General features: G+C 52.2%; 1 protein-coding gene and 1 pseudogene across 1 annotated transcript; one reads left to right on the top strand and one right to left on the bottom strand.

The window, feature by feature from the left end:
- Positions 1–46497: 46497 nt before the first annotated feature.
- On the bottom strand, positions 46498–117433 carry NID1 (nidogen 1). The gene is made up of 20 exons (XM_028531307.2): positions 116724–117433; positions 100287–100586; positions 97910–98136; positions 94527–94903; positions 91552–91701; positions 88062–88313; positions 85799–85999; positions 83086–83331; positions 81408–81551; positions 78595–78720; positions 73358–73507; positions 71984–72106; positions 59131–59352; positions 57872–58044; positions 54736–54862; positions 51355–51526; positions 50377–50534; positions 49074–49197; positions 48286–48398; positions 46498–47393 (listed from the first exon to the last, which is right to left on the bottom strand). The coding sequence occupies exons 1-20, from the start codon at positions 116946–116948 to the stop codon at positions 47272–47274; spliced, it is 3732 nt and encodes a 1243-aa protein (XP_028387108.1). The 5' UTR covers positions 116949–117433; the 3' UTR covers positions 46498–47271.
- On the top strand, positions 101523–101670 carry LOC114512501 (annotated as a pseudogene).
- Positions 117434–129529: the final 12096 nt, after the last annotated feature.

The raw sequence follows: 129529 nt of genomic DNA, 5'->3' as shown, positions 1-129529 counted from the left end.
TACATTTTGAGTTTATCCTTGTGTATGGTGTAAGAAGGTGGTTTAGTTTAATTTTTTGCATGTATCTGTCCAACTTCCCAACACCATTTATTGAATACATTGTCTTTATACCCCATTGTATGTTCTTGCCTCCTCTGTTAAATATTAATTGACTATAAAGGCATGGGTTTATTTGGGGGCTCTCTATTTTTGTAAAGATTTTATTTATTTGTTTTTAGAGAGAAGGGAAGTGGGGAGAGAGAGACAGAGAGAAACATGGGTGTGAGAGAAACATCAATTGGTTGCCTCTCATATTTGCCCCAACCAGGGACCTACAACCCAGGCATGTACCCTGACCAGGGATTGAACCAGCAACCTTTTGGTTTATAGGATGATGCCCAACAAACTGAGCCACATCGGTCAGGACTGAGCTTTCTATCCCGTTTCATTGAGCTATATGTCTGTTTGTATGGCAGTACCCTGCTGTTTTGATTAGTATAACCTTGTAGTATAGTTTGATATCAAGGTAACATGATTCCTCCCATTTTGTTCTTTCTCAAGATTTCTGTGGCTATTCAAGGTCTTTTGTGGTTTGATATAAATTTTTGGAATATTTGTTCTAGTCTGAGAAATATGCCATTGGCATCGAGATAAGAATTGTGTTAAATCTATAGATTGCTTTGAGTAGTATGGACATTTTAATGATTTAAGTCTTCCTATCCATGAACACAGTATGTGCTTCCATTTATTTGTAACTTCTTCAATTTGTTTCTTTAGCATCTTATAATTTTCTGAATACAGGTCTTTACATCCTTGGTAAAATTTATTCCTAGGTAACTTATTATTTTTTATTGTTGCAGTTGTAATATATGGGAATTTTTTTTTTTAGTTTCCATTTCTGAAAGTTCATTATTGGTGTATAAAAATGCAACTGATTTCTGGATGTTTATTTTGTATCCTGCTACTTTACTGAATTTGTTTATCAGTAGATTTTTGGTGGAATCTTTTGGGCTCTCTACATACAGCCTCATGGCATCTGCAAATAATGATGGTTTTACTTCTTCCTTTTCAATTCGGATGCCTCTTATTTCCTTTTCCTGTCTGATTGCTGAGGCTAGAACTTCCAGTGCTATGCTGAATAAGAGTGGTAAAAGAGGACATCCCTGTCTTGTTCCTGATCTTAAAGAAGTGCTTTTAGTTTCTCCCCATTGAGTATGATGTTGGCTGTGTGTTTCTCATATATGGCCTTTGCTGAGAGTTTTAATCATGAATGAATTATGGATTTTATCATATATTCTTTTTTCATCTATTGATATGATCATATAATGTTTACCTTCATTTTGTTCAAGTGGTGTATCGTGTTTATTGATTTGCAGATATTGTACCAACTTTGCACCCCTGTAATAAAGCCCACTTGATCATGGAGTATGATCTTTTTAATGTACTGCAGGATCCACCTTGCTAATATTTTGTTGACAAATTTAGTTTTTGTGTTCATCAGTGATATTGGTGTGTAATTTTCCTTCTTTGTATTGTCCTTATCTGGTTTTGGAATTAGGATAATGCTGGCTTCATAAAATGAGCTTGGGAATCTTCTCTTTTCTTGAATTTTTTGGAGTAGGTTGAGAAAGATGGGTCTTAGTTCTCTGAATTTTTGGTGAAATTTACTTGTGAAGCCATCTGGTTTAGTAGGGCTTTTGTTTGTTAGTAGTTTTGTGATTACTGCTTCAATTTTATTAGTTGTAATAGATCTATTCAGATTTTCTGATTCTTCCTGATTTAGTTTTGGAAGACTCTGTTTCTAAGAATTTATCCATTTTCCACAGGTTGGCAGTTTTTTTTTGGCATATGATCATAGTATTTTCTTACAACCCATTGTATTTTGGGGTGTCAACTGTTACTTCCCCTCTAACATTTCTGATTCTATTTATTTGGTCCTCTCTCTTTTTTTCTTGATGAGTCTGATTAAAGGTTTGTCAATCTTGTTTATTTTTCCAAGAAACTGCTCTTGGTTTCATTGATACTTCGTAGTATTTTTTAGACTCTATTTCATTTATTTCTGCTGTGATCTTTATTATTTCCCTTCTACTCCCTTTGGTCTTTGTTTGTTGTTCTTTTTTCAGTTTCCTTAAGTGTAATGTTAGATTGTTTGCTTGGGATTTTTCTTGTTAAAATCCCCTACTATGACAGTATTACTATTGATCTCTCCCTTCATGTCCATCAAGATTTGCTTTATAACTTTAGCTGCTCCTGTGTTGGGTGCACAAATGTTTACAAGGGTTACAGCCTCCTGTTGGATGGATCACTGTAGCATTATGTTATGTCCTTCATTGTCTTTTGTTATGGCTTTTTTTTAAGTCTATTTTGTCTTATATGAGTATTGCTACCCAGCTTTTAGTTTTCATTTTCATGAAATGTCTTTCCCATCTCTTTACTTTTTAGTCTGTGTGTATTTTTAGTTCAGAGCTGGGTCTCTTGAAGGCAGAATATATATGGGTCTTGTTTTCTTAGCTATTCTGCTACCCTATATCTTTCCATTCGTGCATTTAAGCCATTCACATTTAAAGTGATTATTGACAGGTACTATTTATTGCCATTTTATTCTTTATAACTTGGTTCCTCTGTTTTGTTGGAGGGTGGTTTTCCTCTTCTTAAAGAAGACCCTTTGACATTTCTTGTAACACTGGTTTGGTGGTGATGAACTCCTGGCAACATGAAGTGGAATTTGCCTCAGCAGGGTCTGGTGCCTGTTGAGAACTTATTTTGAAGATGCCACTTGTGAAATTAATTGGATCTTTCTTTGATGTTTTCTGGACCTGGCTACTGGGTATGTTGGTTCTGGGGCCTCTTTGGAGGGACTCAGGTGTACGTCAATGTCAGACACAGCCCATGCCTGGCCCTAGGGAACCTGTTTAGAGCTAAAGATCAATCCACAGTTTGTGGCTGCTTCTGCTGGGTCAGAGTGTGCTTGGGAAGGACCACGCTGTGCTCCAAGGCCAGCTTCCACCAGCACTGAGCCCAGAGGCAGGTCATTAAAAGCCCCAAAGCCCCCAGAGTTTCACCTCTACCTGGCCTTGCCTCTGAGCTGCCTATTAGGCTGAGTCACTGAAAGAGCATCTGGCAGTACTTAAGTGGCAGAGCTAGGTTCTCAGTGAGTCACCAGGTAGGGGCGAGTGGTATTCTCCAGAGTGATATAGGTTCAAACTTGTGTCTGAGGCCACTCAGCAAAAGTCCCGGGGTATACCAAATGTAGCTGCCACTTGCCAGGTGCCTGCAGACCTCTGTGGTAGAGTGGGGTCTCAGGGAGTTGTCAGGTGGAGGGCAGCAGAGTTCATCAGGCCCAAACAGACCAAGATTTGGCTGTGTGAAAGGAGGGTTCTGCACCAGATAGGTGTGCAAGAGAAAAATGGCCTTTGTCCTAGAGCCACACAACCAAGTCTGTCCCAGATTCTGCAGGGATACTGAGCTCATTAGGGTGGGGCCACCAAGATTCAGGAGGGTGGGGTTAGTATCTCTCCCATGAAGGGGCTGTTACAGTTGGGGAAAAGTGGGGGGATTCTCCCCTGCCCCAGAACCACAGAACTCTGTCTGTCCTGGATTCTGACCAGACCTCCTGGGGAGCTCAAGTGTGGTAGGGTGGAGCCATGGGGCACCCAGGTGGTGGAAAGAGGCATCAATCAAGTTCATGGCAAAGTGGGGGGAATGATCCCCACTCCAAAGCCACACAACTCAGTCAGTAACTCCTCCTGAGTCTGCCCCATTCTCTACACCCGGCCAATGCAGCTGACTCCTCAGCAGGGCCTAAGCTCTGCAGGGTGGGGCAAGAGGGAGTCCAGAGCGTGGGACTATTGCTTTTCCTCAGGCTGAGGCCACAGGGAGGGGAGTGCTCCACCCAGAAAGATGGCATCTCTGGTGCAGGAGGAGGACTCGCTGTAGGTACCCTGGTGGCTGTCTCCCTTCAGCTCTCTCCCCAGAGCCACAAACCCTAGCCTCTCCTCACAAGACTGTAGTCTTCTCCACCCTCCCTCTGCTGGAGCCCAGGGTGAGTGGCTACAGATGAGATTTTGTGCATTGGCCCTTTAAGAGGGAGCCTGTGTTTAGCAGACTCGCATCTCTCCCTGGTGAGCAGAATCCCTGCTGATTTTCACAGCCAGATGTTCTGTGGGTGCCTCTTCCAGGCTCTGGTTCTCTGGGCTGGGGAACCCACTGTGGGGCTGGTGCAGGGTTGAGACCCCACAGTCCTCCAGGGTAACCTTTGCAACTGAGCTATACCTCTGGAATCTCAGCCTCCACCCATGGGAGCAGGGCCAGAACTTTTTGGGTCTCTGCCTTTCCTACCAGTCTCGACGCGGCTTCTTCTGTAAATCCTTGGTTATAAGAGTTCTTTTCAGCTAGTCTTCAGTTGGTTATTTGGATAATTGTCCTGTATTTTGTTGTAATTCCAGTTTGGTTCTGGGAGGAGGTGAATGGAACTCCCACCTACTCCACTGCCACCTGAGAAAATCTGAGTGCTGAATAATGAGAATGAGAGAGTACATGCATGAGTGCCCAGCTGCACAAATTCCGTGTCAGTGCAAATTTGTTTCACTTGCACAGGGTCCCTTTTTAAATCTGTTTACCTGTCACCTCCCACATGTGGCAACGATTGTGCCTTCTAGTCCCCCTTTATTCCTGCATCAGACAATAGAACTAGTGTTTGCTTGAATAAGTAATAGTGTGTCAACAGTTATTGAGTACTGGCTATTTTAGGGGTGTTTAAAAGACAAAGACTTAAACACAAACCAGAGTGATTTTCAAGGAGGTCATGGTGGTCTGATTCTTTTCATGGTGGTTACAATTTTTTCTTCTTTAAAAGAGTGTCTTGTTGCAGGCAAAACTGAGTTTGGTTTAATATTTATTTCTTTGTTATACTTTTCATAGAAATAAAGCAATAAATCACTTAAAATTTCTTCTGCAGACCACAGGACCTATTTTTTTCAGCAAACACAGTTGGTATGCCAATCAGACTCTGACTGGGGTGCACTCAGTCCACATTACTGCCTGGCTGGATGTCAAGGTTGCTGGTTCAAGTCCTACTGTGTGTACTTATGGGGGGGACTAGGGTCCCTACAGTGGGACATGTTTGAATCTGAATCCAAGTAGTAGTGGGGCAGGTTCACTTTAAACAGCATGCACCTTTAGAAGTTCTGGCACTGGATCCTCTGCTCCACGCTTTGAGGTGAAATCAAAGCTTACTTTGGCTTTGACTTTAGTTTTGGTCTAATAATAGTCTGACAGGTAACAACTGCTTTGTAATTTAACTTTTCCCCTTTCATGACAGGAACACAAACTCTTTGGCTTTCTTGGCATCTGTGAGGTGAGTTATGCATATTATAGATGCAGAAATGGAATGAGGAGTGGCTTGCATGCAGCCAGACAGCAAATCCAAGAATACAGTGACTGCAGAGCCACAAGGCTGCCCCGAACTCCTTGGCTGCTGCCACCTTCTTGTCCCTCCACTGTGCCTGGCAAATATCAGCAGGGAAGAGCAGTTTGGGCCCATGGACAGGAAGAGAGACTGAAGACAGAATTCCCAGCATTTGAAAGGGTGAAAGCTGGCCCAGGTTGCACTTCTTTCCTGTCCAGTTGGGGTGAAGAAATATGGATGGCGAGTTCCTTCCTTCTTACCTGCTCCTTGGCCTCTGAAATGCAGTCAGCCTGCTTTCTTCAGCAAATGTGTGCTCAATTCTGGGTGAAACAGGTTATAATAAAAACCAAAGGTGAACCATGACATTGCCTCTAATTGCCCCAAAGGGGTTTTGACCCTGAGCTAGAAGACATGTAATATTGCATTTTCCCGTTAGGGAGGGAGACGCTTTACTTGTCACCCATAGGCGATCTCCCACTTCCTTAGGTATAATGGGTCTTAGCAAAAGCATCCATCACTTACTGAACACCTATTTGAGCTAGGCACTATCGGGCATTTTCTATGGTGTCACTTAATCCTCAAGACCACGAATATTGACTGAGCAACTACCATGTGCCAAACACCATGCTGGGGAGAGGAGATACAAACAATATATTGGGTACCGTCCCTGCTCTCCAGACCTGTATAGTCTAGTGTAGAAGATATAATCATGGCCAAGTAATTATAATCCAGTATTATAAGGGCAAAGAGGTGAGCCCAGAGGACTATGGAAATACATAGGAGGAGACCCTAACCCTGTTTAGGGGTGCCAGGGAACTCTTAATACATAAAGTGATGTCTAAGTGCTAGCCAATGGAAATTAGTATCTCCAGAATTATCTCTGAGCCTCCTAGAGTTCATGAAACACAGGACGCTGGCCCCAAAGATGCTCACATTCTCATCCCCAGACTTTGTTATCTTATACATCGAAGGGTCTTTGTTGGTGTGATTGAGGTAGAAATCTTGAGATGGAGTGATCATCTTGGGTGTTTGGGAGGCCCAATGTAAGCACATGTAAGCAATACTGTGTATGTGATGATGGAAGTAAGAGGTTGGGGCAGTGAGAGGAAGGGACCGCAAGCCAAGGCATGCAGGCGCCCCCAGAAGCTGGAGAGGGCAAGGGAACGGATTCTCCCTCAGAGCCTCCAGCAGGAACCCACCCTGCTGGCATTTGGTTTTGATCTGTAGACTCATTTTGACTTATTAGGGCTGCAGTAGAATAAATGTGTGTTGCTTTAAGCCACTAGGTTTGTGGCGATTTGTTATAGCAGCAGTAAGAAGCATACAGATGTTCAGTAACAACTTGCCCAATGCCAAATTAGACAGGATGAAGCAAGGATCAAAACCAAGAGTGATGTCAACTACATTTCAATAAAACTGGGGAAATAACCCAGAAAACACGACTGACTACCCCAAAGCCCGGGTGGTCCTTTTCCAAAGCTTACGTTGCCACGTGAGAAACAGCTCTGGCGTAAGCTCAGGCTGTTCTGAAGAGCCTGCGTGCCCATTTCCTTCCCTTCTCGCTTGCCAAAGGCACAGCGTGTGCTTATGGAGACAGTGAGTGGTATTAGATTCTAACATGCTGGAATGCTAGATAGAGGACGAAACCTGTGGATCGATGAGTTGGTTTCTGGACAGCAGAGTGGAAAGAGAACAGATTTCAGTTAAGAGGCCCAGGCTGCAGCCCTGGGACTGGAACTAACTTGCTCTGAAGCTTGAGCTAACCCTTTCACACTTCCGGGGCTCATTGCGCTTATCTGGATAGGGCCCGAGCTAATGGTTTTGACGATCCTTCAGTGCTGACATCGTACCATTTCTCAAGACTGCCAGTCTGTCCTGTCCCCTCTCCCCAGCATAGGCACTGTGAGGTCGCTAAGCCCGGGAGTTCAGTGTTAGCAACTCAGATGCCAGTTCATTTATTATTTAACCACAGAAAAGGAAAGAACCCTGTCCTCTTCCAAAGGGGCCAGACTTATAGAGATCATCTTAGACTCCCTGAGTTTCAGACACTCTGCAGATCAAGCTGAGAAATTAATTAACAATGAGCAAAGGTGAAGAGGATAGTTTTAGTTTGTAAATTCTTTGAAGGCACATCATAAAGTATTATTTGAACGGTTCAAGTGAAAAATGATGCTGGCTGATTCCGGAAACCACCATTCTCCGTGTTATCTGGTGCTGGAGCCTGAAACGGGAGCTGGAAATGTGATCGGATCTTTGGTAAATGATCTCAGGGGCCCCAGCACAGGAGACAAGGCTGTTTCAGATTATGTGTTCAAATTAAATGCCAATTTGTTCGCCTAGAGCGATGCTGAGGCTTTAGCAACGTTGTAGTGATAACTTGTGGGTTTCAGGCAACCTTTATGGTAACACCTGAACCTCTCACAGCTTCGCACCTTCGACGCATGGGAAACCACAGCACACACTCCACCCCCGCTCTGTGCTGTCCCGGGTGCAGTGCTGTGAAAGCCACTGATGCTGCCAAATGGCTTTCTCAGCGTTTCTTTGCTTTGTGCCCTGCAGATGCCCAGGAACACTCAGAAAACATATTGGTTATTAACCTGACCAATCAACAAATAATACACAGCCCCATGGCCGCAAAGTACTTCCCTCTCTTGGCGCCTCTAAATGGCACTCGACACTATCATCATTCTCTTCTAGAAGGTGTTGCCACCTTATTCGGCGGTGCTTTACTCTGTCCACTCCCCTTCTTGGCTGCTCCTGCTCAGTCTCACCTCTGGCTTCCCACCTTCCCTTTGCCTGCTCACCGCTGGCCTTCCCTGTCCATCCTTGGATCCCAGCTCTTTTCTCCGCACGTTGTCTCCCTGGGTTACCTCGTCCAACACAGTGTTTGATCAGCACCCAGAGCCTCCAGAGACCACTGAGCCCTCTCCAGCCTCAGCTCCCACCAGCTGAATCTGCTGGGGTCCCAGAGCCCAGGCCCACTCCCACCTCTGCACTCAGGAACAGCTGTGTGGAGGCGGACACGTGAGTAAAGCCTCGGTTTCCTTGTCTATAATATGGGGAGAACAACATAGCCTGCCTCACACACAGTGTTGCAGCAATATCAAAGACATTAGTTTTGTAAAGTGACTGGCACATAGCAGTCACAGAAAACATGTTATCTGTCATTCTGATTTGAATAATTGCACTTTTAAAATATTTTTAAAAATTTATTATTTTTTATCTGCACTCAAGGGTATGCTTTATTCATTTTAGAGAGGGTAAAGAAGGGAGAGAAAGAGGGAGACAGACATTGATGGGAGAGAGAAACATTGATTAGTTGTCTCTTATATGCGCCCTGACCAAGACTGAACTCACACCCAGGCATGTGCCCTGACTGGGAATCGAACTTGTGAACTTCTGATTTATGGGACATCATTCCAACGAATTGAGCCATACCGGCCAGGGCAATAATTGCACTTTTTAGCATGGATATTCTGTTAACAGATCCAATGCACACCCTCCTCCCTAAAAAAAAAAAAAAGAAAAGAAAAAGAAAAGCACAACACTTCACATGACCTCTCTCATGATTCTCACTGCTGTTTCTGGTATCACCTGCTTCCCCGTTTTCTAGACCCAGGAGTTGAACGTCAGCTTGGAGCCTCTCTCTCTTTTGTGCTTTTGTCTGATGAACTGCCATGTCCTGCCTCTCGGTTCTCCCCAATCACCTAATTTGGTTACTGTCATGGCTCCCTAACCGACCTCCCTCACTCATGTTTTTTTTGCTGCCAGTGCACCCTGCACCTCGTGAAAATGTTCCTTTTGGCCTCCAGCTGTAATTGCACGCTCCCTGGTCCCAAACGAACTTCCACTGACTCACCCCTGTGTGACTGAAAGCCAGTTCCTCCATGTGATGCTCAAGTCCCTACAGCAGGGTTGAGACTGTTGGGCATGTGCCAGGGGCCGGGAGGGGACTGCCCTCTGGCTGCCAGAGGGGGGCAGCTTGGGTGGGAGCGAATGTGAGTCACTCAGTTGTGGCAAAGAGTATGTAGAGAGAATGGAAACTCAATGCTAAATAGCAAAAACATCAAAAATCACATGGGCATGGTTGGCATTGGATCAGAAATACTTATCAAGCATCTACTGTGTGCCAGACCCCCAGGCAGGGTGTTGGGGACAGAGCGTGGAGGGAGCCCAGTGTTTGTGCTCACGGCTGCACAGCCAGAGAGGGAGGCGGGCAAATGCACGGGCCCTTATCACAGCCTGCAGCCCACCGCACTGCTCTGCAGGGGCTCACCGAGGGGCACACACACGGGGGTGCGCAGGGGGAGAGCTGCTGGGAGGAAATGACATCTTGGCTGAGACAGAAGCCTGAGGACTCACTCAGCCAGGTGAGGGTGGGGAGGTGAGGGTAGGAAGGGGCTCCAGGAGGAGGGGGTGCCTTGGCCCCGCTGAGATGCAGAGAGGCCTTGCTGTGCAGGTGCAGCTGGTCTCAAGCTGAGGTGGGGGCTGCGGAGAAGGGAGCTAAGAGATAAGGCTGAGAGTCTAGCAAGAGTGTGAGCTTTCTTACCATGATAAAAGGGTTGAATTTTATCTGGGGGGTGAGGGGGAGCCACTGACAGGTTTTAAGCAGAGGAGTGGTTTCATCTGGTGTTCCTTTTTATCAGAGCTGAGAGAAAGGCCAGGATTTTGGTTTGGAAGAGGCTGAGTATATCAACAATCAGCACTTACACAATTTCAGTAATTCTCTTTCAACAACTGAAACGATTTTAATTTCCACGCAGTGACCTCTGACCCTTCCAGTTTATAAGTAACAAGAGAAGTCAACTGATTTATGCGCTGTTATCTAGATAAGTATTTATTAGGATCATAATTATAGCATGTCAGAGTCTGAAAAGACCTCAGACAGGGTCTGCTTGAAAATAAAGGCATCAGGGCCCTGAACAGTGGGTCCTTGCCTTTTTTCTGGTTTGCTGCCTAATTTAGCCCGGTCTGTTTCTGTGACCTTGAGTAACTGTAAAACCACCGGTGGGGACGGGGGGGGGGGGGGGGGGGGGGCTGCCGCATGATGCCTGGGAGGGCCCTGAGGGGCCCCGGGGCCTGGCCCAGCCCAGCAGCCTCTTCTCAGGGAGAAATGTCCTGGCGAGCTCCTCACCCACGATGAGCCAGAAGCAGGTTCGCTAGGGAAGAGATGAGAGTGAGCTGAAGGGGCGGGTGTCCTGGGAGGGAACTTGCCGTGCTGTTCACAGACGCTGCCCCTTCCAGCCCAGTCTGGAAAGGTGGAGGAGATACAGTCTCCTCTCCAGGCCCCGGCCCGAAGGCTGCTTCATAGAGGTCGCTGTCAGGCAGCACGTGTCATTTGGAGAAAAATCTGTCTGATGGCTTAGTCATTCCAGGGGCAGAAAAGGGTGTTAGTCACAGAGTGGAGATGACTTAAGATTTGATTATTTCTCACAGTGAAGGGTGACAAACTGGCTCCCTCAAACCCCAAACACTTTTCAAGGTCATTGGAAATGTCAGTGTCACCACTATCTCACCTTTGAGCAGAAGGAGGCAGCCTTAGCACTGGTCCTGACGCTGGCCCTGGCCCTGATCCTGGCCCTGACCCTGACCCTGACCCTGGCAGGTTTCCAGGCCTTTACCGTTCGCTCACGTTTGTCCCAGACTCCCCCACCACAGCCTCCATTCTTTCACAAGAACACCCACATCTTTTCCTCCTGTTAATCTTCTCGCCCCTTCCTATGTTCCCTAAAAACGTAGGCTCCCTTCCTACCAAAGAGACGCTGTTAGATTGTGTACACAAACCTCCACGGATCCCAGGGGGGAAGCTGAAGTTAAAGGAGAATGAATGACACTCGGATTTCTCCAGCATCTTCTAGTGGTTGCAAATGGCATCTATTCAGCCAATGACCACCTAGTCAGCACCCCCAGAGGGTCAGGCCAGGTGCTGGCACCTGTGCCGAGTGGGAAGACGCCGAACAAGGCTGGAGGGGCTCAGGCCGAATAGAGGACCCTGCAGGAAAGGGACAGGGACCAGGGATGGGGGGAGGTGGCTGCCGGAACCTACGAACAAGCAGACTATAAGGAACAGTGGGCTGTCCCGAAACGCCCCCTGCAGAGGGCATTCAGTTCACTGTTTATCTTCCTCTCCTTATGAAGCCCTGGAAGGTCAAGTCCTCCTCACCTTCCTTCCTGGCCTCGCTGGGCCCCGAGTCTTTGTCCACACTGCCCCCACCCATGTCCCTCCCCCGGAGCTCTCCACGTCCCACGTGCTGGGTGGCATCTGGGAGCCCAGGACACAGTTGTGCGGTCAGATCGCAAGTGTCCGTTGACCTATCCTCTCAGACACAGTGAGTTCAACTCCAGGTTTTATTCCAACAGAGCCACAGAAACCTGCGAGAGAAAAGGCAGTTGCTTTTTGAAATGCCCTCAGTGTGCTAAGCACGTTATATTGAATCCGCATAACAAGTCTACGAGGTAGATATTATCTGCATTTTAGAGATGAGGAGCCAGAGGCACAGAGACATCAAGTAACTTTCTCAAAGTCACACAGCTGCTAAGTGGTGGTTCCAGACTTGGGGCCCAGGCCGGTCTCTCACTTAATAGATTGCCAAAGGCTGGGAAGCTAAGGATGAGGACCTTGGGGGCAGGTGTACTCTGCTATGCCATGTAGACAAGGTGCTGACAAACGCCGGAATTTGTCCAGGTAGCCACCTCTCTCCAGCTCCAGAGTGGAATCTGAGTATTAGAAGCTGGTGTTTTCATACTGTAAACATGAAATCAGTTTGGTGAGTCACAACCAGTGTCTTTCTAAAAAATGAAATCTAGTAAAAACAGAGTTCGTCGTACCTTTCATCTGGAATTCTGACAAATGTCTTTATTATTTAAGCCAATCTGTGCTGTGGTTATTGTTCTCTTGCTGAAAGCATCCTGGGGGATTCAGTGAAAGTGTGATATTCCTGGAGGGCCACCCGACTACACGTGTGCAGACTTAACAAAAGCAGCAATGTCACTTCTAGGAATATAAGTCAAAAAGGAAATGACTGAACCGTCAGTGAAATCAATGTTTTTAATAGAAAAAAAATGACATGACCTAAATGATCATCAGTAAAGATCATCAGACTTATAGAATGGAATGCCATACAACCAGTAATACAATGAGATTTAGAAAGCAGTAAATTTTTCATTCTGTCTTAGCATAAAAGACATAAACAGAAAAGTACACAAGCCATTGAGTTAAAATGAAAAGGTAAGACAGCTGTGAGTTTTGCAACCTCTGATGTATGATTGGTAGGGGCAAAGAGCATCACTGGATGCTGAAACCACTGGGTCAAAGGTTGGTGAAGCAGGATGGTTACTCCTGAGGTTATCAGTTACAAGTGGCGGAAAGGACCCTTATTGGAGAGATGTGGCAGAGGCTGCTTGAACCAACCAATCAGACTGTGCCACCGAGGGGCAACGCTGGAATTCAGCCCCAACCTCAGTCCCCGACTCCAGGGCTCTGTCCCAGCACCCAAGCCACCTGGGGGGCGGCCCTCCCCCCAGTGAACACTCTGAGCAGCTCCAGCCTCTCCTGTGGGGGCTCCGATAGAGACCGTGGCCCGAGGGCCCCCAGCACAGGAAATTAGTCAGGTTGCTGGAGTGGAGCCCAGGAAAGGTCCAGAAGCTCAGATCAGGCCTCACTGGAAGATGCTTTGTAAAATAAAAGCAGGACCGCATCCACCACATCATCTGACGCTCTGATTAAGAATCACGAGTGGCCACACCATGTGGCAGGCAGGAGGCGGTGTGCCCAGCCCCAGAGACATGATCCGACACGCTCCACTGTCAGAGCACGCACGGTATTCAGGCGGGGCTACCGTGTGCAGGGGGAAAGCAGGTCAGGAGTCAGATGTCATGGCTAAGCCGTGTTTTCTTAAAGTAAATACTATTCAGTTTTCATTTAATTTTATTTTTTAAATATTTTATTTGTTTCTTTTTAGAGAGAAGGAAAGGGAGGGAGAAAGAGAGGAACATGGATGCTAGGAGACACATCAGCTGGTTGCCTCTCCCCTGCCCCCCAACCGGGGACCCGGCTCTCAACCCTCAACCCAAGCGCGTGCCCTGACTGGCGATCGAACCGGTGACCTTTCAGTTCACAGGCCGGCACTCAGTCCACTGAGCCACACTAGCCAGGGCTCAATTTTCATTTAATGTTAAATGAAATTGAGATGTTTAAATAAAAATGAGCATTTTTGTTTAATTTTAATTATTTGATTAAAAGACTGCTTTACTAAAAGTCTTAGGCTGAAGAACAATGAAGTCATTGATCAAAATACTCCCATAAGAAAAAAATATTAATAATAATAAAGGAAGGTAAGGGAGCTGTGAGTTCTGCGTGTGCACAGGCCCCGTGCAGTGGGGACCCTGCAGACAGACACTGTGCCTGCAAGGAGACGCCTTCTCTCCCACTGACGGAGGAGACTCCCGCCGGATCCACAGTGGCTGTGAAGCTAAGGTCACCCACTGAGCGTTCATGCTTGAACTTGGAGGAAGCTGCCCTGCTGTCATGGCGACAGCAGAGTCCCAGGTCTGCCCCTGGGGAAGCTTCTGCCCCCCAGGGCCCTGAGGGGCCTCTGTGCTCTGCGCAGCCTGGCAAGCCCCTCGCTCTGACCGTGGGAAGGACTGTGCGAGGAGTCACAATGGCCTCATTTCAAATAACTTCTAGCTCAGACACTGCAGCAAATGTTGATCTGAGCCCGGAGTCCAGGAACGGTCACGGTTAGTGCTGAGTGCCCAAGATCCGGGCAGCAGCCCACTGAAGGGTGATGTCGGTGGTGGTGGTCAGAGCGCAGCAGCCGGTGCCGCCCCCAGCAGGCTGGTCGTAGGGGCGGAAGCCCAGGCAAGCAGCCACGTGGGTCTGATCAAGGTGAGTCAGTGAGTTCTGCTGGACGCTGTTCCCATCCTGAACTGGTTTTATGACCCTGCCTGAGACCTTCATCCCGACCTGTGTGAAATGGGCCCGACACGAGAGCTGCGAAGCCCAGCAGCAGAGGACGTGTGCTAAAACCTTCCAGATGCTTCTCTAGACAGCCAGCTTGTCTTCTCTGTTGTTCAGCCCTGACCCAAGTCCTGACTATGCCCAGTGCTCAGAAAAATGTGATTCACAGCCAGGAGCAGAGGGGAAGGGGCTCCGCCATGTGGGTTAGTGGCTCTGCAGCCCAGAAAGGCACCCGCTTCCCTGGTTTCCCCCTGCCTTCTGAGCCACAAGGTGGTTGACCTGGCCAAGGGCTGAGGAACCCTGGGTGGCCCAGGCTCAGAGCAGAGGCCCCCTGACTGAGAGGACACTGGAGGGGCTGCAGCCAGTCCCCCCTGAGACTTCGTGCGGGCTGCCACTTCCTGGGACTTATGGCATCCGAGACTGCTCCTGCTGGGAGGAAGTGATGGTTTCGACCCCGTGGAGGAGACGGTGGTCCCTGTGGTCACAGCTGTGCTCTGTGCTGCCTCGGCGACTCAATGCCACATGGTCTCCAAACTGAGAACATCCTCGCCAGGCATCACACTCCCGCCTCCCTCCTCTCCCCATCCTTCCTCCCTGCCCCACCACACGGTTCCCGTGCTGAGCCACTCATCCGTGGTGCCGTGCATGACCGCCGAGCAAACGCACACACTGGCCACCTGACCGTCGGACCTGGGCCTGTCCCTGTCTTATCAAAGTGCACGTTCCACAGCCCGTGCCGCTTCAAGGAGTCCAGAGTGTAGTGCGGGGCTGACGTGGGACCAGGTGACTGCCCGGCAGCTCTGTAACAGCTCTGTGCAAAGCCCCTAGCAGCCATGGCAGGGAGCGTGGGGGGCATGGGGCTGTAAGTGGCTACAGGCTGACGGTGTCTGGGTGTGGCCCGTGGGCTCTACCTGGCTCGAGAGGTGTGGTCTGGAACCTAGTGTGGTGAGCACACGCCTCACCACACACATGCACGTGCGCACACGTATGTGCACATGCATGCATGCATGGGTGTGCATGAGCACACACAGGTGAGTGGTGCCAGGGTGTGGAGGAGAAGCCCCCAGGAGGCAGCGCAGAGTCCTGGCTCCATTCTAGCTCTCGGACAATCACATGGTTTCCCAGGCCCTCACTTCTTCCAGCTATAAAATCGGGATAACAGTACCTGCCCACCCTAATAGTGCGGGATGGTGGCCCATCGATGGCCCATCTATGAGATTTATGTCTGGGAGAAGCTGGTTTGCTTCCCAAACTTGGTTCAGCCTGGGGAACTCTTGAAACATCCAGATTCCTGGGTTCTCTCCCAGAACTGCTGGTTCAGTGGTCTGAGGGGCTACCACGAGTGTATATGAAAGAAATGGTGTCCAGGTGATTCTGGTGGAAACCACCAGGAAAACAAACCTGGTGCATAAACAGAGCAGACGTGGGGCTTGGATTCAGATGCCAGGAGGCAGCTAGGTGCTGCCATCTAACCCCCAGAGTGCTGCGCCGAAGTCGACCCAGACGCACATGCCAGGTATGGCAGGTGCCAGCAGCCAGCTTCTCACAGTGAAACGGACACTCTGGATTTGAGTGAAACGACGCCGCCCACACACACGCCCCCCCAACACGGGCTGTGAAGAAGTCAGCCTTACTGTGAGCAGGTCTTGAGCGATCATGACAGATGGCCGTGGACATGAGGGGTTTCAGGAGCAGCTGTAGCTCTACCTGGGTCCTGGGGGGTGTAGCTGCAGCGCGACACCCAGAGCGCGGTGCCAGAGCTGGGAAAAATCCAGAGCGTGGAGCGGTGAGATGGGCATGAATACAGAACCCAGGAAAGGGGGATTTTAGGGAGACTGCTGACACCATGAAATGTCACGCCAGGCCCAGTGATACACAGGAGCGTCGGGTCAGAGATGGGTCTGGATAAAGAACCATGAGCAAGCCCGTATGAACAGCAGCGAGGGGGAACCAGAAGCCAGGGGAGCAGGAGGCTGGGTGGGGGCGGGTGTGGTGTGGTCGCGTGCAGCTGGGCTGGTGCTGGAGGGCCATGCGAGCAGTGACTGGGAGACCACACTGACGTTCTCATCGAGGGGGAGGCAGCACTCAGTATTGTCGACTGTAACAGACGTGCTTCATTTCAGTGAGTGCATTTTTGCATTAATTTACTTGTTCACTCAATAGCTAGCAACCTATCACATTTACCGGCTAATGTATAGGAGTTACAGAAGAAGCTTTTTGGCTCAATATGAAGAATGTTTAACCAAATTCCAGAATAGCTCTCTAGGAATAGGATCGGCTAGCTGATCCCATGGGGCTGGAGCCTGTCTAGGTTAGGAGTCTGAGGATTAGAGCCGGGCTGGGCAGTAAATTCACCCTAAGTTGTCGGTCACAGCGTATAGGGAAACATTCCGCATGGTGTGGGAATGTAGCCCAGCTCCCACTCAGAAAAGCCAGTGGGAAGCAAGGTCTGGTACACAGGAACCAGGCCCACGGATAGGTTTTCCCATGGGGAATCAGGCCTGCATTGTACCTAGGCTGCTATGAGACTTGCTTTTGCTAAAACTCCCTCAGCCTGGATGGAGGCAGCAAATGTTTTCTGTGTATCTTTAACTTCCTAAGATCTGTGCTAAACCTCCCAAGTATGGAATATAACCAGTTCAACCACTTTTCACCTTGGTCTGCAACATCCTTCTCTTTGAAGTAATCAGCCACATTCTTTCCTTTGTTATCTATAAAAGGTAATCACCTACAGCGAAGCTGTGCATAGTAAATGAGGACCATCCTCAATGTCATGTACCCAGAAAAGCCATAAAGGCCTGTCTGGGCAGGGGTCAGGCCCTATCTCTCTCTCTTAGAGAGTGGCCATGCCATCCCTTTTTCTCCACTGGACTTCTGTAGTCCGTGTGAATTTGTTCATGGTGGCCACAACACATGGATCTTGCTGACCACGGTCTGCATCAACAACTGGGAAAGCCCAAGCGGTAAATACAGCCTTTAACTGCAGAGCATTTAACTTTGAAGTGCCAACTGGGAGAGCCAGGTTCAGATGTCAGGTCTGAAGGGTCAAGGGAGGTGACTTCACAGCAGCAGGGACCCCGGGTGGGGAAGCTGAGGGCTGGAAGATGGTTAGAATCCAGCGGGAAGCAGGAGGCAAGAGCCAGGGCAGGGCCTGAGGCAGAGGGTCCTAGGTGGTGGCTGGACATTTGCAGGAATGTCCTGTGTGCGGCCGTGGGTAAGGAGTCCTCCAGCCTGCCAGCTAGACTGGCTCTGTAATCTGTGAGACCTGGTGCAAAATGAAAATGCAGCCCTCCTTGCTCAGAAATTGGGAGTTTTGAGACAACCACCACAGAACACTGACCCAAGCGTGGGGCCCTTCCGAGTGCGGGTCCTGTGTGGGTGGCTGGCCAAGAGGCGGCCCTGTGGGCTGGCCTGTGTGGAAGGAAGGCGGTGCTGTTTGTGTTAGAGCAGAATCTGCTGGGCGCCGTGGGGGCAGAACAGCCTGGAGGATGCCCGGGAAACCATGCCAGCGCTGAGAGCCTTTCATTTTATCAGCTAAAAACACCCTGAGATTTTGTAGCTGGTGTAATGCGGTCCAGACAAGTCAGCCAAAAAGACAAAGCAAAGGTCCCTCAAGGCCCATGTCTAGCAACCCAATTACAGGGACTTGCCGTATCAAATTCTGCAGCCCGCCCGTCAAAGGCGCCGGTTCTGCTGTCATTTCAACGGGTCAGCAAGCACAGCCGACACGGGATGTCCCCACAGGCGGGGCGTGGTGCACTGCATTCATTTCTGTTCTAAGGTTTCCAGTGCATTCTTGGGGCCAGAGATCACGGGCCTCTCGCCCCTTCTCAGGGTCTGCTTTCCTTCTGGCACGTGCAGCAGTGCTGACAGGTGAGAAGAGAGACACCTGGAAACTGGATTCACCCTCTGACGGGGCAACACGCCTGCTGAGAACAGATCACAGGGAAACGCATGCTCCAGTTAAAGCCAAGAATCTAAGCAAACAGTTCACCCCTTCTCATCCTGGAGGGACGATAAAAGGATGATCTGAAGTGTTAAGGTTAGTAGATGTTGTTCGGAGGTCATGCATCAGTCTCTCAGCTGTCCATCTACCTGTACATACATGAATATGATGTATGTATATGTAGGTCTATATGTGTCTGTGTATGTATGTGTGTATGCAAGTATTTGTGTGATGTATATATAAATATACACACATATTGTACACTCACACACCCATATATATTATAATACATAAAGCACTGACAAGAGTTACGGGGAAAACTGGTTCTCCCAAGTCCGCCTGTGACTGGCGATTAAATCTCCCACAGGCCAGATAGCGTGGTGGATGAAGCACGTCGCTTCCTCGGGCAAAGAAACAGGGACTGCCAGGCTAGGTGGGCGACCCTGACAAGTTAAATTAAAGCCTCTGTCGGTGAGAAACCACCCACACGAGCTCTCGGTGCCAGGCTGCCTCGAAGCCCCATGTTGACAGCTATGACTCAGCTTCCCATTTGCACCCCCAGGATCCTGGCTCCAAGGGAGGACCCAAGGCCGGCCCTGTCTGTTCACGGCATGGTCTGCAAAAGTCGGACATTGAGACAAGCAGCTGAAACCAAGTCTCACAGTCAAGCAGTGAGACAGCAGCCTGCTAGGCCCTCCCTGGGTAGAAGAGAGGGTTCCTTACACACAGCAGTAGTGGCCTGTGTACAACAGATTTGGCATCTGCACAGGCCCTTTATGATTTTACGTTAACACCACGTCAGAGATGTCTGTGTGTGCAGAATGAGGACGGGGCACCGTCCACACGCTGGTTTGGCTCCCTCATGGCAGCGGGACCTCACCTGGTGCGGTCCTCGGGGCCGCAGCCCACGAAGGTGCTGCTCTCCCTCGGGGAGCAGGGGCTGCAGTGATGGCTGTTTGAAGAGACAATGATCAGCCTTTTGGATAAGCCTTGAATAGCAAAACCTACCAAGTGATGGTGTGTCTAATGGCACGTTTTAAATGACAACAGAATACAAGAAAGACAAAATAGTAAGATGGATTAAACACAACTGCGTTTTTTTCCTTATGAAAATCAATGTAGCTGTTTTAATTTCTCTTTTTGACTCTAAACTCAATATATGCAGGTTGTTTACATGTTTGTCGAGTATTGACTCTTGCTCGAGGTGGGGGCAGGGCATGGGCTGTCCTTTAAGACAGGGGTCCCCAACCCCGGGGCCACGGACCGGTACCCGTCTCGGAGTGTTAGGAACCGGGCAGTGGCACAGCAGGAGGTGAGCTTGAATGTCATGCATTGAATCATCCTGAAGCCAACCACCCCCATCCATGGAAAAATTATCGTCCATGAAACTGGTCCCTGATGCCCCAAAGGTTGGGGACCGCTGCTTTAAGAGCTTGCATGGTCACAGGAATAACCTTCGAAGGGACAGAACAGACAATAATGACGGGGTGCTAGAGAGGCACTGAAGCCAGGAAGGGGAGCCGATCGCACAGCATGGTGAGTGCCCCTGATGCCGCTGAAGTGCACACCTCAAAATGCTCACAATAGCAAGGTTTTTCTGTATGTATTTCATTACCATGCAAATGAGTAAATGCCCATTAGACACTGATTCAGAAGTGAAAGTGAAAAGAATAAAAAGCTCACAGTTGCCCAAGTTCATCATCACATGAGTCCACACCCTAGTGCCCAGACACACAAACATGATGATCCAAATTGCATCTGGAAGAAACAGGAGAGGAAGAGACTGGGAAAACCCACATGCGCCGTGCCAAGCCTAGGAACGGTGGCTGTAAGTCCAGCACCTAATGAGAAAAAGAATAATGAATGTCGAGACAGTCTCAAAACGAAACCCTCCGGACTGAAAAAGGCATCCGCAGAGGTTGCCCAGCTGTGACCCCCAGACCACATCCAGCCTGCATCTGGTTTTGTGTGGCCTGAGAGCTGAGGACAGTTTTCAGGTTCAAATGGTCGAGAAAAAAAGCAAGAGAAAAATACCAGCGCTCTGTGACATGTGAAAATGAAATGAAATAGAAATGCCGTGCCCCGAAACAATCTTGCACTGGAACACAGCCACACCCAGTCCCCAGGCATCTCCTCTGGCGCTTTAGTGCCGTGACTGTGGGGTTGGGTGACCGTGGGGTGGGGTGACCGCGAAAGAAACCACCTGGCCTGCCAAGCCAGAAGTGTTTTCTCTGTGGCCCTTTAAGAAGTGTGCTCTGGAGAACCGAAGGTCCTTCCAGATGAAGGTGGGCCACCCAGAGCCTCCATCCAGGCAGGGGCCACCTTCTTGATAAAGCCACCCTACTAGCAGGGCTCACTTAAAACAGAGGGGGCGAGGGACCAAGGCTGCTGTGGGTAAGGACCCCCATTCCACCCCCTGTGCTCTCAAATACCCTCCCCCACTTTATCTGCATCCCGCTTTTTCCCCTTTCAAAGCTTCTGTGTTTCTTCACCATAAACTATGCAGCAGGTACCCCAGCGCTGGTGGGGGAGGGGTGGGAGACTGCTGAGGACCAGCAAGTGCTGGGCAGTGAAGTGTAAGCTCTCCATCTTCCCCACAGCTCTCCTATAAAGTAGGCATTACAGTTCCACTTTGTACGTAATATTAGATCCTTTATTTTTCTTTTTCTGAGTGAGCGCCATTGTCCCTGGCATTATTCCACAAGCTTACATAAATGAGGTCATTTAATCCTGAGAACTCCGTAAGTAGGAAGAGATATTATTCTTATTTTACAACAGAGGTCATTGAGGCCAAGATGTATTAAATAATTTGCCTGAAGTTGCTCTGATGGAAAACACCACATCAGGATTTGAACCCAGGGCCTGACCTGCACAGCTGCACGGGCTCCGAGGCCAACAATGCAGGCAGGCCCAGATTTCACGGAGGAGACCTGGACTGCAGCAGCGTTTCAAGGCGACCGCACCTGGCTCCAAGTCCCACCTGCTCCTGGCTCCTTCACTGATCTTCCTTCAAGGCTCTGGGGCCCAACCATGGCGACCAGAAAGCGGTCTTCATGAATCAAGAAACCAGGACACTTTTCAATTCTCGGCAGCCCCTCCGACACCGAGCAGTGAGAGCAGCTCCCTTTGTCCCCTCCTCTAAGAGAATTTGACGGGAATAGAGTGGATGCCTGTCCTCCATGAGCGAGGCTGCCCTTCTGGATCTGAGTTGGAATACTGGCTTTTCAGCCCATTCTTTTCAGGACTAAGACTGATTTGCTGAAGGCGAGACGGACGACCACTCAGTTACCAGTGGGTGGACAAGGACGAAGAGGACAGACCACCCCAGATGGATTTAGTTTATCCAGGGAGACCCTCTTCAGCTCTAAACTGGCAAACAGGGCGGGGCGCAGGGATCTCTGAGGGAACCACCCCATGTACTCCTACTGCGGCTGCAGTAATGTGCGAGGCCAGCTGCGAGGACGAGGGCTCATTCCAAGGAGAGGTGTTCACAATGAACCGTGCCAGGAAGTCAGCATGAAACTCGGTCTGAGAAGTTTGCCAGAAGGACCAGCTCAGCACTCTGGGCCCAAGTGACTCGACTCATGTCTGCTTAAAGTGGACTGCTGTGGCGAGCCAGCTACTTGGAAGACCTGATGCAGAACGCCAGAGCGCAGAAGGAACCTCAGTTTTGTGTTTCTTTAGGCCTCAGGGGGTCCCACTCAGCAGGTTAGGGAAGACCTGACCCCTCTGTCCTCCATGGACAATGTGCCTCCCCACTTCTAGGCGCTCCCACCTGGAGCCCATGGGGACACTGGAGATGACAAGTGACCTTGCTTTGCAAAGTGAGGCAGAGAGAGAATCACCAGAGCATTTTGCAGGTGCGCAGACACTGCACAGACGCAGACAAGGGCATACCACTAAGCTGGCAGGAATGTGCCCCTGAATAACATCTGGGGAGACCCTGTTGTCTGCATTTCTAAAGGGAAAAAAGACATCAGAACCCAACAAGGCAACAGCAAGATGCTCTCATGGCAGAAGACCTGGTACTAGTTCCAGCTGGCTGCATGGATCTGAGAGCTAGTTTTTGTTTTAATCTGTAATTGGATTCCCTGCATCTCTGATTCTGTCCTGCAAACACTTTTGGAACAGCCACTTTGGGCCAGGCCTGTGCCAGCTTCTGGGAGGTAAACCAGGTGCCGCCCCTGACCACGGCATTCACATTCTGGCATCTTCTGCCACCCCCTGAAAGGTCAACCCCGAGTGTTACACTTTTTACTCGTGCCTCTGAGGGTGGAAATGCCGCAGGCTGGGTCTCCCAGCTGTGTCAGGGGACTCTCCTCCCCTCTGGTCCACACACAAAGAGTGGAGAGCTGCTTTGTGCTCTGCAACCTCAGCCATGAAGAGTGGCTCTATCCTCTGTCCCCAGGGACTCTGATTGTCCTGTAATTATTGCTTTGCCGCCACCTGGGGCCGGCTGATTCACACGGAAATCACAACAGTGCTCATAATTCCTGCAGAGGCCAACCTGCCTATGGCAAGCACACGTGTGGGAGCGTGAGCACACACACACACACACACACACGCCCACCAACTTTCTTCCTGGGCTGTGAGTCGAGTGTAGGCACTGTAAGATGAAAACTGGAGATGGGAACTCAGCCACCACTGGAATGAGATGACACACATGTGCACACGCACACACAGCCTGGGCACACGCACACACATGTGCATACACAACCCTCTTCCTGGTGCTCTGACCCAGTTGCTTATGTGATTCCAAAGTCCCAGAGAAAGGAAGCTGCCCTGAGCACAGTGCATTGAAAATTAAACACAAGCGGTTTGAGAGCTTCCCGGGGAGCGGAATTGTAGGGCAGGACTGGGTTTCCTCTGGTTCTGACTGAGAACTGGCCCAGGCAGGGTTGGTAGTAGAATGATCTCCAGCCCCCGATCTGGGAGCTGACCACCAAGGCTCAGGTTTGCTGTGTTTAGAAGGTGGTGCCCTGCCCATGGTATGTCAGCCATGTTCCAAACAAGCAGAGAGATGTCTGGGACTAAGCTTGTTTGGCAGCTTTTTAAAGGGCGGCAAAAGAGAAGAATGCCAGTAACCAAGAATTTCCCAGGATGCACCACGCCCGGGCCCTGTGATGAGGTCTTCACGGGCATTGGCTCGTGGACTCCTGATACCACCCTCAGAAGTGATGACTGTTCCCAGCCCCTTTTCCCAGGTGGGGAAACTGAGCTTTAGCAGGGTTAGGCAGTTGGCCCAAAGGCCATGGGTCTCGTAGGTGGTGGAGCTGGCCTGGGAACAGAGCTGAGTGACAAGGATGAGAGGGGATCCCTGCCTCAGTCTTGCCCACCTCCTGCTCCAGTGCTGGGGCGGGACCAGGGGCACTGCCGGCTGCACTGCCCCAAGGCTGCCTCGAAGGGCAGAGGGAGGGGCCCAGAGGCCCTGAGGGACCAGCCCCAGGATGCACAGAGGAGGGAAAGTGTGTGCATTTCTTCGAACTTGGCAACAAAATCTCTCTTCCCCTTTCTTCTGGACCCCAGGAGCATTCAGTTAGGACAGCTCAGTTCCTGGCCTCCTATCATCCAAGCTTATCTCCTGTTCTGTTTTATATTTTTCCCCTCGATCTCCCTTCCAAATCCCATTCTCACCCCCATTAGGTTTGCACACTAGCACATTCACATGCACATTCTTGGATATATGTGTATCTGAATATATACATAAATATTCTGGTACAGCATCATTCCGCGTGTGTGTTTAAGGTACTCTGCTACCGACTTTATTGTCTTCTTTCAACTGACTTTGTTTTTAAGTTCCATTCACATTATTTTTTTAAGTCTATCTTATTACTTCTGATGGTGGAACATATTCCACCCCTAGCCCCTCGCTGCAGCCTGATGTGTGTGTGTGTGCATGTGCGTGTGCACATGAGCATGTGGGCAACATGTGTTTCCTGGCTTGAGCACCCACTGAAATGTATGTTTCATGAGAGCAGGTGCTTCGTCTTAACACAGCTGCCTCCCCAGCAATTAATAGCGCTGGGCCTCGACAGGCTGCTCATAAGTCTGGTGAACACGTGAGAGTGCGTCTACTGTATCTCACTCTCTCTTCTCCCTAGGGGCTGCTCTTCCTGCTACCAGGACACAACCGGCAGAGTTGTGGGTTGAGAGGTGTAGTATTATTAAATATTAATATTTATAGTATTTGTAGTATTTGCACTATTTGTAGTATTTGTACTATTTGTAATATTTGTAGTATTGTGTAAATATTAATATTTATAATATTAAGAATCATATTAATATATAACTAATTATATATCTATTTCCCTCCCTCCTCTCTTTCCTTCCTTCTCTCTCTCTGTCCCTTCCTTCTTCTTTTTTTTAAACATGTATTCTATTGAAAGTTTTCTCTGAAAGTCTGAATGCTGCATAGGCCGAAGAACAAGAAGGTCATTGAGTTCTCTGGGGCCCCAGTTCTGTTAGCTATAGACGAAATCTCTCTGAAAGGTACTACTGTGGAGGCGCTGATTCCTGAGAGATCCCAGGACCTCAGAGCATGTATTTCTTATCTACTTCAACTCGACAAGTACTCTGCAAACCTCTGTGACTGGTGGGGGAGGGGCATGAGGAACGTGCTCTGTTCTCAAAGCAGGGGAGGGCAGCACAGGAGGAGCATGCCTTGTGAGGGAGGGTGCGGCGGCCAGCTGAAGACTGGGCACCTGTGTCCCGCGGTGTGGCCTTCCAGTTGGTTTAGAAACCACTGGGGCAAGTTTGACAAGAACCGGATATTTATAGTCCCATAGTAGCTCCCCACAGATTAGCACCACCATCATGTGCCTCCTGCATGACTCACTAAGAAGACAGCACTTATGCAACATTTCTGCCCAAAGTGCCTAATCTGAACTGATCAAGAGGAACAAATCAGACTGGTCTAAATGAGGGGCGTTCTACAAACTCTGCGGGATCCGCACGAAAGCCACGGCTGAGGACTATCCCAGAGGAAAGGACAGAACATGACAGGCAGCTGCAGCAGCACATGATCCTGGGTGGGGCTCCAGGACAGAGAGAAGCAATTTCTCTAATGGACGTTATTGGGCCAGTCGGTGAAACTGAACGTGGCTTGCGGATTAGATCATATATTGTATTCATGCTAGATTTCCTGAATGTGACCATTGCATTGAGGTTATGCAGGAGAATGTTATTAGAGGCTAAGGGCAAAACACTGCAATTTAATTCTCAAATGGTTTAGCAAAGTAACAATAACGATAGCAAGTATCGAGAGGAAAAAAGGCAAACTATTAACAATCAGTGGACCTGAAGAGTGTACAGAGTTCATTGTACTTTTCTTGCAACTTCTCTGTAAGGTTGAAGCTTTTCAAAATGAAAAGTTTAACAATGTTCTCGTGTTAAGTCAAGGTTTCAGCCCAGGTGGAGGCCAGAGCAGCGTAAGGACGGCAGCCATCGGCACATGTGGCTCTTGTGGCGTGACAGGCTCTGCACACCTATGCAGTCATTCAATCATCTCAGCCTCAGTACCAGGTTCCAGTTGCTATCGCCCTCCCCCCTGTACAGGGGAAGGAGCTATAGCCCCCAGGGAGGCGATGTGTCCTCCCTCACCCGGGGGGGCCAGGGCTGGCCTGTTGCGGGGCTGGGATTTAGGCCTGGGACGGTGGGCTCAAGAACCACGTTCCCCTCATTACTGTCCAGGTGACTATGGACAAGCTACTAGCCTCGGTTGCCCAAGTGTTTTCCACAAATGCGGATGATAACAGCACCTACCTTGTAGGGTTGTTCTGGGGTTAAATGAGGAAGATCATGCTAAGGGCTCCAAACAGTGCCTGGTGCATAATAAACGTATTCTCATGCAGAACCTTCTGGAACCAGAAGCCCAGAGGGGGTCGCTTTTAAATTCCACTAACTGTGTGGGTGGCCAAGAGCAATTAACCAGAAATGAACGACTACAGCCGTGAAGGCAGCTTTGCGACGGGGAGGTCATCGTGTGCAGGGCCTGCTTGGTGTAGGACGGGCAGTCCTTTAGGGAAGACTGGAAACCGCGTCGCATCAGTCTGGAGCTCTTCTGACCTTCAACTTCCAGGCCCCTCCTGGGTCGGGTAGCGATACTCGTCGCCAGAACCACCACCTACATGGAGCCCCGAGGGCAGGCAAGTACCCGGTGAGCAAAGCAGCGCGTTCGCTCGAGTCCTGTGTGCGTGGACTCGGCCCCTCGGCCAGAGTGCTGACTGTGCCTCTCTCTTCACCTGAGTCACCCTCATCACTGTCACACCATGGAGGTCTTCCGTGTGAAGCCCCACAGGCACGCACGTATGCACACACGCACGCCCGCACGTACGCACGCACGCGCACATGCACGCACGCACGCACGCAGCAGCACAGCGCCCCGCTGGCCACGCTAACCTCCTGCTCCCCCGAGAAGCTCTGCTGCTGGGAACGACTGTACCCATGAGGCCCCGCGACAGCCACCCGGAGGACAGGAGCTGTGCCGTGTGCCGGCAGACGGGCCGACGGGCCGACAGCTCTCTGGGACCTCAGCCACCCCTGCGGCGAGAGACAGAGCTGAAGCGGGACGTCCCTTGCGGATGGATACCCACGAGATGTGTGTGAGGGAGGGACGGGAGGAGAGAGAGGAGGCACAGAAGGGACAGGCCCAAGTTTGGCTAAGTGATGACCGATGGCAGTGGCCGGACATCGAGGTCGCGGTGTCCACAGAAAGGGAAAGAGCTGGAAACACGGAAAACAGCTGGCACAGTCCTGTCGCCAACGCTGGTGCGAACACGGCGAGGATCGGGCCCCAGGAAAGCGAGCCCAGAGATCCGGCCCTTTTGAGGCCACTGACTTCACTAACGCGAACCGTTTCACACTTACTCGCCTGAGAGCCAGGGAGGCTGCAGGCGGGGGCTCCTTGCTGGTGAGTGTGGGGGCAGCCTGGTGGGCAGAGTGGGGCTCAGGCACCCACAGAGGAGCCGGGATTGTGAGAGGGAGGCTCCAGGGAGTGGAAGCCTGGGATCCCTTTTGTGCGGGTTCAAATTGCCTTTAGGTGGCTGTCAGTGAGGCGGGAGACGTCTACTGGGACTTGATAGGACGTTCTCTTGTTTAAATCTAGTAGTATGGATGGCTTCAGCCGTCCTTTGTCCATGAAGAGGCCAGATTCTTCAGATTATCGAGGTCATGTGAACACCCACCGAGGGAGCGAGCCCGGCTGCTTCCTCCTGGGGGCACGCTGTTATATTCCAGTCAAGGCACCAGCCCAGCACCAGCGTGCTGTCGCACTACCGGCCTTCAAAGAGACTGTTTTGTTGAGGAGGTTGAGTGCCTAGAAGGAAGTTGCTCAATCTCAGTGGCAACCAAACCCTAGCTTTGGTTTCCTCGGGAAATTTTGCAGTAACTGCTTCGCCCCAGCCTGGATGCCTTGAAGCTGGTGCAGACGCCAAACCGCCATCTCTGCTGTCCTGGAAGCTCCGCCCACCCATCCTTCCTGAGTCTGCTGCGGATGGAAGGGGAGGAGGAGGGAGTAGGGAGGAGGAGCACCTGGCTCACAGCAGCTTCATTTTCATCTCTTGCACAGACAGGCCCGCCTTTGAAAGGGACCCAGAGTCAACACCCAAGGATTAGTCTTTGCCTCTTCACTGATGACAGCGGGAACATCCAGGGAGGTTAAGGGACTGGCCCCAGGCTGCGAGTTTGCGGCCAGGCACACACCCAGCAACATGGAACAGAGCGGCAGGTGCTGCCAACGCGCCTCCTGACAGACAGGCCGATTGACAACAGATCAGTCACTCGGACATCTGTTGATTGCGGGTGCTGTGAGGTGTGCAAAGGCTGTAGCTCGCATCAGCTCTCCCTCGCAGGGCTTACACTACACTTTAAGAGACATGACACGTGTTCAGAACACGTAAATAACAGAGAGAAACCAGGATGGTGGAGGGCACAAGTCAGTGCCAGGGAATCGGAGGAGGGAGAGGGCTCTTCTGGGAACCCGGGTGGGAGGGCTTTCAGAGGAGGGGAGCCCGATGCTGAGCCTTGGAGGACACATTCCAGCCACAGGCGGGAGGGCGGCCTGGGGACCCCAGGAGGACAGTGTCAGCAGCAGAAATGGAGAGGTGGAGAGGACATAAGGGGGTATCCTGGGGTGGGGGTGTGTTCACGCTGGGGGAGCCGCCTGGATCCACCGGCTTCCCCACCTTCACCCTGTCGCCTGGCTGATCTGTGAGTCATAGTAAGGCAGGATCCCGCTGATACCCAGAGCTGGGTCCTTGGATCGGACTTTCCTCGCCCTGCCCCCATTCCCCACCCCTGGCCTTTTCCCTGATCTTCTGGCCCTGGATCCGGAGTCCCAGCCTTCTAAAGGCCACCAGAATTCTCTTGCTAAAAAGCCACTGTGACCACATCCTCACTCTCCTCTCAGACCCGGGCACCCCACTGTCTGTAGGATGAGCCCACAGTCCTTTTCGGGCAGCCCAGAGCCTTCAAAGTCTGACCTACTTTACACCTACTTTACAACGTCCCCTCCCTCCTGCACCCTGGGCTCCAGAGGACATCCCCAGAGCCCCTTCCTGTGAATCCTCTGTAGAATATCTTTGTTTACCTTATAACTTTTCTTTGAGGTGTATCTCAGATGCCTCCCCTCCTCCAGGAAGCCTCCCTTCCTCAAAGCTCAGGTTCCTGGCCCTGAGCTCCAATAGCATGTTGTCCTTGTTCCCATTCTGTCCTCTTTTGTTTAAACAGCTACCTCCTCTGTGAGCCAAAGCCGGAAACCCAGGGCCTGGTGCTCGTCCTGTGATGCCCGTGGCCCGGCGTGGCTTGCTGCTCATGGACAGCTACTTAATAAATGTCTGATAAATGAACAACTAAGTGGAAAAATATGACAGAGAAGGGCAAAAATGAAGCCAGGTTTCCAGGGTATTGGGGAAAAATGAGTGGACACTGCATGGGTAGATGTGGCCCCACAGAGAGGCCAGCTCTGCCCCAAGAATGGCCCAAGACTGCCATTGCTAGGGGTCACCCCCCTACTACTGACCACCGTCCTCTGAGGCTGAGATTAGAGTTCCCAGAAGGGTGCCCTGGCCCGAGCGGGCTGCAGTCATCACAGCAGCAGATGTGTAATGTACTGTACAAGCCTATTTTGATGTTTAAAGCTGAAAAATAACAAAGTCAGGAAGAAAACAAATCAGTTTGGCTATAATCCCCTGACGTCAACACAATCGATTACAATCATTTTCATTTCCTTCTAAGTGTTTTCCCTTTTGTCTTGTGATGGTCAATTTTATGTGTCGACCTGGCTGGCTTAGAGATGCAGAGATGGCTGATGGAACATTCTTTGGGTGTAGCTGCAAGCGAGTGCTCCCAAAACAGGTTAGCATTTAGATCAGCATGTTGAGTCAAGAGCATCTGTCCACCAGGGGCCTGAACAGAACAAGAGACGGAAAAAGGGAGAACTCTGTCCTTGAGCTGGGACATCCACGTTCTCCCTGTGGCCATCAGCCCCAGTGTCCTCAGGCTCCCGGGCTGGACTGGAGCTACACGGCTCTGCTGGGCCCACAGCCTGCCGATGCACCTGTTCGACTTTTTTGTCATCGCACAGGCCAGGTCCTCATAGCAAATGGCTTCCTCAAATCACCTTGAACTTGCTTTACACATTCAGCTGACAAAAGTCATATGTAAATCATATCTTTTTATACATCTGTATACTTCTTATTGGTCCTGTTTCCCTGGAGAACCCTGACTAATACTTGTCTATAGGTGTAAATATATTTTTTATATAATGTAAGTGGGGAATCAGAATTCTTAGAAAGACCTCTTTTATTTGCATCCCAGGAATCTGCATACAATGAGTGCTTAATAAGTAAGTTTTGTCAGACTGACAGGTTACCACTGCAGTAACCCCTTGAGAAGGAAGATGGCAACCACGTCTCTCCATCACTTTCCCCACCTGGACCACATTTTTTAAACTGCATCTTTCATTCCTTCAGTCAGTTATTCGGGCAGCAAACACTCAGTGAGTGCCAGTTACAGAGTGTGCCTGGGCTGGGCCCCGTGCTTCCTGCCGCCACAGTGCCCACACCCCGGGCCCAGTTATGCAGTTTGTACTGAGAGTCCAGGTGGACCCAGCCCCTTTTTTCGTGTGAGTTGCACCCAGAGGCAAACGCTGTCCAGGTGCCCCCCGAAGAGCCTCCAGCTGCGATTGTGTCAGCCTTTGCACCATTCCTGCCAAGAATGGCTGGTTAGGTAATAAATAACCCATTCCCGAAGGGAAACACGCCTTTTGCAAGGCCGAAGCTAACTGTTGCCACATCCCCCGTCAGGCCCGCAAACAGTTCTTAACTGTGGAAGAACAAGCTTAACTAACTAAAACGAGTCTACAAATATCTTTTGTAGCTTTTTTAAAAAACAGGGACTGTGGCCCCAGGACACGCCAAGGCGGACAACATGTGAGCAGAGCTCCCGCGAATGGAGTCGGGCGGGGGAGCAGGACTGGCCTCATCCTCCGGGGGCAGCCGCCTTCCTAAATGGCCTTCCCAAATGGTCTGCCACCACGAGGGTGGTCCTGGGGAGGTGGCAGTGGCCCAGCCAGTGCTCTGAGGAAGGCCTCTCTCGACACCACACAAATGGAGGGGGACTCATCTCAAACCCCAAGAGCTGAAGCACCGAGCGCCCCTGTGACAGGCCGGGTCCCTTCAGCCGCCTCCTGAACCCACACCCCCAGGAGGAGGCCAGAAAGAAGTCCGATCTCCGACACCCCGGTGCTCTCGCAGGGCAAGGTTTGTCCCCTAATGCTCAGGTCAGAGCCCTAACCCCCCGCAGCTCAGAATGTGAAGGTGACACAAAGGCCATATGGTGGACCCTGAGCCACTCTGGGTGGGGTCCTCACAAGAAAAGGAGACGGGGGCGCAGACACGCAGAGGGGAAGACCATGAAAAGACCCGGGGAGAGGACGACCGTCCACACACCCCACAGGCGAGGGGCTCAGAAAGAGCCCACACTGCAGACACCTAGGTCACAGGCTTGCAGCCTCACCTGCTATGAGCTATGAGAAAATTGCTTCCTGTTGTCTAAGCTGCCCCGGCTGCGCTGCTTTGTTCTGGTAGCCCGAGCGGACTAACACGCCCACGGACACACACACATACTGTCACACTCACACCCACAAAATGCTCGCACTCACTCTCACACACCCACACACTCCCCTCGCACGCTCGCACAAACTGTGAGCCCAGAGACTAGGGCTGCAGCAGCAGCTCAGGCCCCACAGGCCTGTCCCTCCCTTGAACTGGGGGGCTCTGCTCTCTGTCAAGCTCATTCCCCTCCCGAGACCCTTGGGTCCTCCTAGCCTTTGCCTAGAGTCCAGCTTCTTGCCTGGGGTCCCAGTACTTTGTTCGCGTGTCTCCCAACCTTGGCCTGGTTGTGGGCAAGGACCACACATTCTGACCTCAGGACTCTCCTCTCTAGTGTCCACAGCGCAAGCCAGCACGGGGGTTTGAAGGGTGCGGCCAGACAAGCTGCAGCTGGGTCACCTGGAACCTGTTAGAAACACATGCTCGGGCCCCACCTGGGCCCATTGAATCAGAGCCTTGCAGGGTGGAGCCCAGACACCTGGTCTGAACGTGCCCTGTGGATAGTTGGGATGCAGACCAGACTTGGAGAACCCCTGAAGTGGGCGGTGTCGGAAATTCCTCCCAGACTTGCCATAGACATTCCACACGATAATTATGATGGCTATTATTTATAAAGTGCCTCCCATGTGCCCGGCCCTTCCCAAACATTATCTCTATGACAACCCTCTAGAGCAGCTGTCATTAAAGAGTATTTTCCGGGTGAGTGAACTGAGGCCCAGAGAGATTATGTAACTCACCACGGGACACACAGCTGGGGATGAGAAGGAGAGGATTTGAACCCGGGTCCCTCGCTGTGCTGTCTCTGCTACCCCACCTGGGCTACCACAGTGACAGGCACCTGACTCACTGCCAGTCCTCAACGAAGGTCACTTTCTGGTGGCCTTCGGCTCTCCCCACCCCCACCCCAGCCTTGCCTTCCTTTGACTCTGAGGTAGTGACCTGGGAGGCATCACAGCCAGGCCATGGGTAGATGCAATGTCAGAGTCAGCTGAGCTGCTAAAGGATAGGCCAGTCTTGCGTTCAGGAGCTGTGGCAGCCTGGACAGCGACCCTGTCCCCTCAGACTTCCCCCTGAGAGGAAACCTGCAGGCAGCAGACGCGGAGGCTCTGATCCTCACAGATGCAAGTGCCTGTGGGAGAAGCAGGCTCCCACGGTGCTTCCACAGCTGAAGCCTGCGTGTGTGTCCTGGGAGAGAGCCCTCCACAGGCGGGATGAGAGGGGAGCCAGACCACCCAGGGTGCACCTTTGTCCAGTTTGGGAGGGTGGCCTGCCTGGGCCCCTACCCCTCACCCCACCAGGAGGACAGGGTCTTGTCTGTCTTTTCACTGCTGTGTCCCTGGCCCGAGCACCGAGGAAGTGCCTGGTCAACCTTTGCCGACTGAATGGATGAATTCTTATCCCATTTACTAAACTTGGTCTTGGGGCAACTTCACATGTGCACACACTCATACAGGCTCACCTGCTCGAGCTCCTGCTCTGGGCCTGCAGCAGGCCAGGGTCGGGGTAGCTGTTCAGGGCCCACAGGCACGGGTGAGAGCAAAGCCCAAAGGGACAGAAGGGGATGAGAGTGATCTTTTCACTGCCAAGGCCCGTCAGGAGGAAACCAAGCCAAGGCTAAAGGGAAAGTATCATAACTTGGAAATGGGGCTTGAGACCTAGTAAGGGGTGTTTTTCAAATTCCAGTGAGGTCTGCTCACAAAAAGTACAATCTTGTGTTGAGTGCAGAAAGGTCGCTGACATGGCCAAAGATAGATCCAGGCCTGACTGTCCCTGAGCCTGGAGGTGACCCAGCTGCAGGGCTGCCTTGTGGATGGTGCCCAGGTGGCACCCACAGGTGCACCACCAGGGTTTGGGGGCTGGACTTTCACCCGACACCATGGCAGGTTTAGCTCCGCTTCTATCCTAGGGGAAGTCCTTCAAGCCTTTGGGGCACACGTTCCGCATAATGTCACACACAGTGTGCCTTGCACAAGATTGCATTGCCACATGAGCAGGCTGGGGCCCCCACGCCTTCCATGCCCAGGTTGGGTGGATTCCTCCTCCCCCCAGCTCCTCCTCTTCACTGGGGCTCGGGCCCTCATTTGCTTTCTCGGGTCCTCTGGTGATTCGGTAGCTCCCCGGCCCGGCCTGGCCCAGCAGTCAGCAGGCGGGCTGGCTCTCCGAGGCCTGTGCTGCCGCCACTGTTCTGACTGCTGGCAGCTCTGCATCGGGGCCACTCCTGCTCTCGAGGACCAGGCAATGGTCACAGAGAGCAGCTCCCGGACGCAAGCACGGCTGACAAACCTGTCGAGGCAGGCACAGAAATGGCCCCTCTGTGTGCAGGCTTGACCACTGACATTGGATGAGGACCCGCCACAGGCCCCGCACCCTGCCAGCAGCTGTGGCTCCCATTCACAGAGGAAGAGGAGGAGGCTGGAGTGACAGCAGGGAGCAGCTGGACCCTGCCTTCTGACTCCTTTTCCCTTCCTTAAATCCCAGTTATGAGGACAACCCACCCTGGGTCCTGGACAGACTGCCCTGGGAGAACTCGGTCCCCCCACGGATTTTCTGCGTGCTGGCAGAAGCCAGTGACCCGTTTGACCCAGTTTCCTGAGCTGCACCCCCAGCTTAGGGGTGCGTGCGGCACAGCTGGGGCTCTGGCCTGAGCACCGTGCGCACCCACGGAGAGGAAAACGCAGGAACTGGGAGCCTCCTGCTCCGTGGCCAGGCGTGTGGGTGCCTCCTTCTCTTCGTGTAAAGCAAATGAGACATTGCTGTAAAGGGATAAGGGGGGGCAAAAGGTACAAACTTCCCGTTATGAAATAATCTGTGGGGATGTAGTGCACAGCAAGGTGAATCCAGTTAATGATACTGTGTTGCATGTTGGAAAGGTGCTCAGAAAGTAGGTCTTATCACAAAAGAAACGAATTTGTAACTGTGTGTGCTGGTGGGTGTTAACTAGACAACTGGGCTCTTGCGGCGATCATTTCACAACATATAAAAATATCGGATCACTATGGTATACACCTGAAACTAATATAATGTTGTGTGTCAATCAGATCTCAATGAAGAAAAAATAGCTGTGAAGTTTTCACTGTAATATATAAGCACTGAGTGAATATTTGTGTAGTAAATGAATAAAATAACGCGCAAAGCGAGTCTAAATCACTCTCATCACCGAACCCACGCTAACGTTTCCCATTCCCTGAGATGGCTTCTTTTACACTTTTCAAAGGAATTGGTAATAATGAGCTGATGATAAACTGCCCCGGGGGAAGGGGAGGGGGAGGGGGAGGTCAGTTTCATCTTTGCTTAAACTCCAGATGCGAAAGTCAATTCTGTAAAAACTAAATGTGTGAGCAACAGCTTCCCGCTTCGCGAAACAGGGGAAGAATTCCTCTGAATCGGCAGGAAATCAGATATTAAAGGACTGAACTCTAGCTAGGATGATTGTCAAATCCACCTGAAAACTTCACTAAAATATCGGCTCTAAACACGGGAACCTGCTCCTGGCCGTCGAAGGGGCGGTTCGAGGATCTGAACGCAAGCTCCCAGGTCGGGCCCTGGCCGAGATACCGAGGCAGCGCCCCGCCCCCAACGTCCTCAGCCCCGCCCCCAGCCCCCGCTGGCTCCCACGTGGTCCCTGGCACAGTCCGCTCTGCAGAAGGCTGGTTTGTTTCATTCTCCACTTTCCCTTTCCCGCCAGGGTCAAGGGACTGAATGTGAAAATGGCTACTAAGCCCTTTCAACAAAGCCTTCCAGAACACTGTTCTCCTTACCGTATAAAACATCAATTTCCCTTAGGGTACGGGCAGCTGTCCCCCTTTTTCTTTTCGGAGAGGTGAGAGGTATAAAATATGTAATTTCATTAGCTATAATTAATTGTCCAAGAAAAGCGTAAGTCAGCTTTCCTCTGGGCAGATGGTGACCCGTCTGTGTATTTAGGACCAGGATGTTTGCCAAGCAAAATGCCGCTTGGTTGAACCGGCAGGAGCAAGGCTCTTCGCTTGCTGGGTCGTCACCCACACCAGGCTCTCAGCTCCCAAGGCCACCAGGCTTTCTGCTGGGTCCTCTGTTGCATGTAGTCTATTGAGCTCGGCTGGGTGAGGAGGGTGTGATTTGGGAGGATGCCAGCCCTCCATGGCCTCCGCTGTACCTGTGGCTGGTCTGTGTTCCATTTAGTGACGCCTTGTCCATGGTGGCCCATGACTGGCCAGGCAGCGGTCAGCTACCAGGACTGGGAGGGCTGTTACCTCAGGGTGCAGGATGGCCTGGAGTAGCCAGCAGCACCCCACACAGCCCTGAAAGACAGGGGCTCCTCAGAGACCTGCACCCAGCCCTACAAGAAGAGCAAAGTGGCCTCTCCTGCAATGTCCCCTGGCCATCCACCCTCCAGGGTTCTGCTGCCCGGCACAGTCCTGGTTTGCCACACCCCATCCTCCTCCTGCTCATTCCCCTGCCCCAGCGGGGCTGGGGCATGAGGCCGCAGGAGCCACAGCAGGGCTGGGAGGAGGAGGCGGCTGCGTGGCTGACATGTGAGCTGTCACCCGGAGCTCTGCTGCCTGAGGGAACGTCCTCCAGCACCTGCCCCGGCAGCCTTCCCTGCAGCCACGGGAGAGCCTCTGCTCTTCGCGTGTTCTTCACCGTAAAGACCCAAGGCTAGAACCTGGTAGTGCCCTTCTAGTTTTCAGTGTCTTCTGGGAGGTAACAGCAGGCCTCCTCCACAGCGCCCCGGAGACCCCAGACCAGGCCAGGTCAGACGGGTCCCGGGGGCTCACCCAGGCCCGAGAGCCAACAAATAGGTCCAGCTGGCCCCACGGCAGCCAGAACCCAAACCCGCCTGTGGCGGGGCCTTTGTGCACAGACCCGCCCTGTGGTCAGGACCCAGAAGCAAGGCTGCCGTACCGGGACCTTAGCCAACGACCCAGCCCACCTGGAATTCCTTTCTGTTTCTTCTTACCTTCCCCATTGCTCCCTAGATGGCTTGGCTCCTAGACTGTCCACCCAAGACTCCCAAGTCAGAACACACAGCACGTGCAGTTTCTCCTTCTGCCCCTCTGAACTCCCTCCAAGTCCTCACTCGGGGAGACGGACCCGAGCCTTGTCTCCGGTCCTGCCTGGCTGCCTGCTGGGTCAACCTTGTCCTCCATGGAGGACCTGCTGCCTCAGACGTTGCTTCTCTGTGGTGACAGGCAACAGGCCCGCCAGCTCTGCTCAGTCACCAGCCTCTGCTGGGGACTGCTGGGGGTTCCCCTGTCCCGGGCTGAGTTGTGCCGTCCTGACCCCAGTACTTAGAATGGAAACGTACTTGGAGGCAGGGTCTTTACGAAAGATATCATGTAAAAGTGAGGTCATCAGGGCCGACTGCTGGCATGGACACGCACACGTGTGCCAGAAAGCGCACCTGCCACCCTGAAGGTCTACGGCCCTGGGAGGAAGCTGTGGAGCTGCTCTCTCTCAAAGCCTCGGGAGGAGCCAGCTCTGCTGACGCCGTGAACTTGGACTTCTAGACTCCAGGATGGAGGGGGATTTCCATTTCTGCTTCTACAGCCCTTGTTGTGGTGCTTTGTCCTGGCCGTGCCAGGGCACGGACACCTCTGCCTGGCCCAGGGGCCCTCAGATGCCACGGTCCCACATCCTCTACAGCGAACCCAGCACTTTAACCCCCATCCCGTCCTGCAGTGAAACCTTGGATTTTGTGTTTCATTTTGTTTCAGACACTTCAGGACAGGCATATGCATGCAGCTCTAACAGTTGATTCCCCCTGTTATTATGTCGTGTTAGTACGGGACCTTACTGACAGCGGGTGAGGTGATGCCCTGCACTGTTCCTAAGTCCATGGTTCCCGTCAGGGTTCACTGTAGGTGCTGTAGGTGCTGTATTCACTGTAGGTGCTGTATATCCTATGGGATTGTCCAGCGTTTAAAAACGCCTTTACATCATCACACACGATAGCTCCACTGCCCTAAAAGCCCTCAGTACTCCGCTTATTCATCTCTCTCTCCCTCCAAACCTGAAACCACTCATTGTTTTCGCTATCTCCTTGGTTTTTCCTTCTCAGAGTCATAGAGCTGGGATCACACAGCATGCAACTGGTTCAGATTGGCTTCTTTTACTGGGTAATATCCATTTTTCCCCTCCATGTCTTTTTGTGGCTTCAGAGCTCATTTCCTTCTAGAGCTGAATGACATTCCCTTGTCTAGATGGACCATCATTCATCCGTTCACCTCCTGAAGGACATCTTGGCTGCTTCCAGCTTTTTTTGCAAGAACATGTTTTCAACTCCTGTGGGTAAGCTGAAACACCAAGGAGTGTGATCACTGGATTATACGGTAAGAGCATTTGAAAGAAACTGCCGAACTGCCTTCCGCAGTGGCTGCGCCAGCATGGCGCCTCTGCACCAGCACGGGGGAGCGTTCCTGCCGCTCCACGTCCTCGCCAGCACTTGGTGTCGTCAGGGTCAGGATTCTGGGCATGCTTGTGTGTGTGCGTAGTGGCGGCTCCTCATCGTTTCAATTTATAATTCTCTAATTATATAGGATGTTGACCATCTTTTTCATATGCTGTCTGCCATCTGTGTATTTTCTTTGGTGAGGTGTCTATTTAGACCTTTTTCCCCATATTTAAAATTGGGCCATTTCACCCTGGCTGGCGTAGCTCAGTGGATTGAGCGCGGGCTGGGAACCAAAGTGTCCCAGGTTGGATTCCCAGCCAGGGTACATTCTTGGGTTGCAGGCCATAACCCCCAGCAACCGCACATTGATGTCTCTCTCTCTCTCTCTGTATCTCCTTCCCTTCCCTCCCTAAAAATAAATAAATAAAATCTTAAAAAAAAAATTGGGCCATTTCCTCAGTGTTGAGTTTTAAGAGTTCTTTGTGCATGTTAGATACCACTCCATTATCAGACGTGTTTTACAAATATTTTCTCCCTGTCTTCTCATTGTGGTAAGCCTGCTCTGTTTTCAGACACTTGGGAGGGGCGGTGGGGATAGACACCTGGGTCTCCGGGCAGTGCCATGTGTGTGCCGTGCAACATGTCTCCCGGCCCGTGCTCCCGGGGCAGCAGGCTGATCGCGGGGCACATCTAGGCAGGGGGAGAGTGTTTCGGCTGGAGGAACACTTATGTTAGGGGGGAGCGTGTTAGCTTCCATCAGGTTTGCTCCATCTGTCCATCCGTGCCTCCATCGACGTTTAAGGTATATTGATGCCCTATGTGATTCTAGGCATTAGGAAAGCAGAGATGGATGCAACAGAGTTCTTGGCTTCAAATACTCACAGGCCAGTCTGGGAAGTGGACAAAGAAACGGGTCATTTTAGTGCAGTGTGAGAAGCACCCAGCAGAAGGAAGGCGGGTGAGTGGGGACTGGGCTGGCCAGCTGTTGGGTGGGGGGTGGGGACAGAAGGGAGAAGGAGAGTCACAGTGAAGGTCTCTCCTATTCCGTGGTCAGCAGGGGCCCCTGAGGCAGCACCAGGGACAGCCCCTGTCCTGCTGAGCCTTTGCCTGGAGCATCCCGTCCCCAAAGGACAAAGGGGAGGTGGCCCTCTCCCCACCCCACTCTTACTCTCACAGCCACAGCTTCCTCCTTGTCACTTTCATTGGGTGCCTGGGTCCCCCAAACAGGAACTGCTGCAGGCCCGTGGGTGAAGCAGCTCTGGGGCTAGGGTGAGAAGCCTGCGCCACAGGCAGAGGGACGGCCCTCGGTGTGACCCTGAGGGCGGCAGCCCTGCCCCGAGCACAGCCAGCCCCTCCGAGGGCCCGGGCATACCAGGTGCAGGCCTGCCCCTTCAGCCCGTGTGCTCCCTCCCCTGTCCCCACCCTGCAAAGTGTGGCGTGTTCAGTGACCCTCGGGGGTGGAACGCCCCCACAGCCACCACAGCTGTGAGCGGGAACCAAGGAGCTTCCCACTTGTGAGGCTGTGCAACCGGCAGTATGGGGATGATCTTGCCCCACTCTCTCTCAGCCTGAAGTTCTTTTCATGGGAACGGGGGTGTGTCCTAACGATGGGGGCAGGGTCCTCAATGAAAGGTCCCAGCCCTTCTCACTCACCGTTCGCAGAGAGAGGCGTGGGTAACAAACCACGCTTCCTCCCCGGCCTCCCTGAGTGCAGAGGCACGTGTGTCTTGGGTGTTTCAAGAACAGGCTGTAGGACAGTTCCTGCCGGTTCCTTTGTCACTTATCTCTGTGTCCTTTTGAAGGTGACAGATCAGGCGAGTGACACGCTTGAAGTTAGAAGGGGCTGGGGCTGCCAGCGCCCTCGCGGTGAGAAGGGACAGCAGAGTGGAGCGGCAGCCGCGGGAGACAGGCCGGCCGGAACTGCGGCGGGCCCCGGCCAGCGGCCCCTCTTCCCTGGCCTCCCCACCTGCTCGGCTCTGACTCCACGTCAGCGAAACGCAGGTTACGTGTGATCTGGGCGATGAGCCAGATCCTAATAGTTACTCGAGAAATGTAGCTCCTTTTTTTTTTTTTGGTCCTTCCTCTTTTTAGATTTTTTTAATTAATTTTTTCTTTCAGTTACAGTTTACATTCAATATTATTGTGTGTTCATTTTGGGTGTCCAGCACAGTGCTGTTAGACAATCATGTACTTCACACAGCGGTCCCCCCGATATTTCCGCGACCCACCTGGCAGAGAGCTGTGGTGCGTACATGTGGTGGAACATTACTCAGCCCTAAAAAAGAAATCTTACCATATGTGACAACACGGAACGCCCCAGCAGGTATTAGGTTAAGTGAAATAAGTCAGACAGAGAAAGGCAAACACCAGATGATTCCGCTCATAGGTGGAATCTACACGACAAAACAAAGGACCAACAAAACAGAAACAGACTCAGAGACGCAGAGGACAGACAGTTGCCAGAGGGCAGGGGTTTTGGGGGGCGGGGTGAAGGGACAGGAAGTACAGGCCGTTGGTTACAGACCATCACGGGGATGCAAAGTACAGCACAGAAAACACAGTCAACACTATTGTGATGTAAATACATGGAGGAACTGTCGCAGGTGGGCACGGGTAACCAGGTTCTTAGTGATCAGGACAAAGAATTGAACTGAACACACAGAGTGTATAGCAGAGAACATGGGAGCAGGCCAACTCTGAGCAGAGATTGACCTCATGGGCTGGAGGGACTCTATTCTTATAGGGTGGATCCTTCCTGGCTAGTTTTGGCGGGATTTTATTGCTCGTGTACAAGTAGTTGTGTTACTTTAAAGCTACTGCACATGTGGTCTCCCATGATTTTCCCTGATTGGCCACTGAAGAAGGGGTGGTACAATGTTACCAAATGGACTCCCCCTTCTCCTGGGGTCCCCCTGTACTGGGTTCGCCTTACCCACTGCCAGGGAATTATAGCTCTCCATGTCAGAGATTGGTGAAAAGGAAAGGAATTACTTATTCAAAAGTTATACAGACTTAAGAGTAATGACTTAATGTCTTTATTAAAATCCCAAAGTCCCTTAAAACACCCACAAACACAGTCCTTCCTTCCCTCCTTTGCCCAGTCAGTGGTACTGTATCTCAGGGAAAGAAATAGAGGTTAGTGGCTCAGGTGGCCCCCGGTTCTTCCCAGTAATCTGTGCTCAGCTGGCAGGCCTCCCTCGGTTCCCGACACCATCAGCTGTGTCACTGGGATCTCCAGTTCTTAATCCAAAACCACATGGCACCTCCTCGTGGCCCACCAGCAAGAGTCCTCTCACCCCTTTCCTTCCTGCAGCGTCTCTCCTGCTTTCTTCTGAACTGCTACAAAAAGCTCTGCATGGCTGCTACATCTTGCTTTCTGGCTTCCTAAACTGCGTGGCAAAGGGAGACCCAAAGCCATGTAGCTCTTCTTCACATGGCTGCCAAACCTGGGTCTAAATCCTAGTGCCAATCTTCCTCTGCAGCCCCATTTTCCGACTCCTCCCACAATCGGTTACACCTGCCAGCATTCCTGTGTTTTTGCAGCCTTTCTGGGCTGTCATCATAAGCCTGGGCAGGCGTGATCCTGTGGTGTGGAGCCAATCATCTCCAAGCTCTCACGCGGGTGCTGTAACCAGGGGGAGTTGCCTCCCAGTCACACCCTGGGTGGAAGTCACTCCCATCCCCCTGGCCCAAAACATGGCCACAGCGATTTAACATACCCGTGAATTATAGATATGTTAAAATGACTGGTCTAGAGGTTCTTTGCAAAACTGGTGCTATCCAAAACAACTCTCAGTGATCCTGCTCCATGAGTCCCATCCCCCAGGGTCAGACTTGTGGGGGTGGGGACGTCCCATATTTTTAATATTTCCTGGACACCCTGAGTTCTGGACCCCATGACAAATCCTTCTTTGGGGGATCCCCTGGCTGCACCCTCTTACAAAACGGTTCATGTTGATGGACAGGAAGCCTCAATGTTACTAAGAGGGCGATTCTCCCCAAACTGATCTACAGATGCAACCCAGTCTGCATCAAAACCACATCGGGTATTTTTATTTTTCTGATGGTTCTCATTTCGCTGCACGTTGGCATCACTTGTGGGGAAACCTGTGCCCAACCTCAGAACCCTGGTCGAATGCCCGGCTGACGCTGCCTAACTCAGGGCTGGTTCTGAGTTCTGACGAAGGCCGGCTAAGTGCGGTCTCCCGGTCGGAGCCCCACACGCCTGCAGCGAAGGTCGGTTTCCTTCTGAAACCCACGTGCTCTGCGATCCCAGGAATTCTCCGACTGGAAGAATTGGGGCGGGGCCTGCCACGTGTGTATTAGTAAACATGCCACGGGCGGGTCGGTTTCCTGAGGCTCTTGTAACAAAGTGCCACAAACTTAAACAGAAATGCACGGTCTCGCGGGTCTGGGGGCCAGGAGTCCAAGATCAAGGTGCCTACAGGAGCAGCTCCTTTTGAGGCCATTAGGAGGACTCCACTCCAGGCCTCCAGACCCTGACGAAAGGAACACAGGCTGAGGGATGCTGTGGCCCCGATGTCACCAATGTCCTAAATGTGTGCTGAGTAAGAGGTGACAGTGGAAGGCAAAGTGCAGGGCTGTTTGGGGGAAATCTGCGTTGAAATGCGGAGGCTTGAAGACATTGGGGAAACCGACCTATGGGTCTGCTTTGTAACAGGTTACGCAACTGACCCATATTAAGAAAGTTCTTGAGCAGGATGATAAGAAAGCCTTAGCGCTGCAGCTTTTGGGGAAGTTATGGTAGCTGGGCCTCCTGAAACCTCAACCCCTGGCCCCACCCCAACCCGACCCCACCCACAACCCCACCCCACCTCACCCCACCCCCCACCCAGCAGGCATTGAAAGGCCTCTCCTGCCCTCTAGTGGTCTCTTCTGGAACTGCACCTGGGAAGAACCTCCCAGAGTAAAAACTGTGTCACACCTGCTGGAGAACCCAGGCTGTCCTGTTACCTGGGCTCATCTCTCCCCACCTGTGCTTCAAGTAACCAGGAAGCCAGTCCTGGAGCCTGTCTTTCAAGCCTTTTCGGCCCTTCTATCTCTTAACTGTGTGTGTGTGTATCCTCACCAGAGGACATGTTTTTATTGATGTTAGAAAAGAGTGTGGGGGGAAGAGAGAGAGAGAGAAGCATCAATCTGTTGCCTCCTGTACATGCCCCAACTAGGGATCGAACTTGCAACTTTTTTGGTGCTTTTGGTGCACAGGATGTTGCTCCAACCAACTGAACTACCAGGCCAGGGCTTAATTGTGTGTTGTTTTAACAAAGGCCCCTCGTAGGGGTTGTCTCCATTTAAGGGACTCTCATCCTTGGAACAGCAGCTTTAGGCAGTGTCTCTCACTCTGACTCACACAGAAGGGTGGCGGCCAGGTGACTTCAGAGCCACAGCCGGGAAATAACAGTCCTGGGTCTCGTCTCCCTGCCTTTGCATCTTCAAAGGTGACGCTTGAGTATCCACCAGAAGAAGTTTGTGCAACCATGTTGCCCCTTACATTTTTATTGTCTTGCGGTTGCCTAGTTACAAAGAGATAGAACTACAAGCGTTCCATGCTGGCATTTAAAACACAAGTCTGTGCCCTGGCTGGTGTGGCTCAGTAGATTGAATACCGGCCTGCAAACCAAAGGGTCGCTGGTTCGATTCCCAGTCAGGGCACATGTCTGAGTTGCATGCCAGATCCCCAGTAGGGGGCACATGAGAGGCAACCACACATTGATGTTTCTCTTGCTCTCTTTCTCTTTCCCCTCTCCCTCTCTAAAAATAAATAAATAAAATCTTAAAAAGAAAATAAGACTGTCTCACACATGTAATTTTACACTGATCACCGGTGGTTCGAAGAGGTTCAGTAAGTCCTCTCTCTCTCTGTCGTTGTATTCCCATTCAACCACAAAATGCTACTGTAAGGTGATATGTCTTTGTTCTTGAAGATCTTTGACTGCCCACCCTGGACTGAATAGCCCAGACCGGAGGCAAAGGAAAGGATCTTGGAGCCTGTCAGGTGGTGTAGACCACAGGGCTGGGTGTAGACGGGACTGCAGGCAGGGCTGCTTTGGGGTGGCGGGGTCTGCACCCTCACGCAGTACCTGTCAACCTCATGCTGTGAGAGAAGAGAGGGGATCCGGGAGTGACTTTGGCCCACGCTCTGCCCTGTCTCCCGAAGCCCTCAAGGGGGAAGAGGGTGGCCATGGGCCTGGGGGGCCAGGGACCCTGGAGGCCCTGGGGAGCAGAAAGAATCACAGACATCCTCCCTGCTGCAGGCTGGACATGCCAGAGGTGGCCCCTGCCCGGCACCACGCCTGGCACCGAGAGAGCCAGCCCCTGAGTGGACATGAGCAGACATCCCCTACCTGCCCGCTCGCCGCTGGTGAAGATCGGCTGCACAGCCGCTAACGACGCTTCCTGCTCCCTGACTCTTCGGGGGCAGCCTGCCTCCTGCTGCCTGTGCACCTTCGGTGCAGCACTGGGCCCGCCGGGCCGCCCACAGACCCTTGCTCCCTCGGCCAGAAACGATGAGACTTCACTTCCTGCCAGGATTCCAAGTGCTAACGTTTACGCTCTGGGTGTCAGGAGACTCAGTCCATGGAGGTGGGGTTTTGTATTATTTTATTTAATTTTATTTATTTTCAATTTGTTGATTTGAGAGAGAGAGGAACACTAATGTGTTGTTCCACTTACTTATGCATACCCCAGTCGATTCTTGTATGTGCCCTGATTAGGGATCGAACCTGCCACCTTTGGCTCTAACCAACTGAGCTTCCTGGCCAGGGCTTTGGAAGTGTTTTTTTTAAATTAAGCCTGTGAGTGGAAACAGTGGAGGCCTCTTGGGGGGGGGGGGGGGATGAGCAATCGGCCCCCAAAGCCCTGCTCCTTGGGGGAGAAAAGGTAGCCGCTGTGTTACAGTGGCCTGGGCTCCAGGGAAGGAGTTTGCGGGCACCAAGTCCCGTGTATCCACACAGCACATCTGTCTGAGACCCACCGCCTCCCTCTGAGGAGTGTTTGGGCAGTCACGTCCCTGCTCCTGCTTTACTGCAGTGTGTGTGTGTGTGTGTGTGTGTGTGTGTGTTAAACTGACCATTTGAGGCATTACCTATGGGGTGTCCTTTCTCTCAACCTGTCACCTGTAGCCTCTGCCTTTAGGACCACAGCACAGGAACTCCATTTGCTCCCAGGAGAGCTGTGGTTAGAATGACCTTGAACATGGGTGTGAGACAGCACAGCCTTGCCAGGCCATGAGCGCACAGAGGACGACACCCCCCTCTTGGCCCCCAGAGAAGCCTAGAGCAGAGGGGGAGGCTGAGGGGGAAGGGGGAGGCAGAACCCCGCTGGGTCAGCAAGCTCTTGCAGGTGGAGTGGAGCCTGCTGGTGGGCAGAGACCCCTCACATGGCCCCATGAACCAGCCCCCGAGAAAGGGCAGCAAGAGGAGAGGGCATCCCACAGACCACTCGTGTCCCTCAGGGAAAGACACTGCCCCTTCCACATCACAGAGGGGTGAAAGGGGGCTGAAGGAGCAGCAGGGTCCCCATAGTCCAGGCAGCCGGGATGAGGAGGCAGGAGGCCCTGGTGGGACAGCCATGAGCAGGCCCACTCTTGGAGGACCACCTGCTGGGAAGGCCAGCCTGACCCCATGCAGTGGGGCTGCAGGGGAGCCGGGGGAGGGTGTCCTAAGTAGCAGGTCTGCAGCCCCAGAGAGTCGGATCTGGGACTGGGGGAGAACTCTGAGCGGGGATGGGGTGCTCACACTCCTGGATACACCTGAGCCTGGTCCCCGAGTGACAGAAATTACCGAATGGAAGCAGAATCCCCTGAGTGAGCACGCTGAGCTGTCTGCCACTGAGGGCCCCTGGCTGAAACCCACAGCGAGCCAGCGAACCCAGCAGGGCTGCGCTGCACCGTTCTGTGCATCCGTGAGACTCACGCCTGCGCGTCACCTGTGACTAACACGCATCCCAACCGCACATAAGCATGTGCGGTGTGTGATCATAAAAGAGGTGTTGAATGGTTTTTTAAAACTAAGCTACAGACATCTTCAAACATCCTCAAAAGTACAGGTCACAGAATTATAGATTCATGGCAGCTAGAGTTTTAGCAAAATCCGGTGTACTCACTGTAGGATAATTTGAGGCTTCAAGCTACAGGGGGGCGTGGGGAATCTCCTAGGAACAGAGCGGTCCGAGGGATGGTGCCAGGGTTCTAAAGGTGTCCCCTTCCAGACACTCTCGCTGGCAGGCTGTGCGGCTCCCACCGAGGGAGCCGTTTCACAGGGGGCACCTATCCCCTTCCCGATGGCGATGGTGGCTCTGAGCCCCTCGTCCTGCAGCGTCTGAGCACCCCCCCCCCCACCCCGAGTCAAAGGCCTGTTCGCTGCACCCTTCGTGTGCCCGGCTTGGGTGGCGGGTCAGAGCTGACTTCCAGGTGCATGTTCCTTCTGGAGGGGGGAGGGGAAACGGCTCATCTTCAGAACTGAACCAGGAGATGGAAATTTTCCTCAACAGTGAAAACAGCGTCCAAAAGGGTGGTTTGGGGTCTGCGACTGAGTTCATGTTCAAGTCACTTACAAGCCCCTCAGATATCTGCCAACTCGCCCAGGAACCCGCCCAGCCCCTGACACTGGGGTCCCACCGGCTTGCAGATGACTCAAGGGTCCTTTTCACTGTGAATCCACCTCCCAACATTAAATTCCTTCATCAAATAGGATAGAGGAAAACTTATTAACAATTTTTTTTTATTTTCAGCACTAATATTTATACAGCTGTAAACTCAGGGAATTATCCACACTGGTATAACCTGGGGGGACAGTTAGTAAGCACCTTCAATGGTTTCCACAGTTTAAGAATTCACCATTAAAAAATAGTTATAAAAATTATACAAAATCATGACACACATTTGATATGGAGGGCTCGATATGGAATGAACGATAAATACAAAAAGAAAGTGAAACTAACATATGGGTTGGGCTATATAAACCACCCATGGGTTCCCCAAACCTTGTGATTCTTGGGGATACATCTGCCTCTGAGAAGACACACTCCAATTATTCCCGGAAGGCTCCCTCCCGATTCCGGGGCCCATGGGCTGTGGCCCTGGCTGGTGTGTCAAGGAGCAAAACGGCGAGCATGTCAGTGACGCTGAACTTGTAAGGCCACAGGGCGGGGCTCAGGCCTGGGAGGTTCTGGGCACCCTTGGGGCACTCTGTTGGGGAACGGTTCCGGGGCTCTGGGGCGGGGCATATAACCCTCATTTGGGCTGCGTACACTTGTCTGAGGGTTTGGGGGGGGGGGGGGGGTTCTGCCTTTGGGTAGGTACAGAGACTTTCCCGTTCCGGAAGCTCAGGGCTGATGTTTTGGGGAACAGTGAGGGGCACGTTGTTGAGGCTCAGGCTGGTGGTCACCCAGCCACCAGGTCAGACAGTTTTTCGTCCGGGCCCTTCGACTAGGGTGCTGCTGCGGAATGCGCAGTGAGGGAACAAGGCACTCTCATCTTCACTTGTGCTCGATGCAGTCCACTCCCAGGGTGTTGTCCGGGCAACGGCAGGTCCTGCCTCCCGGGGTGGCCAAGCAGAGGTGCGTGCAGCCACCATTGTTCACTGCGCAGTAGTTGTGACCTGGAAAAGGCGGCAATACCAGGGAAGGCTGTGCCAGGCACTCAGCTAAGCTCGTCTCCTGGCTGCCTCCTCATCCTCCGGGATTCGCCAGGTGGGCAAGAGCCCCGCCTGCTGCTCTGGGGGCCACGGGGGTCTCAGGGAGAGTGCTCTTCCTCTCAGTGTAACGTGGAGTCGGAGTTTCAAAGCACAAAGCACCCTCCATCTAGCCTGCCCGGCGGGCTGTGCCCTTGACTCGGGGGGAGGGGGGAAGCAGGGAGGAGAGTGTGTAAGGGGAGAGGTCCTGAAGGGACAGCCCAGGCTCGGCAGCCAGGCTGCCTAGAGGCCCCCAGCTCCGCCGCTGTCCGCTGTGTGCCTTTGGGCCTCGCGGCTCCCGTTTCCTTCCTTACAAAGTGAGCACACTGCAGTGCTGCCCTGGTCGGGCGGCTGTGAGGGCGGAATGAACTAAGGAACACAGAGCCCCTGGAAGGCTGAGTGAGTTAGTCTGTGTAACGTGCCAGCTCACAGGAAGGTGTTCATGCTTGTAATTATGTTGGTTATTAATTATTGTTGCCTTTAGACCGAACAGATGGGCTTCCCGAGCAGCAGAGACCCTAACACTGACGCTCCTGTTTGGAACCTGAAGACCCCACACGTCTCGACCCAGCCTGAGATTCAGCACCTTTCCTCCCCCCTGCCCACCTTTCCTCACCCCTGCCCACCTTTCCTCGCCCCTGCCCACCTCATTCCCTCCCGTTTTCTCTTTACCTGGCCCCCCTCCCTGGCAAGAATTAAGGCAGGCCCTGACGGAAGGAACATGTGATCGGGACCACCAGAGGCTGCGCCGGTAGCAGCCAGAGGACGGGCCCTGAGCCGGGGGCCTTGGCCCTGGACAGTCAGAGCAGAGCCGAGTTACCTTGGGGACACTGAGGCAGGGCGGTGGTGATGCCGTACAGCCGGGCCTGCTTGTGGGGGTGGAAGGCATCCGTCTCTTTGGAAACAGCGAGGTCAACGGCGATCACGGAATTCCTGCAAGAACCAAAGGGCAGAAGGGGGAACACGCCTGATGGCCCAAGCGTTCTCTACAGACCAGCCTCCCTCGTAGTTCGGGAGGAAATCAGAGGCTGTAAACAGATACACTGGCCAGCCTTGCTTTCTAGCCATCCCTCCCTCCCTCCCTCCTCTGGGCTGGGTCAAGCCTGCACTGTTCTATCTCCTAAAGCAGGACAGGGATCAGCTGGTTTCCTCCCCACCCAGCACCAAATTCCAAGCTGGGAAATCGGCTGTCTACAGACAGCCCTGGCCGCAGCACTGGCTCGCCGGCTGGGCTGAACCCTCCTTTGTGCAGGAAGGGGCGGTCAAGACGGGGCTGCGGTGTCCTGCAGTTTAAGGACAATGAGGAAGCAGAGGCACAGAGTGGGCATGGAGCCCACCAGCCAAGGGACCCTGGGCCAGTGCCTGGGGAAACGGCAGACGTGCCCAGCACTCAGCAAGCTCAAGTTCACCGACTGAAACTGCCACCCACCCTGCAGCATCTACATTATAAGTGGTACCCCCTGCCCCCACCCAGGAGCCCCGCCTTGCCCATCTCCGACGACCGGAGGGGGCATCTTGGAGGCCAAGCCAAGAGGCCGATGGGAAGGGCTCGGCAGCGCCCCCCTCCCCCGAGGTGGAGAGTGGCAGGGCTGGCGGCCGCTGACGTACGTCTTCCAGTCCGTGTAGTACAGATTCTTCCCGAAGCTCGTGACCGAGAAAGGATACTGGAGCCCTTCAAGGACCCTGCGTCGGCTGGACTGCCCTGGCTGCAGGCACTCGGCCCTGCTGGTGCCTGCGTGAGGGGAACAGGCCACTCATTGTTCGCACAAGAAATGGCCCCTTTGTGTCACGGGACAGGAGCAGCGAGAGCGAGGGCGAGAGGGCTGGTGTTCGAATGGCGGGTCCCAGAGAACATGGGGGGCGTGCCCCTCAGAGCTGGGGAGCTGTGCCCCCACCCTCTCCTGCCCCCGTGGGCCGACGCCCGCCTCTGTCGGGCACCTCAGCCCGGCTGTGCGGGCAGCTGTAAGAGGAGCAGAGGCCCACTCCCGGAGCACGGGGCTCGGCCGGAACGCCGCCACCGGCCAGCTCTGGCTCACATCCCGATGCCCCCCGGGGCTTCTCCAGACCCCTCCCTGAGTGCAGGCCGAGAACCAAGCCTCTTTGCTGGTCAGCAACTGTGCAGGGCCTGGCGCCCGTGCCCACGCGGCCACAAGGCTGTGCTCCTTCAGCCAGCACACTTTGCCCCCACCCCCATGTGCCCCAAGTTCAAGACGTGGTCCCTGTACCCCAGCAGTACCTGACGGTCTGCACCAGAGTGGGTTCTCAACAGACACAGATGGATGGTTGGTGTCCCGCCCCAACTAAGCACCCTGCCCACAGCCCTCACCCGAGGGGCACCCCACATCTGCCGGGAGACACACGTCGGAACAGTACTACTTCATCTCTCTTGGCTCCAAGTCCTGCCCTGTCCCCACTTGTGGGGACAATGTGAGCGACAGGAACACAGGTTGGGAATTACTAGGTATCACGGTGAGGACAGGCTCTGGGGTTGGCGAACTTTTTCTGAAGAACCAGACAGTAATTGTTTTAGGTTCTGTGGGCCACGAGGCAAAATCAAGGACACTGTGTAGGCATTTATGTAGCCAATTAAAATACAGCATTTAAAAATGTGAAAACTGTTCCCAGCTCCCAGGTTACTACACCAGGTGGTATAGGAGCAGGTGGCAGGTCGGCCTGGCCTATGGGCTGTGGTTTGCTGACCCTAGACTTTGATGAGGGAGAGACCCCACCCCAGAGAACCTCAAGCCCAGAGAAATAATAAATTTCAGAGCGAGGATGTGCAGCTATTTTGTGCAGGAAAGAAAAGTGATGCCCTTTCCCGTAACATCCTCTTGAGGTATGGCCTGGGCTGGCTCCGTGTGGCCGACAGTAACTGTTTGGTTTAGAAAAGCCTGCCCCACCCCGAGGTCACCTGCATCCACCCAGCAGAGCTGGGATGAGTAGGCATCAAAGGTCAGCCCGTTGGGCAGGCCCAGGTCCTCGTGCACAAGGACCCTCCGGTTGGTGCCATCCATGTAGGAAGTTTCAATTTTGGGGTTGTCTCTGTTCCAGTCTGTCCAGTAAAGGTTCCTGGAGGAGGAATAGGCGGGGAAAGAGGAAGAGAAATAATGAAGACGCACGAGAAAGCATATTGAAAACCCCCCGAGGAGGAGCCTTGGATGGAGCCGTGAGCAGACACGATGACCAGGTGGGTCAAAAGCACGTGGAGGGGCGGAGCCATGCTGCCCTCTGGCTCTGCATTTGAGCTGGCTGCTCTGTGAGCACCGAGTCCCCTTCCCTCAAACGCCTCCGCAGAGTCATTAAAGGAGGAAAACAGAACAGGACGCCACAGGCGGCACAAACACGTGGGAGCCCCACGTGCTGTCACCGCCCAGGGAGGCTCAGCACACCCGTCCTGGGCACAGGTGGTGGCGGCCCCTGAACAAGGGATGTGGCCTCAGAGTGTCGTGGGGCCCATGGGGCCCGGTATGTCAGGCTCACAGCCTGCAGCTGGGAGAGGGAGAATGAGACGAAGCCAGAGGCGCTGACGAAACCGTCGGAAGGGGTCTCCTCGGCCTGGGCGCTGGGCAGCCCCCGGGCAGGGCCCTGAGGGTGCATTTATACCCAATGCCCTGCTGAGGTTCGTACAGCTCAGCTGTTGATCCGCATTCAACCCACGTGGAAATGCCCGACTTACAAAGTCTCTCGGGAAAGGATGTGAAAGTGGAACATGGTAGCAAGTCCCCGACAGTAACAGACCTTCTGGCGTCTCACTGTGGGTCGCTGTCGGCCACCCACCGCAGCCATGCATGTCAGGGGAGAGGCGCTGGAGTCAGAGCCTCACACCGACACCCCCGGGGGCAGGGGCGGGGGCGGGGACAGCAGACGCTCGCAGACTGACACCACGCACCCTCTCACGGAGTCCGTCACGATGCCCCTGGGGTTCACCAGGTCGGTCTCAAACAGCACCCGGCGCTGGGTGCCGTCCAGCTTCGCAACTTCGATCCGATCCAGGCGGGAATCCGTCCAGAAGAGGTTGCGGCCAAGATGGTCAAGGGCAATGCCTTCCGGGCTTCCAAGATCTAGAAGCAAACACAAAACAGGTCTGATTTTTTGAGCAGGTGAAAAGCAGTTTTTCTGATCATTCTGTGCTGTTTCACACGTTGTCCAATCCTTGCACCATGACATGTTTGTTGTTATAAAGTAATACTCAAAGTGGCAAATTAGTAGATGTCACTCATTCCCTGGGTGGACCCACCACCTGTGCACCACATTGGGAACCAGGTCCAAACGGTGCTGAAGCTTTGGCCATGCCTTTAAGGAACCCACAGCCAAATCTGAGTTCTGGGTCCCTTGGGAGCACAGGGAGGGTCACTGGCCTCAGCCTGGGGAGACCAGGGAAGGCTTCCTGGGGGAGGTGACATTCATGAAGCCGGCTCCTGAAGGAGCAACAGGAGTCTGTCAGGCAAAGGTCCTGCATGAGGGTTTTTCAGGTTGTGGGGCGGGCTCCTAAATCTAAAGGAAGACGGACATGGTCTAAGTGACCCGTGTGTAATTGTGTGGCTGGACACCGTTGAGGGTTGACAGTGGCCAGAGATGTGGTTAGGGTATCCGTGTTAATGAGCTTACAGCTTATCATCCCACAGGCAAAGGGGAGGCACAGGAAGCTACTAGGATGAGGAATGAAACAGATTTACCAAATTCATTCACTATTGGGGAAAAAAGGTCATTTCAGAGAAAAAAATACATGAGGCATTAGGAGTATAAAGAAGGGGTGTCACGGACCCCAAGCAACACTCGGTGAGTCTTCGCTGGGGTGTAAGTAACTGATCCTCACGCAGGGGCTGCCACAGGGCAGGCCGACGACGGTGGGGACCTTCAGCGCCCACCCAGCTCCTCAGGCACTCAGGGCGGCACGGCCTCCCGATGGGAATGAAACCAAAACCCCACCAGGGTTTGCTGGTGTCACTCAGGGGCCTTTCCCCTCGTCTGACAAGAACGTCGAAGGCCATTTACTGTGGCCGGAGGCGGAAGCTGCCCTCCCGGCGGGGTCTGGGGCGTGAGGAAACCCTCGAGCCCTGTGTTTCCTTTCTCATCAGTGCAGGAGTGAGCAGGACCTCAGCCCCTGCAGCGGCCTGCCCTGGATGGTGGGCACACGTGTGACTGCGGGTGCTGGGAGCACCAGGACCCAAAAGGCACCCACCGCAGGCAGTTTATTAAGAACTAGAAAGAGCTCTCGAATGAGATCTTCACTGTTCAAACTCCAAGTGGAGATTTATAAAGGATGGAATCGTTTCCCATGCTCCTAGAGGTGAAGGGACGGCAAGACTGACCTCCAAAGGCCCTCCAGACTTCCAGACGGACCCAGAACACGTAACTCTGGGCTCCGTTGGCAGGGAGCACATCCCGTGCAGGCGGCAGGAGCTGCTCAGACGCACAGCGAAAGGGGAGAGGCTGCTCAGTGGGAGCCTCCTCACAAGACCCCCTGGAAGCCCCAGTCCTGACCGCAGGGCCAAAGGCAAGCAACCCTGGCCCCCCGCCCCGCCCCAGCCAGGAGCCACTTCTGTATGGGCCACGGCACCAGCAGGGGCCTGGAGACGCCACCCTGCACTGTGCTGTCGGGGTGAGGAGCGAAGACGGCAAGGCGACATACTCAGGAAACAGATTAGGACACACTGAAGGTTACTGCGCTAGGACTTGAACTCCAGGAACGAAAGAGAAGCCCAGGACTGTATGAAATAAGGAAGACGAGACAAAGAGAAGCCCACCGCCACGCTCACGCGCCAGCGATGCACCGACCTGCCCCGTGCTGAAGGCTTCAGTGGGAGTTCCTTGCTCTTTTTCACTAACAAAAATCGATTCCCTTCCTTCTGCAATATCACACGTGGGTTTACTCATGTCCCCACAGTGGGCCCCACCTGGAATGCTTCTGACGGGCCTTCCAGCTTTCTTGGACGATTATCAGCTTTAGAAGTGACCGGAAATAGTGGCGAGGACCTGCACCCCCCCCCGACTGGGTTTCCAAGTCAAATCGCAGATCACGGCACATTTTTAACAGAGAGAGGCAGGATGCGAAAAGGCGTTTCTGAACTTCTGTTCACTAAACCAAACTATGAAAACTAGCAGATGTTGTTGAAATAGCACGTTAGCTTCCAAAAAAGGACGCCGGGTCTGCGTCCAATGCCGGTCACATTCGTCTCAACCTCAGCTGCATGTCTGTGGCATCATCTCTTACCAAAGAGGGAGCCAGAGAAGGGAAAAGGGCTGCTCCACGGGCAAAGGAACCTTCCGGAAAATCAACTGTTAGGGAAATTGACACAGGAAAGTGGAAAAGCTTCCTTCTGCCCCAAGGAAAGAGAAACACCCAGTGAGGCCATCTACTTTAAAGATGCAGCTTTGATTTGAGGGTCCTGCGGAGGACGCAGGATGATTTCACACAAGCACCACCAGCATGAGCACATCTTTGGGTGGAGAATTCCTGAAAGCCCGCTGCCCTCTCCAGCACACGGGGATTTGTACAGAGCCCTTGGATTTTTGTTGTAACGGTCAGTCTTCAGTGCTGACAAAACACATCCAGGTAAAACAGTGTTGACTTGTTGAATGTATGCATCAAAATAATACATAGAGTCCTTGGCTGACAACGGCACCCCTAAGTTAAGGAATTGAGGTTAAAGGTTAAGGGGTAGCAGCCTGTGCCAAACCATCATGAACGTGGCTGTCAGTTGTGCAACAAAGGCAAGTCAGCGAGAGTTCGGCCTGCTCTGCTGTGCTGCTCTGGGACAGTCTGAGCCCTCGGGGTGCGGGGTGGGTAGTGAAGAGACACCTCCTTCCCCGGGGTGACGTGACAACCTCTTAACATGAACAGTCTTGGGAACAGACTCAACTATCACGGGCAGTGCTGGCCAGTGTGCTTGTGACCCTCCACCTGTGTGGTCCGTGTGCCTGTTGCCGGTGGGAAACCCTAACGGAGCACACAGTGGGCAGACACTCCGAGGACTAACTCTACGCTCAGCAGCCAGAGGGTGAAATGCACATCCTCGCTGCACAGTTGAGGTTGGCCTTTTACTGTTCATTAAAACTGGCCACACGGTTTCAGAGAAAGGCATGCGCTTGCCTGACTTTGGTTTTATTCTTTGTAGCCTAGCAACGAATCCCAGCTGAGGGGTTCCTGGTTCAAGGACGAGTCCTCGGGGGACTCCTCAGAGAATGCTGGACAGACCCAGCCCCTCAGAGGTCACCATGTCCTGTGGGCAGCATCCACTCAGCGGAAGACAGGCCCTCCCTCACCCACCTTGCCGGATGATGGTGGTTGGCTCCCCGCCAAGCAGGCTGGCTCTCCCAATGGAAGGCTCGCTGATGTCGGTCCAGTAAACCATCTTGTCCACGCAGTCGAAGGCCAGTCCGATGATGACTTTGTCCTGGAAGCACAGATGGGGGATGAGAACGGGCCGCCCTGGAGCACCACAGCGACCCAGGTGCCTCTGTGCTTTGTTTCATCAAGTGTCTTCTAGTCTTTTGTCCACTTTAAAATGTTTGTTATTGAGTTGTGTGAGTTCTTTACATATTTCAGATAAAAGCCTTTTGTCATCTACCTATGCATGTAAGTGTATGTGTGTTATATTTTCTCTCAGTATACAGCTTACTTTTTCGTTTGCTTAACAGGGTTTTTGAAAAAAAAGTTTTTAATTTTTATTAAGTCCAATTTATTTTTTTCTTATAGCTAATGCTTTTTGTATATCATCTAAAAAAATTTTTGCCCACCTGCCCTGGCTGCTGTGGCTCAGTGGAGTGAGTGCTGGCCTGTGAATCAAAGGACTGCCGGTTCAATTCCCAGTCAGGGCACATGCCTGGGTTATGGGCCAGGTCCCCAGTAGGGGGCGTGCAAGACACAACCACACATTGATGTTTCTCTCCCTCTTTTCCTCTCTCCCTTCCCTTCTGTCTAAAAATAAATAAATAAAATCTTTAAACATTTTTTTGCCTACTTGAAGATCATTAAAAAAAGAAATATAAGACATAAATATTGGGAAGAGATAAAACCACTCTATTCCAAGCCAATATGAGTGTTGAAAATCCTGGGGAAACTATAAAACTATTATAACTAATTATTGAACCTAGCAAGGTCACTATAAAATTGTATCTTTACTAGCAAAAAATAAAATTTGAAAACAATAGTGTTTACAATAGCATCGAACTCAAAGTATTTAAGAATGTTTTTAAATGTGCAATATTCTACACTGAATCTACCAAACAATGTAGAATGAAATTAAAGAAGACCCAAATAAATGAAGAGATAATTAGTGTAGTGGATTATAAGATATGATATTGCTGAAATACCAATTCTCCCTAAATAGAGTTAAAGATCCTAAACCATCTTCATCAGAATCCCAGCAGGCTTATGTTGGGGATGGGAGGTGGGCAGAAACTTACAAGCTTACTCTGAAATGTATCTGAAAATGCAAAGCAAGGCTCTGGGGACCACAGAGGTGGAGGAGCAGGATGACCTTTGGTGGGAAAATCGGGGTTCTCAGCAGACACTTTTCCCTCAGGAGTCAGGTCAAAAAGGACACAGAGATGCTCACCTCACACCGCACACAAGAATCAGTTCTAATGAACCAGAGACCTCAGTGTGAGAGCTGAACTACAAAACTCTCAGCAGGAAACAGGGGAGCCTCGTATCATTGGATGTGGCAATGATTTCTGGGATAGGACATTAAAAACAAAAATAGATAAATTAGACTTGATCAAAATTAAAAACATCTGTGCATGAAAGAACACAATCAGCAGAGTGAAAGGCAACCCTGAAAGGGGAGAAAATATTTGCAAATCACGTATCTGCTAAGGGGTTTAATATCTAGACTGTATCAAGAACTCCTACAACTCAATGACAACAAAAAAAACGCCTAATGACCAAATGAGCGAAGAATATGAATACAGATTTTCCCAAAGACACACGAATGGCCCACAAGTGCATGAGGACATGCTCTCTGTTGCTCATCAGTAGAGAAACACAAAACAAAACAGCAACAAGAGCACTTCACATCTGTTAGGGGGGTTACTGTCAAGGAGCGGAAAGCAGGTGCTGGCGAGGTGGCAGAAACGGGAGGCCCTGGGCTCTGCTGGTGGGAATGCGCACAGCACTGCTGTTCGGGGGAACGGAACAGCAGCAGGTCCTTGGAAAATTAAAAACCGAGCTACCGCGTGATTCAGCAATTCCACACCTGAGTTACACCCGAAAGAAGGGAAAGCAGGACTCAAATATCTGCACATGCGTGTTCACGGCAGCGCTACACACAGCAGCCAAATGGTGGAAGCGACCCTGTCCTCTGATGAGCAAACGAGTAAAATGCGGCTGTGCATGAAAGAACACAATCAGCAGAGTGAAAGGCAACCCCTGAAAGGGGAGAAAATATTTGCAAATCACGTATCTGATAAGGGGTTTAATATCCAGAATATATCAAGATTGTGTTCCGACACCCACGTGACGGAATAGGAGACCCGACGCCCACGCGACGGAACACCATCGGCCTTGAAAAGGGAATGCCGACACCTGCTACAACGCGGACAAACCTTGAGGACATCATGCTGGGTGACGTGAGCCCCTTACGAGAGGACAGACACTGTGTGATTTTCCTTACATGAAGTGCTTAGGAAGGCCAAGTTCATAGAGACAGAAAGCAGAAGGCCGGTCGCCAGGGGCTCGGGAGGAAGAAAAACAGAGTTCACTTTGAACGGGCATAAAACGTCAGGTCGGGGTGCTGGAAAGTGGCAGAAACAGAGAAATTATAAACAGAGTGTGATGAAGATTGCACAACACTGTGGATGTGCTTAACGCTGCCAAGTGACAGTTAAAACAAGTGAAGTGGTGATAAATGAAAAACCTGAAGTACACAGCGGACACTCCCCCTGTGCATTGGCCCCTCCCACCTCCACTCTCGGCTCCCAGAGCCTCATGGACACTCCGCCTCTGCCCCTGGTCTTGGGGGGTGGGGGGGCTGCCTTTCCCAGAGAAGTAAGCCGTCCCCACGGCGAGTGTGTGCAGGAGGCTGCCCAGGAGGAAGAGAGGCCACCCTCAGGGTCCCCATCTCCCAGGGCAGCAGGAGAACACCCAGGCCATGCACCCTTGCGTGCCATGAGCAGTTCGAGCACCAAAGCGCCATCCTGGGACCCCACCACGGAACGAACGGTCCGTGAAACAGATGGGTGGTTTCTTGTCTCGGGTCTCCTATTCTTGGCAGGAGGGCACACGTCTGATCCACAGCACATGCACCAGCGTGTGTGTGGCAGGTGTGCTGAGAGCCATGATGACAGACAAAGCAGGAGAGGGCACGAGACCGGGGCAGGCTTCTCTGAGAGGTGGTCTGGCTACACCCTGCTGTGTCCCCAGGTCATCGAAGCGTCACCAGGCACTACAAGCCAGCACTCACCGGGGCATGCAGCAAAGTCTTGGCGTCTGTCTTCCGCATGGTGCTTCCCTCCAGTGGGAGGCGCTCTATCTTCCCAGTCTGGGCAAAGAGTAAGTGGGTCCCAGGGGGCAGGGGGATCACAGTGGGAGGAACCAAAGGTCGCTGGTGAATCGGAGGAGCTACTGTACTCAGACCTAGGGGGCAGGAGAGGTCAGTGAGCAAGGCCTGAGGGCAGCAGGAATGCACACCCACACACGCCTGTGCACACTCATGCACACACACACACACGCCAGGTCACGTCACCTGCATGCCACCACAGACCGCAGGCATACAAAGCACGGGAGCAAAAAGACCGCGCAGGGCGCTGGTGAGGAAGACAGTGCAGGGCTGAGTGTCACAGAAACCGAAGTTGCCTCGTTGTGCACGCCTGCTTTGGACACGGGCCACAGCAGGGAACAGCAGCATGGCAGCCCTGAGAGCCCTGCCCACAGGGAGCTCCATACAGTGGACGCTGCTGAACTTTGTGCAATACAGACTGTCAGTGAACTGGCCCGAGGTGGGCGGCCTCACGCCCACTGCAGCAGCATGCCCTCCGGCCTTTCCAGAGCACGTGACGACCAGGGGCTGCCTCTCCCTGGGACTGGGCCTTGCCTCCTTGCTGCTGGCCTTGTCTCGGAGCATGGCTCCCTGGCTCACCTGACAAGAGGATCCCAGGAGGGGACAGGCAGCCCGTGCTGCAGGGTAGGGGCACCAGATGGGTATCGGGACACCTGGGTCCCATGGCCACAGCTGTGGAAACCTGCTTGCATCCTACATGGCCTGGGGCCTACATGGCCCCGGGCACAACTGTGGAGGAGGCCGGGGTCCCAGGGCGAGAACTGTTCCTCCCCGCTGCCCGAGGAGGCCAGGCACCGGGGTACCTACCAGCCTGCGGGGTCCCAGTGTGGGGACGCTGGAAGGCCTGGCTGCCCACTACAGGGAGTCACCTGGGGCTCACGTGCCCTCTCTGCTGCCAGCCACAGCGTGGCTGCCGCAGGGGCCGCTGGTCTCTTGCACGCAAGGGGAGGGGAGGGTAAGGGGAGAGAGCATGGGAGGGGCAGAGAGAGAGAGGGAGGGAATGGGGCTCAAGCCAGGGGAGCTCTCAGGACCGAGGGCGGCAGAAAGCGACAACTGTGTCCCCGGCAGGACCCCCCCACCCCGAGACGCTCACAGGCACTGGAAACGCTGGTCTGCAGGCCTGTCTGCGGCCCAGGCCCAAGCACACGCTGGCCCCAACTTACAGGGGGGCCTCATCCTGGTCCTGGTGCCCTCCAGTTCTCGGCCGTCGCGGTCCACACACCAGCAGTAGCCGGTGCTGCCGTGGCACTGGGTGGGCACGTAGTTCCCGTACTCGTCACACTCGGGCACAAACAGCCCCAAGGGCAGGGGGTGCTGTGGGCCCGTCACACCAGCTGTCTCCAGGATGTGCTCACGCTCCAGCTGGCAGCGGGTTTTCTCCACTTCTGTCAAGAGAAGCACGGGGGGGTGTCAGCTGGGCCATCACCGGGGGCCATGGCCTCGGCTGCACGGGTCTCCGCACCTGACTGGGTCAGCACTCCAGTGCCCTTTACCAGCTTTTTAAAATTCAAAACATCTTTCTATTTAACAGACTGAACAGTCAAAAAAGACTACATTTGCATTTGCTTTTCTCTCCTAGGCAATTTTTCTTTTCAAGGTTGAGGCAAAATCAACATCACTCGAAACAAAGCATTTTAAGTGATCAATCCAGTGGCATTTCGGAATCACAGTGCTGTGCGGCCACCCCCCATCCAGTGCCGGCACATTTGCCCGCAAAGGAAACCCACGCCCCCACTAGGCATGGCCACCCCGCCCCCACAACCACCAGTCTGCTCCGTGGCTACCCCGAACACGTCACGTAAACGGAATCCCACGACACGTGAGCTTCTGTGCCGGGCTGTCTGCACTCGGCAGCAAGTGTGTGACTCAGGCTGCAGCCTCGTTATCAGCGCACACTTCCTTCCTTCGGCGGCTGAATAGCGTGCGGAGCAGCCCGTTCTGTGCGCCCTCCCCTGCACGACTGGAAGGGTAGCACTGACATTTGGTTTAAATTTTTTTAAAAATTGTTTTTTCTTACATTTGACTTTTTAAAAAAATTCAAACTTCTGGACTACCTACATTGAGTCACAAAGATTTAAGGACCGAAGGCAGAAGGGCCACTCACCAACGTGCGTGTCTCTTTAATGACACACTCACGTTTGGCACAAAACACGGCCTCCTAACTGCGCCGCAACTCACATCCCAGAGCCGGAAATACTTCTGGATCTGTGGGGAGCTGCTGATAACAAGCTGCAGCTGAGAATAAACAACTCCCAGACCCTACGTGGCGCTGTGGCTGGTTCCACACAACCAGAGTCCGACCAGCGCAGGGCCAGGCCAGCGGTGCCCCCCACCTGTCCTGCACGGCCCCGCCCAGACACCCGCGTGAACCGCACTGCCCACACCCCCCAAAGGGGACGCTGTCAGCTGTCTCCCTTCCAGGCCTTTCCGTGGGCTGCTCACTGTGTGACACCCCCACCCCTTCCCACCCAGTTAACCCTTTAAACCAACTTGGCGTTCCCTCCCTTCCTCCAGGCCCCCCAGGCTCTGTCACTGCAGCCTGTCCCAGTGACAAGTCCTGCCTGGCCTCCCTGGGCCCACTCCAGGATCCGAGGCAGCGAGTGACTGCCTCTCCGTGACCCAGGGATGACCGCAGCCCGCCCCCCGGGAGCTCACAGTCTGGAGCGAGGGAACGGGGAACACAGTGGCGGTCCCGCCGGAGTATTGACAGAGGGGCCCGGGATAGAGCAGACACAAGGAGAGGCTGAGATCCTCTCCCAGCATGGAGCACCAAGGTGCACCCACACGCTGTTGGCGACCTTCAAGGGGAGATGCGGCTACAGACCTGGGGCAGGGCTCCACCAACTCTTCCGCTGTGTGGGTCATGGTCCCTTTTATGACTACTCAACTCTGTGGTTACTGCATGAGAGCAACGAAGTTTAGTACGTAAACATAGGAGTGTTTCAATAAAACCTTATAAACATGGGCACTAGGCTAGATTTGGCCTGTGGGGGCTGTGGTTGTCAGCCTCTGCTCTAGGGTACCACTTGTGCCTGGGGGAACTTTATCTAAACATGCTAATTTATATATCAATGTAGCATATAGTATATATACAGGATATATTGTAGTCATAGAATATTGACATATATATATTTCAAGCATTCTTTCTCTGAGAAATGTTTGTGATTCCCAGTTCCAGCACTCCTGCTCTAATCTCCAGCACATCAATGGTGCAGGTGAAGCCGTGACCCCTTCAGCGGCAGGACGGCGGCGGGAGCAGTAACTAACCTCCCAGCAACACTCTGAGCAGCGAGGACAACGCAATGAGACCACGCTCGCGGAGGGAGCGTTCAGTCCCCACCCACGTCCACCATGACGCACTTGCGCAAGGCTGAGCATTCAGTCCCCGCCCACGTCCACCGAGAGCACCTGCGAGAGGCTGAGCATTCAGTCCCCGCCCACGTTCACCGTGACGCACCCGAGTGTAGCTGAGCCTTCATCCCGCACTCACATTGGTGCTCTGTGCACATGTTGCCAATAAATGTTTAAAGTACTTTTTGGCCACGTTGCCAGTTCTCCGTCCGCTGGCTGGACGTGGCTGCCCCTCGACAGCGGCAGTGAGCCGCAGTTCAATCCATCAAGGGAACACTGTGTATGCTTTTGTCTCAAAGGCTAATTAAAAAAAAAAAAACATATTTGATGTAACAAGAGCCAAACAAAGCCAGAAACAAGCCATCTGGTTAAGGATAAAAGTGTTAAGCTGTGTTCACTCTGAAACATAGGGTGCTTACTTCAATATCGTACATAAAACAGGGTTTTAGAGTTTTCTTATAAGCTGTCTCCATTCACACGTTTCACCTAATTCTCACTACAATCCCATGCATCAGGCAGCCATGCTTTTTACACCCTGTGAGAAGGGGCCAACAGCGCAGTGAGTGGCAGCTCAGGCTGGAACCAGGGTCTCTGGGTCCCTGGCCCGGCGCCCCCGCTCTCTGCACCCACGACGGCTCACGCACACTAGACACACTGTCAGGGTAATAGTCACAGGCTGGCATAACACACTTGCCAAAATTATTTGTGGCCCACAAACCCACTTCCCTCCCATCCACGTGTGTCCACGGTGCTGCCTTTCCAACGAGCAAACGGCCTGCTCTGTGTGCACTGCCCCAAACCTTTAAGGGAGCGGGGCTGACAGTTTCTTGTTAGCATGGTGTTTGGCCGACATTCAAAACCTCTAGTGAGCTAGAATTCACAGTGGAATGAAAAACCTCAGTAGTGACTCAGGACATGGAAATTCATGTGTTAGGGACAGCTGGGACATCCTTGGTTTTCCTGGGACGGTTCTCAGCCTGGCCAGCAGCTCTAGCGGGAGCCTCAGGCCCCATGGGGAGTTTAAGGGGAGGGGGGGGGCAGGGGGAGGGGGAGGGGGCGGGAGGGGATGTGACAATAAGGATGCATTTCCTGGCCTTGTTTCCAGTTGATGAAATGATGATTCAGGCTGGGATCTTTTTACTCCCCTAGTTTGATCTGCTCAGGGAGAAGCATTCAAGACCTGATACTTATCTGGGAACAGCAAGAGGTCTAGGGTGACTTTTCTTGAGGTTGGGGACAAAGAGAAGGAGAGGAAAATGAAATAGAGGAAGAAGTCCAGAAAAACCCACCTTTTCAATCTCTCGATTTGTACCCCATTCGCTTGCCTGATTCAATGTCCTCACCCGTGCTATTTTAAATAAATAGGGCTCGCAGCATCTGATCTCCTTACTGCTGGGTGGAGGAACTCGGGGAGGGGGCGGTGGTTCAGTTCCTCGTGCACAGTCCGCACCACCCTCCCCTGCCAGGTGCCACCGCGCCTGGTGGCCTCTGCACGCACCCTCCGAGGAGCTCCTGTGGCCTGAGAACCACGCCTGCGCTCTGCTGGGGTTCAGACTTCCTGGCCCGTGGCCTCGTCTCATCAGCTGCCAGACGGACAGTGATTCGTCCAAGATCACCAAGTTTCCCAGAATGGGGATTTACCAGGGAAGGAGGCAGTGTCAGTCTGATGTGGTCTTTACCCTTACGTTCCCAGGGGTTTACTAAGAAGGCTGCCAGACGATGAGGACGAAGATGCCTCTCCCTATGAGATGTCTTCCAGCCCCGCGCCCACACGCATCCCCAGTCCCGACAGGTGGGAGAGGAGAGACAAGGCCCCGAGTGGGGAGGGAACCAGCAACCAGGATGGGGCCAGAGGTCTGCAGATGCACAAAGCCGGGACACTGCAGGCAGAGGAAACGCACCTGCAGCCTGTGCGCAGTCTCACCGCACGGAACTGGCTCCTGGGTCCCCCCGCTGTGCCGACATCTCCCAACATCCTGCCAGCGCAGGGTGTCAAACTACCGTATTCGTGATATTTCCTAAACCAGGAGCGCTGTGGCCCCCTGCATCCTGATTCTGTGTTACAAGCACTTACTGAGACTGCTGGGAGCAGGGGCCCTGCGAGCAGCAAGGGTCAGAGCTGGTAGGAGGCCTAGGGTGCCCAGGACCCCGTCAGGGTGGCACTGTGAGTGGCTGGCCGGCCCGGACAGACTGCAGTGGGTGCAGAGGAGGACGCCTATGCCCTGTGGTCAAGGGCTGGCCTGACGCAAGGGCAACAAACCTGCTTGTTCCTAGCGTGCGCGGCACGAGGCTGGGCCCAGCAGCCGGGGTGAAGGGCTCACCGACTGAGGCTGCGGGTTTGCAGGCTGAGTTCCGGGTGTCGGGGAGGGTGGCCAACAAAGCCCCCTGGGTCCAGGTCAGAGGCCTTGGAGGAAAGACGGGATGGAGGAGCTGCAAGGCTCAGCCGTGACGCCACCGAACAGACACGAGGGCCCGGGACAGCTGGGAGGCCCAGAGTCATCAGCAGGGTAACCCGGCCTGGCTTTCAGGCCCGACCTCCCCCCACTGCCTAACCTTAGCCTCTCCTTCTCATTATTCCACCCCATCTCCCATTCAAATCCTACCCATCCTGCAAAGCCATGCACACCCTCCCCAGCTCTCCGGGGTCTCCAGTCCCTGGCTACACTTACAGATTCCCTAGGAGTTACAAATGCCAGCCCCCGCCCCCGCCCCTGTTTCCTGCCCACTGATAGTGTGAACTCCTCCATCACATGGACCTTACTGTCCACAGGCTGAACTCACTGCTGAGTGCATGACAGATACTTAAGAACATTCACACCTGGTCCTGGCTGTGCTCCAATTAGCTGGGGGCCTTGGGCAAGTTAGGTCTCTCTAAACCTGTGTCCACTGACTAAACTAGTTGTCCCCCAGGGACACACAGGCCAGCGATGGGTGCCCTGGGCACCAAATGGGGAGGGTGTTTCAGGAGGGAAGGCGGGATCAACTGCACCAGGTGCTACTGGAAAAGGTGGGGTCTGAGATCTGAGAGGTAGGTGTCACCGGGGACTGTGCAGGAGCAGGTCCAGAGTGGAGGTGGGGGTGGGGGCGCAGCCGGGTGGCAGCAGTTCAAGAGCAACAGGGACTCTGGGAAGAAGGTAACCATCCCATTTTAGAATCTAATTACGCACAGAGTGACTAGACAGCAAACCTCCAAATCTGTGGGAAACATTTATAACAAAGGAAGGTGACAAAGAGTCCTATGAACCCCAGGCACAAGCAGGGGAGGCCACAGCAGCAGCCACAGGGGGCAGTGCCTATGAGGACAAAGTGGAGGGAAGCAACAGGCCTCTAAGAGTTCTGGGAAATGGTGAGAGCCATTAAGAGACCCAACCCGTTAAGAGCTCTCAGAAAGCAAAGCGGAATGTAGCTCCTGAAGCTCAGAGGGCTCTCCTACCCTCCTGGGACTATTTGCAAAGCCTCAAGGGGCTGGACACCCAGCCTCCAGGAATTCTCAACACCGACCTGGCCGGCAGGGCCCCCCAGTGGAAGAAAGTGCTGGGAAGGGAAGCTTGATCCGGCATGCTGAACACAGCAGGGACAGGGAAGGAGACAGCCAGATGCAGGGGAGGGAGGGGACAGAGCCGGGACATCTCGAAAGCTGAAGTATTTTTAAGAACTTTGCCAAGAGAACAAAAGAGGAAGCTCTGCCAGTTGGGGAAGGTATTTGAAACAAGCTTCTTTCCGATAGTTCAAGAACACGAAGCTTCGCACAAAAACAAGCCACAGTAAAGCATGGAGGTCAAATCCAATCCAAAGTGACAATAAGCAAAAAGACCATAAAGAGACCGAAAGCGACAAACTTCTATTATTTCAAAATAAGCAAGAACAGTAAGACAACGCGGTGAGACGTGCAAGAACAAAATGAATCAGAACTTGATAAACTCAGGAATGAGGCAACAGAATTCAGGAAAGAGGTAGAAATAAAAGAAAAAAAATCGTGTCAGAAGTGAAGACCAAACCAGAAGCAACATAAAGTGAGCAAACACAAGGCATTCTGCTTTGAGAGGAACGGAGGGTGGAGATGAGGGAAATGCCTGGAGCCGGAAAGAAAAGTGACAGAATGAATCTGAGAAGGGGACCGAGACTGGAGACAGGCCCAGGAGGTTCGACATGCAAAACGGGAGCCCCCGAAGAAGTACACCAAAGGGAGGAGAGAACTGATAGGGGACTCAAGAGCTGGAAAATTTTAGTTTAAGGTAAAAAGTTGTAAGTCTAGCAAGTAATGTGTATAGTTAAGCTTTTGTTTCAGAAACTACAGATAAGGCCCATCCTGGCTCCTGGGAAAAGCAGCCGACCTCCTGGGGCACTGGCTAGAGATTATGGCCTGGGGACAAGTTGGAGGCATCCAGGCCTTTTGTGTGACCGCCCCCCCCCGCCCCCCCCCCACCCTTGGGAACAGCTAACTGCGGAGAACAGGAATGCTGCAGCTTCGATCACCTAATCCTCCCTGAATTTCAAAGCCCTCACCGCACCTTGCTTGTCCTCCCCCACCCCCTTATACAAGGTCTGGCCAGGAAAGAGAAGAGAAGATGGTTTGCTAGGATATGAACCCTCCATCTTCTCGGGTCCCGGCCATCTAAATAATGCGCCCATTCAAGATTCAATCGCTGTCATTGCTTATTGGATTTGGTAGTGACAGGCAGCCTGAACGCCAGTATCTTTTCCGGTTACAGAACAAACACTGAAACTGTTAATTCAAGAAAAAAAAATCCTGATATTAAAAACTAAAGACCTGAAATGACAAATTGAAAAAGCACACAGTGTAACTACCGATACAGACTCAGACCGACCAACACCAAACCATATTCTAGTAAAACCACTGACCTTCTGAAGGGAACGAAAGAAGGCAAAGAAAAAGTCCTTTGGGCATCTAGGTTACAAAGGGGGAAATTACCTTTGGTGATCATTTGCATTTGCAACTGGCATGCTTTATGTCAGAAGGAATCTGAGACAGTCCAGGAAAGAAAGTGAACCAAGCAATAATAGTGTTGGCAGGAGCCCTTTCAAGGAATCGACCAGAGAGGAAGCTTCTGACAACCACGAAACCAGAGAGAGACACTGACTTAAGGCCCGGTAACAAGCAATACAGTTCCTCCTTGAACTAAGACCAAAGCGGGGTAGAAAGGGAGAGAATGTATACAATGGTTACAGGCTCGGGCAATAGGGGTGCAACCATAAAAATAAGGTGAGGGGGTGCGGAGAGCAGATGCAAAAAGCTTTTAATTGTTCTCAGAAATTGTACTGGTGGTGGTAGTGTTGGTAGCATTATCCTCAGGCTGTTAGGTGAGTGTGTGGGATAAAGCCAGTAAGGAATTGTGGTCTAGTCTAATCTCATCACCCACTGCACCGTGAGAACCGGGATTCTCACTCAAGAAAAAACAGCTACAGATACAATCCAGAAGCGGTTAAGAAAAATCCCGTAGTTGTGAATTTGAACTGGAGATACCAACATGAACTCATAAGGTGTTCCTAGCTCTGTCTGAGCACCCCTAGTACTGAGATCGCTGTCCTGCAATACCGTTTTCCATCAAAAGAAGCCAAGGCTTCGTGGAGAAGGGCTGGCTCCGGTTCTGAGGCAGGAAATACACATGAGCCCAAACACACCTGGGCCCACTAGAGAGCAAGCAAGCTATCAGAGGCTCCTAGGATCGTGTCAAAAGGACCAGGGGCAAAGCAGGGAAGGGTTTTCAGGAACTACTATAAAGGACACATGGACAAAACCAAAGGGGGGGCCCTGGCTGGTGTGGCTCAGTGGATTGAGCATGGGGTGCGAACCAAATTGCCAGTTCAATTCCCAGTCAGGGCACATGCCTGGGTTGTGATCCAGGTCCCCAGTATGGAGCACATGAGAGGCAACCACACATCGATATTTCTCTCCTTCTCTAAAAATGAATAAATACAATCTTAAAAAAAAACCCCAAAGAGGAGGATGGAAGTGAGGGAAGGAGGTGGGTTTGGCTGGGGTGGGGGAGTAAGGGGGTAAACTCAGACAACTGTAGTTGAACAACAATAAAATAATTAAAAAGAAAAAAAGACCTGAGGAAAAAAAATGGACCGGGGCCGACTGGAAGAGGTTCCATGGGCCAAAGATGGGAGGGACTCTGAACTACCAGGAGTACAATAATGACAGCCAATTGAGGCCCCTGAGTTTATAATGGCATTAAAAAAACTGAAAATGTGTCAGCCACTTCAGGAATCAATCTGTTGTCCCAACAACTAGCAAACAAGGTTAAGACCCAGGCATCTGTCCTGCTTTTCATAAAATGTGCCCCCGCGCAACGAAAGGGTGTGTGAGGGGCAGCATTTTCTAAGTACTCCAATTAACAAATGACAAAAAGAGTCAACAGAATGCGACCGTCACGTTTTCCGCCACCCAGTAGAAATGAAAGGACCTGAGCGATGCAGACCAATTTCAACCTGTAAACAAGAACCGACAGATCCAGAATCTCACTGTTTGCCACTCTCTAGAAATGAATGGACCTGGACCATCATCACAAATGGCTCCTAACGTCAGAAAGCGTGAGGCGAGCAGACGTTACATGCTTCGGATGTGAGGTAACACACCACCTACAGTCCTGCCGAAAGGGCTGAACCTGCGTCTGATCCAGCCTCTGGACCCGGCTGTGAGTGTGCGGCCGTCAGAGCGGACGGGCCATGCGACAAGCAGCAAAATCCAGCCTGTGGGGAAGTGCATGGCTCAAGGTCGTGGGTTCTTCAATACACGAAATGCAAGGAAAAGGAAGGCTGGAAGAGGGAACTACAGACAGGGAAAGGAGGAACACTAAATCTCTAGGGTCCAGGAATGCACACTATGATAAACTACAAAGAAATGCCAGGAAGTGATTATTGTAAAAGTTGAGGTGGCAGCTACTTTCGGGGAGACGGAGGCTCTGACCGGGACAAAGCACCTGAGGGGCTGCTGGGGCTGCTGGTCAAGTCCTACTTCTTGCCCAGAGTGCTAGCTACAAGGGTCAACTTAGAATAACTCCTTGAGCTATACTTTGCTCTGTATGACTTTCGGTATCTAAGTTTCATTTTATAGTGAAATGGTAGGAAAAAAAGGGAATGTAAGAAGAAGAAGTGGGTGCAGTAACTCCAGACGACCCTTCTGAGCCCCGTGAGAGGAGGGGTGGGGTTGGGGAGTCTGGTCTTTCAGATGAGCAACATCCCAGCTTCTCTGCAGGCCGAATGGAATCACGCAGCAGAGCCAACAGCTGGGACGACGGCTTCACCTCGGACAGCTGTCTGGCACGTTAAATGAAGGTTCCCCGGAAATTTATGATTTGTAATTTTATTTAATTTATAAATGCGTTTTGACTTTATAGTTATAAAACAAGTGGGTCCTTCAATTTCCCCATAATAAAAATAATCTAAGACAACACAGGAAGCCTTAAGAATGGTTTTCTTTTAAAAGCGTCTTACTCAATTTTGAGAAAATTTCTGTTAAGAAATTTCTATATACCTGGCTGGCGTAGCTCAGTGGATTGAGTGCGGGCTGCAAACCAAAGTGGTGCAGGCCACGCCCCCCAGCAACCACACATCGATGTTTCTCTCTCTCTTTCTCCCTCCCTTCCCCTTCTAAAAATAAATAAATAAAATCTTAAAAAAAAGAAAAAAGAAATTTCTATATAAAGCATTCAAGAAATCTTTTTGTAAAGCTAAGAAATGACTCAGGCCTCACGTTCCTTATTTATAAAACAAAGGAGATGAATTACAGAAGTTCTAGAGCCCCTTCCAGCTCTAGCTGGGAAATTCAGATTCTCTAACCCCGGGTTTGTTTGAAATGAAGTGCAAACGGAGACACAAACAACAACACTTCGTGTTTTCTCTCCTAAGTGTCCCTCCTCCCTACTTGCTGGACCCTCACTGCCCCTCTCTGTGCGGGGCGTGGTGTGCGTCGAAGTGGCGACGCCGTGCACTGGTGCGTGTGGGCTGGAGCCAGCCATGGAGAACAGATCCAATCCCACAGGAGTGGTGTCTGCCCTTCAGTACCAGGCTTCCCACATCCAGCCCAGGACTTCTCACTCTCCTCTCTGGCCGTCTCGTAGCTCCCCACATTCCCCAACCCTCGTGGTGACACTCCCCAGACACCGTCCAGGCGAGGCCGGTGCTGTACAGTCCCCCGATCTCCACCTCCTGGTGGTGTTCTCATGCTTATGCAGTCCCTTCTCCCACTGTTACATGTTTGGCCTGTGACTAACAGCATCAGCAGAAGCGACAGCACTGCCATGCCAAGATTAGGTTACAAAAGACTTTGGCTCCCCTCTTGGGTCCTCTCTCTCTCACCACTTGCTTTGCAGGGAGCAGGCTGCCAGGTCTCGAAGACACACAGGCAGCCCTGTGGAGAGGCCCCGTGCTGTGAGCCACTGAGGTCCTCGGTCCCCAGTCCACGAGGAGCCGAGGTTGCCATCAGCCTGTGGACCCACTAGCCCCAGATGGACCTCAGGGACGACCACAGCTCTGGCTTCTGTCTGACAACAGCCTCGTGAGAGACCCCAAACAAGACCCCCACCTGAGCCCCTCCTAGGTTTCTAACTCTCAGAAACTATGGGATAACACATGTTTATTGTCTGAAGCTAACTTTGGGGATAATTGGTCACACAGCAAAAGATAACTAATATGGTGGCTTTCAAACCTTCCGATCATGATCCACAGAAATACAATTCATTGAGCAATTCAGTTCGTACATACACACATGGCCAGGTGGTAAACGTTTTAGGCTTTGCCAGCCTTCACAAACTCTGCCACAACCACTGGACTCTGCCCTGTGGAATGAAAGCAGCCACACAGTACACATATGCTAATGAGCACAGCCGTGGTCCAATAAAACTGCAGTTACAAAAACGGGAGGTGGGTGGGACTTGACCCATGAGTGGTAGTTGGCTGATCACTATTCTAAGCAGAAGAAAACAATTTAGACCAGCAACATGTACTATTATACATCAAAATTCTAAATTTTACCCTGATAGTTTTCTCCTTTTGGATGGGCAGCTATCCTGAAAACTGATCACAGCCACCCAATCCTGCTGAGAGTGTGGATAAACACTGCCAGTAGGAGTGCAAACGGGTGTATTCGTTTTTCCTTCAACAACTCCAGATAGCTGTGAGCACCCCCACCGGCAACATACTCCACCGGACACTGGGGACATACAGATAAAATGTACACGTACCCTGTCCTCGGGGCACCGACAGGCTAGCAAAGGGGACAGACATTGCTTTAGTGATTGCTTTAAAAAGTGGTGAAATGGAATTTTCCACTGACCTCTTACTGAAACATTTATAGTGGCACAAACACATCTGGCCAAGAACAGCAGCAGTAATTAAAAGTAATTACTAACACGACAGGCTAACTCCAGTCTAGGGTGTCCAACACATGGTTCATCTCATGACAGAGCCCATGTGCTCAGAGGACAGCACCCAGCTGGGGTCCATCCATCCCACAGGCCCGGGTGGGGGATCTGGATCTGGGCCTTCCTACCTGTGAAACCTCCACTGTGCCTTTACCTTGGAAGTCTGAGTGTAAATGGAGATAGTATTAGCACCTGCTTTAAAAAGATCGTGATAAACAGTGCATGAAACTGTATGGAAAGCACTGAGCACACAGCAGGTTCTGCACAAGTGGCGGTCAACTGCACTCATCTAGCAGCATGTGTTGAGCGCCTCCCAAATCCCTGGCCCTGGCCCAGGCAGTCACCATCCTCCTGACCCAACGAGATTCCACTTGACCCTCAGGTCCGCAGGCAACCTTAGAGGCTGCACGGCCCCGGTATAATCAGTAACATGAGCACTTCTGGGGAGGCCCAGCTGCGTCTCCCTGCCCACTGGTGAGCCTTCACCCCGGCCCTCGCCCAGCCCAGCTCTCTCCCCAGGACTCCAGGAACCTGTGATGGTCAGTGTTACGTCCACATCTGACTGGGCCACAGAGAGCCCAGATACATGGTCGGGCATTACTTGGGGTGTTTCTGTGAGGTTGTCTTGGATGAGAGTAATCGTTAACTCCAAGAAATGAGTGAAGCAGATTGCCCTCCCTTGTGGGGTGAGCATCATCCGACCAGTAGAAAGCTAGAACAGAACAAAAAGCTGGGCCTTCTCCCAGTAAGAAGGATTCTTCCCTCCTGACAACCTGAGGTCAACGGGGTCACGGGCTGTTTCCTGCTTCAGGCTCAGACGAGAGCCCTGGCTTTTCCGGGTCTCAAGCCTGCCAGCCTCCACCCGGGAATGGCCCCATCAGCTCTGCCCAGCCCCCAGCTGGCTGGAGGTAGACCTGGGGACTTTCTAGCCTCCACAAACATGTGGGCCAGTTTCTTATAATAAACCTCTTCAATATGAATATATATATTTATACACATGTATTGCATCTGTTTCTCTGGAGAAGCCGGGCTGCTCCAGACCAGGTCACCAGGACACCAGGCCCCAAGCTGCCAGTACAGCCATGGTCCGTTTTGGTCCATGTCTGGCACCCATTGGTTAAGCAGTATGCACCTGCACGCCCGTTCACTGGGCCATGAGCTGCTCCCCGCCTCCACAGCCCTCAGGACTCCCGTGGAGCCCACACTGCCCCACCTCACCTCCCCCACCCCAGGGCCACACCCTCAGCACTCAGGTCCGAGGGCCTTAAGGCCTTACCTCCAGGCACGCAGCGGAAGCCGTCTCCCTGGTAACCAGGTTTGCACTGGCACGAGAAGGAGCCTGGAGTATTGTAGCAGAAGGCATCGGGGTGGCATCGGCTAGGCTGGCACTCATCCACGTCTGCAAGACAGCCCCCAGGCCCGGGACAATGAGATTTCTTCAGCAGTTCCCAGTTTACACAGTCATTTAAGCCACTTGCTCAACCCTAGGGGACCCTGTTTCTGATCCAGGAACAGCGATTCAGAATTTACTCAACGTTAATTATCAAAACACCAAGTCCCCGGTTTCTGTCCTGTGCATTAACTAGTGTGTTTCACATGAATGACAATGCTTTCATGAAAACTCAAGCTTGCAAACAGAAAAGAGGGAGGATTCTTTTGTATCACAAGGTGATTCTTGTCATCATAAATGAGAGCTTCAAAAATGTCTGAGTGTGTACACAGATTAATAACTGCTTGACAGGGAGACCTCGGAGACTAGAGAAAGCACATGTGCTCAGTGACGACGAGACGGTCTCTCGGAAATTACCATCTATCCTAGAAAAGCTTGGACTGCTCAGAAATACTCTGTGGTATAAAATAACCTTGCAAAACGAGGGACTAGGGCACTGTGTTGACAGCCACCCACCTAGAGCCACCTGCAGAGCGCTCCAACAGCTAGTGGGGACAGCTCCCAGGTCTGTGAGGACTCTGTGGAGTCATTTATACACCATCCCGACTCTGCGCCCACTCACTCAATAAGAAGACCACACCCCTCCTGGAGAGACGATCACAGCAGGCCAGGGGTATGACCACACACATCTCATTAAATAAATGGCCAGACTGCAAGCTCCAAGAATGTAAGGATGGTTTTTTTGTTTTGTTTTGTTTTGTTTTTCATAAAAGACAGCCAATCAGCCCTGGCTGGCATAGCTCAGTGGATTGAGCGCGGGCTGTGAACCAAAGTGTCACAGGTTCGATTCCCAGTCAGGGCACATGCCTGGGTTGCAGGCCATGGCCCCCAGCAACCGCACATTGATGTTTCTCTCTGTGTCTCTTTTTCTCCCTCCCTTCCCTCTCTAAAAATAATAATAATAAAAAAGACAGGCAATCTCCTCAGTTCCTAGCAGACAGCAGGTGTCTAATTGTTGCCTGAACAAGCAGGTCACAAGGACCAAATAGTAGGAGGAGGCCAGTGTCTTCCCCAACGAGAACAGCCCCCAAAAGAAAACACATAGTTCAGACCAGTAGAGAGACAAAAATGCAGCTCCTTTACCAACAGAGTTGGGCCAATAGTTCTTTCACGCTTGGGCGTCAGGAATTAGCACATAGTAGTTGCCACATAGGGCATTTCCCAGGTTATGCAGAGAGGAGAACCAGGGTCACCACGTACCTTGGCAGGCCCGGCCATCCCCAGAGAAGCCTGGCAGACAGGAGCAGGTGTAGGAGGAGCCTCCGGTGTAAATGCACTGGGCCCGCTGGGGTATGTCACAGTCGTGCAGGCCCGTGGTGCAGTGGTTGATGGGGCGCTGGTCCACGATAGCTTCGAACACAAGGCACACAGTGTTGGCAGGGAGGCCCCTGCTACGTCCCCGGGCCCCTCCCGGGTCCTCTGAGCCAGGGGTTTAGTCCAGGCACCCCCTGGACCCCAGACCTGCGGACATCTCTCAGGCTTCACTCCCTGCTCCCCCTGGGCTGGAACTCCCGGCTCTCCTGCCTCCTCCCCCCTGACGCCGCCCTAGTCTGTCCTGGCACACCAACTCCAGAGCCCTCCACAAGGCCTGGCTTTCATGCTCACTCTCACCCCAGGGCTCTGCCTCAGGCCACTCTCCCCACAAGGTCTCACGCCCAACCCCCCTCCTCTGGGCATAGAGGAGGAGCGTTGTGGGTGCACACAGTTGCTAGGGCAGCTTGGGGGGGGAGGGTTTGGAGCTAAGGCCCCGAGATTTCCGCACGGTGCTCCGCTGTGGCTCACTGGGCAGGCGGGACCGTCACTGTGAATGCTGAAGCCGAGGACAGCCATTTCCCACCGGGGAGGAGAAACGCACCTCCAGGGCAGTGGGAAAGCCTGGGCCTCTGGGGGAGGCAGCCCTGGGTCTCTAGCAGGGGTGCACGTGCCTGCCATGTGGCCTTGCGTGAACCCCAAACTCTCGGAGCCTCCATTCTCCCCACTGGAACAGGAGCTACTTGCAGCAGGCTGAGCACAGGGGGCCCAGCAAATGGGACTCCTGTCATCTCAGGGTCCTGATGGGAGGACTCACGGAATGAGGGCTCAGGAAGTGGGTGGGGGACACGGAAGTACGCCAACAACTCCATCGGTGCTCTGGCCTCGAGAGAGAAACCAAGGGCTGAGGGCGAGGGGTGATTTCCAGTGGCTGGTTCTCCCACGGCACCATTTAGCTGCTGGTCTTAAAGCTCTTAGGCCCAGGACAGAGTCCCATGCCTCACCATGTCAGAATGGAACCTTTCCTTCCCTCCCAGGAAGCCTCAGTGTCTGCACAATCCCGAGGCAGTGGGTCTTCCCATGATTAATCCTGTTTATCTTGCCTCCAGTGCTTCGAGGCAGAGGCTGTAAGCGCTGCCCGGGGACAGGTCAACAAGGGGACATTCTTCATAGGTCTGTGAGCTCAGCAAGTATTGGCAGGTGGAGGCCCAGCCCCGGCACCCAGCAGCTCAGACTCCCGAGCCCAGGATGCCAAATGAACTCCCGTGAGACCGGCACCATCACGTTGCAACTCAGGGGCCAAAAGGCTGCCAATTGTAAATTGCTACCAGTGGTCCCAGCTCCTGTCTGGCAAACAGGAACCCAGGAAGCTACCAATCCGAGGACACACTCCTGTTTCTGGAACCCTGCTCTCTCCTCTCCCCTCCCGTCATTCCGAATGCTCTTCCTTTCTCCAGGTGCCCCGCCCCCCACTCCTTCAGCTCACAAAGGGGGAACAGGAGCACTCTCAAAGAACTGGGACCCAGAAAGGTGGGAGAGGTCTATTCAGACAGAAAACCGCCAGCAGACGGGCCTCCCTGCACTTTCGCTTCTCCTTCTCTTCCAGCCAGTGCGTGCCCTTTACAGCCCATAAGCAATCGCTCTGTTTGCTCAGAGCCTCCCCGTGTCCTGCCCTCAGACCGAGGAGGCCCTCCTGCAGACGCTGGAGGTAGGTAGGGGGTCCCCTGCACAGCCACCCTCTTCTGGGCGGGTTTCCGCAATCCTCGAGTCATTTACAGAAAAGGGTAGTTTATGACTTAATTTTTTGAAATCGTGTTTTCCTTTCTGGAAGACCACTTTTAACGCCAATGGAATTTTCTTCTTCAACGGGCTTTAAAAGTCAACTCCACAGTTTACTTCCACCTTTTTCATTTTTAAAATAAATGGGGCATTTTCCAGCTACTGTTTCCCATCAATGACAAGGAAAGTCTTTCTTTAGGCCCTTGGGGGCCCAGGGAGCTCCCCCCACCCCGTCCTCATGCAAACGGACTTTCTGGGTGGCCTTACTGATTACGTTCACTCGAAGAGGAGCATTTTAAAATGGGGACAGCCACTGCCCATCACGACAAGAGAGAAGGCGCCGCCCCGGCCACCCAAAGGAGACCTGATACAGTGGAGGGGTCACGGGTGCACCCGGCGACCTGTCCTCAAGCTCCTGACCCTACAGGGAGACAATTCCCTACAACTCTGACCCCAGCCCTTCACCCAGTGGGACTCTGCAGGGGAGGACGCTGTGGGGAGGAGGGAAAAGTTTTGGAAAGGAGAGAAATTTGGGCTCAAATTAGGAATTAAAAATTACAATTACACTGTAAAGTGGGGTTTCGCTTTTTTATGACTGTACCTGACGGGGAAGGAGCAGAGTGGGTGGCTGGCTCTGAGATGCGGCCACCCACCTGACAGGGGTCCCGAGACACCCACAGGCCCGTGGGCCGGGAAACAAGGGAACGAGGGAGAAGGAAGGAGAGATGCTGGGGAAAGGAGTCACATATCAGAAGTGGGCACTCTCACATGGCCTGTAGTTACTGTGAAGAGGGTCACAAAAATGAACGCTTCAGAGTAACCTTCCCCACAGTACGACAGGGAGGGAGGGAGGGAGAGCAGGAATGCTGGGTGAGGCGCAGCTCAGCCTGGCCCCGTCCCACCTGACGGTGTGCAGGTGTGTGCGTTGCCCACGTTGAGAAGACGCCCGGTGAGGGCGCAGTAGGACCTCGCATTTCCCTGCACTCCCTGCGCCAGGCCACGAGTCACAGAGCTGAGTCTGCACAGAGCGGCGCTGTCACAGAAAGCTGACTGCCGGGTGAGCTGAGGCCTGTCTGTTCCATGAACACACTTTGTATGTTCCAGTTAGTTGTAAAACAAGTTTTCACCCACCCGGTGGAGGAGAGAAAGCCATAGGCGCACAGAAAAGTAGTGCTTCAAGTAGCACTGGGCAAGTAGCGTTGGGCAAGTAGGGACGTCACAAAGTGGCCCTCCTATGACGGACTCCAACAAGCAGGCAATGACCTTGGGCAGCCCCAGCCCTCACAGCTGGCAGGGCACAGTGCCAGCTTCTTACACGGCCCAGATCTTCCTCATCAATCCCTGCTCTGACCCAGGGAGAAAACTTCCTGGGCCCACCCTCCAGCCAGGAGACTGACTTAAGAAGGATTCCAGGAGAGGGCACTGACTACTAAGTTACCCAGCGAGCAGCCCTGTTTGGCGGCCCTGGGGCCGAGTTGGTTGGACCCAGGGAGCCATGTCCCTGCACAGTGTGTCTCAAAGGAGCAACCAAAGGGGGGAGGGCCCAGGGGAGGGCCCAGGGGACGGAGCAGCACAGGGTCTGAAGGCAGAGGGAGGACTGGGAGGCATCCCAGTGCCAGGTCTTGGTGGAACTTCATGATCCTCGGGTGGTTTTCACACTTGTTTCTGAGCCATGGGATCCATTACTCAAACAAAATCTTGCTCAGAAGTGGACACATACAAAAGTAGAAGCATGGAGGTTGGGGCCAGAGGCCAGGAGTCTGCCCACAGCCTCCTTGTAGCCTCACTGGCAGCTCCTAAGGCAGCTCCAAGGGCACAGGGGATGCACAGAACCCATGATCCAGTCCAGTCACCTCATTTTACAGGTGAGGGAGGCCCTGAGGCTCAGAGGCCCAGAGAGGTCAAGTATCTTCCTCAAAACCCTGTGCCTATGAATAGACATTTGTACCGCCCCCTGCCCCTCCAGTGAGCGTGGACATCAGGAATGGCTGGATCCAGAAACTCAGGACATCATGCACTTCACTATCCAAGGGGTAAAGGATCCACTACCCAAGTTTGAGCCAAAATGTAATATAAATGCTGCTACCAAGAAAAGCAAACCTTTGAATCTCCACTTCAAAAAGCAGAGAGGGGCCCTGGCCTGGTGGTTCAGTTGCTTGAAGCATCATCCCATACACCAAAAGCTCGTGGGTTCTATTCCCAGTCAGGGCACATACATAAGTTTCGGGTTCAACCAATCAATGTTTCTCTGTCACAGTGATGTTCCCCCCTCCCCTCCTCCCCTACCTTCCTCTCTCTCTAAAATCAATAAACATAGCCTCAGTTGAAGATTAAAAAAAAAAACAGCAGAGAGGGAAATAAGGCCAAATACACAGAAATTGTTGTTCTCTATTTTTTTAAAAAGAGAGATGTAAGATTAGCAGAGCTGAAATCTCAACTCTGTGCAAAGGGGACTGGCCTCTTTCAATTCACAGATGTTTGGGTCACACTCCAAGTATGAGAACTGCCTGTTCCCTGCAGCCCTCAAGACACCACCTCGCCCCGTGACCTCGGCAGCCCCGTCCCCGCTTCAAGGCGGAACAAACGGAAAGCACACCAGGGTTGAGCAAACAGCGGAGAAGGGCGAGGAGAGGGTCGCTGAGGCCGTAAAAGAGAAATCTGTTTCAAATTGGGAAGAAATGCTGAGTTCAGATGGCCCATCCAGCACACTGCCCTCCAGACTGGAAATATCCAAGAATCTTTGAACTTAAACATCTTGGAACCCACAGTTCAAAGTGCAGCAGTAGGAAAAAGCAGGAAAAGTCAAACAATCTGGTTCTTTGTGGATGGCGCATCATCATCATCCTCACCAAATCATCATCAACCTAAAGCATCCTTGGCCTAATTCATTGTCTCAACTCATGTACTTCGAAAAGGCTAAAAAGTGATGGTACCACTGTGGTTTGCAAAACTGAAACCCAGCAGCAGGACAGCCCCAAACGGACTTGTAGATGTCACCCAGGAAGAGGACAGCCCAAGACAGGAGAGGACCTGAGGGCCTGCAAGGTGGTTCCTCCATGTGAATCCCAAGGCCAGGGAGCTAAGGGAAAACAAGTCTAATTGTTTTCACAGCTGTTAGAAGAACAATGAGGAGAGTCAAAAACAGCGTCGTAAGAATGGAACGTAACACAGAGCTCACGACAGGTGAGGTGATGGTGCTGCCAGCGTGAGCAGTAACAGGGCCCGTTCCTTGCGCATGTGACCCCCCAGGGAGTTGTGGGACAGGGGACACAGTCGGATTTGACTTTGGAAACTGGCCTCCAGCTGCAGAGCCCAGCACTGCCACCCGCAGTGACTGACACCGTTCCACAGGCACCGACACACACCCCACAAAGAAAGGGTCAGAGATGCTGCCCTCCAGAGCTTACCCACACAGGTCCCCTCTTCCGAGAACCGGTAGCCCTGCACGCACTCGCAGCGGAAGGTCCCCGGGTGGTTATTGCAGACGGCGTGGCTCCCGCATGCCGAGGGCTGTTCTGAGCACTCATCGATGTCTACAGCAAATTTTTGAAAAAAGAAGACTTGTTTCAGCCTCTTCACATCACTACACATAATACAATAGAAATCACTTTTGCCTGAGGGTGCACCTAAACCTAGGCAAAAGCCCACACCAAATGGGGCTCAGCTTTTTGAAAATACACTGCGGTGCATGTTCCTGTGAAATGATTCAGACACGAGATCTCAGGCAAGGTGCTGGCCCCAGGCACAACCAGGAGGTTACAGAACAGAGTTCCTCCTGGGGCAGCTGCATCCACCAGTGGAAGCAGGGTGGAGGTGGGGCTCACGGAGTGTGGACTCCACAGCTCATCCCCAGCTGCTGAGCCACCTGCAGGGGCGACAAAGCCCGTTCCGGCTCCCCTGCACCACAGCTCCCTGGGCACTCCGACACAGGTGTCCAGGCGCAGTGTGCAGACAGCAGGGCCCAGGGCTGCGGCTGTGACGCCACCACCAAAGGACAGACAGGAAAACATCACCCTGGGAACGTTTCCAAGCTCCATTCACTCCGGGAAGCCTTATGGACAGGGAATTTGTGTGTTCTGAAAAAGAGGGCCCTCGACCCTCACAGCCCACCTGGAGAACCACTGGCAGACCTGGTGCGGGACCTGTGGGGGACACAACCTCCATCTCCATGCAGGTACACACAGAGGACCCCAACTGGCGACACTGGGCAACGTCCCCACCCATGTCTTGTGGTCCTTGCAGTTTGGAAACTCTCCCTGGAGTCTAATTTAAATCCCCCTTCTCTGAGTTGAGGCCAGGACTCTACTTCTTCCTCCAGTGAAGTGGTGAGTCGGTGGTAACTGTCCCTGAGGACACATCACAGTCCGCCTGACGGCTATGGTTACCACTCGGTGTCTGGTGAAGCGCTTCTCTGGGAAGAGTCTTCTCTCTCACACAAATCACTCCCTAACCCAACAGGGAAATCCTGGATTCTTCTCATAATTAATTACTACTCCCTTTTGGACTATTTTTTTTTCAGAGTAGCTACTTTTCACATGTTTTCAATGACTCCCAAGTTTCTCCAATTTGTCCCTCCCAAAGGCCAGGCCTCTGAGAGCAGTGTCATCACCTGTTTGTTAAATGCCTGCACACACTCGAGTAACCACCCCCTCACAGATTACCCAAAACTATCCTTACAGACGCCCAGGTGAGAAACACATGGAGGCCACTCTGCCAAGCAGCAGAGCTCTGTGGTTCCGCTGGAAATCTCCCCCAGGTCCCGTAGAGACGCGCCCACCAGCCCCGCAGACGTCACCTGCCATCTTATCAGTGCTGTGCACACCGGATCTCACGGGCTCTCACTCACTCTCCCCTAAGGCCCTCTCCCGGCCAAAATAATACATGAAGTGATCTGCTTTATGCAATTTCCGATCAACAGCCCAGTGTCTCAGCGCATTAACACTTGGAGGCATGTTCCAGTGACCCAGAACAAAGCCTGGGAGTAAACCCGCATTCCGCCGTGCTAATCTGCCAGAACCAGGACGAACCGCAGGACAAAGGCAAGTGCACACAAGGCCACCTGTGCTGTCGGGCGAGGGTAACAGAGGGTTTTCTGTGACGGTGGCAGATCACATCCAGCACAGCCGGTCCTGCCTTGCGGAGCCAAGCACTCCATTGAGTCAGGAGTCATCCAGGTGCCCCTTGGTGGCAGGTTATAATTTAACAGCAAACATGCAAACATCAGGCTGTCCATGTGAAAATATGTGAGGTTAAACTCTAAGTTCAACAGGAAGACAGCGTAACTGGGGTCACAGACTTGAGTTCCACTGCTGTCGGAGGCTCACTTGAGCCAGCCTCGATTTTCCCATCTATAAAAAGAGGGATGGATTTCCCACACAGTAGGATGGCCACCATCAAAAAAAACACCAGAAAACAAGTGTTGGCGAGGATGCGGAGAAACTGAAGCACCCCAAGTGCCCACTGACAGATGAATGGATTTAAAACACATAGCATATCCTTACATCATAGTATCACCCAGCCTTAAAGGGAACGAAACTCGGACACACGCTCCAGCATAGACGAACCTTGACAAAGTTATGCCGAGGGAAGTAAGCATGTTCCAAAAGGACAGTCACTAGGTGACCCCACAAATATGAGGTCCCTAGAATAGGCAAACTCACAGCAAGTACGATGGTAGTTGCCAGGGGCTGGGGCAGGGGAATGGAAGGTGGTTTGATGGGAAGAGAGTTTCAGTTTTGCGAACAAACAGAGGTCTAGAGAGGGCTGGTGGTGATGGCTGCACAGCAAGGTGTACAATGCCGCTGCACTGCACACTTAAAAATGGTTACCTGGTAAATTTTCCATGATGTGTATTTTAGCACAACTAAAATAATTTTTAAGAGACAAAAGTGACTATCTCATGACAGTGGCCGAGTTCAATGAGACGCTGTCTGTGAAGCAACTCACACCAGCGTGCCTGAGGACGTTCTGCTCTGGGAGCTGCAAACAGTGCTGACTTGAGCTTCCTTCGCGCCTGCGTGGAGTGTGCCTTGCAATCAATGCTGCTCTGCTGCTGACAGTCGGTGCACTGGGCCGGCCCCAGCATTCCCGAGGTGGCACGCCATCAGTGCTCATCTCAGGAGCCGGGTCCCCTCCCAGAGCACTGGGTCCCGGGGTGTGGCCTCTCCCGCATGCCCGTGTTCCCCAACCCCCCACCCCCACATCAGAAGCGAGGCTGTACCGTAGCAGGTGCGCCCGTCTCCTCGGAAGCCGATGGAGCACTCGCAGGTGAACTGGTTCCCGGGGCCGGGTCGACAGGCGGCATTGGTGTCACACCCGTGGGTGCCGATGTAGCAAGGGTTCTGCAGGGCGTCGGGGGAGCCTTCTGTGAGGACAGAGACAGCAGTAACCTCAGATGCGCCCGCAGGTTCTGCCTCCACCGAGGGAGGGGCGGGGCCCAGGCTCCCAGGCCAGCCACCCAGGCACTTCCGCTGTGGCATCTTCCCAGCCAGTATCTCCGCCTCGCAACTAGGGATAAGGCGATTTTGCCGTAAAAAAAGACAAAATCACAATACAAAAAAAGAGGGACATTGAGGACATCTCGAATTAAAAAGACCTCTTGGGAAACAGAAACTACGTGACTACCGCTGAGCGTGCGCAGGGTCGGACCCCACCGGTCTCTGGATGCAACCTAAGCGCTTACCGGCTCCGGGGCCGGGCCTCCCTCCTGCTCCCCAGACCCTTGTTTCCAAACAAGAAACCGGCAACGTCGGGGACAAGAAACTGTGGCATCTGGAAGAAGTGCTAACTGTTTTAAGATGGCCCCTATTTAATTTCTCTCTCCCTCGGAAAGACTCTTGGAGGAAGGGAATGCACAGAGGTGGCCTTTCGCTGACTCCAAAGCCATTTGGGGGCTCACGGGGGCCCCGAGTGGGTGCTGCAGGCCAGACAGCAGTTTACCTTTTTCCAACAATGGTGCTGCATGACCAATGAGGTGTACAGTGACAATGTTTGCAGGAATGTCGACTTCAGGCCAATTAGGTGTGCAGTGACAAAATCTGCAGCAAAAATGCCGGGCGGGAGACCAGCCCTCTCAGGGCTGCAAACCGCATCCCTCGACCCACGCCTGCTTTGTGCATCGAGCTTCCCCGGAAGCCGCTATACCCGGTTGCTTGCCTTCGGTCTCTGGCTGCTTCTGTGCTGACTGCCACAGACACTGGGTGGTTGTTGGCACAGCCTAAAATAGTCACAATCTGGCCATTTAGCCAAAAAAAAAAGCGCCAACCCCTGATGTCTAAAGCTGCAGTTGTCACTTCCGCTCCATGGGGCTAGACAAGGACAAACTGGATCAGCTGGAGAAGTGGCCTGGGGGCAGTGACAGATCCGAAGTGACCGAGAAGGAAAAAGGCCCTGAACGCCTGGACCCCCAATGTGCAGAACCCCTAGGGCATGAATACCAGGACACTCGTCACAGGAGCTCCCCAGACGCCAGCTCCTTCTGCGCGGCCAGAAGCACCCACGATGTGCTGGCAGAGGGCAGCGTGCCTGGCGTTTATCAGGTTTTATTTAGATTTCCTCAGGCCCTGAGCACACATTCCTTTCGGGGTTGGGTATCCGAGTGTTTTAAAAGCCCTGCCAAAGCCAGCTGCGGCCTTGACGGCCGGCTCTGTAAGATAACTCACAGGCGACCACCCTTCCCTCCACCCCAAACAGAATCACGAGGAGGGCCTAAGTTAGCCGAACACAGGTGGGCAGGCTTTCTAACAATCACATATTACAAGACATTTTTTTTTTCTGTTGGGAGACATTCTTGCACCGTTTTCTTCTCCCTGAGAGTGAGAGACAAAGAACAGCACGTCCCAGAGCACAGAGACAGGTGTGCAGGCCCAGGACGCCCCGGCCAAGCGGCCCTCTCTCACCCCGCACAGGCCCGATGGAGTTGCTCAGGGCGTAGCGCAGGATCCTCTCCTCCTGGTTGTACAGGACGAACACGCTGTCCACCGAGAGCTGCTGGGTGCTGGGTGGGGCCGGCCTGGCGCTGTCATGGCTGCACTCCTGGAAGGTGATGGTCTGGCGCCACTGGTAAGTGTAGACGTTGGCAGGGGCAGCCCCATCCTGTGCGGGCTCCGTCACGGTGTACTCGCGGGCGGAGGAGGACGTGATCACTGGGGGCGGGAGGGGCACGGGCAGGGGGACAGAGAAGAGAGCATGAGGAGGTGAGAGGCTCTGTCCGGGGCTTCACAGCCACCAGCAGCGTCCCTGCCACAAAGCTTCAGGAAGAGACAGCAGGAGGAGCCGGTAAATACGATTTATTCCTAGATGGAGACTCCCTGGGCAATCTAAGTTTTCCATACGACTCTTGGTTTATTTGCATCTATGACATGTATTGCTTTTTCCCATTAAGTGCCTCTCCGTAAGCTCCTAAGCTGCCCAGAACCGATCTGAAGATTCAGGGCTCCTGGAAAGAGGCAGACCTGAGGTCACACCTCGCACCATCGCTCACGACCTGTGTGATTGCAGACCAGTCACGAACTTCTTCAGCCTCGGTTTCCTCTGCAGCACAGGCTGGGGTGCGGATGAGATGATGTACGTGAAGTTTCTGGCAATGGGCTAATACAGTTAAGATCAACTACCACTGATGCAGCAGCCACCACGCGGCTAACACGGTGTGCTAACTGCTTGATAGAAGTGACCTCACTTAGGATTCAATAAACAGTGGTTGCTATGTATAATCCTAGATTAAGGAATTCGCTGGTAGTTTAAAAATAAGACATTAAGTGGATTTCAGTAGCCCATTCCTGACAAATTACTAAGTGCTGGGCGCAAACCTCAAAGGAGAAGAGGGACAGTCTTTCCCATTCAGAAGAGAGCCGGCTTTTCACCCCTTCCATGAAACTCTCAACTTCCTATTTTTTTTGAAAAAAGTATAAAAGAATCTTTGTATTTCTGTGCTCTGCTATAGTTCAAAATAAAGCCAGAGGATAAATAAAAGATTAGTGTAAGCTGCCTCCCGTCCGGCTCCCACATGCTGGGCTGCCAAAAACACCCTCTGCTTGCAGGCGGCCGCAGGCTGGGGTCCCGTGGCTCACCCCACCTGCCTTGCTCACCGCACCTGCCCGTCACCCACCTGGGCCCCGGAGCGACCACCGGGCCATGGAGTCCCGGTAACTGGTGCAACCTTTCTAGATGGCAATTTAATAAGAGCCTGGAAAAAGTTCTCAGTGTTGGACTCAGCACTGCTGTTTCTAGGAATTGAGTCTTAGAAAAGAATCAGAAATTCGTTCAAGATTTATGATAAAGATGGTTATTTCAAGCCCTGGCTGGCGTAGCTCAGTGGCTTGAGTGAGGGCTTCGAACCAAAGTGTCGCAGGTTCGATTCCCAGCCAGGGTACATGCCTGGGTTGTAGGCCACAGCCCCCAGCAACTGCACATTGATGTTTCTCTCTCTCTCTTTCTCCCTCCCTTCCCTCTCTAAAAATAAATAAATAAAATCTTTAAAAAAAGAATGCTATCTAAAAAAAGAATACTAAATCTTTAAAAAAAAGATGGTTATTTCAATTCATTATGAGAGGGGGAAAATGGAAATAACCAATTTTTAGAAAATAGAATGGTTTAAATTAACGGCCATACAACTGCATCATATATAAACTCATGAAAAAGTGTTTTCAAAGCCTACTTAATAAAACCATAAAATATTCATGATTTGACATTAACTGGGAGAGGGAAGATATGATAATGTGGTGTGATTGCAATTCCACTAAATAAAGACTGTGTACCGGATTGTATATCATACAGCAGCATGACGTCAATGTTGAGTCTCCTGATTCTGATCGCTGTACTGCCGCCATGTAAAGGCACGCTCTTGTTTTTAGGAAAACAAATGAAGTACTTGGGGATAAAAGATCACGCTGTCTCGGGGGAGGGGAGGGGAGTGGGGGGACCAAACCAGAAAGAAAAAGGACTCACAGACACGGACAGCAGCGTGGTGGCTGCGGGGTGGAGGGCAGTGGAGGTGGAAGAGGGTGTAAGGGGATACATGGTGATGGGAAAAACACAATTAAGAAAGAATCACGATGTCTACAACTTACTCTCAGAACACATACATACGGATGTAAGACAGAGACTGATAAATGTGGCAACATGTTCACAACTGGTAAAGCAAGCGGGGAACGTGGTGTGTGGAAATTGTACTATTTTCAGCTTTTCTGTAAATTTGATCTGTGAAAATAAGTTAACTACATATAGATGTATAGCATAATGAAGTAATGTTACTATATTTTGAAGTTATATAACATGTTGAGATATTTACGTTGGGATGTTATATGTGTTGGGATATATATATGTGTGTGTGTGTGTATATATATGTATATATATATATTAGGGAAAAGGCTGAAAGGAAATACACTTAAATTTGCTAAGAATTACATCCTGGTTTTGCGACTCTAAGTTACGCTTATCTTCTGTTTGTGCTGAATTCTCTGGCGTGAGTATGCACTGTGTCTGCAGTTAGGGGACAGGTGACAGGTGGCTGTATCGCCCTGGGTTTCCCTCTCTGCAGCCCAGGGGCTGCAGCAGCTCCGGCTGTCACAGTGGCAGCCGGGGGCCCATGGGGGCGCCAGGCCGTGCCCTCACCATTGTGGGAGTAGTGGTAGAGCTCCGTGTAGGGCTCGATGTGCACCGAGGAGCCGACTGCGATCTCCGGCACACGGCCCTCCAGCTCCGTGTCGATGGTCAGGTGTCCATGCTCGTCGATACCGCTGAACCGCTGCTTGATGACCAGCTTGCCCGGGTGCCCCACGAAGGTCACCTCAGCCTGGCGGGTGAACTCGCCCCCTGGAAAGCAAAGTCAGCCTGTCACCTTGCCATCAGGGAAGCCACCCTTGTGCCCACCTCCGGCTCCCAGTGCTGATCACCGAGGTGATGGGACCACACCTCCTTTGCAGGTGCTTCAGTTTGGTTGGTGGAAATGGGGCTGGTGACACCTGAGGACAGAGCAGGGGCATCCATGTGGCCTAAGTCACACTCAGAGAGAGGCTGCTTCCCAGCCACATACCAGCATCCGAGAAGGGACGGCACAAGGGTTGTACAGAAAAAAGCAGGAGCCCAGGCGGGGCTGGACGCCCAGCTGTACTGGGTGCTGGCTGGGTGCACGGAAGCCACCAAGCCTGCAGTTCCTGGTGATAACGAGGGACACAGTCCATCTTGTGGAAACGAGAGGAGATGAAGTATGCTGTGCCCATAGCGCTCTGCTGGGTGTCAAGTGCTCCAGCAGGTCAGTGGAGTCCTGGTCGGCAGTACAGAACCACCCAGGAGCGCACAGCACGGTGCAGGCTCAGAGCCCCCTGGGTCTGTGCAGGGCAGCAGCCCAGACAGGCCAGGAGAGCGCTTCCCCTCCTCCCACTCCTCCCTCTCCCACACGTGCCCACTCCCACTGCGGTGGGGCATGGCCAGCTCGCCACAGCCCAGGGTGAAATCGGCTGGTAACCCTTGAGCTAAGAATGGTCCTTACATTTGTAAAAACTTTTTAAGTCAAAAGAATGTCTCATGACATGTGAAAATTACATCCATTTAAATTTTGGTACCCACTGATAGAGTTTTACTGGACCACAGTCACGCCTATTCCTTCGCATCTTACCCTTGGCCGCTTTCTCTGGACAATGACCGAGCGGAGTAGCTGCAGCAGAGACCGCACGGCCTGAAGGGCTTGGCCAAGGGTAACATATTTACTATCAGGCCCTCTGCAGAAAAAGTCAACAACTCCCGCTTTGTAGCCACTTCCAGGTGACAGCCCGCTGACCGCACGGGTGCCGGGCAGCCCAGAGCTGTTGCAGCATGAGGATTTGCTGCTGTGGGAGCTTGCAGACTCCCTGGCCCGCTGCAGCCGGGGCGCCTTACAGAGCCTCGCCCCATGGGAAGCTGTGCGGGGAGCAGCAGGGCCTGGGTCCGACTTAAAGCTCTGCTACTGCTACATCTACACAGGAGCAGGAGAGGGGTTACCATACTCGAATCTACTGCCTGAGGAATAGGGAGAAAACCCATTAGGCCGTAAATTGGATACCTGATGGGCAGATTCCCCCCTTTTCAAATGTGTAGCCTCTCCTTTCTTACAATGGCCACACTTCAGGTAGCTGGTGTCTGTGGTCTGACTTTTGGAGCGTCACAGTGTACGTGCTAGAAGCCCTGCTTTCAAGACACGGCGGAGGCTCCCGCGAGGCTGGGTGGTGGGGAACGGGCAGGGTTAGCGGGCAGGGCAGCAGCTGTGTGCCTGGGCCCCTGCCAGCAGGCTCTCGGTCCTGCAAGAGGCCAGAGATGAAGGACAAAGGCTCTCCCACCAGGAGGTTCCCAGGAAAGGGCCTCCAGCATGCACCAGCGGGCAGAACACGGGAGCGGCCACCACTGCCCTCAGGACTGTCCCCCCAACCATCTGCCCTCGAGTGCCTGCTAAAGGCTGAGCTCCACCGGCCAGGGTCAGCCTCTAAAAAGCTTTAAGGAGACTCAGGCTTCCTGACCGGTGAGGAACGTGCCTATCAGCTAGAAACCAGCTGGAAATGACAGGTTCCTTTCTTCCCAGCAGACACTCAGGAAATGCCGAACACCCGTTTCAGATCAGCTTGGACTGTGGGGGCCACTAGATAAGCAGAAGGGGGGGCCTGGGAGCCCCACCCCAGGGGTCGTGAGCATGTAGATGGCATCACTTGCCCTGCTGGGGACTTCTGAACCCCTGGTCTAACACAGTTCCAGACAGTCCTAGTTAATACCCGTGAATGACAAAACACCGATGATTTTACCACATCTTACTCCCAGAGCCACAAGAGTTCATCCTGTTATTGGCAGGCGAAGAGTTCCCTTCCCGTTCATCCCCAGGCCCCCTGATTTTAATGTCTGGGGCACATACCCGTGATGCTGAACCCATTCCTGAATCCGTCTTGCTCCACTGCGAACATCCATCCGATGATGCCGCCGATGGGGGCCAGGGGAAGCAGGGAGTAGCCGACGGCCTCGGGGATGGTGCTGATGGCCGTGTAGGAGCGCCCGTCGTTGGTCACCACGTAGGAGTGCAGGTCCGTGTTCTCGAACACGACGGGGGCTGGGCTGCTCCCCACGAAGATCCTTCCTTTCACCTTGCCGTTAACCCGCTGCGGGGAGCCTGAGCGAGGACCAAAGGAAGCAACCAGCCTTTCACAAGAGATGCCAGGCCTGGCAGACCTGTCCCCGCAGGGCAAAGCGGCAGAACAGCGCCGGGAGCCAGGGCTCTGGGGTCAGCGGGGGTCCTTGCTCTTCCCCGGAACACAGCACCCACGCCTGTGTGTGCAACCCTGGGAAACCCCAGCATCCCGCCTCTGCTTCCCACGCTGGCCGCTGGCGGGCAGCGCGGCAGGGGCTCCCACGGGCGCCGTGTGTGATGGGAGACTTCAGGGGCGTGGAAGGTAATCCAGGAGAAGAGCAGTGTCATGCGTGACCCGGAATCAGGGACCATAAAACCAATCGCTTTGAAGAGCATAAGGGGTGGAATTAGTAACGTCACTGGAACAGGAGGGCTGCCCCAGATGGTCCTGGGAATCTGGGACCTTCGGTTGCCTGCCCTAAAACACCTTAATGAGCGTCTCTGGCTAAAATATAGCGCCATTCCCCAGGTCAGGGCTGCCAGTCCGAATCCTGCAGCCTCCTGCAGCCCCAGCCAGCACACTCAGGCACGGCAGGCAGGTCGCCACGGCCACACCAACGTGCCCTCTGACCCGGACCCGCTTGTGGATGCGGATGAGTGTGGACTGCTCCACTCAGGCAACTGGGACCGATGGGAGACCCGCTACAGCAAATTCCAAAGCTTTCTTCATAAATTGCCAAATAGCGCGTGCAGGATACTGTTTTTGTTTTAAAAGTCACGTTAACAAGGAATGTGGGCAGAGCCCTGGGTAGGAGTAATCAGAAGAGATGCTCCCGAAACTACGCACAGCGGTTAACTCGGGGCAATGTGGTGGGCTTCCCTTTCTGCACTACACGTCTCTGTAGTGTTTGTATATTTGTAACTTGCATATACTTACTGTTGTTTAACCTAGAAAAGATAAGCTCTAAAGAAATTAAGTTGTTCTTGTATTTGAGTAAGAGAACTGAAGGCTACCATTTGACCTCTATCGCGGAAGAGTCTGCTCTTTAAGAATAAGGCTCCACTGGGGACTGTCTGCAGTTCCAACTCCTGGGTGTGCACCCAAGAGGACAGAAAACACACCTCCACACAGAGGCGTGTACGCAAGTGTTCCTGGCTGCCCTGATCGTGACAGCCACAAGGGGAACCACCCAAGTGCCCACCAGTGGGTGAGTGGAAGCAAATGGGACGCATCCATGGCGTGGAATATTCCTTAGTGGGAAAAGGAACAAAGCCCTGACTCCCGCTGAAACACGGACAGACCTCGAAAGCATGGTGCTGAGCAAAAGAAGCCGAACATGAAAGGTCATATGCTGGATGCTTCCATTCACACGAAGAGTCAGAGCAGGAAAACCATACTGACAGGGGCTGCCAGGGACTGGGGCCTGGGGGGAAGCAAGAGCGACTGCTATCCGGCACGGGGCTCTGTCCGAAGTGGTGAAAATGTTCTCAAGCTGGGTGTCAGTGACAGTTGTACGTCACCTTGGACTGCTCAGGTTTGCGGTAGACTAAATTTCGTCAGCTGTTGAGTGCGCACATCTCGTTTTTGTCCGAGGTTCGAAATTACTAGGGACGGGGCTCTCCCACCCAACCCCCCACCCAGCCTCTGCAGAGTTTTCCGTGCAAAGTGGGTTCCCGGTGAAGTTGCTGACAACCCTAGGCAGACAGCATGCACCTGGCCATCGCCACCATGTCCGGAAGGCCTTTGGCTCCCTCCCCGTCCGAGGTGCTAACGGTGACTGCCGAGCAAAAGCTACGTCCCACATGGAGCATTTCGGCACACAGGCTGTCACGCCAGACGAATGTGGAAAAGCTGCATGCCCCAAAACAATCACAGGCACAAGCAGGAAAGCCAAGGGAAGGAAACCAATGGTTTTCAGCCAAACTCTGAGCTAGAAAAATGTGTCCAAGTAGCAAGAATCCAACAAATATTCAAACCACGAAATTCTTACGGGGCGTGTACACACTGTTCAAGCACGGGGAGGGGCGGGGTGGCTTGCCACAGCAGAGCTGGCTGCCAAGCACACTGCTCAGCGTTTCCAGCTCCGACACTTGGCCGGGGGGGAGCTACTGAGAGTGCTCTGTGAGAAGAAGCTTTTGCTGTGGATTTTGGAAGCTTCTCCCCAGATCGAAAGCCAAGCCTAAAACAAAGCAGCAGAGGCTCACTGCTCCTGGGGCGTGTGATTTGGGGGAAAACAGGAAACACAACTACAGAAGTTTAAAACATCCCCCTAAATTAATGTAACTATACAAAATTGTCCTTCATTGCCAAAGTTAGTGTTTTACAAAACTCACTTTATCTCATTGCAACTCAGAAGGAAACTTCTTTTTTTTTTAGTAAATTAAAAAGCTGATTTAACTATAGCTATGGCAGGTCATCTAAAAGGCAGGAGAATTCTGCTAAGTTTTATTTGTGAAGCAGCTGAGCTGCCTCACTAAAAACAAGGAAACCGAGAGGTGATTTGGCATCTGCAGGGACAAATACCCAGTGTGGTAGGGTATTTGTCGCTTTTGTTTTAAGTCGAGTTTAGGGCCCCAGGCTGCCCTAGGGCTCACTCTGTGTAAACTGTTATCTGGAGCCTCCAAACTTCCATGACGGGCTGAGCACCTCTGAGCACGGAGGCTGCCTGGTCCTTTTAGGAACAGAGCTCAGAAGTGAGGTCGGCCCATAGCTGGATCCAGCTTGGAGCTTGCTCCACAATGGGGTCAGTGCTCTAGATTCAACCGTGGTCACCTGCATGTTCTGCCATCACCCAGGAGCAGGAGGAGAGGGCGACTGGAGGGTATGGGGGTGAGGAAGACCCCACCCCCCACCTACGGTGGTCTCTCCAGCTCACCATGGCCCTGCTGGGGTTTAACAACCAGGCAGCAGTCAGGTCTGTGAGCAGTGCCAACCCAGAGGTTTGACAGAAACTGAGGGCCGTGAGAGGCACCAACAATTCCTGGTCTGAGTGGCATAATTTTTCCACCTCAGCCTCTGCCCGCCACCCCCCCCCCCCCCCCCCCAGTGTGGGCAGCTATGGAGTTGGGCCCCAGGGGCAGCTGTTTCCTTGGTGGAAAAACAGCCCTGGAGGGAAAGGGGACCTCCCATAGGACTGCCCCTCAGCAGCCTGAGAAAGACCAGGGAGAGAGTGCAGAGAGCCTGAACGGCATCTGGGAAAAGGCAGCATTTCAAAACAAGCAGAGAGAGGAAACTCCGCCCCTCCCTCCTCCCCACAAATGACTACAGAGAAGCAGGTACCTTTAGCAACACATTGCCGGCCGTTCCCCATGTAGCCGGTGACACAGGCGCAGCAGAAGCCGGTGGCGAAGTCCCTGCACTCCGCGTGCACGGAGCACTGGTGTCTGCTGTTGGCGCAGGTTGGGCGGGAATCCGTATTGTAGCTGAAAACTGCGGAGAAAACCCAGCACGCCTGTGAGCACGTGGCGGGGCTCCAGCCAGGACCACCCCCTCCTGCAGGGAGAACTCGCATCTGCGGAGGGAGGCAGTTCAGCGACAGGATTGCCTGCGCGGAGCTAAACGGTGTGCTGGCTCCGTCACTCAAACCACCAAGGCACGCGGGGCTGAAAGGAGTGTGGAAATCACGGAGGTGGATCATAAAAAAAAAAAAAAAAACCAAAACGCTGCAATCGAACCTCCTCGGGGCCCCTGCAGCAACGCTCGGCCGCTGCACTCCGGTACCGGTCTGGGTGTGGTGTCCATCCGCCGCACTCAGGAACACCAGCCTCACATTTCAGGCAAGCCTTAAATTTTTGTTTTTACTAGTATTTTTTTATTGTGGCAAAATTACATAACACAAAATTTGTCATTTTAATGACTTTAAACTATTCTGAAACCTTTTTGCCCCTTCTCCCCAGGAGATAACTCAGAAGTTCTTATTCTCAAAAGCTGATTAGAAATAATCCCTCGGTCATACCTGCTCTAAAAGCCTTCCACTCAGGTTCCATTTGTTCGGGTTAGGAACTAACTAACACTCATTACACTTAATCCAGAGGAAATTAATTTGGAATGAAGCTGAAAAGCACAAGAGAGGATGATCTTTCCGAGGGGACCAGTGGTCCAATTTACAACTGACTGTTAGGAGTAAAGAGAAAAGTCAAGTTTAACCCGGGAAGATTCAATTCGTCCTACATACTCAGAAGGGAATTCCCAGTGTGTATAAAATTGGCATTCGAAAAAGATAAATGGATTTAGAAAAAAAAACAACCAACTCGGACTAGACAACAGCCTGGTGAATTCCAGAGGGGAAGGGGGTGGGGGAGGCACAAGAAGATAAAAGGGGCATACATGGTGATGGAGGGAGACTTCACCTGGGGTGGAGGTCACACCCCACGGTGTACAGATGTGTTGTAGAATTGCACACCTGAAACCTAGAGTTTCATTAACCAATGTCACCCAATAAATTCAATTAAAAAACAACAGACATTAAAAAAACAACGGGGACACAGATGACAGTATGGTGAGCACTAGAGGGGAAGGAGGGTGTGGTTGAGGGGGTCCAGCCCAGCTCCGGGGGTGGGCCCAGCTCCCAGTGGGTCGCTGTGCCCGCATGTCTGAGGGCAGCGATGCAGATAACACCAGGAATGCATTGCCGGCCCCAGCAGAAGGGCCTGTTAATATAAGCAGTGAAATAACTGGGATAGATGGGCAGAAAAACATCTGTTTTAGACACATGTTGGGCTCAAATCGAGGCTTTTCTAGTACCCAGCAAGGCACCACCATGTGTTGCTGGGGCCAGATATGACCTCATTTCAACGTGAGGGGTTCACAAAGGAGGATGTCAGAGGCACGTAGATAGGGCGAAGGCTCAACTCTCAACATCTGCAAGCACACAACCCAACACACCTGGAGAGCCCCCCCGCCTCCCCCGCCGAAACCCAGCTGCAAGGGCAGGGTGCCATGCACTGAGGGGTGTCGGCATCACCCCAGGAAACCCAGGGAGAAACCCGGGGTGCAGTAGGGGGTAAGGAGCCCTGACACATGGACTTGCGTCCTCATCATGCCACTAAAGGGCAAGGTCCCCACTTGTGAGCCCCGGAAGGAAGCAAGCGCAGCAGCCCGGGCCACCAGGTCTTGTGCAGAACAAACGTGCGGCTCTCGTCAGGGCACAGCTCAGAGCGAGTCAGATGAAACACAAAGGAGGGGCTGTATGGCACGGAGGAGGTTTTCTGAGGGCCTTAGAACACTTCGCAGTAGAACAGCACAGCTACAGTAAACAGTATTTAAAGGCTTGGGCCACGCTGTTTACAGGAACCCCAGTGCACATTATAAGGCAGCCTGAAGAGCAAAAATCAATGATCACACTTTCGTTTGGACATCTTTTGTAAGACAAATCAAAGCATACTGGTTTTCCCTCAAAATAGAGCAAAAACCTGATATAATACAGTTGGCTAGAACACACCATGTAGATACTTCAAAACCACCTTTAAAGAGGGGTCTGGCTCTCCCTTCACGGGGCACGCCCTGTCTTTCCCCACCCGCTGCCTCCAGCTGCGTTTTCCTCCTCTCTCTCTTTCTCCCCTTCTCTCTCTTTCTCCACACCCCCCCCCCCCCCCGCCGCCACCCAAGCTCCCAGGGCCCTTCTTCTGCCTCTGGGATGTGTTTCCTGGGCCCACGCAGCCCAGCTGGCTCACTTCTTCCACAGCTCACTTCTGCCTCTGTGACTTGGTAAGCTTTTGCTTGTATTTGAACAGAAGGATCTACTTATTTTGTGTTTTAAAATCTTCACAAACCAACTCTGAAAGTGACAGGAGCTGGGAGGAAAAACAATCAACGATTCTCGTCCCAAAGCCAAGAGGAAATACATGTCAAAGATAAACTGCGTCAACAGCCAGAGGAGCTTCTAAAATGTTTTTTCAGGTGGGGGAATATATTTCTGACCTCAGAAATCACAAATAAGAGAATCTGACTTTGGAAGTAATTCAAAAGTGCTTTTCTCCTTGAAACAGACACACGGAATAGGAGGGAACTTGCAAGAGGACTCCGTCAACAGTCCGCACGACCACAGCCCTGAGCCCGGACCCTGTCCTGAGCCTTTGTGGGCTGGCAGCCTGGCCACCATGCTCTGCACTGCGCATGCCCCACCACCGCCCAGGCTCTCGGCCTTACAGCCCACCCTGGAATGCACACCGCCACAGGCACCCCCCCAACACTGGTCCTCTGTCCGGAAACCCAAGTGTCCAAGAGCGAACCAACTGCCCCTTCGGCGGCCTTACCTACTTCTGTTTCCTCGACTTCATCCACATCGATGACCTGCGGGTGCTGCTGGCGGAAGCGCTCCGCAAGCAGCTGGAAAGACCTGGTCCTCTCGGTGGCAGGCCCAGCGGGTCTGTCGGTGGCCAGGCGGCGGGGGGACAGGACTCTGCGCAAATTGTGTGTGTCAGTGTCTCCCCGTTCGGGGGTCTCGTAGGGGAAGGGTGTGGTGGCCACGTCCTCCGGGCCTAGGCTTGTCACCGGGTCATAATCCTCATCATCATACTCTTCTCCTCCATCGTCCAATCTGAGGTTCACGTCCGAGGACAGCCCCCCATTGGCTGTGTCCGGACTCCCAATCTCAAACATCCAGACGCCCTGCTGCCCAGAGTTGCTGCTCCTAGGACAAAGAACAGACTTGGAAATAGGCCCCCACTCCCCACGCAGGAGCCCAGGGGATCTGTGCCGATCTGAACCCAGCTGGGCTGGAGGGTGGGAGGGCAGACTGGGTCATCTGTGGTCAGCACAGAGCTAAGGCCACCCAGGCCCGTGGGTGAGGCTGTGTCCCAAGGGACACATGCTAGCAAAGGCGTACCCTTGGCCACCTGAGGGGAGCACTTGACGGCACTGCGGGGGCCTTAAAATGAGACTGCACTAATCCCTGGTCACGTGCCCGACTGCAGGCAAGCCGTTGGCTACAGTCACTCACTTATCCATTATTCTCTTCCCTTGGCATGGGGTGGCAAGAAATATATACAGTTGCCCCTTGAACAACCCAGGGGACAGGAGCACCACTCCCATGTAGTCGAAAACCACATCTCCCCAAAACCTTTGACTCCCCAAAAGCTTAACTACTAAAAGCCTGCTGTTGACCGGGAGCCATACCAATTACATAGTCGATTAATGCGCACTGTGTATGTTACTGTGTTATGTATTAGGTACTATGTCTACAATAAAGTAAGCTAGGGAAAAGAAAATGATGTTAAGGAAATCGTAAAGACAATACATTCAGCGTTTACTGAAAAAATCCCCATATAAATGGACTCCAAGATTCAAGCCCCTGTTGTTCAAGGGTTAACGGTATTTGGACTTTTTCTTTGTTTCTGGCATCCAGCCCCTAAAGTCCTTGTAATCTCGGGAGTGATAAGAGTGTCTTTTTTATGCTAATGAATGGCTGGGGGCTGGGGACCCTCAGTAGCTTCTGGATGGGGGCTGCTCCACAGAAAGACCCATTAGAGGGGTGGAATTTTCAGCCCCACCCCCCGACTTCCTTGAAGGGGAGAGGGAGTGGAGGCAGTTTATCACTAACAGTCAAGGATTTAATCAGCCCTGCCCGGTAATAAAACCCCCAAAGGCTGGGTGAGCTTTTGGGCCCTGAACCAGAGATGCTGGGGGGGGTGGCCCCAGAGGGCAGGGAAGTTCAGGGGCCCTCTCCCTCCCACACCTTGCCCTGTGCGCCTCTTCTATTTGCCTGTTTCTGAGTCGTTTCTTCTTTACACAACAAGCTGGCAAAACTAAGTTAGTGCTTTCCTGAATTCTGTGACTTGAGATGTGGGGGGAGGCTTGCAACCAGGGACTTATGACTGGCTTCCGATGTGGGGGTGTCTCGTGGGGCTGAGCCCTTCCCGTGTGGGGTCTGCGCTGAGCCCCGGGGGCAAGCGACTGTCACAACGGCAGTGAATTGTAGGACAGCCAGCTGGTGTCTGGCGAGTCGGAAAATTGGCTGGTGTGAGCAAGAAGCCCACACATTTGGTGTCAGAAGGGTTGTGAGTGAAAACAGAGCAGACTTGGTTTCTTAGAAATCCTGTCTCTCCCAGCTGTGTGATCTCTGGGACAGTTTCAGTTAACCTTTTCGTGCTCAAAAACTACCCTGTAAGGTAAGTGAGATTCAGACTCTAGGGCCATTTCATAATTATAACACAACAGAATAACCCTAGACTCTGCTTCTTGCCGTACCATTTTCACGCTCATGAGAGTGTGCGATGGAAGGAAGGGACATATATTACTTGGCGGAGAGTGCTGAGCAAAAAGCTTGGGCTGGGACAGGGGGCGGGGAATGGCGAGTCCTGTGGAAACAGGACGTCCAATCAGTCGGTCGGCCTGCGCCTCTCCTGAGAGCCGGTTGTTAAATTTTAGAAACTTAGCCCTGGCTGGCATAGCTCAGTGGATTGAGTGTGGGCTGCGAACCAAAGTGTCGCAGGTTCAATTCCCAGTCAGGGTACCTGCCTGGGTTACAGGCCATGACCCCCAGCAACGGCACATTGATGTTTCTCTCCCTCTCTCTTTCTCCCCTCCCTTCCCTTTCTAAAAATAAATAAATAAAATCTTTAAAAAATTTTTTTAGAAACTTGGCAAGCCAGTTATTAAACACGGCCATTGCAAAAAAAATTATATAAAATTACAACAAAATATGTTATATATATATATTTTTAAAGATTTTATTTATTTTTAGGGAGGGGGGAGAGAGAGAGAGACACACACACATCAATGTGCGGTTGCTGGGGGTTATGGCCTGCAACCCAGGAATGTACCCTGGCTGGGAATCGAACCCAGGACACTTTGGTTCCCAGCCCGTGCTCCATCCATTGAGCTATGCCAGCCGGGGCGAAATAAGTTATATTTTTACAAAAGCAATAAATAATCAAAACTCATCACATCCGAATTATGTGACTTTTATCGACATTCTTGAAGTTCCCTGTCTATGGCACCTGTGTGGTGAAAACACTACAGTTCTTTCCTCAGCCCCATGCTGAGCGACATGCCTGAGCAGGTGGTACCCGGCCACGGCAGGAGCTCTCACTCCATGGAAAGAAGCCAGCTCCGTGAGCGAGGGCTTCCCCACACCTGTAAAGCCAGCTGTTAAGCAACTATCAGTCACCAGTCAGTTAAAGGCAAAGGAGTTTTAGACTCAATTGGACAATATGAAGTTGGGGGAGAGGGTCTTTCTTTACTTTTTAAAAAATGTTGGTAGAGCGAAGATTTTAATTGTTGAGAAAGCAGTCTGAGCTTTCTCTCCCCTTCAGCCACACTCTACAAAAAAGCCCAAGAAGGCACTGTTTCTGGAGTCAGAGTTCCTGCCTCGTCAGCTGGGGGAAGGGTCTTCTCCGCCTCGGGTTCCCAGCAGGAGACAGTTTTGAAAAACTTTTATTTCTGACTTTCTACTTAGAGATGAGGTGGCAGAAACTATTTCAGGTGAGGATGGTACCCAAGAAATAGGACACCTGTTCATTCTAAGAACATATTCCCTTGAGTTCATCAGAAAAAAATACTACATAATATAAAAACTATATACAAGATTGCAACCCAAGCAAACATTTTCAGGTAATGCTCTGTAATGCCATTACACTATCCTTCATTAAAAAATTAAGTGCTAAGGGGGAATCCACTGAAGAACAAAGAAGCATACCTGGCCAAATTTCCAATCGACTCCCTGTCATTAGCGAATATATTGTAAACTCTGTTGCTGCTCCACAGGGATCCCAGTAGCTCCTGGCTGAAGGCCACCATGGCGGGGACCTGGCTGTTTTTCTTCTTTGAGAAGGTCGTTGTGAACTGCAGGCCGTCTTCGGGGTAGAGGAAGATGGCATAGGAGCTGGAGTCAGAGGAGGCCAGCACAGCCTGGAACGTGTTTCTCTGGGAAGACGAGTGGAAGTTCAGTTACGCAGGCAAGTACCAAGCAGACTGTCCGTGAAACACCCCGCCCAAGACGGCAGTATTCCCGCCTCATTCATTCTAAGAGAAGGACTTCTGTAGCGAGGACCAAGCAGTCCAGGACAGAGCCAGTTAAATGTCTCCAAGGCTGTGGCAACATGACATTGTCTAATGAATTAATGATTACCGTCCACATAACTGTGACCCTAAGACTAACCAAAAATTACAGAGGTGGTTCCTCCTTCCAGACAGTGTGGCCTGACAATCTCATGTAATTTAGCAAATTCTTACCCTTAGCGTTTGCTCCCACTAAAGGCACTCGACCGCATCCCTGGTTAAGCATTCACTCCCGAGCCCAAGGACCATACAGGAAGAGAAGGCAGGAGCTTTGGGTGAAAACAAGCCTGGATCCAAAGCCTCAGTTGTACTTGGTGTGTGACCTCCAGCACTTGACCGAGCTCTCTAAGCCTCGGTTTCCGCCTCTGTTAGGTGGAGATAACCACCTCCTTCACAGAGCTGGCGGGAGGGCTGTGGAGAAAGTGTTCCCTGCAGAGGGAGCCTTTCCTGTGGACCAGGTGTAGCCCCGGGCACACGGACACGAAGAGTAAGGAGGCGTGGTCCCTGCACTTGAGAATGAAAGTACAGGCTGGATGGCAAGACTGACACATGAGCAAGACATCGCAAAGGTGGGGAGGGGTGACAGACGCTGTAACAGGGCTCCAGCTCCATAGGAGCTGGGGGAGGACGCGGGGACCCTGGGGAGGTGGGCACACACTGGGCTGACCGAGTCCACACGAGCACCTGCAGAGGGGCTCAGACGTCACAGCCTAGAGGACAGCGAGGGCCAGGCACTGCTGCTGACAAGTAGCCGCTGCAGAGGGTGTGTGGAGAAGCAGGTGGGTCAGGCCCAGAGGCAGGCGGGAGCTCTAGGCTGGGGGCCGGGCATTTGTCACTCAGAAGAAGAGGACACAAACTCGAGAAATATAGGGTTTTAAGCAGTGTTCACGTGCAGCGCTAAGACAGACACAGGTGACAAACCAGAATGTGTCATGCAGGCCCACAGCAGACCTTCCACGGGGTGTTCTGTGGCACAAAAAAGGGCCGGTGGCCGAAGGGCAGGGCACTGCTAAGTTAATCAAAATTAAGGAGGTGTCTTTGTTTCAGGGCTTTTCAAAGCGAGGCACCGAGAGGGAGGTGGAGTTGTAGCGTTTCCCAAATGCCTTCTTCTCAGGGCTGCTAGGACAAGGGTTTCGTGTGCTCGTGTTGGGACATACCCGTGTGTGTAACTGGAGTGGTGTGTTGTGCCATGCATAACGAGCTCCCATGTACAGTGCGCACCCATGTTTTGTGCATTTTATACACGGGATTGTTATGCCTATTATTATAGCCGTGGTATGTAATCATTATACCCATGTATGACGAGCATCCTTATTTTCCCTCAAAAACTTGGACAAAAAGTGCACATTATATACAGCAAAATACGGTACTTCGGGGCCTTTCCACATTCTCCCTGCTGTGTAATCCTATAAAAATTAAGTGATGGTGGAGCAAAACTATTTTTCCAAGGAGAAACTGGAGCACGCCCTGAAGAGCAGCTTCGGGTTGGGGGGCGGCTTCCTGACCTGCTCAGCTGTTGGAGCTCACTGCCCCTAGCGGCTCCCCACCCCAGCACCCCAGAGCCACCCACCCGGTGTTCTGAAACAGTCACAGGGTGCGACTGGTTTTTGTCTTTTTTTCTTCACATCCTCCAGGGCTAGTTTGTTATGTTAACCTTCAGCTTCATAGCAACAGCATCTCTATTGAACCAGAAATGACTCCCCGCTATCCGACCCCTGCAGCAGCCTTCTGGTTGGTGCATCTCGCTGGCCAGCCCCGCTATCCGACCCCTGCAGCAGCCTTCTGGTTGGTGTAGCCTCGCTGGCTCCAGTGCATCTCCGCACCCCTAGAGCACAGGGGCAGAGCCCTGCAGAGAGGGCGCCAGAGGTTTCAGGCCTGCAATGACCAGCCCACTCGCATTTGCTTCCCACGCCCTGTCTTTCTCGGTGACAGAGCCTGCTGTACATCCGAGTGGCGGACGCCAGACCGAGCCCACCTGTGGGGCACCACTCACTGGTACCTGGGAGAGCTCTCACCTTGCCTTCCGGGGCGGGGTCCTCGCTGGGCCCTTGGTAGGGGGCCACGGACTCCCATGTGACAACCACCACGCTGGTGGGTTGGAAGGAGACTTCTGGGAACCCCCTCTGCACATGCTCCGCTGCCAGCTGAGTGACGGAGGGCGAGGCGTCCTCCCGATAGTACACCTTCCCGCGGCCGCCGCTCGTGTCCAGGTCCGCCAGGAAAGGCGCCACGGCCCCGAAGTTGGGAGGGAAGAGCCCAGGGTGCGCTTCCTCGGCCGGGGGCTCACTCGTGGCAATGAGGCCGTTCGTGGTGACCTGTGCAAAACCAAGCCGAGTTAAAGGGGTGCAGACGTGACGTGTTCCTCGGGGTGACTGAGCGCCCACTCAGAGAACGCCGCCCCAGGGGCCCACAGTTTGCCCGGGACGACAGCCTCGGTGTGTTTGCCTCAGCAGATGGATGGCCCAGTAAAAGGGGTGCAGGACAAGAATTGCAGCCCCGACGAGGGCACGCACCAGTCCCACACTGTGGACAAGTGTCTTACGAGTCTCAGGCTTCCCTGAGGTGGGGTTTGCATCCTGCAAAGAGCCATTCAACCTCAGTAATTATTAAACCTTTCATTAATTTACTCGACGAGCTGAGTAGTCCTGACATATCAGGTCCCCTGGGCACTACACAGACTCTGCCTTCGAGGAACCCACCACCCGGAAAGGTGTGGGGGAGGACGGACCCTCGCAGAGGATGATGCAACGAGTAAGTGAGGAGACAGCCGCGTAGCAGTAAATCTGCATGGGGCGTTATGGTCTCATTGTTGTGAATAATTTAATGGTTTTAGTAGCTAACACGTATTGAATGCTTTACCATGTTCTAGCCGTCACTGTAACACCTAGTTCTCAGAAGAGCCCTGTAAGACTAGGTACTACCAGTACCCACATTTTTCAGATGAGGCAAATGAGGGGAGTGGATCCATTTGTGCATGGTTACCAACACAGGGATGTGAACCCAGGGAGGCCAGCCCCACGCTGGCTCTCCTCATCACCACACATGTGGACAGCTGTCTGGAAGTCGTTTACAACTGCCTGCAAAATGGTATCACAGTTCTCAGGGTGCACTTGGCCTCCTGCACAGCCACGCTGAGAATGAGGCTTTGACCCCGCACACGATCTCGTTACTGTACAACACACTGATGACACAGAATCGACTCCACTGGCCTTTTTACTTCAAGAATCTGTGAATTCAAAAAAAAAAATCCCGGCCTCCTGGTGCTCACCACAGGCTGTGTTCTTACAGACAGGGACAGAGACGGGGGCCCGTACAGGAAGAGGAGGCAGAGTAAACCCACCCCATATACACCTCAGCCCGGGCCCTTTGCCTGGGCGTATTGTGAATGGGGGGACATGAAAAAAAAATCTGTAATCACACGGGAGAGACTTTGCAAACAGCACCTCAGCTTGCCCTTTAAGGGGCTGTGGTTGGATGGACACCAACGCAAAAGGGGACTCTCAATTGTCCAGGAGATTTGAAGGCCTGCGGGTTTTCTAGGTCACTTACGTCCCTCCCTCCTCCACCCACATCCTTGTCCTTATCCTTCGGTCACTTCAGACCTCATGACTGGAGGAGGGGACGGGGTGGACAAAAAGGACAGGAACGTAAACCTTTGCAACTTGCCGAGAACCAGGTGAAAAGGGAAGAAGTTCCTTGTGGTGGAGCTGACCGATTGGGAGTTTAGGGAGTGAACTTAGCACACCCCTCTTTTTACCCAACCTTGTGGGCTGTGAGCCGTTCAGGGGACGTCATCTGGTAGCAGCGGTAACATTGTGGACTGCGTGGACGGGCTGCAGAGGAGGTCAGGGGTGAGCTGGCCCAGCTGGCGGTGCCCCACCCCCACCCGGACACCTCCCAGCACGGACTGGCGGCCAGGGCGCCGGAGCGTGGGAAATGGCTCGCTTTCTCAAGACACCAGAAGTCAGCAGTCACCAGCTGCCAGTGGGAAGGGACACACGGGGCCAGAGACAGACAACTTAGTTCTAAAAAATCTATTTTCCAGTGAAATTCAAGGCAGCCCAACAGTTTTGCAGACTCCCAGTGCTTCTCACTGTCTGGTGTCTGGGCCTGGAATGTTCCTATTTTCACAAGCAACGCTTTCGGAACCGAGTTTGCAGACCGCTGCTGTCACGAAGCACTGCAGACGCTTTGGACGAAGGCCAGAATGACCCCCACTAGTATTAGTTTTGGAAAACGATTTTTCAGCCAGTTTTCCTGCACATTCAACTCAACTGTCTGTGCTCATAAAGAAAGATGACGTTACAGATAAATGTCATGTACAGAACACCCGGAAGTTTCATTTGATCCTTAGCTTTAAACTCCACTGCCCCCCCCCCCCAGGAGACTTATTCTCCCAGATACATGATAACCGGCAGGAAGATGCACGATGTTCCCGCATGTTTGGGGCCAGTCTTACCTAACACATCCGTCGAGCACATGATGCTCTCTGTTCTTTTTCTCCATCGACCCATTCCACAGGAGGACAGTGACATAAGCACTATCGACCAATTCCACAGGAGGATGGTGACATAAAGCAAAGACACCAAGGAGGCCAGGAGGTCAGACCTGGGTACAGTCTCCGAAGGGACTAGGCTGGGGGCCCTGAAGGGACTCACACAGCCACCTCTCCTTCGGCCCTGGGCTAGGGCTATCCTCATACCGCCATTCACATAGTCACTCAAGCCAGGACATTGGGGGGGTCAGCCTTGACTCCTTCCTTGTCCTCACCCCAGGCCTGTGTGTCCTACCTCCTGAGCATCCAGCACTTCCTCACCCCACTGCCACCAGCATCCTCCCCCACCTCATGCAGCCACAGGACCGGCTCTGTCTCATCCTTCAGGCCTCAGCTGAAGCAACACCTTCTGGGAGAGCCTTCCCTAACCATCGGCGTAAGCTCCTCACCCCTCCTTCCCCTCCCTTGCTCCCTGAACCCCGATTTGTATCTGTCTCCACTTCCTCTTTGTAAGGCTTTCGCCGTCTGCTCACTGGCTCTGGCCACTCTCCCCACCACACAGTCCACCCCTTGTCCATCTCAGTCACTCAGGTAGCTGGCAGGTCTGACGAGTGGCCTGGCACGCGTTGGTCCCCGCCCTTCCTCACTTCCGCCAGGAAACGGGGCTGGGGATTTCCTGCAGGATACGGCCCACATACCAAGGTCTTTCTAGAGATTATGCCTGAAGAGGCTGGGTAAGCCGTGGGGGGCCGAAGCTTTAGGTGCTGCTGCAGTTCTTTCCACTGGCGGGCGGCATGCACACGGAGTTTGCATGAATATGGACCAATAACGTGAATCCGAGCAAATCTCTAGACCTAACTGCCAGTGTACAAGAGGCAGGAGACAAGAGAACGAGCATGTGAAATGACCCCCCGGGGTCATGATCAGCCAAATCCAGAACGCAGGACACCCTGCAGGACAAACACCCGGTTTCTTTCTTTCTTTTTTTTTTAAAGATTTTATTTATTTATTTTTAGAGAGGGAAGGGAGGGAGAAAGAGAGAGAAACATCAATGTGCAGTTGCTGGGGGCCGTGGCCTGCAACCCAGGCATGTGCCCTGACTGGGAATCGAACCTGAGATGCTTTGATTTGCAGCCCGCGCTCAATCCACTGAGCTACGCCAGCCAGGGCTCAGTTTCTTTAATAAACACACTGTAAGAAAAGAACAGGTGAGGGGAACTGGCAAAGTGAGGAAGCCCCAAGAAGCACAGCTACCAGATGCAAGGCACGGCCTCAGTCTGGATCCTGATTTAAACCAATCACCTGAAAACCAAAATATCCAGAGGTTGGATGATATTAAGGAATTATTTATTATTATTTTTCGGTATGATTGTGACTTTGCAGTTTTGTTTTTAAACACAGTATTTTTTTAGAGATGTGCTCTGAAATATTTAGAATGAAACCAAATGTTTGGGATTTGCTTAAGAATAATGCAGTTTAGGTGAGGAGGAGATATTAGCAATAGGTGGATAGAAATGAATCAAGACAAGCTATAGCCTGGCCAGTGTGGCTCAGCTGGTTAGAGCATCATCCCATACACCAAAAGGTTGCAGGTTCGATTCCCAGTCAGGGCACCTATGGAAGGCAGCCAATCAATGTCTCTCTCCCTCTCTTTCTCCCTCCCTTACCCTCTCTAAAATAAAAAATAAAAAAAAATTTAAAAAGACAAGCCATAAATTGATTCTTATTGAAGCTGGTGACTCCCAGGAGTGTGTTCTAATATGTTCTCTATTTTTGCATATGTTTGAACTTTTTCATAATCAAATATTTTTATTAAAAAATGATAATGAACAGAACTGACCTAAAGTTTAGCAAAGAAAGGCAGCTTGCTTTTAAGCCCACGCCAATGTTCCATGGTCAGGAGGAGGGCCCATGGTTCCGTCTCAATTCCTCGCCTCCCCAGACGTGCCCACCATCTGATCACAGCCCCTCCCTCCCACCAGGGATTTTTGGAATGTTCAGTGCACTGGGTGCACTAGACTGTGATAATGAGCAGAAGGCGCAGGCGAAAGCAGATTCAGCAATTAATCAGAAGTCCCAGGGCCTCGAGGCCCGGGTGCGGTGCCGAGTCCAGAAAGAAGCGATGCTGAAACCTAAGGACTCCACAGCAGGCACCAGCATCGCCTTCCGGTCCCGCATTTGTGCTGCTCAGAACATGACCTGGGTTATGGGGCCAGATGTTAGTTTTGATATGAATGTTGATGGATACAGGCCGGAGTCGAAGTACGTGTGCTGGAAAGAACTTCTACATTGTTTACACTTGGGCTCGATCGGGCTGGCTGGCTCCCGTTACTGCAGAGCAGCGGGAGTGTGGATTCCGCTTGTCCCCAAAGCCTACCCTGCCCTGAAGCATCCAATTCTAGGAAAACCTTCACCAGCGCCTGAGGAAAACTAGGCGTCCTTGCAATGTCATCTGCTGAGACACTGCACACAGAGGCTGTCTCTGCTCTTCCTCCCTCCATGGTCTGCGTGTCCTGAACAGCCCTGACCCTTCAGCAGTCCCAGCGCAAACCTTCCTACCTCTGTAGAGACAGGACAGGGAAGGAGGAGAAGGTCCAGGTCAAAAAACAGAAGATCAGAACCGTGTGCTCACAGGCCTGGCTCTATGTACTCAGTGAGATTTCAGAGACAGAAATATCGAAGCCTCCAGCAGATGCAAGAACTTCCCAACATGCTGAACCACAGCTGCAAAGAGATTGGGTAAGACCTTGTTCCAGAGCCAGAGAATGGAATGTGAAAGGCCACAGAAACACAACTGGCCAAAGCGCAACCATGTGACTGAGCTGAGCTCAGCAACCGAGAGTAGCTGCACCCCTCTCCCTATCACCAGGGATGCCTGGAAACCTTCTGATGTGGAGCAACCAGACCTGCAGTAACCTCACTCAGAGCCGCCATCCCTTGAGTAGGCAGACCCGGTGCCCCCGAGCCAGGAACAACCAGGCCTGGAACCCTCGGTTCCTCAGTTATGCCGGGGAATCCCTGCAGCCCCGGATCCGAGTCCAGCAGAATCCTGTCAGTGATTTGGTGGCCACCGTGGAAACTGCTGGGGAAAGCTGTGAGGCAACACTGTGCAATACTGCAAACCCTACGCACTGCAGGGGCCGGCCAGCCTTGGGTTCAATTCCCAGATGACTCCAGGAACACACGGTGTGACATGGGTACACTGTCCACTCTCAGTGTGGGCAGTGTCTGTGTTACCTCTGCCAGGGTTTTCCTATGCACCTCTGCCTTCATGTGCTGCTTCTCATTGTGCATATTGCACCAACTTGGACAGGTTTGGGGTGGGGGGTGTGACTGAGGTCCAATCTGAGAGGTTTCTGTAGCCTCACAGCTATAGGCAAATGATGAGAGATGTCTCCGGCTACACATACTCAGATATGAGACTATTCTGGATAACTCTAGGATCTAGAACCTTAACCCCAAGAATAGAAATTCAGAGGACAAAGGTGTGTGATAAAGGATTATTCATGTTTCCGGGTTCAGGAGGCCTGTTGAAAACCTTGGTCCAGGTGACTGGTTGAGCTACAACATGCCTCACCGATTTCCTCTGCTTTTTCGCTGCGTTACTGCAACCTCTCATTTGTTTATGGCTCAAGTATTTGCCAAATATGTTTTGTATTTTGCTGTATCAGGAGAATAATACCCATTTGGCTGGTTGGTTTGGTTGGTTTGTATGTTTAAATACAAATAAATAAAATGTCTGTTTTACAGACATAAATAAATTGCGTACACTTCTGCAAACTCACCGTGGTGTTCCACCTACTAGCCCGCACGCTCTTGCTTGCATCTAGGGGCCCCTCTGCCTTAAAGACCCCTATACTCAGCTCGAGCCCCTGGCAACGTGCCCTTTCTGCTGTGACGCCTTTCGGATCTGCCCCAGCAGGGTCACCGCCAGCTCCTCTGTGCCTCTGCAGTGGCCTTGGGCCGGACTCCGAACCGACCGGACTTAACTACTGAGGGCACCAGCACATCCTCCCTGCAGGTCACACCCCAAGGAGCCCTGTGGGTTGAACGCCTTCCCAAGAGGCCTGTCGGTTACATTATTGCCTCTGGGTAGCTCAGACGAACCAAGTACTACCCAGCTGAGGTTCTCGTAAGTAATACGCCCGCTCTTTATGGAACAACAGCTGTGACCAGCACAGGAACCAAGGCAAATATTGCCCTGAAATCTCGCTTACAGTTCACACTGGGAAAAAGACATTCCTTAAGCAAAGCTGAACTTCAGCTCCGTGTGCTACTAACAACTTAATGCCCCTTAATACAGAGCACGTCCATCCCGCAGCCGAAAGCACCCCAGGGTGACATGCCAAGCATCCCATGACTAACAGCTGGAGCCACTTACGTGCAATTGTCCCGACCCGGCTCAGTTAACAAGAGGATGGACAGACCTATTGTTCTTAACGGGGGACTGTCCCCACTTAAGGAGCACTTTCTGGCTCATCCCTTTACAGCATGAACCACGGGAAAAAGTCCAAACGCAGCTACCCAATAAATTCAGATGGCATGTGGGCTTGCTCACATTAAATGCACACTGAAACGAGACGACAGCCCCGTTTTTGGTTTAAATGAGTCTGGCTGCGGTCCGCAGGGCAGAAAGCAGCCTGCAGCAGTGGCGGGAAAGCCTTCTCCCAAATAGATGTGGTCAGAGAGCGCAGGAGGTCGCCGCAAACGAGAAACAAATGGTCGTTTCAGAAAGGCAGAGGCCACACGGAGGAGACAATGAAATTGCATGAAGCTGCAAAAGCAAACTCCTCGGGGGGTGGGAGGAAGCAGCGACTTCAGGTAAAATAGTTTAGGGCGAAGTACTGGAAGGCAACAGACATGTACTAAGTGTTTGCTAAGTTGGAGGCCGTTTACTAAAACTTTGCATTTTTCAAAAAAATTCATACAACCATGCCTCTCTTCACATATCTGAAATAGATCAGGAAATAACAAGAGACTTGATTTATTTTAATGTCACATGACCAGCAAGTGACGGAACCAAGATCTGAACCCACATCTGCCCGAGTCCACAGGCTGTGTGTGCTACCTGTGTATTTGACGGCCTACTTTAGATATTGGAGCAAAGGTCCTGGAAGCCACAAAGATTCACGGGATGCGCCACAGTTATCAGAGACAGGACAGCTAGGAAGAGCTGGGGAACTAAAAGGGCCTAAGAAAAAAGACTTGCTAAAGGAGCCCTGGAAATCATCAATTTCATGATACACAACCAAGGGGGAGGCTGCCCAATTTCAGCCTAGAACCCCGAGGGGCCTGGGACTGACCCGTCACCGCTCACAGAGTGTTTTTGTCCAAGTTATCTCGTTAAACAAAGTAAAGCAAGCATTACTATTATCTCATTCTTCACTTGAGAAAAAGTGAGTTTCAGTTGGTAAGACTGGCCTAAGATCAACACTAGAAGAGCCAGAACAAAATTCTTGAGTACAAATTACAAATGTTTTTCATTAACCCCACAGAGCCAGAGAAATGGCTGGGGCTTGAATCAGGAATAGAAACAAAAGGGTTAGCAGATAAAAATAAGGGGCAACCTACGGGTAGTAGTTAAGAGCTGACTCAATGTTTGCAACTTAATCCAGTTACTATCCATCTGACGGAAGACTCCAGATCAGTTACCCCCATCTCTTCTGCAAAGAATGTCTAAGATTGCCTTCCAACATGTTTAAATGGTTGGGGGTCTTCGAATTTTAACTTCTGTCTGTCTGTCTGTCTGTCAGAGAAGAGGAGCGGCAGTGTCTGCCCTTCAGTACCCCAGAACGGGAAGTGACCGGGGCAGAGGACAGGGCTGGTCCAAAGCCCCCATGTCTGAGGGGAAACATGCTCCCCCTTAGCATCTGGGATGTAGGGGCCAGGTGCGTACCTGCATCCGCTGGAGCACCGGGACTCCCTTAATTCGGATTATACGAATTCCTTCATTTGAATACAATCCCTTAATGTGAAATCACAGGGACGTTACAGGGAAAAGATGACGCATCGATTGCCTTTCCAGAATGACCATACGTCCACATAACTGACCATGTGTCAGGCCGCAGTGGTGAGGGACAGCTCTTCCTCACAGATGTGTGCCAGCTAATAAATGTAAGAAGAGTGATGGAAACAAGCAGGGAACAAAACAAAGTAAAACACCACTTGGCAACCCTTGACTTAACATTGATTTGGGCAAAGATCATGAGTGGATGCCAGAGCACTGGATGAAAGGTTGATGGGGGAGGGGCAGCTGATGCACCCCCTCACCACCCCAAGTCTGCTCGCTGCTCACAGGGAGAAACATAAGTGGACAGATGTGACCCGGGGGTCTGTCATCTCTGCAATGCTGGCAGCTGGCAAAGCAATAGCCCAACATCGCTTGCCTCCTGATGTTATACAACATGACACGTATGGCTTCCTTCATGAAGTATTCCTGTTCCATAATGCTTAACCTACTCAAAATAAAAACACAAATAGTCCAATTGAAAAATGAACAAGGAGCCCCAGCTGGTGTGGCTCAGTGGATTGAGCACCCGCCAGCCTGCAAACCAAAGGATCGCTGGTTTGATTCCCAGTCAGGGCACATGCCTGGGTTTCGGGCCAGGTCCCCAGTAGGGGGGGGCTTACAAGAGGCAACAACACATGGATGTTTCTCTCCCTCTCTTTCTCCCTCCTTTCCCCTTTGTCTAAAAATAAACAAATAAATAATCTTTTAAAAAATGAACAAGGATATGAATAGAGATTTCTCCAAAGAAGATATTCACATGGCAATAAACACGTGAAAAGTTGTTCAACATCGTAAGTCACCAGGGAAATGCAAATCAAAACCACACTGAGCTGGCACTTCCCACCCACTAACATGGCTGGAACCAAGCCGTCCGATTGCAACAAGTGTGGGTGACAACGCAGACAAACTGGAAACCTCACGCATTGCTAGCGGGAATGTGAAATGGTGCAACTGCTTTGGAAAACAGTTGGATAGCTCCTCAAAAGTTAAACACAGAGTTACCATAAGACCCAGAAATTCCACCCCGGGGTGTACACACACACCCAAGAGAACTGAGAGCAGATATCCACACACAAACTTGTGCACAAACATTCACAGCGGCATCATCATAACAGTCGTTGGGGAGAAACAACCGGAGTTACAGGCGGTTCTAAGCATGGAGAGGTGAATGTTGTCGGCTGGCCCCGGTCAGTGAGGAAAGGACTGAGCTGGTCCCTGGAGGGTGGGGGAGGGCCTGAGAGAGAAGAGACGATCAAGTGGCGGAGCAGAAGAATGGGCAAAGGGCCAAAGGACGACCTAGTTCCTTTTTCCAGGAAGCGTTACGGCAAAACTGGAAACAAAGCTGGAAAAGCAGCGTGAGGCCCTGACTCCCTTCCTCTGAGGTGAGAATGGGGTGGGGGTGGGGGCACTAAAGGAACTGAACGCAGCTGGACAGTGTCACTGCCAACGTGACAGGAGAGGTAAGGGGCAGGCACCTGCCGTGGAGGTGAAATGAAGAACCAGTGGTTTTCCAAGGTGACCACTCCGTTACTCAACCTCATCTTTCTGGCCCGTCAGCAGCGTGGGTCTCGGTGGTCCCCTCTCTCCTCCTGGGTGCGCTGTCTCCACTTGGTTTCCAGGGCTCCTCGCTTGTCTCCTTATCTTATTTCCTTGTCTTCTTCTCTTATCTTCCATCCGTCTCCTGGGACCCCTGACCTGCTGGAGGCTCCCGTGGCCTGTTCTCTGTCTGCACCCACTCCGTGGTGGAGTGCATCTAGTTAGCTCTCCTGTTTTAAACGCTGCCTATGTGCCAGTGGTCCCAAATCGATATCCGAAGTCCAGGCTTCTCTCCAAACTCCAGGCTCACGTATCCGACTGCCTACTCCGTCCCAGGCTCTGGGGTCCAGCAGCACAGCACCTCCTAAAGTGCCGTGTCTGCTGCTCATTCTCCTGCTCCTCCCCACTAGAATGCAAACTCCTTGAGGACAGGGTCCTTTCTAGGTGCCGACGGGCGTGCCTGGCCCGCCCGTCACAGGCACCTGTTAAGTAGTTGTAGAGCAAATGAAGGAAGGGAGGACGGCGTGAGAACCCTCACGAGGCACCGTTACCAAGGAAAGGCGAGCGGCGGTGAGACCAGCCGAGGCTGGTGGGAGGCAAATGATTCCCAGTTGCCATGTGGAACCTGAAGTGGCAGGCGGACATTTGGGTAGGAACGTCTGGCACGGTTTTGAAAACCTGAGAGTGGCCCTGGCCAGAGACGCTGTCGTGCAAAAGGGCGGGTGAAGCCAGAGGTTGGCGAGATCTCCGAAGAAAGGAATAATTGGACAAGAGAAACACAAGCCACACCCTGTGGTTCCAGGGGCTTTCTCATGGGTCTGTGGACAGAGGACACACGAGCCGAGCGAAGGAAACATTTGCAGTGAGCACTGTGCACCGTGCACCGAGGGGAGCCCGGTGGCCTGGGCTCCTCACGGACTCAGAGCGCCCCCACATTCAGAGGGTTGATCCTCTCTCCCAAGACATTGGAATCCCCTGTTCCCTGGGGCTCCCTCTCAACTCAGACCCATCCCTGTGGGCAGGGACCCTGAGGTCACGGTCAGCTGCTGTGTTTCACAGAGTTCACAGCCACAGCACCGAGCACAGTACCCTGCACACCCAGGAGGCCCCTGGTAAACACTGGCGGAATGAATCCAGCTGGGAAGTGCGTGGTCTGCGTTGGCAGAGAAGGTGGGGCGAACGTGGGGAGAAAGTCAGCAGGTCTGGAAGGCTGAGTTAAATGTACCCAAAGAAGGAGAGGTTCCTGTATGTAAGTGGTTCAATGAAAACCTGTTTGGGAGGCAGGGGGATGAGTCAGGACGGAGCAATAAATTTATTTTTGCTACCAAGAATAAACTTTTATTACTTTTCCATAGCATGACGGATTTTATTTCCAAAACAAACCAAACTTACCAAATAACTAATTCACATCTTTCCATTTCTATGATAAAGACATCAATAATTCAGTATGCAATAAAATCATGTTCTAGAAATTCTTCTGTTCGTCTCACAGCCAATCAGAGCTACCGATCAGTACGAGAGAACCAGCGTTAACAAACTGAGGTGATGAAATTCTAGGCAAAGGAAGAAAACGTTTCATCTTTCTGTACAACCTCATGATGTTCCTGAAGAACTCTCCCCTGGGAGGTCAGCTCATCAGCCAGGGCAGCAGGTTCAGAGGAGGCCAGTGGCTCGGTGCGCTGGCTGGCTGGATTTATAGACGGGTCCACTCCGCGCTCCCGCCCAGGATGGGGACCAAAGATTGTTGTCCTCACTGCTGGGACCACCTTGACCCACCTTCCAAAACTAAGAGGTTAGTCCCTGGGGAGAGCCAGACCTACTGTGGGAAGCCTGCCGTGGCCCGAAGCGTGGCTCTTCGAGCACCCACCACGGAACGTCCCCTCCTCCCGCCTTTGCCCGCTCTCAGACTGAGCCCCGTGCGAGACCCGTGCGAGCAGCGGCTCTCTCACGTTTTGGTCTCAGGACTGCTTTACACTCTCTAGAATTATTAAAGACCCCCCCTCCAGAAGCTTGGGTTTATATAGTTCTGTATTTATCATGTCATGAGTTAAAACTGAGAAAAATTTAAATATTCATAATGGTTAAATAATGAACGCATTATATGTTAACATAAATAACATTTTTTAGGAAAATCAAACTCAAAAGCACTTAGAAAAGTGTCCTTATCTTGCGTTTCTGCCAGCTGATGGGCTGCGTGGTGGGAGGGAGACGGCTGGGCTCATGGGGTCTGCGTGTGACCTGCTGGGGAGGGAACCACAGGCCCCGTAGCCTCCGGGGGACTCCACTGCGTACAAATGAGAGCAGGGGAGTACGAAACGCAAATAATATCTTAGTATTATAAGGAAAAGTGTTTTGACCCTGCGAATTTCTTTTTTTTAAGATTTTATTTATTTATTTTTAGACAGAGGGGAGGGAAGGGAGAAAGAGAGGAAGAGAAACACTCATGTATGGCTGCCTCTCGCGCACTCCCCACCTGGGACCTGGCCCGCAACCCAGGCATGTGCCCTGACCGGGAATCCAACTGGCAACCCCCTGCTTTTTAGGCCGGCACTCAATCCACTGAGCCACACCAGCCAGGACACTGCGAATTTCTTGATCGGGTCTCCAGGACACCAGAGGTCCCCAGCCCACACTTTTTTGAGAACTGTCACGTTAGGTCATTACTCATGGGCGTGAACCCGTTCTCAGCTTCTTTCTCACTCCCGAGTGCCCCTTGCAACTGGCATCTCGGGGCTTCCCCTCTGCTCCCAGACAGACTGCTGGCTGCAGGGCATCCCTGGTCCTTTGTTGGCCCCAGTGCTGTCTCCTACCCCACCCCCCACCTCTGCCTCCTCCTCACATGGTATCAAGTGTGACTGGTCAGAAACCCTGTTGGTGTACATCTTCGATCACCTCTCAGGTTTGCTCTCTTCTCCCCTTGCCCACCTCCCCCTTCTATCAGCCCTCATCCCGCACGTCTGGATCAAACCAGCAACTTGCGGGACTGATTTTCCTCCCTGTCTGTTCGTCCAGGCCGTCTTGCAAAAACCACTGCCAGGCTTGCCTCACTGAAGGTAGGCTTGCCTTGTGAGCAGCTACAGACAGCTGCCCCCGCCAACTGCCAAGCTCCTGGCCGTCCTTCATGGCCCTCCACGGAGGGGACTCCATCCCTTGGCCCCACGGCTTCACCCCTCCCGGGATCCGCGCCCGCAGCCACTGACTGTGCAGCTCGGCCACGTGACCTCCTTTAATTCATGAGAGGTTAGGGGACATGACCCAGGCAGAGGCTCAGAAAAGCCCTTACGCACTTCTATTGACTCTCCGGGCGGCTGACAGCCCCCACAAAGAAGGACAGGCTTGGGCTGGCCCTTCGAAGCAGCGCTCTCTGGTAGGATGTGGAGTGGTGGTGGAAACCTTCCACAGCAGCATGTCCCAGGTGGTAACCACTAGCCACAGGAGGGTATCGAGCATCCCAAATGTGGCTAATGTGACTGAAGGGCTGAACGCTTATCATTTATTTAAATTATCCAACTGTAAATAGCTACATATAGCTAATGGATACTGTATCAGACAGAACAGCTATGGAGGATGAGACAGCCATGGAGGAAAACCAAACCACATCATCCCAACAGACCCTGCCAGAGCCACCCTAGGTCAGCTCACCCTGCTGCTCCAGACACTGGAGCAATAGGCTTCTCCTGCCTGTTTCTTCTGCAGCAAAACCTAACTGATACCTTCTCTCTCCTGACCCCACTCGCCTATCCAGAAACACACCTCCTATTCCAACAGGGACACCCAGCTCCAGCCAGATCCTATTCCTCACTCTCCCTGCACAAGCCGAGCTTGGTCCATCCCCACGGACTCACCCCTGCAGTCTCTCCCACCTGGAACAGCCTCTCCATCCCCTCTCCTCCCACTGAAATCGAACCTGTCTTTCAAGTCTTCAATGAAACCTTCTCTGTCAAGTCTTCCCTGACTGGCCCACAACAATCCCTGAGTCCATCTTCACATGTTTTGGGCTTGATGCTGGAGAGTTTTATGAGTCAGACACACACAGACTTGGGCTGTAATCCTAGTCTGGGCACTTGACTGGTGGTATGGCCTTGGGTAATTACTAATTGTTATTATTATTTCTTCATCTGAAAGAAGGGGGGGTTGTTTTGAAGTTTAAACAATATAAAACCAGCAAGTCCCTGACAGGGGGAGATATACTCATCCAACAGTTGTTTCCCTTCTCCATGGGTGTTCCTCTCCTTCCCCAGTCTAGCGTCCAGGAAGGCAGAGACCACGTGGTTCACGCTCACACTCCCTGTCCACCCAGTTTCCCCATCAGGGCCACACGAGGGTGTCTATCCGCTCAAAGAGCACCTACACGGCTACAGAGAGTGGTGGGTGCCGGCCTGGGTCCCCTCCCAGGAATGCAGCCTGCCTCCCCAGGGCGCACCTCCTTCCAGGGCAGCCCTTATCCTGCGGCTGATAACTGGAAGGGCCCAGAGGCCTGGCGCTCTTGGTCAGACTCCAGATGAGACAGCTTCTAAAGGCCCTCCCAGCTTCAGAGCAGCCAGGGGGCCGGCTGCGACCTTTGCTGGGACTGTGCTGCCGCTGAGCGTCCCCTCTGCGCCACCCTTCTTCAGTCTCCTCCCTGCCACGGGGGTGGCTCTGAGGTGCTCCCCCCCCACCCCGTGAAATAACCAGGCTGCTAAGCTGCACCCCAGAGTCGGACCCCTGGGAATCCAACCTGTAGCACAGGCATAAGATCCATGGCGAGCGCTGGGATTTTTTCTCACCAGAATGCCACATAAACCCACGCAGACCCAAAAGGTGATGTTGGACAGGAATCAATTTTTAGCAATGTTTCCCAGGTCTTTAGAATGCAGCGTGGCTAGTCTGACACCGTAAGGAAAGGAGGGGCAGGAGGTCCCATATTTAGCACCAGGGTTCTTCACTTGGAGCCCAGGGACCCCCATGGGGGTTCATGACTACCATTCAGTGGGTCTGTTAACTTAGACAGAAAAAAGGAATTTCATTTCCTTTTTCAGTGACCCCTCACTGGTATCTAGCATTTCCTTCCACTGAGCACGCAGACAGCAATGCACAACAGTAGTGGCACTCGATGACCTCGCCGCTGGCAGTGACAGATACTCTCCGGTCGCTGCAGGGGTCTCCAAGGCTGTTTACAGACCTCCGACCCTGAAAGTTCAGTAATTACCTGACCCCCCGCTGCATCCATCGCTACATCTCGCTATTTGTTGTGGTTAAAAAGAACCGCATATATAACCTCACAAACATTTTGTTTCAATATTTTGATCGGTATTTCAATATGATTAATGTCTTTGGCTCTCCTGTGGATTTTTTTTTTTTTTTTTGCATTTAAAAACATTATTCTAAGAAGGGTCTCACAGGCTTCACCAGACCACGAGGAAGTGAGAGCAGTCAACCCTCTGGAGACCGTCCCTGAGCAGGGAGGTTTTCAGGTTCTCGTTCTGTTTAGGCAAAGCGACCCGGTCCCCGTGGGTGTGGCGGAAAGCGCAGTCCGCTCGGCGCACAGCCATTCCCGGGACGGGCAGAACCGACTCCAGCTGCGGCTGTGTGGTCCCCCTTCTGGATGCACACAGCTTTACATGAAATCCACAGGGGGCGCGGCAGCGGGCGGCAGCGCCACCGAAGGCCTTGACCCGCAACACGGTGCCCCCTGGCCAGTTCCGAGCGGGCTCCAGAGAGCCAGAGGTCACTTGGCTCCGCTCCTCAGCTGGGGCCTCCAAGCTGACCGTGCTCGGCTACACGAAATTGGATCACCGGGGAGGTCTGTTTCCCCAGCCCGAACTCGGACGGAACCAGCTCAACTAGAGAGCAGAATCGTTGCTGGGCACAGCCGGAGTTGGACACGCCAGCGTAGGGGCCTGTCCGCTCCTTTCCCGGCGCGGAGAACCTCGTTGGGAGGTCTCCTTCTGCCGCCGAGCCCCAGGCTCGGGCCATTGCTCCCACCCCCGAGCTTCCGCGCGCGCGCCTAGCCCCACCGGGCCGGAGTCCTGTCCCCAAAGCCTCGGGACAATGGCGAGACCGACTTCCCGGCCGCGCTGTCCCGCACAGCCGCCGGGGAGAACACTGGGACCGGGGGCCATAGGTCTGGGGTCCCGGAGGGAGTAGGGTGCACACGGGACCGCACGGACCGGACGAGGTCACCAGCCCCGGGAGCTCCTCGGCGACAGTGGCCGGGAAAAGGGGACGTCGGGGGGCCAAGAGTCAGGAGCGCATTGGGCTTGCTGAGCCAGCGCGCGCCCCGCGTTCAGCGACCAGCGGGTCGGTCCCCGCCCCCGACGCCCACGTCCGTCCGGCTCCGCTGGGGCCCCGGCCCCCGGCCTCCTCCCTCTCTTCCCCGCTCGGCCCCCGCTCCTCTGCTGGCTGCCCCCTCTCCGCCCGGAGCGCACTCACATAGACCGAATGGATGTCGGATTTGTCGAAGAGCCGCAGCGCCGTGCTCAGTTTCAGGGCGGGGGAGACGCGGTCGTCTCCGGGTTCCAGCTCCAGGTCCCCGTGCACCGGCCCATAGGGAAAGAGGTCCTGGCGGCGCAGGCAGCCCCCAGGCCCCGCCAGCAGCAGCTGCAGGAGCAGCGCCCACATCCACGAAGCCCGACCCCGGCAGACCGCGGCCCACATGGTCCCCGACTGCGGTCCCGCTAACCCGAGCGGCTCGGCGCGGGAGGCTGGAAGGCGGAGATGTAACCGGACGCCCCTTGGCAGCCCCTCCCCGGCGATGGGGGAGGAGAAGAGGGGCCGAGGGGAAGGCCCGCCCGTGCGCAGGGCGCGCCCAGTATCCGCGAGGGAGGGAGGGCGACACCGCGCCCCCGGCGCTGGCCCCCAGGGTGGTGGGCGCCGGTGGCCTCGAGTCCCGAAACCAGCCCAACTCCCACCGGATGACCCCTGCCTGCGGGGGCGGGAGGTGGGAACAGACCGCGGAGATCAGCACGGTGTCCCGAGTCTGGGCCGAGTCTTGGAGAGGAGGCGGCGGGGAAGCGCCCCGGGCGCAGTTGTGTCCCTGAAGGGTGGGCTGGGTGCCCACCCCAGGCGGCCTGGCGGTGTCGGGAGGTCAGACCCACACGGTCCGAATCTGACGCGAAGGGGCGTAGGTGCGGGGACTCTCGCGGAGGGCCCAGGCCGGGAGCACGTTCCTTTACTGTCCCTCCGTTCTCGCAGGGTTGTAGAGGAGGCGGGATCCTGGGATCCCCAAGGGGACGCTCCGCCAAAAATGGGGTCCCACCCTCTGGGACAGAGTCAGGAGTGTGTAACATAACTCGGTGTTAGGTGGGGTGCGGGGTCCCCACGTGCTAAAGGACCACCGGGCTGGAATAACTGGCCGGGGAGTGCTTCGTGCAGGATGTGGGAGCCCGGCCAGGCCTCAGCAAGAGGCTGGAGAAGAGACGTTCTGGAAAGCCGAGGGCCGAGCTGTGGGTGGAGTCAAGGACCATCCCCAGTGGAGAGTTAGGGAAAAGACTATTCCCAGTCAAGCCTTTAGTATCAAACCTAGGGATTTAAATGGCTCTGACCCTTGGGGGGACTACGGGGAGTTCTTGACAGTCGGAGGAGGTAAGTGGCGACCGTGGTATCCTCAGGACTGGTCGGTCTCCCAGGGGAGACGGGAGGTCATTGGAGGACACTGCAAGGAAACGGAAAGGCTGAGAAAGGAGAAGGTGGAAATCGAGAAGAAGTGAATCTGAGCGGCACTACCATGCAAGGAGTGAGGCGAGATTATGAATGTTAGGAGCAGGGGTCGGGAGAAAAGCTAGGATTGGACGCAAGGTGAAAGGGAGAATCAGGGCGGCCTTTTGAAGTCAGGGGGCAGGGCCTGGGACAGAGGGGGCTGCAGGTACGTGATGTCCCGTCAACCTGGAGAGAACAACAGCCATCTCCGTCTCTGTCACCAGCCGTAACTGAGGACCTGCGACCCACTTTAATAATCCTCCTAGTGAACAGCAAATTTCAAACCATGTTTAGGGAGCGTGAGTCCCGATCCAGTAGAAAACACGAAGAACAAGCAAATGAAATACACTCTCTGAGCATAGTCGTTGACCTACTCATGACATGCTTTAAACTCATTAGTCAGGCTTTGACCCCAAGAATGAATGTACCTGTTGAGAAGGACGGCTGGTGCTAATTGGGCTGGAAGTTACACACAGCCTAGCAGCCATTGCTAAACAGGGGCTCCTCACGCAAGCCAGCCCCAGGGAGCAGCCTGCGCTGAACTGCCTCCCTGCCCTGCATTCCCGCTCTGCTCTCTGAGCAGACCTTTATAGAGGAGTTCCTGGAATCACGTTTCAACCAATAAAAGTGAGACTTTCCCAGTCCAGCTGGAGCTGCACAGCTACCTCTACATCCTCAGCATCTCCACTGACAAATCAGAGCAGCTCCATTACAACCAATCAGAACAGTGGTTTTGTCTGTCTGTTTGTTTGTTTGTGCATCTACCAAATGATGAGGATTTGGAGTTCTCATTTGCATGAGGATGCACCAATCAGGGACCAGGGGCTAGGACTTCCTTCTTTATAAGTCAGTTCTCAGGGGATCTGCTGGCGAAAGAGCACACTTTCCTTTCACAATCACCGTAGCTTTTCCCAGCTAGAGCTGAAACCCCGGGTGACATTGGCAAGCGGAAGCAGAGCCATAGCCCTGCTGTTCCACAGTTGAGCTGGAACTTGGTTGAGCTTCTCCACAGCTGTACTGTATCACAATTGCACTACTAGCACGGAATAAAGTCTTCACCACACCCCAGATTGGGGATACCTGTTGACCTTGAAATGAAACAACCATCTAATTAAGTGGTGTCTCTATTGCAACATTTTCTTCTCTTGCCGAAGAGTGATTAAGGCTGCCTGCAATCTTGTCAAATCCAATGGCTTTTTCCTTCAACTCCCTCCCAGAATTGCAGCACTGAGCTCCCTCCCAGCATCACTTTCTGACTCTACCCCATGCCATCCATCTCCAGGCTTCAGGGCCCCAGCACGGCACTTTCCAATTGCCAGGAACTCCAAAGGGAGCCCCTGCTTACTCCTCAGGGCTCACCCGCCCACAGCCCACAGCCCGGGACCCCACAACCCAGCATGCAGCTCAGATGCTCCTCCTCCAACCCGCATCCCTTCTGTCTCACTGCAGAGCCTGCTCTGAAGCTGTCCCTGGTGCCAGAATGCCCTCATCCCTCCCATGAATTCTTGCCCTCTTTGGTACTCTGACAGCTTCTGAAACTCCTATTGGCCCACGGGATTTTCCTCAGTAAATACAGGAGCAAGCACAGTTCTCCATTTTGCTGGTTCAGAGCTAAAGCCAGGCTCTGCCGTTGACTAGCCCTAGAAACCCAGGAGGTTTCTGAGACTCAGTATCCTCCCCACTGGCATGGGAAGTTCATACTTATAATCGGGACCATTAGGAGGACTAAAGAAGATGATCCATCAACTGTTCCAGCACAGGAAGCGCTCCCTTAATATCAAGCCATCATTGTAATCTAAGTGTAGCGGGGTGTCCGAACTTTTGGCGTCTCTGGGCCACACCGGAAGAAGAGTTGTCTTGAATCACACATTCAATACATTGTGACACGGAATCACAAAAAAATCTCATAATGTTTCAAGTAAACGTAGAAGTTTGTGTTGGGCCGCATTCACAGCCATCCTGGGCTGCGTGCGGCCCGCAGGCTGCATGTTGCCCCCCCCCCCCCGGCAGTTTTCATGATTCTTATTATTTCAACATTTGCTAAGAATCCACCGTGAGTCAGACCCTCCCTGTACTAGGAATTTGAAACACCAAGACCTTTGAGATGAATTCTTTTCGTGAGCAGCACACAACCCACTGAGGAAGACAGACATAACAGCAACACAATGGGATGTTAACCATGTTCTAACTCTGTTCTAACATCGTTCATACCATTAACAATTGCACAAGCTAGTAGCCTCATTGCAGATGGGGGCAGACGAGATTTGTGAGAGTTGGAAATACACCCAGTTCCCAGCAGTTAGTGGAAGAGCCAGGGTTTGAACCCCAGGGTACGTGAAACTGAAGCTGACATCCTTTCTGCTGCACTCTCCTGCCTTTCCACGGAAGTCTCTCCCTCAATTGTCATCCACACAATATGGTTTCTCCATCATTTGCAGGTAATGTCCATGCCCCCTTTACATATGCTCCTGTTCCCTTATTTCCACAGTGTCGTCTCCCTGAAGTACGCCCAGCATATACTGTGAACTCTCCGTCACTTCCTATTTATAGCCCCGCACTCACTGCGCTGCCTGGTGTTGGGGGGGACGTGACATCCCTGCTGCGCCTGCTGCGAGGACAGCGCGGGCTGGGGGCCAGGCACTCCTTTGGGATTCATGGTTTCAAATACATTCGGTATGCAACCAAAACCTTCATCATAGAATAATTAACCTTCTTAAGTCTACATAATAATTAGATATTTTTCTCTAGTCGTTTCACGTGTTTCTCACAGCTGTATGCGAGGATTATGTGTTTTATTTCTTTTTCAAAGTTCGTGGGACCTATCCTGATGCTGCCTGTACATGAATGAAAGTTAACCGTTTAAGAACTCAGTCGTACTTTTAAGAATCCTAGCAGAAAGAAAGAAGGAGCTCCTACCCTTTGCAACAGCTTGGATGGAGCTGTAAAGCATTATGCTAAGTGAAATAAGCCAGGCAGTGAAAGACAAATACCATGTGATCTCACCTTTACAGGAATCTAATCAACAAAACAAAGAAACAAGCAAAATATAACCAAAGACACTGAAATAGAGGACAGGCTGACAGTGACCAGAGGGGAGAGAAGAGGGAATTTCAGGGGAGAATGGGAAGGGTTTACAGGAACAAATTTAACGGACACATGGACAAAAACTAAGGGGAGGGTGGCAATGGGAGGGAAGTGGGGAGAGGGTTGGGTGGGTGAGCTGGAATGGGAGTAAAAGGGAGAAAACTGTACTTGAACAATGATTAAAATAATTAAAAAAAAGAATCCTTCGATATAGGTGTAGCATAGGCACCCATAGTTATAATAATATCCCAATATTGTATTGTGTAAATTAAACCCTGCACTTTAGAGACCTATACTCTTGTTGACTGCCGATGAGGCAGGAAAATAACATTTAGGAAGCAGGCTAAACCTATGAGAAGCCAAAGTGACAAAAGTCCAGGCAGTTAAGGAAGGAAACGGCTCAGCTGGCCAGTTCACTGAAGGAGACATCTGTTCTCAACTCACTGTCCTGCGAGTTTTGGCCGCTGACCCACGGAGACACAGAAGATTCCTGCAGGAACCAGAGGTCAGGTAGAGTTAATTGTGTTAGTGTTTTAATCCCTAAGGAATTCCTGTAATTCATGAATAAGATGGTCACTGTTTTAGTTCAAGAGTTTACGGTCATCATTATCTCAGATAAGAATAACAAACTACATAACAAAGGATGAGAATCAAGCAGGATTTGGGTGCTTAATTTATCGTATTTTTAGAGGATGTTTGGGTGCCAGGTACTCTGGGGAAACACGGCTACGTCTACCTATATGTTTGGTGTAGAAGATGCCAAAGTTTTCAGGATTGCGGAAGGAACGGGGCCCCATGTTAAGGGAGGCCTGTGGGGCGGCCTTACGAACTCAGAGAACTAATGTGACCACAAAGGCTGGTCTGAAATGAAAACTTAACTAAAAGCAGTTGGGGATGGGGGTCAGGCCCTACAGCGGTTTTTTCCCTGACAAAGGTCAGCCTTTACCTTAATTAAGCCTGTCTATTGTGATTTTGCATCTAGGATAACACAGCTTTGCAAAGTCCAGGTAACTTCCCTTTTTCCAGACTCCTTGGACACAACCACCTCTCCAGAGCTGAGACGCCAATCCCCTCCTGGTTATTGTTAGCATGTTAACTGTGGGCTTTAACTATCCTGTACCTACCTGTGTAAAAGAAGTACGTGTCTATTATTTTACCTTTTATTCTATCCCAGAGGTTCCCCCTCTCCTCCTTTGCTATCTCCCATCTTTATCTGTCACCAATGGATTTCATGTAACCCTGTAATTTCTCCTCCTTTGATTGTTATGTGTAAAATAAGGTGATGAACTGCCATTCTCCGGGGCATTTCTTAATCCGTTGAGATTTTGCTTCCCAGGAATTGTCGTCAGTTTGGCTCAAATAAACTCACCAAAAACTCCCTACAGGTTCCAGTGTTTTTTACATCGACAGAATCAAGTTTAATCCTCCTATTTTCGACATCATGTCTTCCTCTCTACCTTTTGCTGCCTTATCATTGGGACTTGCATCATACACTGCCCGGGTTCCGCTTGCCTTTTGTTGTTGTTTTAATATTTTACCTAGATTTTTGTAATTTTTAGACTTACATAAAAGTTGCAGGAATAATACGAAAATTCTCAATACCCTTCACTCAAATTCCCTCAAGTTTAAGTATTTTATCACATTTGCTTTCCTTCTCTCTCTCTCTCTCCACAAACACAATTTTATCTCGACTAGACTATTCAAGAGCAAGTTGTAAACCCAGTGCCCCTTTAACTCTGAATACTTTCCTATATATTTCCTAAAAATTGGAGCATTTGCTTACATAGCCACGGAACAATTACTAAAATAAGAAAATTGACACTGCTTATGTGTAGATATATAATATTTATAATCTATTATCTATAATCTGATTATGGATGTTATTCAAAGTTCACCAAATGTCAAAACGACATCCTTTAACAATGAGCATCCCAGACTGTGAGTTGCTTTCCGTTGTCATGCCTTTTAGCCATCGTTACTCTGAAAGAGTTCCTCAGTCATTCTTTATCTTTCATGACCTTGACATTTTTTGATAATAGAGATCACTTACTTTGTAGGCTGACTCTCACTTTGGGATTTTTCCAATGTTTTCTTTACAATTAGATCAGATTTTTCACATCAGTTTTGGCGGGAGGACCATGGACATGATATGGCGTCCCAGTGTCTCAGGTCAGGAGACACAGCGTCGGCTGGTGCCAGTGCTGGGGCGGTCGTTTCGACCCCATCTCCTCAACTTCTCCACTGTGATAAATCTACTGTACGTTCTTTGCAGTTAAGGTGTGTGTCACAGGGAATTAAGTTCACCCACTAATTTTAACTCTGTTAATGATTCTTGCCAGAATCAATTATTATTGTGATACTTGACAACTGTCACCAAATGCTTTTTTACTTCCTTTTGTCATTTTTTAAAAGTTTTCAAAATTGTGGTTAAACTACACAATATTTACCATCTCAACTATTTTTAAGTGTACAGTTCAGTGGTATTAATCTCATCCACAGAGTTGTGCAACCATCCCCACCACCATCTCCAGAACTCTTCTTATCTTGCAAAACTGAAACTCTGTCCCCATTAAACACTAACTCCCCCAGGCCCTGGCACCCATCCTTCTGCTTTCTGTCTCTCTGAATCTGACTGCTCTAGGGACCTCACCTGTGTGGAATTACTGTACGGTACTTGTCTTTTGTGTTTATGTGTGATTGGCTTATTTCACTAAGGGTAATGACTTCAAGGTTCATCCTTGTTATAACTTGTGTCAGAATGTCCTTCCTTTTTAAGCAGAATAACATTACGTGTATATTCCACAGTTTGTTTACCCAGTTTGTTTATCCCTCAACAGACACTTGGGTTTCTCCCACATTTTATCTACTGTGACTATTGCTGCTATGAACACGGCTGTGCAAGTATCTGTTCTCACACGGGTGTGCTGGAGTCTCTGTTCTCAATCCTTTTGGATATATACCCAGGAATGGAATTGCTGCATCATATGGTAAACTTGTCCTTTACTTTTTGAAATAAAATGCTGTTTTCCACAGAAGCTGCACCATTTTATATTCCTACCAGCAGTCCACAAGCATGTCAATTTCTCCACAACCTCACCAACACCTGTTATTTTCTGTTTTTTTTTTATTATTATTATTTAAGATTTTACTTATTTACTTTTAGAGAGAGGGGAAAGGAAGGAGAAAGAGAGGGAAAGAAACATTGATGTGTGGTTGCCTCTTGTGCACCCCCTACTGGGCACCTGGCCCACAACCCAGGCATGTGCCCTGACTGGGAATCGAACTGGTAACCATTTGGTGTGTAGGCTGGTACTCAATCCATTGAGCTACAAGAGTCTGGGCTATTTTGCAAAATTTCAGACCTTGAGAATATTTGATAAAGAATGCATCCAACCTTGACTGATGCAGCTCAGTTGGTTGGGTGTCATCCCGCAAAGTGAAAGGTCACAGGTTCAATTCCCAGTTAGGGAACATGCTGCCTGGGTCGTGGATTTGGTCCCCGAGGGTGCGTACGTATGAGAGGCAACCAATCAGTGTTTCTCACATCCATCTGTCTCTCCTCTTTCTTCCTCCCTCCCCAGTCTCTAAAAATAAACAAATAAAACCTTAGCATTAAAAATTACATCCAAAAGCACTCATTATTAAGATTTTGCTGCATTTGCTTTCTCTCTCTCAATGTTTCTCTGTATATTATTATTATTTGTGTAAACATTGGGAGTAAATTACAGATGTCATGGCCCTTTGTGCCTAAACTCTCAAGCACAGGTTTCCTAAGAACAAGTACCATGATCATAGTTCGGAAATGTTAGACTCACACAGTCCCACTGAGGCAGGAGACAGGAAGGAGGAAACTCCAGAGGTGCCCCAGGGCTAAGGTGAAGGTCATTGACACGGGACAGAGACCCTGTTCTGATTTCTGGAAAAGGGCTGAATCATGGTGAATCATGAATGCGCCTTCGCAGAAGGTGCTACACAAATGAACATTTTGGGACCCCCTTCCTCAGTGGCCAATCAAGGAAAATCACGGGAGACCACATGTGCAGTAGCTTTAAAGTAATAAAACCGTTGACGGGAGAGACCTGGTTCTTCTTGCTGACGCATGTAAAGAATTACATAGCAGCAAACCTAGTAGTACGTAATCAGTTTACTAGTGGTCTGCTTCCATGGAAGAGAACAGGACTGGGTAGAGCAGGGGGTGAAAGGCAAAGTTTCAGAGCAAAGCAGGGTGAGAAAAGCAAGAGTGGCTGAAGACCAGGGTGGCAAGCCCCTGGGCAGCCTAAGGCCGCGTGGCCAGGGGCCCTGTGGCCCAAGAGCCAAGAGCCCCCTGAACCCCCGAGGGAGAGAGAGAGAGTCCTTTGTTCTCCAGACTTGTATAGTTGGTGGGATAGGAGGGAAAAAAGTCACATATTGATTAACGGGTAAATGTGGTGCCAGCTTTCCTGGGGATTTGCTAGCCCGAATTCTTATCTTGCTCCAGACCCCAGTTTGGTTGTCCTAATTGGTAAAAGGTATTTCTGGCAACCAGGGTAATAAATGCTGGCCAGTGGCAGTATTTCAGTCTCAGAGCTCTTCCTATGCTGTCTCCTGCTTCATAACTACTTGTACACGCACGATAAAACTCCACCAGAGCTAGCCAGGAAATGTCTGCCCTATATGAATGGAATCCCTCCAGCCCCTGAGGTCAGTCTCTGCTCGGAGTTGGCCCGCTCCCATGCTCTGTGGAGTGTACTATTGCTTAATAAATCTGCTCTCTTTCTTTCCGCTGTAAATTCTCTGTGTGTTTGGGTCAATTCTTGGTCCATGATCACCAAGAACCTGGTTACCTGTGCCCACCTGCAACACCATTATCTAAATGATGGTGTTATTTATCTGTGCTCAGCAGTTAGACAGGAGTGGAGCGAGGACAGTGGGCCAGGTCACTAGGGCGGAAAGCCCTGGAAGTCTAGCAAGGGTCAAAACAAGGACCTCGCCCACCCTTGGGGTAACCTTTCCTCCCCTGGCCCGTCGCTAGTCATTTGGTAGACCCCTTTGGAGAGGGAACAACAGGCCCAAGAGTGGTCCCATGCAACTCCCAGGCGGGCCCCTGCATGCCTGCATGACCACGCCCTCAAGCATTAACCCCTAGGGATTACATCTAGGCCTCAGCTGTGTTTCAGCTCCAGAAAAGCAGCAAAATCAGACAAGCAACATCATGGCTGCCCTCAGGACCGCCTGCATTGACTAAGGGCCCCCTGCCCTGGCACTGACCAATCAGTAGAGACCATGACCCTGAAAGGACACACCTGGAAAGCTGATGAATATTCTATCAGATCTTCCTCTGGGACCGCCCCTAAAATCTCTATCCTTAAAAGCCTTAGGACCAAAGACCCAGTACACCCTCCCTCCTAGGAGCACACCAGCAGTCGCCCCAGGCACATTCCCATTACCCCCTCCCTCCTAAGGTCCACGGGCCCTTCTTTGGCCCGTCACTTGCTTCCTGAGCCCACTTGTTCAGCTCACTTCCCTACCGCTGTGACTTTTGTGTGTGTGACTTTCTAAATAAACATTCTTTTACTTTGAGTCTTGGCTCTGAATTCTCTCCCAGCCGGAACTCAAGTACTAAGGACCCTGACCTGAGGTCCGGCCTGACCCCACCCGTCCGACACCCGGTGCTCTCCTTGCCGCCAACACATCTACGTCCACATTTTAGCTCCAATTACATCATTTGTAATAAGTATTTTATGATCCAGGATCTGATCCAAGTTATCTCATCCTTTTAGTCTTCTCTATTCAGGAGTAGGGCCTCAGCCTCTTTCTTTCTTTTTTTGCAGGGAGGGGGTCTTTTGTGAGAAGAACAGGTCAGTAGTTTTGTAGAATGAGCCCTCAATTTGGGTTTGTCTAAGAGTCTCCTTGGGATTAGACTGAGGCCGTGCAGTCTGGCGGCAGCACCGCAGGCTGGAGGTGGTGGTGTTCTCACCATATCACATCATGAGGCTCGTGTCATTTTGTCCGTTATCCGTGGTGTTGACTCCAATCACTGGAAATCTGGTGTCTGCCAGATTTCTCCATTGGAGTTTTTTTTTTTTTTCCACAGTGTTAATTTTTTTTAATTAATTTATTTATTTTTAGAGAGGGAAGGCGGTGAGGGGGGAGAGAGAGAGAGAGAGAGAGAGAGAGAGAGAGAGGCAGGCATCGATGTGCGGTTGCTGGGGGTTATGGCCTGCAACCCAGGAATGTACCCTGACTGGGAATCGAACCTGGGACACTTTAGTTCCCAGCCCGCGCTCAATCTCCACTGGAGTTTTAAAATGAGGTTTATTGATTTTAGAGAGCGAAAAAGGAAGGGAGAGAGAGAGAGAGAAGGGGAGAGAGAGAGAAACATCAATGTGAGAGAGAAACAGCAACTGGTTTCCTCCCAAATGCACCCAGACAGGGGATTGAACTCGAAACCCAGGTATGTGCCCCGACGGGGAATTGAACCCCCAACCTTTTGGTGTGCGGGATGGTGCTCCAACCAACTGAGCCAGGGCTCCACTGGATTTTTTTTCAGAAAGTAAAATAACAGTAATGTTTCAGTAAGCACCAGAATTATCACTCTTATTATTCATAAAGACTCTATTATCTTTCATATTTTCAGGGTTTGAAAAGCATCTTCATATACTTAGTTTCATTTCCAATCACGGATTGTCAAATTTTTATTTAATACTAATATTCTTTTATATTTCTTACCTGCATAATTGTCTGTGAGACTGTTTTTATAAATATGTCATGTTCCAAAACAAGTTTCCTCCAAAGATAATATCACAGAAAACTATTGAGAGATTAATCTAAAAAGTTTACATTTGCTCAGTGGATTGAGCGCGGGCTGCAAACCAAAGTGTCGCAGGTTCAATTCCTAGTCAGGGTACATGCCTGGATTGCGGGCCATGACCCCCAGCAACTGCACACTGACGTTTCTCTCTCTCTTTCTCCCTCCCTTCCCTCTCTGAAAATAAATAAATAAAATCTTTTAAAAAAGTTTACATTTATGGTTTCTCAGCTCCTGTTCTCGATTTTCTTATTTCGACAATGGATTTTCATGTATTAACTTAATCACCATTAATAATCTATACTGATCATTTTTCATTAATGTTCATTGAGCCCCTCCTGTGTACCTGACACTGTTTTGGGTACGGGGGCACACCTGAGAACAAGGTTGCCTCGTGGGGAAGATGGATGATAAAGGAACAAGTAAACAGTTTACATCCTGTCAGGTGGCAGCGAGGAAAGTGCTAGGAATAAAAATACCTTAGGAGAGTGCCGTGGGTGGGTGCTCGAGGTCACATCACTATTCAGATCAGGGAAGGCCTTGAGGGCGCAAGCAGCCACGTGTGCGCAGGGAGAAGGAGCTGCACGGCCACCGAGTGTGAGCCCTGGGCCACAGCTGTCTGGTCCCTTAGCCAGAAGGCGCTCCTGCTCCCTCCGTTCCAAGATGGAAATGGGGGAGGGGGAGTAAGGGGTGGTGCCCTTGGCCTCATCTGCCACAAGAAGGGCCTTTGACATCTAGCAAGCACCTGAAAATAGTTCAATAGGCAGTATCAAACCCAAAGGGAACCAGCCCAGGTACCAGGGCACATGCTGTCGTGACCAAGTTCAACGGCTGCCTCCGGTCACAGAGAACACTGAAGGGAGAAGTGCAGATGAAGGGCGCCAAGGAGGGAGGCGATTCCAGTGGGAGACTCACCAAGACGTGACCCCTGGAAAGGGACAGACACAGACAGCAAAGTCCAGCTGTTTTCTCACTGAATTTCAGTACAGTCAGTTCTGCTGTAACGCTGGCTTCGAAATGCAATCTGTTCCAACATGAATGATGTTAGGAAATAATGTGTTTTTGCATTTGCTTGTGCAAAATTTTATCTTCAGAAATCACCAGATGTGCCCTGACTGGCAGAGCTCAGCGGGTCGTGCGTCATCCCCAAAAAGCCGAAAGGTCACCGGTTCAATTCCTGGTCAGGAAGCACGCCTGGGTTGCAGGCCAGGTCCCCAGTTGGGGGCTTGTGGGAGGTAACCAGTCCATGTTTCTCTCACAAATCGGTGTTTTTCTCCCCCTTTTCCCTTCTCTCTAAAAGTAAATAAATAAAATCCTTGTTAAAAAACCCACCGGATGAACACAGAAAGCCGCACCCCGTGGAACCAAGCAGTGAAGGAATGCACGAGGCGCCCAGGCACAGCGCTCTGGCCCCCATGCCCGGCTGCGCAGCCCCTGGCCTGGGTCGCAGCGTCCCCGGCTGCAGCTCCTCCTCCCACCACCCGACGCGGCTCCCAGCAGCCACCTGGGCCCCTGCTGCCCTGGCCATCTGGCCCCAGTGACGCTCTGTCCCGTTTCCACTCGTCCCATTTTGCGTTTCACCTGGTGTCCTCTCTTCCTTTTCTCCCTCTATCTCTCGTTGCTCTCACTTTTTCCAGGCACCCAGGAGCCACGACTGGAGGTGTCTGAG

The sequence above is a fragment of the Phyllostomus discolor genome, chromosome 15 (assembly GCF_004126475.2).
Source record: "Phyllostomus discolor isolate MPI-MPIP mPhyDis1 chromosome 15, mPhyDis1.pri.v3, whole genome shotgun sequence".
Taxonomy (NCBI): domain Eukaryota; kingdom Metazoa; phylum Chordata; class Mammalia; order Chiroptera; family Phyllostomidae; genus Phyllostomus; species Phyllostomus discolor.
Note: the sequence above shows the minus strand (reverse complement) of the source record. Positions and strands in the feature narration are given on the sequence as shown.

Coding starts and splice junctions, on each gene's coding strand:
- NID1 (XM_028531307.2), bottom strand. CDS start 116,948: ATGTGGGCCGCGGTCTGCCGGGGTCGGGCTTCGTGGATGTGGGCGCTG. Junction 73,508..78,594: donor GGAAGAGGGGACCTGTGTGG/GTAAGCTCTGGA, acceptor TTGTGTTCGAAG/CTATCGTGGACCAGCGCCCC. Junction 54,863..57,871: donor AGACTTTGCTGCATGCCCCG/GTGAGTGCTGGC, acceptor CTGTGCTTCCAG/GACAAAGTCATCATCGGACT.